Source organism: Nycticebus coucang, chromosome 11 (genome assembly GCF_027406575.1).
Source record: "Nycticebus coucang isolate mNycCou1 chromosome 11, mNycCou1.pri, whole genome shotgun sequence".
NCBI lineage: Eukaryota > Metazoa > Chordata > Mammalia > Primates > Lorisidae > Nycticebus > Nycticebus coucang.
The window spans coordinates 26,030,673-26,174,851 of NC_069790.1; the positions used below are offsets into that span (position 1 = coordinate 26,030,673).

General features: G+C 38.6%; 1 protein-coding gene, 1 long non-coding RNA gene and 2 pseudogenes across 3 annotated transcripts; 2 read left to right on the plus strand and 2 right to left on the minus strand.

Moving 5' to 3' along the window:
• Positions 1 to 15,971: 15,971 nt before the first annotated feature.
• On the minus strand, positions 15,972 to 54,289 carry LOC128560079 (uncharacterized). 2 transcript variants are annotated; one of them, XR_008372882.1, is made up of 3 exons: positions 54,038 to 54,289; positions 20,355 to 20,469; positions 15,972 to 17,053 (listed from the first exon to the last, which is right to left on the minus strand). It is a non-coding gene; the product is annotated as an uncharacterized LOC128560079 (long non-coding RNA). The 2 variants fall into 2 exon arrangements; XR_008372881.1 differs by having other exon boundaries at positions 20,355 to 20,472.
• LOC128560078 (TP53-regulated inhibitor of apoptosis 1-like) lies at positions 42,437 to 42,666 on the plus strand (annotated as a pseudogene).
• Positions 54,290 to 123,615: 69,326 nt separating the features above from the next.
• On the minus strand, positions 123,616 to 123,738 carry LOC128560450 (uncharacterized; annotated as a pseudogene).
• Positions 123,739 to 135,543: 11,805 nt separating this feature from the next.
• On the plus strand, positions 135,544 to 138,992 carry NEUROD6 (neuronal differentiation 6). Its single transcript, XM_053609251.1, has 2 exons — positions 135,544 to 135,876; positions 137,171 to 138,992. The coding sequence occupies exon 2, from the start codon at positions 137,192 to 137,194 to the stop codon at positions 138,203 to 138,205; it is 1,014 nt and encodes a 337-aa protein (XP_053465226.1). The 5' UTR covers positions 135,544 to 135,876; positions 137,171 to 137,191; the 3' UTR covers positions 138,206 to 138,992.
• Positions 138,993 to 144,179: the final 5,187 nt, after the last annotated feature.

Here is a 144,179-nt window from a genome sequence, read left to right on the forward strand (position 1 = left end):
AGCTTAGAGGCCAGAGTGAAGACTGTGCCTACGGGGCTGCCTTCACTATTGTCACCAGGGGCCACAAGTCCATACTCCCTTCTAAGGCTTCTAGTGAATGTCTTCCACTTTTCTTATCAATTCCTCTCTCTTTTTTTCACCTCACTAAATAATGCAGCACATCATAATTTTCCTGTTTAGAAAACCTTACTCCAAATCCCATCTCCACCTTGCTCCATGTCCCAATAGGTTTTATAGAAGCTCTGCTTTCTGGCTTCTGGTTAAATTTGCCCAAGGGGATAGGATTGCCAGATTTAACCAGAACAAGAATATGGACAACTAGTTTGAAATTTCAGATGAACAAGAAATTTTTTTAGTATATCTAAATGTTGTACTTACACTAGAAAAAAAAGTCCTTATTTATCTGAAATTCAAATTTAACTGAGTGTCTTAACAATTTTATCCAGCAACCCAACATAAAAGTAACCAAGGAGATTAGAGGGCTTGGCAGTTAAAGGCTGTAAGTGTTTATCTTCTCTTACTCCATTCCTGCAGGACCACAGTGTAGCAGTTTCTGGGGTCTTCTGCTTGAGGCCCCAATCCTGCCAGGGCTTCCTCTCCTATAGCCACGGCTCTGTTATTCTGCCCCTTCAGACCTGGGGGTGGCAAAGTCTTCTTGCTCTTGCCAGTAGCTGGGTGTCTTATTATCCCTGAGGTTCCATTTAGCCTGTCCACACTGCTGTAAATAGTCTCCCTTAATTCATCTTTCTCTAACTATTCACTTTGGGTATGCCACGGCTTTCTGTTGTGAGACTTAAACATACGATTACTTGCTTGTTCTTCCCCTCTTGAATATTTCTTCCTGACACATGGATGGTGGCTGACCTGTTTACTGTATTTGGTACTAGTACCACTCACTACGTAGATAAATATTGTAAACTAATTGATTGAATACAACCCATTCAATCACTTTCCTAGAGTTAGTGATTCTAGAAGTGTGATGCTTGGACTTCAAAAAATTTAAGAAGCATCAGTTAGGAACTTGTTAGAAATACAAATTGTCAGGCCCACTCTGGGCCTATTGAATCAGGGACTGTGAGGATGAAGCCCAGTGATCTGTGGTTGAACAAGCCTTCCTGGTTTCCTGATGTCAGCTGAATTTGAGAACTGTTAGACTAGGGAATGGGAATAGAGTGGTGCACAGAAATGAGGAGGTCCCAGTACTCATGGTAATTATCAATTTAGTAGACACATTTGTATACATTCATCTTAACAAGTGACAGGTAACTTTAACACACAACATCTGAATACATTCTACTCACTTATTTCTGTGAATGGCTGCCCTAAACAATTCATACTCTGGGCATGTCCTCTGTACAAAGTCCCTGGAAACTTCCAGAGGACCCTTTTAGAACCTGACATGAACATCAACTGAGATTTACCAGTTTAGAGAAGCTGAATTCTCTACCCCAATTTAAAGTTAGTGGTAGGCAAGATGGGAGGTTTGAGATAGACCAAAAACAAAGGAAAGCCAGAAAAGTTGTCCTATAAATTGCATTATTTTCAAATAGCTTACCTGATATTACAAACAACAACAACAACACATAAGTCAGGTATAAAACCTATTTATTATACAAGCCTAAAGACCTAACTGTATTTAACATGTAAACACAAAGCATATTTTGCATCATTTATTATACTTTGTATTTTCAGTAATACAACTATTATGTAAATTGAGAATACATTGTACTTTGTTTTGTTCTGATCTCAAGAGGTGTTCATTTCCAAAAATCATACTACCAATGGATGTTTGAGTTGCCAACACAACAATAGCTGTCATATTGACCATGATTCTAGGAGTAGGCAGAAATATCTGACTACATTATATCTCCTAGCACAGTGCATCTCAGCTTTAATGTGCACACAAATCACTTAAGGATGTTGTTACAGTACATATTCTCATTCAGTAAGTCTGGGCAGGGGTCTAAAATCCTGCCTTTCTGACAAGCTACCAACTGGCTTTGATTCTATTGGTTCATGGGCCATACAGTTGAGTAAGGTTCTATTGTAATCACACACACATTTGCAGATTAAAATATATATTATTTTATTATAAATTTATTTCATTTCTCTTTTATACTATAATTAGAATATCATATCAATTTTTTTTGAGACAGAGTCTCGCTTTGTAGCCCTTGGTAGAGTACCATGGTGTCACAGCTCACAGCAACCTCAACTCTTGGGTTTAAGCAATTCTGTCACCTCAGCCTCCCAAGTAGTTGGGATGACAGGCACCTGCCACAACACCCGGCTATTTTTAGAGACGAGGTCTTACTCTGGGTCAGGCTGGTCTCCAACCTGTGAGCTCAGGCAATCCACCCACCTCAGCCTCACAAGTGCTAGGATTACAGGCGTGAGCCACTGCATGCCAAGAATTTCATTAAATGTAATTCTCCATGGATTTTATTTTATTTTATTTTATTTTTTTGAGACAGAGTCTCACTTTGTCACCCTTGGTAGAATGCCCTGGTATCATAGCTCACAGCAACCTCATACTCTTGGGCTCAAGTGATTCTCTTGTCTCAGCCTCCCAAGTAGCTAGAACTATAGGCTCCTGCCACAACGGCCAGCTATTTTTAGAGACAGGGTCTCACTCTTGCATAGTCTGGTCTCAAACTCCAGAGCTCAAACAATCCACCTGTCTTGGCCTCCCAGAGTTCTAGGATTACAGGAGTGAGCCACTGTGCCAAACATTCTCCATAGATTTTAAATTCGATGATAAAGGAAGCAATGTAGCAATAATAATTCAGGGGTGGCACCTGTGGCTCAAAGGAGTAGGGCACTGGCCCCATATGCCAGAGGTGGCGGGTTCAAACCCAGCCCTGGCCCAAAACTACAAAAAAACAAAACAAACAAACAACAACAAAAAAAAACCCATTAAGCAATAATAATTCAATTTAATATTGACAAAGGAGGTGCAAATGGGATATACTTGAGACCCATTGCCCTAAGCTCTTCAAGGGCTTCAAGGGCATCACATATTCTTGCCACATGAGTGATTTAAAAATGAGAAGGTAAAACCAATCTCTGCATGGGAGTTTTCCTGGAAGGACAGGTTCAGGAATGAGAATGTCTCAGTTTAATCCAAGGAAACTCACAGAAAGGTTTGCTGGGGAGTTTGGGGAATAAAGCTTCTTCATTCTTACGACAGTGGAAGAGGCAATTATCCCCTCTTCTTCTGGCATTGAGGAGTGAGGATCTAAGGCCCGAGACTGCACAACCAGCTGGAAGATACAGCTGGCAGTAGTACGGGAAAGGGAAAGATAAGAGAGGCACAGGCGAGTAGCGCCTCAGCTTCAGGATTAAGCCAACCCTGGAGCTCGCCTACTTTTCTGTGATACGTCACCCAGTGAATGTCTTTTAGTTTAAATCATTTGGAGCGGATGTTCCTGTGTCAATGGGGCATCAAAGTAAAGTGCTGATGAGACGAAAATGAATTTGGGAGGCAGCAAGATAAAGACAATTTCTAATTCCGTAAGATAGGAACGCACCTCAGGAGAGAGGGCTGCTAAAGCATAGAAGAGGCTCAGACTCAAAATTGAGCAACCACGAACTTGAGACCCTGCATAGAAGTTGACATGGGAAGAGTGGCCGACCCCAGACAAGAGGCCCGCAGGACTTCTGCCCCTGACCGTGGGAAGAACGCGCATGAGCATGCGCAGTGTCCCAAGCCTGGGCCAAAGAAGCACAAACTTTGCTTTCATTTTCCCCTCTACTGTTTATAACGTCTCCCTCCAGACTCTAAACTTGCCAAAGTTCTCATAGAAATGGGTATTGTTTTCATGTAAAAATCAATTAATATGCATGAAATGGATTATTTTAGTATTTGAATCTACCCCCCAGAAACACATTTTAGAACTCCGCAAAGCAGTATGAATACAAATTTCTTTCTCTCTTTCACGTGGGGAAATTCCCTGCTTAAAAGAGAGAGAAAAAAAAAATGCATGTAGGACACATTCGGAATTCACTAAATATATGTGCAGGATGATTGCTCCTTTTCAGTCCACAAGTATAAAAAAGTGATTGGCAAAATGGTCTCATGGGCCGGGACCCAGAATGGTGGGGCCGTGGTGGACTCTTCTGTCTACTTCTCTAGGAGGAGAGAGTACGGAGGATGGTAGACCGGGAGAGCGCAAGGCAAAGACCTTGGGAGATACTGATCTGGCCTATTCTGAGCTGAAATGCCCTGTTTAATATGTGTTGATATTACAAAAACATTCCCACTCAAGTAGTTTGTCTTCGACACGCTGCTGTTTCACGTAGGCTTATTGCCCTTTATCTGGAATGTCATCCCCTCTTAAGCCTGAAATTTCCTCTGGGAGCCCTGCTAGGTCCCTGATGACTGAAGGGTGATGACTTCCGCCATCCAGGGTGATGGCCATCACATTGCTTCCTTCCCCACTTGCTCCAAATACACACCCTTAACCCCCCACAAAAATGTTATATACTTTGCATAGTGTCCCATTTAAGCAAACAGATTTTCTGACAAGCCTACTGTCCCAGGTGTCCTCAAAATTTTTCAACAGGGGGCCAATTCACTGTCCCTGAGACCGTTGGAGGGCCGGACTATAGTTAAAAACAAAACAAAACAAAACAAAAAACTATGAACAAATTCCTATGCACACTGCACATATCTTATTTTGAAGTAAAAAACAAAACAGGAACGAATACAATTCACAGCGCTTCATGTGGCCTGCGGGCTGCAGTTTGAGGATGCCTGTCACTCTAGACACACACACAGCATCTCACATTTCCCTCCCTAGGTTAGCAATTTATTCTAGAAAGGAACGAATCTTCCCATCAGACACCTCACTACAATTGCTTCCCCATCCACTTCTTGCATTTTTTCCCCCTGCAAGAAATAGCTGTGAACTTGTGATCTCCCAGCTGAATTTGGATGGCAGTCATGTTTTATTTCTCCCATAATTGTTTTATGGAAGATATAATTTAAAAATTAGGACATTTCAATAAAAATCTGTGCTGCTTGTTTCTCTTAAAACCTCAACAAATGGGCGGCGCCTGTGGCTCAGTGAGTAGGGCACCGGCCCCATATGCCGAGGGTGGCGGGTTCAAACCCGGCCCCGGCCAAACTGCAACAACAACAACAAAAAAAAAATAGCCGGGCGTTGTGGCGGGCGCCTGTAGTCCCAGCTACTTGGGAGGCTGAGGCAAGAGAATCGCGTAAGCCCAAGAGTTAGAGGTTGCTGTGAGCTGTGTGACGCCACGGCACTCTACCAAGGGCGGTACAGTGAGACTCTGTCTCTAAAAAAAAAAAAAAAAAAAAAAAAAAAAAAACTCAACAAATTTGGGTTCTTTGGCAACACTGGGCCCAAGAGCCTACAGGTGAACATATTTTGTGGTTTGCCACAGTCCTCACCTCACCAGCCCTGCCTCTGGCCCTCCTGGTAACATAGCATGTGCATTTATCATTATGCTAATTCTTTTATTTTCATAGATAAATATTTCTTTACACTCAGAGAAAAAATGGTAATAATATGCCACATGATTAGACAAAAATGAGCTTGGGCCTCTTTCTTTATTAACTGAAAACTATTCCTATGCATTTTAAAGAAAATATAATATCACTTCATTTACATATTTTCATTTCATTTACTTATTCATCTTTGTTGTCATTGTTGCTGAGGCAGAGTCTCACTCTATTGCCCAAGCTAGAGCACCATGTTGTCAGCCTGGCTCACGGTGACCTCAGACTTCTAGATTCAAGCGACCCTTCTGCCTCAGCCTCCCAAGTAGCTGGACCTACAGTGCCTGCCACAATGCCCCGCTAATTCACTTATATATATTTTTAATTATAAAATATAGCAATAATATTTGGATTTGCAATTTCCATATATAAGACACCGACTTTCAGTCCTGTGCCTCTAATTATTACAAAAGGAATCATAAAATCCCACAAAACATTTTATTATCTTAAATATTAAATATATTGTTCAGCACATTTTCAAAGGGTGAATGGAAAGAAGCTTAGGGAGTCATGAAATTAAACAGTAATGATCAAGATTTTCCCTGCTATAGCTCAGAACCAAGGCTTCCTGAGAACATGTAATGTCTTTTAGCAATTTCATAGCCACATGTCCAAATTTATTTGCAATTTGAATTCTGAGAGAAGAAGAAATGTAAATCTACATACTTGTGTGCAGAAAAAAAACCCACCAAAAATATTGTAATGGAATCAGAATTAATTTTTTTAAAAACAATAAACCTAAACTTTGCCTATATTTAAAGTGATAATTGCCAAATTTGGAAAAAGCCTGAAATTTTTTTGAAGTGATAAACGTATTTGTCTTTAATTTCTTTGCAATGCACAGACTTCAGTTTAAAAGAAAAAAAATCTAAGGAAAAATAAGAAAGTAATTGCTATGTTTCATTAGGAATTTTAGTAGCAATTCTTCTGTTCAAAACTTATTCATTTGAATTAAGATTATGGAGAGCACATCACTTCTTAATGGTGGAATGTGACAGTTATCTCTCTAAAAGGATGATCTCATTCAGGCACATGCTTTCCATTAAATATTTGTTTGTATATTGGCTTTATATTGTTCCTTTCAAGTTCCCTAAATCTCTTTTATGAGGAGGGGTATCTATTATACTAAAGTATATATTGCAACTTCTTTCTAAATGAGGAAGGAAAGAAGAAAGGAAGAAAAGACATGAAGATTCGAGTTTTCATGAAATGGAAGAAATTCTCTATTACATATTTTCATTTAACTAATTTAACTCTTTTAACTCATTTAACAACCAGGTGAAATAAATATTATACTGGCTCTTTTACATGAAGAAAAACCTGCACTTTAGCACACAGTATCTAAGCAGTGGTTCTCAACCTTCCTAATGCTGCAATGTATTTTCATTGTTAAAAAGGGGTCGCGACCCACAGGCTGAGAACTGCCAATCTAGAGGATCTAATTTCAGGGACATGGGGATTTCAAACACCCTGCTTTTCATAAAAATAAGATATTTAAAGAGAAAATGTGAAATGTGTCTTCCAACACACTTATTGTGGACATGAAAAATAATGACAAAGAAACGGAGATGCAGACTGAAGTATATAAGGATGAGGAGATGACAGAGTCAGTCAATAATTACTCTTTTTAAAAGTATGAAACATCTATACTATTTAAAATGTTTTTCTAATTTGCATTTGGATCTTAAAGTAGGAGATTTCTCAAAGAACCAAGCCTGATTGGCAGATCTATTTTTAGATCTCTAAGTGTTCTCCATATCTCTTTCCAAAAGGAATGTATTAATTTGCATTCCCACCAACAGTGTAAAAGTGTTCCCTTTTCTCCACATCTGTGCCAACATCTCTCATCTTGGGATTTTGTGACATAGGCTAGTCTCACTGGAGTTAGATGATATCTCAAAGTAGTTTTAAAAATAGATCTGCCATTCAATCCTTTAATCCCTCTACTGGCATATACCCAGAAGACCAAAAATCACATCATAACAAAGATATTTGTACCAGAATGTTTATTGCAGCCCTATACATAATTGCTAAGTCATGGAAAAAGCCCAAGTGCCCATCGATCCACGAACGGATTAATAAATTGTGGTATATGTACACCATGGAATATTATGCAGCCTTAAAGAAAGATGGAGACTTTACCTCTTTCATGTTTACATGGATGGAGCTGGAACATATTCTTCTTAGTAAAGTATCTCAAGAATGGAAGAAAAAGTACCCAATGTACTCAGCCCTACTATGAAACTAATTTAGGATTTTCACACGAAAGCTATAACCCAGTTACAACCTAAGAATAGGGGGAAGGGGAAAAGGGAGGGGTTGGGAAGGGGGAGGTGGGTAGAGGGAAGGGGATTGGTGGGATTACACCAGCGGTGCATCTTACAAGGGTATATGTGAAACTTGATAAATGTGGAATGTAAGTGTCTTGGCACAGTAACTGAGAGAACGCCAGGAAGGCTATGTTAACCAGTGTGATGAAAGTGTGTCAAATGGTCTGTGAAGCTAGTGAATGATGCCCCATGATCATATCAATGTACACAGCTATGATTTAATAAAAAATAAATAAATAAATAAAATTAAGAAAAAAAAAAGAACCAAGCCTGATATAGGATCCTACCAGGAGGAATTTTAGGGGCATGGAAATAGTTTGGAAAATGCCGGCCTGGTCTTGGAAAGAGGCTCCAAAGTATTGACCAAGGGCATTCACCTCCTCATAAGGATAGTCAGCTAAGATGTAAGGGGATTCTCTTTAAAATGGGTCAAAGTAGCCATCTCTCTTCCCCCCTATAAAGCAAGGTTCTTAACATTTGGATCCTCTGGGAAACTTAAAAATTCTTGAGGCCCTTCCCCAAGAAATTCTGATTTAATTGGACTGGAGTGTAGCTTGGTTACAAGTTTTAGAAGCTCCCCAGACAATTCTCATGTGCTCCTGGGGTTGAGACCTGCTTTTAGAAAGAGAGAACAGCCCCACTGCCTTTATGGTTCTCCTTAGCCAGAAAAGTCTTTGTCCGGAAAGGAGATCACACCAAAGAGTACTTTTGTTTCCCAGATACAAGATACAGAAGATTTGTGAACCACTGTCAAAAACAGTACTATGGGTAGATCAACACCTGAAATAGAAAACGGGCCATTGCAAGGAAGTAAAGGAAAAAGTACTCTATCCCATAATCAGGTGTGACATGTGGCAACCCTGCCATGTACATTGCACAAAAATGAACTCTAATTTAAAAATTAAATGTCACAATGTGAAAAATCAGAAGTGAACTTGATATCCTTTTATAGAAAAATGGACAAATTAATATATAAACATCATATAAAATGGTATATGTATGTATATGTATGTGTATATATAGTGTGTGTGTTTATGGGGGGGAGAGAGAGAAATTAAAACAAATAAACCAGATCTAATTCTACTATATCAAATAAGTAACCTTAAAAAGTTAATGCTGAGTGAAATTAAAGGGGGACACCTAGAATATGGTAACATTTATATAAATTTTAAACATATAAATACTTTATATCATGTTCAGTAAAAGTGTAAAAGCGTAAAGATAAGGTTCCCACTACCTGTAGGAGAGTAGGAAGAGGGAAGAAGAAGAAAAGGTAACAAGAATGGGTTAAAAATATTTTAACGGTAATTTTTTTGTTTCTAATCTAACATAAATATGACAAAGCTTCAATGTTTATTAAATCTGAGCATTGGATATTGCGATATATATAGACAATGTATATTTGTTTTTATCCACGGTTCCTGATTCCTAACTCCTTTAGCCCTTGTTGCATCCTAAGTGGCTAGAAACAATAAGCGTATCTTGTGTTCAAGTATTTGGCCTTCTGTCCTTGGCTCCTGAAGAGCTACTGAGTGATAAAAGTGAAAGACAATGTTTTGTGATACGGTTGGAACACTGTAGGCCTCCGGAGCAGCCTCAGGAAACAGAATCTCTTACCACCCCCTGCCCTCCTTTCTTCTGCACCCCCCACTTTCCTCACAGTCTCCAACGTAGTCTTTAGGAACTAAAAATATTCCCTAATCTTTCCCGCACTCTTCTATCTTGGGGATGCCCATAAAGAAATACTCTGACCTACCTTGTCATAAGACCCCATTTCAGAAGGGATCCTGCCCCACACCCTGGAGGGAGGACTGCTGTACAGACAGGCCAAGAAGAATCTGCAGACCAGCCTTGCTAGGTTTTCCCCCACATTCTATTAGTACTGAATATATCCTTCTGCACAATCACATTTTTATAGGTTTTCCATGTTTCAATCATGCTACCCAATGAAGTCTCCATAAAAGGCCCAAGAGGACAAGGTACGGAGAGCTTAGGGATAGCTGAGCTGAACACTTGGAGGTCCCTGGAGAATGGTGCAACCAGGAGGGCACAGAAGCTCCACCCCCTTCCCACGTTTCCTGCACTATGCATCTCTTCACACAAAATCTTTGTGATGTCCTTTGTAATAAGCCAGTTAACAGTGTTTTCCTGAGTTCTATGAACTGCTGTAGCAAATTAATCAAACCCTGATCAGTAAGAAGCACAGGGAAAACAACCTGGGCTTGAAATTGGCCTTGGAAGTGAGGGGCAGTCCTGTGGGATTGAGCTCTCAACCTGCAGGTTCTGATGCTGTCTCCAGTAAGTAGTGTCAGGATGGACGTGGTGTCAACTGCAGAACTGACTCCTTGCTCCGTGTGTGGGTAAAAACCTCCATACTTTGTGCTATGAGAGCAAAGAAAAACAAATAGTTTTCTTTCTACATACACATATAATTATTTATTCTTTTCTTATCTGTGCATTTGTAATCTTTGAAAGGGTTCTTAATATTAAAAAAAAGTTCTACACAGCTATAATTTAATAATAATAATAAAAAAAAAACTTCTCTGTAGGCCTCATAGTCTTCTAAGTCCACAAGCTTTGAAGTCTTAGCTCTTTCCAGGACAGTCCAATTCATTCACCCAAGGAGTGGAAGCAACAAACATGGTTGCAGCTACATGGTGTCCCTGATGTTGCACTGGGCCAGTTCAGCTTAGTCCTCAGTAGAGTCTGAACTGAGGGTCTGAAAGAACAGAGGGTCTGAAATTTAGGCCCTAATAAAGCCCAGGAATACACTGCCTAGCCACAGCCACTGCCGTGGTCCTGTCGCTTGCAATGTGCATGCAAAGGGTGACACAGAGAAAGAGCAAGACCCAGGTCTCCAAATCCAAGTTATTCCTAGCTCCCAGGCACAACTTGGGCAGGATACAGTACACACACACACACACACACACACATGCACACACAGCCAGTCTCCCCAGCACAGGCCTGGGCCACTGGGGTAGGGGCAGGCTGTCTGTCCATCCACTCTCTTAGCATAGGTCCATCTTTCTGTCCTTTCCTCTGCCCAGCCCTTCCTGCATAACCAGATACACTACACTCCAAACGCAGTAGAAACCCCCACTCCTCAGTGTCTCAGGCACTTCTCAAGGCCTGCTTCCATTTCCTATCCCATAAAGGTGACATCTCCTCCAAGAAAAATACAAACTGGTTATCATTTGGTAAATAAGAGATGTGAATATTCTCCTAAACCAGAAGGAGAATATTCAATAAATTTTGAATTTATTCAAAAAATTATGAAAGCTGCCATTGTATAAGAAGACAAAACTTTAAAAAAAATGAGAATACACAGAAGCATAGAATTCAACAAAGGACCACAGAGTTACTGTTAGCTATAGCTAGGCTCCATGGACCTGTTTGGGGAGGTCCTCACCCTCCAGTCATCCTTTTTCTTGAACTTTTTCTTACCTGGAAGCTAAGAATACTGGCATCTTAATTGAAGGAGGCTCTGGACTGGCCCACAGCAAGGTTTGGTGACATGCTCAGAAAGTACCTCCTAGAGAAGGCTAGGGAGAAGGAATTAAGCTTCCACAGGTCCTGTTACTCACTTCTCCCCTGAGTCTCAGCCCCTTAAATCAGGGAAGAGGATCCCTTACTAGCCCTGGTGTTGACCCTGGAGGTTTCTTCAATGACATGGAGGCTTCTGGAGCTTCTGTCTACTGGTATTTGCCATGTATTCTCTAATCCATTCTTTCTTTCCAGTTTATCTTTTCAAAGCATGTCCACATAGGACAGTTCTGGCAGGGGTGTCCAACCTTTCTCCGTCACTGCTGTACATTGAAAGAAGAGGAGTTGTCTTGAGCCATACATTAAATACACAAACAAAAAAAGAGCAAAGAAAAAGGTCTGTGCATATTTTTCACGATATCTGACACCACAGATAAGCAAAAAGTCCTCAAACAATCTGTCTGCATGCAGCCCACAGGCTACAGGTTGGACACCCCTGCATCATTTTTTCTTTCTCTGAGCCTCCAGCTTCAGGCCAGACCTCACATGAGCAGATTTCTCTTCTCTTCAACTAAGCTGCCTGTTGAATTCTGTTTTCTTATTGGATGACTACTTCTTATTCACAGTTCATTTGCAGAGAGCCAATCTTTGTTGTAGGACAGTTTCTTCCTTCTTTCCTCCAAACGAGTTCCCTTTGATGACTTCCCACAGCAAACCTCTAGGGCAGTGATTTTCATCCAGTGTGCCGTGAGAGGATCTTAGGTGTGTGCAATTTTTTTTAAAGATTGTTAATTAAATTATTTTCCAAAGAAGTTCAACAACAGTAAGTATATACACATATATACTTTTTTTTTATCAACATAATTTAAGCATGCCAGTGAAGCTTAACTATAGGTTCAAGTGTGCCCAGAAATAAAAAAGTATAAAAAAAATGCTCTAGGGTAAAACTTTTAAGTATCCTCTAACCACCATTTTACAAGGGAAAAAAATCTTTGCCCACACAATCATAGATGTTTATGTTGCTTATCAAAGGGATTTTCTTACTCAACGATATGTTGTTAAATATAACGGTACTAAGCATATAAAAAGCCTGACATTTCTTATTAACTGGCTGGTATTGGAACCATCATTGTCAATAACAGGTCTGAATGTCAGTAACATAGTTTAATGTGAATGAGTCACACAATAAATATAGGTTGTAAAGTGATCAGTTATACTTTGATGGTAACACAGCACCTGCAAGGATATAGCACAGGATCTGAATTGTAACCCAATCATTAGAAAGCATTTGAACATCAAGTAATTTAAGCATATTCTAAAATTCAGTTAGAATGCAGAAAATACCATTGACCTTGATATTTTGCTACCAGGAGACTGGAATTAAATTTTATATTAATAACAACCACTTTCAGGTTACATGACAAGTTTGCAATCAAAGAATTTTTCATAAACCAATTTACCTGGAAACTATTATGTCTATCATTTTAAATGTTTTGTTCCATAAGCCATTTGCAACACTCTGCAGCACCACAGTATAGCATGATGATTAAGCTTTCCCAGTTTTGTAGGTGCATATGGTTCTGCCACTCTCTGGAAAATGGAGAAAACAACAGGGCACCTTCCTAGAGTTAGTGTGAGGACAGCTACTACATGTGAAAGCACTTAGAAAAGTGCTGACAGCACTAAATACATCACCATAATCATCACCATCACTGTGATTTCCATTTAAAAATAAAACTACCAAAGCATCTTGATCCCCAGCTTAGCTTCACTGTACACTCTTAGGTATAAGGGGTGGGAAACCAAGTCCTGCGGGAAATGAGCTAATCTGAATAAGAAGAAGTCTCTCTGACCCTGGATCACAGGCTGGCATTCAGGGAAGAGCTCCAAGCCTGGTGGGGACCTGGCAGGTTGGGCAGGGAAAGGAGGCCAGAGCTCTCAACCAGAGGAGGAGCTGTAGCTAAGGATTATTGCACATGGAAGAGTGCCACCTGGAAGGGACGCAGGCCCCCAAGGGTCATTCCCGACACACTAGACACTGGCTTTGCAGGTAGCAAGACCAATTCCAAACCTCACTAGATGGTGGCCATGAGGTTTTGCTCTATTTTTTGCCTCGGCTATGAAACCAGTCTAAGCTTTGTCCCAGCGATGGAGGCCCAGTGACAAAATTATAAGAGGGATAGAAAAATACCATGGATATAAGCACATGCCCTGGTGCCAGACAGACAAGGGTATGAAGGGAAGATTGCCACTTTCTAGTGGATAGCTTTTTAAATTCTCGTGAAGATTAAATGAGGTGATCTGTCTAAAGTCCTTGTCTCAGTGTTTGGACCATGGAAGTGATCATAGAAGCTAGCTAGTTTTACTGTTATTATTAGGATGGAATGATGATGATGATGATGACATCGTGGGATGGGATGATACAGTGATGAAGGGGAGGGACCAAGGGAAGGTAAACAAAGATGAGAGTGTCCCTAGTGAAGGAAAATAAGTAAAGGTTTAATGGGTTTTTTTAAAGCAAATAAAACAAGCCCCCTCAAAAAACAGATTATGCTTAAATTGTAATGGGACACAGCTAGTTGTTTTTGCACAAGCCATCTCTTCCAAATACTGGGGCTATATTTTAAATTGGTTTGGGGGTCCCAGTTTGTCTAATAACTATTTAGAGATTTATAGAATACGAGTCCACACCAGTTTTTGTATATTCAGAAAAAAGAATTTAAAATATAAGGAACAGGATTTGAATAACAGGGCTGACAGCAGAGTGACGTCCCCACACCTTTGGCATTGTGTGCAGATCTTTGACATTTCACCAAAGCTAAATGTTCCATCTCTAGAACCTGACTTGTTCCTTACTATTTTTATTGTGCTGCAGCTTTAAAAAAATGCTAATTAAGTTAAACTAAACTGTCGCACAATCAGCTTCTATAATTACCATCAATGGTTTATGATAGGTTCGAGCAAACAGAGGGTTTGATTTTTTTTCTCTTTTGCCAGAGTTGTAGTTTCTTTTTGTAGAAACAATTATCGTGGCAGTGCTTCCTAGCAAAGGGAAAACACAGCCTGAAGCCATTGCATATTTCATTTTCAGTCCAGCAGTTTTAGAGTTCTTGCTTTTCCCAATGACTACTCAATGGGAAGGAAAGACAACCAGAGACCCTGGGTAATGTGTGGGCTCTCGCAAAGCGGTCAGTGAAGCCACCAGAAGCTGGACAGAAAGAACACTACCCTTTTTTGGGGACTCCCAGCTGCTTAGTGGACACATTGCTCCACAGGACAAAGTCATAATAGCGTTGGGATTTCATGTCACAGCCAAATTAATGCCCCCCATCTTTAGCAACAGATGTCATGATGTATAAAAATACAAATCTAAAGTTAGATTTATTGCTGTTAGCACTAAGTGGCAACATAGAAGAAGTAACCAGTCGGTAGGGAGCATGGGAATGTGTCTGGGTTTAATCTCCTGAGCCATCTTGTACAGCCATCTTGGTTGAACAACTAACTTTTCCTTAGTAGGTCTCAGTTTTCTCATGTGTGAAATGGGGTTATCAGAAGCATTCAGCTCGAAGAGCTATTCTGAAGATCAGATAAACTAATAATGGGTTTGCTCATTTATTCAGTAAGTATTTATTAAGCAGTTATTATGTGTCATACACTATCCTAGGTTCTGGGGATTCGACAATGAATAAAACAAACAAAACAGTCCCTTAACTTAAAGGAGTACAATGTCTGTCACCAAATAAGCACACAAAAAATATTAGCTGTGATTTATATGTTTTTATTAATTTACTATTAGAAATGGTTTCAGGTTTTTTATTGTCAGCTGCATTTAATGTTCATAATGCTATTTTCATTATTCACACCCAGGAAAATGGAAGTTCAGAGAATCTAAGTAACTCACACAAGTCATATGACTACTATGGTAGAGTCAGGTTTTAAATAAGTTTACCAGATTTAAGTCCATAGTCTACCAAAGCTCTGGCACAGTGTTACTTCTCATGAGTCCAGGAGTCTAGGCCTCTCATCTGAGATCAGGCTGTGGATGTCTCATTTCCCTTGTCTCTGACCTAATATATGACTATAGGGAAACTAACATGATCCTAAATCTTCATTATGCACAATGATGGAGAGCTGACTTCAGTGGACCTGTTCTTTTTCTTGGAGAAAAGATAAGAACAGTGGGTAAAAGTGAAGAAAAAGGTTGAATATTTTCACTGTATCATAAGGATGAATATTTTCACAGTTAAAGTAACCAGACTTTGGTAGGAGCTGCAGTATGAGCTACCATAGGAGGTGGTGAATTTCTTGTCTTCAGAATGTTCACATATGAGCCGAACAAACATTGAAAGAGAATGTTGCCCAGCAGAATCAATCACCCACTAGGGAATTTGGTCCAAATTTCCTGCTTCCCAAATCCGGTCAATCTTAAGAATCTCTCAAAGAACGTGATAAAAATACAGATTTCTGGGTGCCCCCCCCAAAGATTCAGAATATTTGAAATACTCAGTGTTTAGCTCAGATAGCTATCTTGAAAATTAGAGAAACTGATAAAGTATTCACTCATTTATTTAGTAAATATTTATTGAGTATTTACTGTGTGCCAGGCCCTGACTTAGCAGCTGTGGTGACAACAATGAAAAACATAAGCAAAATGATCCTTAATTTCAAGGAGCCTAAAGAAAAATGGTGTAGCGTAGAGCTGGCACATAATAAGCAGGTGATAAACGTGATTTTTGTAGTCGCATCATTTTATTATACAGGCTTGGGGCTGTGTTCTTCACAGTCATTACTACGCAAGCTGAACTGAAGGAGCAGCTCTGATACACAGAACAGTATCTTACACAAACACTCGGCAGGCACTCCCTGACTAGCTGGTTACTGAATGCACCAGTAATATTTGTCCATCCATCAGCATCACTTCATGGTAAAAAAGCCTAAGACAAGAGGAGGGCAGCAGCTTTCTGGAAGCTCCATGGACTTCTCAATTGCAGACTCTTGGAAGGTGGGATCCATGTCTATTTCTGCCCTGTCCTCTTAGACTCTAGGACACCAACTTGCACAAAATTAGTTATCAATAGAAGATTATTAAGAGAATAGATAAATAAACTTAGGCCCAATCATGAGGCACATTCAGACCACTTCATAGAATATGGATTTTTATTATTTGGTCCAGATCAACTAAGTCAGAATATCCAGGTAAACGGTCTCTGGGAATCAATATTTTCAACAATCCTGCTCCCCAAGGTGGCTGTGATTCAGGCAAGTTAGGGACACACTGATGTAAGCTAAACTTTCCTAAATTGGCTAGACCTTAGGCTTTCCTAGAATTCAGGCTTCAGGGACTCACTGCACCAAAGAGAAGTTTGCCCTCAACCCCTCAACTGGATTGCCCAACAGGGACACTGGTCTGGGGACAAGTTCCCATGTGTGGTTTTCCCCAGTTTATTTCTGAAACTTCCCTCCACATGGAGTCCAGGGGTAGGGTAGTGGTCGCCAATGCAGTGACTGAACTTAATTCACCTGGCCTTTCTGCCACCTTCTGTGCTATGCTAAGCACCTGTTTTAAGAGAATTTCCGAAAAGACCCCCTAGATACTTACTTTAGGGAGAGGAGAGAAGACGTAAGAAGTGCACCTTTTTTTTGATAGCTGAAATCAAAACCTGCATTTTCTTCATCCCTCACTGATTAGAATCTCTCGGCGTTCCACCAAGACAATCTCCAAAGAAGGAAAAGCAAATGAGCATGGCTGTTTCTGAGGGTATGAAATACTTTACAATTAAATAAGGTACGGTTGGGCTGGAGGCTGATCACTGGTGATGGGTAGGTTTCTGCAAGGCTGCAAATGAATTCAGCATGGGAAAGCATTCCAAATGGCTCCTACAAGCTTTCCCTTTATTATTTTTATTTGGTTATGTGCTGACTCTCATCCAGAATTGCACTTAATGCCCCCATCTGAAGTTGTTGAAATGGCCCCCCATGGCATAGTGTGACAGTGAAAGGATATTGCCTTTGGAAGCTGCTAATGGACCATGAAAAGGAAACAGCAGCAAACAAGAAAGCAATGCTCCAAAATAATGTCAGATAAAAATATTCACATCTTCACTCTCCTGTCCATTTCCGGGAGAGAGGTGTGATCCCAGGAGAGGCAAGGGTCTCCAAAACCGGCAAATGTGGAAAAATTGCAGGCATCCAAGATTGAAAATATATCCACTTTCACATATATATTTTTCTACAGTTCTTAATTAAAAGACAGAATTTACATTTGGAAGCCTAACTGAGCTCTTGACTCTAAAGGCAGAAGGGAAAGAACTCTGGAGTTACAAAGCCAAGGACCATAGTCAGATGTGACCAGGCCAAGTGTTAGGAGCTGAGGGGACAAATATGAATAAGATGGGCCTCTGCCGAAGGAGGAAGGCACTCCTGGCAGGGAAGAGAGAGACAGACATATTATGGTAACATGACAGCTTAAAACAAAATGCTGGATGAACCCAACAGCATTCATGATTTCAGAGACCTAGCATTGGAGTTTGCACATTGTCAAGAAAAGGTCAAGTGAGGTGTTGCTAAGAAGGCCAGGGAGTAGGAAGAATGTTCCAGGCAGAGGTTCAAAGACACAGCATGGGTCAAAGGCAAGTGGGGGAGGGGAGCCTTGAGAAGTTCAGTGTTGGGGGAACAAGAAGTGTTCATGGGAAGATGGGCAGGGCAAGGCTCAGGCTGCAGAGCTGAGCAGGGGGTGGGCAGCAGGGAAATGCTATGCAGTGATCAGTAGACCCCTCACTACTGCCAAGACCCCAGAACACTCTCCTCTTTGTACTTTGGGTGCTCTTGACACTCAGTGTCTTGAATGAGAATATGAGCAAAAGCATTTACTGCCTTTCAGCCTCAGAGCTGGCTGCATATGTGCCTCCCACTTACCCTGTCATGGAGAAGAAGAGAAGACATTCCAGACAGAAGCCATTTCTTACTAGATGGGAATCAGAAGTAATAAGCATCTTTATCATTTGAAATTCAGTTATGTGGCAATTTTATTCACCCATAACAACTGACATTAATATTAAATGCTTAATATATATCAGATTCTGCTGTTTCCTAAAATCTTACTTTATTAAATCTCTGCGACCACACTATGAGGCAGGTACCTCTTTCTTTCTCATTTATATATTGAGTCACAGATAGTTACATTCACGAGGCCTCACAGCTAGCACATGCTGGCCTCCAGGATTCCAGAATATTTATTCTTAACCATTTCAGAATATGATCTTGGCTTAGCCAGAACAAAGGAATGAATTGCAAGAAAGCATGAATATACTCTAAGGAACTGAGATAAATTACCACATATTTACGTGAATTAAAGGTCACACATTTAGATCACTTCTCTCTTCTCCACTTGCCACAGTAGATCTTTTAATGGTTTATATACAATGTTTTGTATGTTATCTTGGTAAAGACTTGAAAAGGCCCTGTGGCCTCATTCAGAAATGCTATGGTGTTTAATAAAGATCAACAGATAGAGTAGCTTACTTCTGCTGGTAAGCAGAACTTAGCTGAGCAATTTGGTCAAACCAGTTGCTTCCCTTTTTGGATTCAGTTTCTTGAACTGTGATGTGGGGGATAGATGTGTGGTTGCTGAAATGCTGCCCAGCTTGGACACCTAGGAATTCTGTGACCATCCTTGACTGCCTTGCATGTAAGAACAGCTCTGAACTCAAAGAATTACTTAGAGGTTTCCTGGAAAGCGTAGGCAGAGGGGGAGGTGTTAGTCGGAATAAGGTCAGAACAAAACAAACCAGTGGCCCCATGTTCCCTACTCTACTTCCAAAGATAGAATTTCTGCAAACTGATCTTTAGCCCTAACTCCAGACATGGACTCCATAATCTTACTGAGGCACAGAGTGGAATAACATTAAGTTCAGACCATGTGCCAGGCATGGTGCTAAGTAATTTTCCATATTTAACCTTCAGAGCAAAACTATGTCCATTAAACAAATGAGAAAATTTCAGTTCAGGAATTTTTAGTAATTTGCCTAGGGTATCACAACTGAAAAACAGTAGAACCAGGGCGGCACCTGTGGCTCAAAGGAGTAGGGCGCGGGCCCCATATGCCGGAGGTGGCGGGTTCAAACCCAGCCCCAACCAAAAACCGCAAAACCAAACAAACAAACAAACAACAACAACAAAAAAAAAAAAAACAGTAGAACTAGCATTTGAACTCAGGCAACCTGACTCCTGCACTGGCTTTGATTGGTTTGGTTCAAATTGCTTGAATCCATGCAATGGAGCAAGCTTTGCCCACCTTGCTCAGAACTGTAACCATCAGATATCAGAGTCTATGAAGAAGCTGGGAATTAATTATTTGTTAAAACTGTTATGATGTATTTGTAATGCATTTTGTATAGGGGTGAGCAAAAGTATAATATGTGGCACCTGATTTCCAGAAACTACTTATAATAAAAAAGCAAACCCTGACAGAGTGCTTATGATGTGTCGGACTTTATTCTAATGCTTTACATGTACTAATTCATTTAACCCTTTCAACAACTCTATGAGAGAGAGGTTATTATTTCCTAATTTTGGAAGATGAAGAAACTAAGAAGTTAATAACTCGTTTAAAGTCACACAGTTAGTAAGTGGCAAAGTTGGGAATCAAACCCAGGCCAGCTGGCTCCAGAGCCGTACTTTTAACCTCTGTGCTGCCTGTGCTGCCTCAACTCAGTTCAAACATGCAAACTTTTTGAGCCGCATGACCAGAGACCTATGCTGACAATCCAGTGGCAATGCCATGAGATCCATGTAGTGGAGAGATGCCATGAACATCTGTGAACACTGCTGGGCAGGACAAAATGGAGAGCAAGTAAGCCTGGGCTAGAAATGATTCTGAGAAGTGAGGAGGTCAGCGGGGGAGGACTGATGAGGAGTTGGGAGGCGGAGAGCTCCAGAGATAGTATTCTCAGGGAGTGAAATCTCTTCTTCTCCAAGACCACAGCCCTGCCCCTTCTCCTCCCCACTCCCATACTCACCTTCATGCCTTCCTTTCTCCTTTGTTTCCACCTTTGTCAAGATAACGTGGTGGGCAGTGGAGGGCATCATTGCACTCTGAACAGGGCCCCATCAGAGTCCAGCCTTCCTCTGCATCTGCTGGCGAGACAGAATCCTTGGGGTCATAGGATTAGTTGGGGGAAAGGGGACATTTAGCCTACTCCTGACAAAAGCTAACCCCAGTCTGCTCTGGGACAGATCCTAAACCAGCAGATCCACACACCTTCTTCTGGCTCTTAGCTCAGTGTTCTTTTCTGATCTTCTCTGAATGTTGAGAAGTAAGGGCAGAGAATCAAGTGTTATTTTTTTCTTAGTCACATATACAGTGCAAAATCAGGGAGTAAGAAACATTTTTCTCAGTCCTTCAATTAAGGACCTAGGACTCTGGCAGCTCCATGACTGTCTGAAAGCACCACAGCCACACTTTGGTCTAGAGCACACAAGCCTCTTCCCCGTCACAGGTTTCCTCTCCTGCATGTTTTTCCAAGAGATTTACTCTTTTCTAGGCAACATTAAGGCAAAATAAATGAACCAGGTCAATTAACTTTTGCCTTGGAATAATTAAAAGGGAAAGTCTCTAGCAGATTCACATAAGGATCCAATAATGGAGAATTTAGAACCAAATAAGCAGACCATTGCATGTCCTTTCATCACATCATTACCTTTTTTTTTAAACATCAGAATTCTACAAAAACTTTATTTATTTTTTATTTTATTTATTTATTAATATTAAATCATAGCTGTGTACATTAATGCGATCATGGGGCACCATACATTGGTTTTATAAACAGTTTGACACATTTTCATCACACTGGTTAACATAGCCTTCCTGGCATTTTCTTATTGTGTTAAGACAATTATATTCTACATTTACTAAGTTTCACATATACCCTTGTAAGATGCACCACAGGTGTAATCCCACCAATCACCCTCCCTCTGCCAATCCTCCCCCCTCCCTCCCCTCCCTCTCCCCCTTCCCCATATTCTTAGGTTATAACTGGGTTATAGCTTTCATATGAAAGCCACAAATTAGTTTTTGGCTGAGCACAATGGATACTTTTTCTTTCATCCTTGGGCTGAGCACATTGGATACTTTTTATTTCATCCTTGAGATACTTCAATCCTATAACTCCTCATCATTACATTTTCTACATATCCATTCATAAGAAGAGCTGGCTGAGGGGAATCACAAAGTGGTTTCCTCCCTCCACCGCCCTTCCTTTTTCCTTCCTTCTTTCCTTCCCTCCCTCCCTTTTCTTACCCTCCAATGCCCCTCTGATTGCCCCTTCTTTCTGCTGCTCCCTCCTTTTTTCTGCTGCCTCTCATTTAAATATTTATTGAGTACTCATTATATGCAAGACTTTTGTATAATAACATAAAATTCCTGCAGATCATGTCTAATGGCCCAAGCAAATCATGAAATCCATTAGTAGAAACCATTTTATAGCTTTAAAAAATTACTATGAAGGATCCATTGTGGATAATAACCACAAATAATATGTATGTCTTTTTTTTTCTTTATCCATAGACTAGAATTGATGTGATTCCAGAATGTGTACAGACACACCTGAGACATATTTTGAGTTTGATTCCAGACCACCACAATAAAGTAAATGATGTAATAAAGTGAGTCACACATATTTCTTGATTGCCCAATGTATATGAAGTTATATTACTCTATGCTGTCATTTATTAAATGCGTAATAGCATTACTTCTTAAAAACAATGTACGCAACTTAATTTTAAAATATTTTATTACTAAAAAATACTAACAATCACCTGAGAGTTATAATCTTTTAGCTGGTGGAAGATCTTTCTTTGATGTTGATGACTGCTGGCAGATCAGGATAGTGGTTAATGAAGATTGGGGTGGCTGTGGCAATTTCTTAAAATAAGTTTGCCTCACTGATGGATTCTCATTTTCACAAAATATTTCTCTGTAGCATGCAATACTGTTTGATAGCATTTCACTCACAGTAGACTTCTTCTTCTATAATTGGGTTAAAGCTTTCAAAGTTGGAGCCAATCCTCTAAAACTCTATCACTGCTTTATTAACACAGTTTATAAAATACTATACATCTTTGATTATCACTAAAAAATGTTCACAGCATTTTCACCAGGAATAGATTGCATCTCTAGAAACTTTCTTTGTTCCTCCTTAAGAAGTAACTCCTCACCCATACAAATTTGATCATGAGATTACAGCAATTCGGTAATATCTTGAGGCTCCAGTTCTAACTCTGGTTCTCTTCCTATTCCCACCACGTCTGCAGTGACTTCCTCCAATGAAATCTTGACCCCCTCAAAGTCATTTGTGAGGGTTACAATGAACTTCTTCTAAACTTCTGTGAATATAGACTTTTTTATTTAAAAAAAATCATAGCTGTGTACATTAATGCAATCATGGGGTACAATGTGCTGCTTTTATATGCAATCTGAAATATTTTCATCAAACTGGTTAATATAGCCTTCACAGCACCCTCTTAGTTATTGTGTTAAGACATTTATAGTCTACATTTTGTAAATTTCACATGTACCCTTGTAAGATGCACCATAGGTGTGGTCCCACCAATCACCCTTCTTCCACCCATCCTCCTCTTCCCCTCCTTTTTCCCTTCTCCTTGGGCTATAATTGGGTTATAGCTTTCATATGAAAACTATAAATTGGTTTCATAGTAGGGCTGAGTTCATTGGATACTTTTTCTTCCATTCTTGACATACTTTGCTAAGAAAAATATGTTCCAGCTCCATCCATGTAAACATGAAAGAGGCATAGTCACCATCTTTCTTTAAGTCTGCATAATATTCCATGATGTACATATGTCACAATTTATTAATCCATTCATGGATTGATGGCCACTTGGATTTCTTCCATGACTTAGCAATTATGAATTGGGTTGTAATAAACATTCCGGTACAAAAATCTTTGTTATAATGTGATTTTTGGTCTTCTGGGTATATACCTAGTAGGGGAATTGTAAGATCAAATGGCAGGTCTATTTTTAGATCCCTAAGTGTTCTCCAAACATCTTTCCAAAAGGAACATATTAGGTTGCATTCCCACCAGAAGTATAGAAGTGTTCCCTTTTCTCCACATCCATGCCAACATCTCTGGTTTTTGAATTTTGTGATGTGGGCTAATCTTACTGGAGTTAGACGGTATCTCAAAGTAGTTCTGATTTGCATTTCTCTGATAATTAAGGATGATGAGCATTTTTCATAGGTCTATAGGCTGTGCGCCTGGCTTCTTCAGAGAAGTTTCTCTTCAAGTCTATGCCTACCCTGAGATGGGATCACTTGTTCTTTTCTTGCTAATATGTTTTAGTTCTCTGTGGATTCTGGTTATTAAACCTTTGTTGGAGACATAACCTGCAAATATCTTCTCCCATTCTGAGGGAAGTCTGCTTACTTTACTTACTGTGTCCTTGGCTGTGCAGAAGCTTTTTAGTTTGTTCACGTCCCAGTAAAGTATTTTTTGTTTAGCTTCAATTGTCCAGGGGGTCCTCCTAATAAAATATTCTCCCAGGCTGATTTCTTCAAGCGTTTTCCCTGAACTTTCTTCTAGTATTTTTATAGTTTCATGTCTTAAGTTTAAATCTTTAATCCAGTGAGAGTGTATCTTAGTTAATGGTGAAAGGTGTGGGTCCAGTTTCAGTCTTCTTCAAGTCACCAGCCAGTTCACCCAGCACCATTTGTTAAATAGGGAATCTTTTCCCCACTGAATGTTTTTAATTGGCTTGTCAAAGATCAAATAACAGTAACCAGCTGGATTCATGTCTTGGTTCTCTATTCTGTTCCATACATCTACCTCTCTGTTTTTGTGCCAGTACCATACTGTTATGATCACTATCTATTTATAGTATAGTCTGAGGTAGTATAATTCCTCCTGCTTTGTTTTTATTTCTGAGTAATGTTTTGGCTATTCGAGGTTTTTTCTGATTCCATATAAAACGAAGTATTACTTTTTTTGAGATCTTTAAAGTATGACGGGGGAGCTTTAATAGGGATTGCATTAAAATTCTGTATTGCTTTGGGTAGTATGGACATTTTAATAATGTTGGTTATTCCCAGCCATGAGCATGGTTATGTTTTTCCATTTGTTAACATCTACAGTTATTTCTTTTCTTAGAGTTTCATAGTTCTCTTTATGGAGATCTTTCACATCCTTTGGTAGGTAAACACCCAAATATTTCATCTTCTTTGGCACTACTGTGAAAGGAATAGAGTCCTTGACTGTTTTTTCAGCATGACTATTGTTGGTATATATAAAGGCTACTGATTTATGAGTGTTGATTTTATAACCTGAGATGCTGCTATACTCCTTTATCACTTCTAAGAGTTTTTTAGTAGAATCCGTGGTGTTTTCGAGATATACAGTCATAACATTCTCAAAGAGCAAAAGCTTAATCTCTTCTGACCCTTTGTGGATACGCTTGATGGCCTTTTGTTGCCTAATTACAATGGCTAAGACTTCCATTACAATGTTAAAAAGCAGTGGAGACAATGGGCAACCTTGCTCATTACGGATCTGAGTATAAATGATTTCAATTTAATTACATTCAATACAATATTGGCTGTGGGTTTGCTGTAAATGACCTCTATCATTTAAGAAATGTCCCTTCTATACCCATTTTCGTAAGTGTTCTTATCATAAAAGGATGCTGGATATTATCAAAAGCTTTTTCTGCATCAATAGAGAGAATCATATGGTCTTTGTTTTTTAGTTTGTTTATGTGATGAATTATATTTATAGATTTACATATATTGAACCAGCCTTGAGACCCTGGGATAAAACCCACTTGGTCATGGTATATATTTGTTTGATGTGTTGCTGGATTCTGTTTGCTAGGATCTTATTGAATATTTTTGCATCAATATTCATTAGTGATATGTGTCTATAATTTTCTTTTCTTGTTGGGTCTTTTCCTGGTTTGGAGATCAAAGTGATGCTTGCTTCATAGAATGTGTTGCTGTAGTATTCATTCTTTCCCTATATTTTGAAAAAGGTTGGGTATAGGTACTAGTTCCTCTTAAAGGTTTGGTAGAATTCTAATGTGTAACCATCTGGTCTTGGGCTTTTCTTTATAGGGAGATTTCGTATAGTTGATGCTATTATAGAACTTGATATAGGCCTGTTCAAAATTTTCACTTCATTCTGGCTAAGTCTGGGAGGTGGGTTGTTTCCAAGTATTGGTCTATTTACTTCAGATTTTCAATTTTCTGAGAATAGAGTTTCTTGAAATATTCATTAATGATTTTTTGAATTTCTGAGGAGTCTGTTGTTATTTCATCTTTACTATTTCTGATTGATGAAAGTAGAGATTTTACTCTTTTTTTTTTTTCTTGTTTAGGTTAGCGAAAGGTTTATCTATTTTATTGACATTTTCAAAAAAAAACAACTTTTTTGATTTATTGATCTGTTGTATATTTCTTTCATTTTCAATTTCATTTAATTCTGCTCCAATTTTAGATATTTCTCTTTTTCTGCTGGGTTTAGGGTTGTAATTTTGTTCTTTTTCCAATTGCTTGAGATGTTCCACTAAAGCATTAACTTCCTTTCTTTCCATTATCTTGAGGAAGGCTTGCAGTGCTGTAAATTTCCCTTTTAGGACTGCCTTTGCGGTATGCCAGAGTTTCTGATAATTGGTGTCTTTATAATCATTTTATTCCAAAAATTTGGTAATTGCCTTCTTAATTTCATCTAGCTATTATTCAGCATAAGGTTATTTAGTTTCCATGTTTTTGTATGAGTATGCAGATTCCTGTTGTTATTGAGTTCAACTTTTATTCCATATGGTCGGAGAAGATGCAAGGAATAATTTCTATTCTTTAAAATTTGCTGAGGTTAGACTCGTGACCTAAGATGTGATCAGTTTTGGGGTGTGTTCCATCGCTGATGAGAAGAATGTGTATTCAGTTTTGTTAGGATGAAATGTTCTGTAGATGTCTATTAAATTCAGATGTTGAATGGTTAAGTTTAAGTCTAAAATTTCTTTGCTTAGTTTCTTTTAGGAGGATCTATCTAACACTGCCAAAGAAGTGTTAAAATCTCTGACTATTATGCTGCTGGAGGAAATCAAGGTGCTCATGTGTGTTAGAGTCTCTCATAAACTGAGGTGAATTTTGGTTGGGTGCAAAAACGTTAATAATTGAAATCTCATCATGTTGAGTGTTACCCTTAACAAATATGAAGTGACCATACTTATCTTTCCTTGCATTTGTTGGTTTTAAGCCTATTGTATGTGTGAATAAAATTGCAACACCTGCTTTTTTCTGATTTCCATTTGCCTGAAATATAGATGACCATCCCTTCACCATGAGACTATATTTATCTTTTAAGGTAATATGAGATTCTTATATGCAGCAGATATTTGGACTGAGTTTTCTATTCAGTCAGCCAACCTGTGCCTCTTTAGAGGGCAATTTAAGCCATTCACATTAATTGTAAATATTGATAAGCCTGGAAGTATTTTGGGTATTGAATTTTTCAAAAGTCCAGTGGACATTTTTAATCCTTTCGCCACTGTGAAAGTTGGAATTTGATCAAAAGTTTCTGAATGAGTTTATTTTTGTGGTGGGGGATTATGATGGTAATTATGGAGGATAGGTCTGAGAATGTACTGGAGAGCTGGTTTAGTTATGGCAAATTTCTTCAACATGTGCATGTCATTGAAGTATTTAATTTCCCCATCATAAATGAAACTCAGTTTCACTGGATACAGGACCCTGGTTTGAAAGTAGTTTTGTTTTACAGACAAGGTTGTCCTCTGTCACCCTTACTATTCAACATAGTGCTGGAAGTTCTAGCCAATACAATTAGGCAAGACAAGGAAATAAAGGGAATCCAAATGAGAGCAGAGGAGATCAAACTCTCCCTCTTTGCTGATGACATGATCTTATACTTAGAGAACCCCAAAGACTCAACCACAAGACTCCTAGAAGTCATCAAAAAATACAGTAACGTTTCAGGATATAAAATCAATGTCCACAAGTCAGTAGCCTTTGTATACACCAATAACAGTCAAGATGAGAAGCTAATTAAGGACACAACTCGCTTCACCATAGTTTCAAAGAAAATGAAATACCTAGGAATATACCTAATGAAGGAGGTGAAGGACCTCTATAAAGAAAACTATGAAATCCTCAGAAAGGAAATAGCAGAGGATATTAACAAATGGAAGAACATACCATGCTCATGGATGGGAAGAATCAACATTGTTAAAATGTCTATACTTCCCAAAGCAATCTACCTATTCAATGCTATTCCTATCAAAATACCAACATCGTACTTTCAAGATTTGGAAAAAATGATTCTGCGTTTTGTATGGAACCGGAAAAAACCCCATATAGCTAAGGCAGTTCTTATTAATAAAAATAAAGCTGGGGGCATCAGCATACCAGATTTTAGTCTGTACTACAAAGCCATTGTGGTCAAGACAGCATGGTACTGGCACAAAAACAGAGACATAGACACTTGGAATCAAATTGAAAACCAAGAAATGAAACTAACATCTTACAACTACCTAATCTTCGATAAACCAAACAAGAACTTACCCTGGGGGAAAGACTCCCTATTCAATAAACGGTGTTGGGAGAACTGGATGTCTACATGTAAAAGACTGAAACTGGACCCACACCTTTCCCCACTCACAAAAATTGATTCAAGATGGATAAAGGACTTAAATTTAAGGCATGAAACAATAAAAATCCTCCAAGAAAGCATAGGAAAAACACTGGAAGATATTGGCCTGGGGGAAGACTTCATGAAGAAGACTGCCATGGCAATTGGCAACAACAACAAAAATCAACAAATGGGACTTCATTAAACTGAAAAGCTTCTGTACAGCTAAGGAGACAATAACCAAAGCAAAGAGACAACCTACACAATGGGAAAGGATATTTGCATATTTTCAATCAGACAAAAGCTTGATAACTGGGATCTATAGAGAACTCAAATTAATCCACATGAAAAAAGCCAACAATCCCTTATATCAATGGGCAAGAGACATGAATAGAACCTTCTCTAAAGATGACAGACGAATGGCTAACAAACACATGAAAAAATGTTCATCATCTCTATATATTAGAGAAATGCAAATCAAAACAACCCTGAGATATCATCTAACCCCAGTGAGAATGGCCCACATCACAAAATCTCAAAACTGCAGATGCTGGCATGGATGTGGAGAGAAGGGAACACTTTTACACTGCTGATGGGACTGCAAACTAGTACAACCTTTCTGGAAGGAAGTATGGAGAAACCTCAAAGCACTCAAGCTAGACCTCCCATTTGATCCTGCAATCCCATTACTGGGCATCTACCCAGAAGGGAAAAAATCCTTTTATCATAAGGACACTTGTACTAGACTGTTTATTGCAGCTCAATTTACAATCGCCAAAATGTGGAAACAGCCTAAATGCCCACCAACCCAGGAATGGATTAACAAGCTGTGGTATATGTATACCATGGAATACTATTCAGCCATTAAAAAAAATGGAGACTTTACATCCTTCTTATTAACCTGGATGGACGTGGAAGACATTATTCTTAGTAAAGCATCACAAGAATGGAGAAGCATGAATCCTATGTACTCAATCTTGATATGAGGACAATTAATGACAATTAAGGTTATGGGGGGGGAAGCAGAAAGAGGGACGGAGGGAGGGGAGTGGCGCCTTAGTGTGTGTCACACTTTATGGGGGAAAGACATGATTGCAAAAGGGACTTTACCTAACAATTGCAATCAGTGTAACTGGCTTATTGTACCCTCAATGAATCCCCAACAATAAAAAAAGAAAAAGAAAAAAAAAAAGTAGTTTTGTTTTAGGAGATTAAAGTCTATGACTACCCTCTTCTAGCTTGAAAGATTTCAGGAGAGAGATCTTCAGTCATTCTAATATTCTTCCTCTTGTAGGTTATGATTTTTTTATGTCTGGCTGCTTGCAGAATTTTCTTCATTTTAACTTTGGAAAAATTAACTATAATGTGCCTAGATGTCTTATTTGTGTTGAGTCGTGCTGGTGTTCTGAAACTGTTTCCTATCTGAATTTCAGAATCTCTTGGCAGGTCTGGAAAGTTCCCCTTCATTATCTCATGAAGAAGAACCTCTGTGCCTTTCTAAGCCACCTCGTCACCCTCAGTAATTCCTCTAAGGTAAATATTAGTTTTCTTCAAATTATCCCAGAGCTCTCTGAGAGAATGATTTGTTTTTACTCTCCACATCTCTTCCTCTTTGAGCATTTGGGAGCATTAAAAAGCTTTGTCTTCAATGTCAGAAATCCTTTATTCTACCTACTCTATTCTGTTACTGAGGGATTCTACTGGATTTTTCAGATCTTAGAGGGCTTCAAATTCTTGTCTCAATGTGTTGAAGTCTTTGGTGATTTTGTCTTTGAATTCACTGAATTCTTGAAGGACCCACCCAGCAAATAAATTAGACTGGGAATGTTGATGCCTCCTTCCCCACCTAGCACCTCTGACACACCCAGTCACTGGTAACCTCACAGGGCTGTGACCCAGTTCCCTGCAATGAGCAGATGCTCCAGGGGTTTACACCTACCTGAGTCACAGGGAGATCTATGTCTCCTTGGCCAGTCCACCACTCTCTGCTACTATCCGGCTGGGGTAGCTGAGGCCTGACAACCTCAGTTGCTTAATAGTGGCTGGCACAGTTCACTCAGTTCAAGCCCCGACCCTGATTGATGTTGCTGACAGAAAAGAACAATTTTGCAGAATTTGTTTTGGGCCTGGCTTTATTGCTTTGTGGATCAGACTGTTTGAGTTTATGAAAACTGCAATTGAGCCCTGGTCTTTGCCGCTGCCCGGAGCTGGTGTGTCTGTATTCATTGCAGTCTGTGTTTGGGCGGGCATGGTTAGAGCTCACACTCATCTTTCAGTTGCAGCCTCTGCCTGCCTGCCTTTATGCTATGATCCCCTGAGAGCCAGGTGCTTGCTTATTTGTAAAGCAGTCCTTCTGGCTCAGCCCCAGCCTGGGAGTACGCTGTCTCTGCTCACATCCCCATGGCGCCCTGCTCAGGCAGGTACCGTCTCAGGCATACTGTTTACTCACAGGGCCTGCGTTTTCATCCCAGATCTGTTCTACCAGTAGCTGCCACTGGAGAAGATGCCAGGCTCCCTCTCCCATATGGTTCCCTCAGTTCACCATCTTCTTCATACTCTATGCCTCAGAATCAGCACAGACCAGCAATACCCCACACCCTGTCCACAACTCTCGAGAAAATGCCCAAGAATCTGGGCAACATGGGGGACAGGACTTCAGATCTTGGGGTGAGAGTGGAGGGGAATGCTGGGAGTTCAGAATTGCAGGTAGAGAATATATACAGTTTCATACAGTTTTATGCCTGGCAGGATAGTGCCTTGGCACATTCATAAGTCCTCCCTGGGGAAGGAGTTCTAGTTTATAGAGGGTCTCTCCCTTGGGATAAAATAGAAGGGGATCTGAACTCTGCTTGCTTATTTGTATAGCATATGCTGAGAGACATTCTCATGGGGGAAGAGGATTCCCATCTGGTTGGCCATGGATTTTCTACCAATTGTTTGTTTCCTTGGGGTTGCAGCTTGCCTCAGCAGGGTTGATGTGTGTTTTTCAATCTTCTCTCTTAGCTCAGCTTCAAACCATCAGCTTACTTGCTAAACCTCTGTCCTCTAACTCTCCTTCTAGACGGGAGCCTCTGTGGAAAGCTGGCTGCAGTCGGCCACCTTGCTTCTCTGAATGTAGATATTTTGACCTCCTCCACTGAGTCACAAATTTCTTCAAGAAAGATGTCTTCAAGAAATGGCTTCAAGAAAGATGAATATTTTCCAGAATTTTTGTAATTTACATTGCCCAGATCTATAGAAGGAATTACTGACTATCATAGCTATGGCCTTACAAAATATATTTCTCAAATAATAAGACTTGAAAGTTGAAATTACTCCTTGATCCATGGGCTGCAGAATAGATGTTTTAGCAGACATCAAAACAACATTAATCTCCTTGTATATCTCCATCAGAGCTCTTGGGTGACAAGGTCCGTTATCAATGAACAGTAATATTTTGAAAGGAATCTTCTATTTATTTTTTTTTTTTACTGAGCAACAGAGGACTTAAAATATTCAGTAAACCATTCTATAAACATATGTGCTGAAATGTGCTGTCATCCAGGCTTTGTTGTTACATTTATAGAGAACAGGCAAAGTAGATTTGCATAATTCCAAAGAACCTAAGGATTTTTATAATTGTAAATAATGATTGCCTTCATCTTAAAGTCACCAGCTGTGTTACCTCCTAACAAGAGATTCAGCTTGTCATTTGAAGTTATGAAACCAGGCATTGACTTCTTTCTAGCTATGAATATCCTACATGCCATCTTCTTTCAACAGAAGGTTCTTTCATTTACATTGAAAATCTGTTGTTTAGTGTAGCCCTTTCGTGAATGATCTTAGCCAAATCCTCTGGGTAACTTATTGTAGCTTCTACATCAGCACTCACTGCTTTACCTTGCACTTGTATGTTGAGAAGATGGCCTCTTTCCTTAACCTCAAATTTCAAACTTTTCTTCTTTAGTTTCTTTGCCTCTCTCAGCCTTCAAATAATTGAAGATAGTTAGAGTCTTGCTCTACATTAGGTTTTGCCTTTAGGGAATGTTGCAGCTGGTGTTTCTCCCTAACAGCAATAAGGCTATTTCATTTTCTTATCATTCATGTGTTCACTGGTATAGCCCTTTGAATTTTCTTCAAGAACTTTTCCTCTGTATTTATAAATTGGCTATATCTTTGGTGCAAAACACCTAGCTTTTGGCCCATCTTGGCTTTCAACATGCCCTTCCTCACTAAGCTTAATCATTTCTAGATTTTTATTTAAAGTGAAAAACATCTACCTTTCCCTTCACTTGAATATTCAGAGGCTATTGTAGGGTTATGAATTGGCCTAATTTGGATGTGTTTCAAAATTAGGGAATAGGGAAGCCAGAGGAAAAGGAGAGAGATAGGGGAAGAACTGATGACAGGAGAGGTCAAAACACCTGCATTTATCTATTAAGTATACTGTCTTTTATTGCATGGTTTGTGACACCCCAAAACAATTACCATAGTATTATTAAAGGTCACTGATCACAGATATAATAATTTTAAATATTTTAAAAATTTTAAATATTGTGCCATGCCAGGTGGCTCACAGCTATAATCCCAGCACTGGGGGATGCTGAGGTGGGTGCATTGCCTGAGCTCATGACTTAGAGACCAGCCTGAGCCAGAGTGAGACCCCCACCTTTAAAAATAGCTGAGTGTTGTGGCAGATGCCAATGGTTACAGCTACTCAGAAGGCTGAGGCATGAAAATCACTTGAGCTCATGAATTCAAGGTTTTTGTGAGCTATGACATCACAGCCCTCTACCAGGGGCAACAAAGTGAGACTGTCAAAAAAAAAAAAAAAGAAAGAAAGAAAAAAGAAAAGAAAAAAATTTTTAAATATTGTGAGGATTACCAAAAGGTGACCAAGAGACACAAAGTGAGCACATGCTGTTGGAAAAAATGGTGCCAATAGACTTACTTTCAATTAATAAAAAACCTTTCAATTTATTAAAAAAAACACAGTATTTGTGAAGCACAATAAAATGAGGTGTACGTTTATTTAGGAAGAACCAAGAATTCACTGGCTGATCATTTGAACATACTTATTCCATGTTACTTTTACATGAGAGTAAAGAATCTGAATTAGTCTAAATTTGTCCTGTCCAATAAAGTAACCTCTAATCACATTAGGGAACTGAGGCCTAGATATGTGGCTAGTCTGAATTGAGATGTGCTAAAAATGTAAAATACACGCCAGAGTTTGAAAATATAATATAAAAAAACATTGGTAATTTTTATGTTAATTACATGTTGAAATTATAATGCACATATACATACATAATACATGTATATGTATATTATATATATATAGAGAGAGAGAGAGACAGAGTCTCACTTTGTTTGCCCTGGGTAGAGTACCCTGGCATCACAGCTCACAGCAACCTCAAACTCCTGGGATCAAGTGATCTTCTTGCCTCTGTCTCTCGAGTAGCTGGGACTACAGGCACTGGCCAAAATGCCAGGCTATTTTTAAAGACAAGATCTTTCTCTTGCTGGTCTTAAGTGTCTTAGTCTTCTCAGGCTCCATTTTGAAAGCACCATAGACTGGATTGCTTAAACAACAAAACTTTATTCCTCGAAGTTTGAAGGCTGCAAGGTCTAAGAACAAGCCATCATTGGGGTTGCTTCTAATGAGGGCCTTTTTCCTAGGTTATCAGCTTATAAATGACTTCTTGCTGCTCTCAGATGGCCTTTCCTCCGGGTTCATGAAGACAAAGAGAAAAATTTCTCTCCCTCTTCTTATAGGCTATCAGTCCTATGGGATGAGGGTCCCATCCTTCCTTATGACCTCATTTAACCTTATTTATCTCCAAATACAGTCACACTGAGATTAGGATTTCAATTTATGAATCTGGAGGCCAGAGTCCCTCACATGTTTGGTTATCCTTAGAAGGAAGGTATGGGGAAAATCACTTGCTAACCATCTACCTTACATGTTACCTTGAAATAAATGATCTAATTTTCCAGTGTGATTATAACTTCTCAGTTTTCAACCTTGAATAGTTTTTTATCTTCTCTTTTTCCCCATATAAGAAACATAATAATAAAATAATAATAATATTTAGTAGGAAAAATATTACTAAGAGACGTCCGTGTTTACTATGCAGTGATTTCCCAACAGAAATTAATTCCAAGCAAATTTACATTCTACATTTAAAGAATATATAAATAATTCATATTTTCATATCTTCAGCACTGTGTATTTTCTACACTGGGATACCTGCAAATTTTTCAGTTTATCTGTTCTAAATTTTGGTTCCATAGCTCATTATCACATTGTTTGTGCTTCTTTTGTTAAAAGGTGGTAATTTAATAGTCTTCAGTTTTTCCATTCAAAACCTTTTTAGTTTCTAATTTAATTGCTGTAGGCTTCATTGTTATATACATTGACATACTTTATTTGTTCCCTGCACTCACACAAATACCAAACCTTCTAAGCAAATGAAATCCTTGACAGCTGAGAGTATGCCTGAGCTGCTGCTCTTGCTGCACAGCCTGCCTCATTTATGCTAACCTCCTGGAAGGAACTGATCCAGCAAAATCTTCTTTCTAACATCTTCAACATTTTGATTCTACAGTATTCTTAATGGGCTGCACTGTGTAGAAAATTTAGTAGTGTTTTTATTTTATTTTATTACCAATTCCTGTTGCTTTTATGAAAAGCCCATATAGTCTATTTATATTGTAATGTTACATTCAGCATCAGTGTGCAAGTTACATATTCATGACTTATATCTAGATAGATTTTTAAGCAACAGCCTAGGGAATTCCAAGCTGTAATGCATAAACTTCACTAATTTCTTCACAAAACCTTGTTAATCATACTTTGAGTCAGGGAAACCACAAAGTGCTCTGTGTCCCATCTTCCATACTTTCATTGAGGTTGTGGCATACTTCAAGTAATGAAAAGAGTCAAATGGTGGGCATAAAAGGCAAGAAGTAAAATTTTCCAGTTGAAGAGATAATAATATACATAAAAATAAACCAGTAAACAAAAGTACAGGAGGGTCATGTATACACAGGTATTCGTGTATACACAGTTCAGAGGTGATGGCATGCTTCAAGTAATGAAAAGAGTCAAATGGGGGACACAAAAGGCAAGAAATAAAATTTTATGTCAAAACTCCCTAAGTACACCCAAGGAATGGGGAAAATTTAAACACTATTCATAGTCATTAGTGTTTTTCCAATAACTCTGGCAAAAGTAATACCAAAGTTGATAATTTGAGTAAATAAACAAGTTATGTATGTGGCTCTTTGGAGGCCATTGAACATATTCTGAGATGTTGAAGAGAATAACACAGGATACAGAGAAGAATGTTGACTCAGGATCAACAGAGACCTCTTCAATAACCTCTCTCCCCCTTAGATTTTGTCCACCTCTTTTGATGGGTAAAGATGAATGGGGAAAAGAGAGGTTGAATATGTGGTAGGACAATTCTAGGAGAATAGCTGAAAATCTATGGAAGAATGTGATGGCTGTGGCCCTGGGACTTGGGAACAGGGGATATACCTCACCCATTTACTGAAGGCTGCAAAATCGTAGCACTGGCCTTCTTGACATACCATTAATCTCATTCAGCTATTTATTTGTCTTTTTGCTGCAAAATCTTGAACAAGGTTGAGTCCTTCTTACTGGGATCCCTGAATCAAGGAACTCACAGGTGCTAAGGAAGTCCTTTGGCTCTTGCTAAGTCATCATTTTACTCGAAAGGATCAAAAGCCCACAATTTATGTGGATATAAATACAAATCTTTAAAAATATTGGAGAGGAGGGTAAAGCACTGTAATAATTCCATTTTCTTAATCCAAAAAGGAAAATGACTGTAATTAGGCTGAGATGTCTGCCAAGTTTCAGCCTGGAGGGACTATTTTGGCCAAGATATAAACCCCTGAGAATAGAGGGTTATAATGTACTCATCAAATCACACTTAACTATGGCAGAACGAGTAGCTGCTATGTAATGCAATCACTCAATGATAGTGCCTTATGTTAGCATTTCAATTAAAATAAAGGATACTTCCTCTTTTTTACTGTCTGTTGCCTTCTTTTCAAACATTATTACCAGATAACACTTTTAGATCAGGAAAAAAATGTAAAATACATAAATTTAAAGGAAATATCAACATTACCATGCCCCCACTCATATGATACCTTCATAAGGACAGTCTGGAAAGAAAGAAAGAAAGAAAGAAAGAAAGAAAGAAAGAAAGAAAGAAAGAAAGAAAGAAAGAAAGAAAGAAAGAAAGAAAGAAAGAAAGAAAGAAAGAAAGAAAGAAAGAAAGAAAGAAAAAGAAAAAACGACATATCATATGAGCCTCCAAAAAGACTTGGGTTTGGGTATATTCATGCCTGGGTCTATTCGGTTTTAACATCAAATTCCACTAGGAATATAGGAAATTTCATTTTTAGGGAACTTGAGTGTAGTTTAATTAATTATAGCTGCAGAGCACTAACTGGAACCATAATGACTTGAGAGAATGAATTAACCTCCCAATGAGCCTAACCTCCTCTAAGGGAAAATTTACACAGAGGGAAAATAAAAATGATTATTAAATTAAATTATTCAATGCAGTCAGAATCAGCAGCTATGCCATAGATTTCATATTCCAGCTGATAGGGACTTCTTCCAATGCAAACCTAGCCTGCAGTTTCAAGTCCAGCTTAGAAGAAAGCTCGTAAGACCAGCAAAGTTTAGGCTGAAAATAACTGAATCTAGGTATCTAGGAGTAATTGGCTGTGTTATGAGCAGGATGCTATTCAAAATATTTATCTTCCAGACATGTGCGTGCATCAACCATGACAGACACAGGCCATGAACAACTCTAAAGGTTATAGTGGAAGACACTGGCTGAACATCAACCAACCTCAGTAACAAGGAAGGTGGAATGTGGCTGAAGAGAATCTACTCAGGCTTCAGTAAGTAACACTTTATGAAACAGAGACACAGGCAAGCAGATGGGAAAAGATGTTTATGCCTCTCCCCACCAATCAGATCTCTGCCCTGTGGGGCCTGTATCTGTAAAAGAATGGGACACTAGTCATCTTCTGTACTTGTTGAAGTATTTTCCAAGGTGACTGGAAGGTGACCCTCTGATTTCTTCCCTCTCCCCTTCTTCTCACTTTATATAGGGACTGAAAAATGCCAGAAACCGGTAAAACATCAAAAGTTGTTGAAGAATTGTTGATGGTGGCACATTCTAGGAAATGTCCCTTCAAACACCGCACTTCTGTCAGAGACACAAACAAGAAAAACTTTAGGAAGAATACTTTAGAGGAATTATTTAAATATTTTATCAAAGGTCAGCAAGCAGGGAAAATGAATTGGATGCCTCAGGAATAAAAAGGAATATTAGGCAGAAGTCTGCAAAGACAAGGGAATGGGATGGGAACCCCACCCTCACCCCCACAACCCGTGACAGCACCCTGCCCTCTGCTGGGCCTAGGAGAGTAATGCGATCACCACACCATGCTCAGATGCACAGGGTGGGGGGCAAGTGGAGTGTGACAAGTCAAAATCAGATCTATATAGTTTTATAAAATGCAAATAGAGTACACTCAGCAAAGGCCCTTTAAAGCTAATTGCATACAAAGAAAAATACAAAACAAGGGTACATGTGAAACTTAGTAAATGTAGAATATAAATGTCTTAACAAAATAACTAAGAAAAAGCCAGGAAGACTATGTTAACCAATGTGATGAAAATATATCAAATGCTCTATAAAACCAGTGTATGAATACAACAAGAAGACATTTCAATTCTAAATATCTACGCACCTAATTTAAATGCTCCCAGATTCTTGAAACAGACCTTACTCAGTCTGAGCAATATGATATCTGATAATACCATAATAACAGGGGACCTTAACACTCCTCTTACAGAGCTGGACAGATCCTCTAAACAGAAATTAAACAAGGATATAAGAGACTTAAATGAGACCCTAGAACAACTGTGCTTGATAGACGCATATAGAACACTACATCCCAAAGATAAAGAATATACATTCTTCTCATCACCCCACAGAACATCTCCAAAATTGATCATATCCTGGGACAAAAAACAAATATCAACAGAATCAAAAGAATTGAAATTTTACCTTGTATCTTCTCAGACCATAAGGCACTAAAGGTGGAACTCAACTCTAACAAAAATGCTCGACCCCACCCAAAGGCATGGAAACTAAACAATCTTCTGTTGAATAACAGATGGGTGCAGGAAGAAATAAAACAGGTAATCATTAACTTCCTTCAGCATAACAACAATGAAGACACAAGCTACCAAAACCTCTGGGATACTGCAAAAGCAGTTTTGAGAGGAAAATTCATCGCTTTAGATGCCTACATTTGAAAAACAGAAAGAGAGCACATCAACAATCTCACAAGAGATCTTATGGAATTGGAAAAAGAAGAACAATCTAAGCCTAAACTCAGAAGAAGAAAAGAAATATCCAAAATCAAATCAGAGATCAATGAAATTGAAAACAAAAGAATCATTCAGAAAATTAATGAAACAAGGAGTTGGTTTTTTGAAAAAATAAATAAAATAGATAAACCATTGGCCACACTAACGAGGAAGAGAAAAGTAAAATCTCTAGTAACCTCAATCAGAAATGATAAAGGGGAAATAACAACTGATCCCACAGAGATACAAGAGATCATCTCTGAATACTACCAGAAACTCTATGCCCAGAAATTTGACAATGTGAAAGAAATGGATCAATATTTGGAATCACACCCTCTCCCTAGACTCAGCCAGGAAGAAATAGAGCTCCTGAACAGACCAATTTCAAGCACTGAGATCAAAGAAACAATAAAAAATCTTCCAACCAAAAAATGCCCTGGTCCAGATGGCTTTACTCCAGAATTCTATCAAACCTTCAAGGAAGAGCTTATTCCTGTACTGAAGAAATTATTCCAAAAAATTGAGGAAGAAGGAATCTTCCCCCAACACATTCTATGAAGCAAACATCACCCTGATACCAAAGCCAGGAAAAGACCCAAACAAAAAGGAGAATTTCAGACCAATCTCACTCATGAACATAGACGCAAAAATTCTCAACAAAATCCTAGCCAATAGATTACAGCTTATCATCAAAAAAGTCATTCATCATGATCAAGTAGGCTTCATCCTAGGGATGCAAGGCTGGTTTAACATATGCAAGTCTATAAACGTTATCCACCATATTAACAGAGGCAAAAATAAAGATCACATGATCCTCTCAATAGATGCAGAAAAAGCATTTGATAAAATCCAGCATCCTTTTCTAATTAGAACACTGAAGAGTATAGGCATAGGTGGCACATTTCTAAAACTGATTGAAGCTATCTATGACAAACCCACAGCTAATATTTTACTGAATGGAGTAAAACTGAAAGCTTTTCCTCTTAGAACTAGAACCAGACAAGGTTGTCCTCTGTCACCTTTACTATTCAACGTAGTGCTGGAAGTTCTAGCCAATACAATTAGGCAAGACAAGGAAATAAAGGGAATCCAAATGGGAGCAGAGGAGGTCAAACTCTCCCTCTTTGCTGACGACATGATCTTATACTTAGAGAACCCCAAAGACTCAACCACAAGATTCCTAGAACTCATCAAAAAATACAGTAATGTTTCAGGATATAAAATCAATGTCCACAAGTCAGTAGCCTTTGTGTACACCAATAACAGTCAAGATGAGAAGCTAATTAAGGACACAACTCCCTTCACCATAGTCTCAAAGAAAATGAAATACCTAGGAATATACCTAACGAAGGAGGTGAAGGACCTCTGTAAAGAAAACTATGAAATCCTCAGAAAGGAAATAGCAGAGGATATTAACAAATGGAAGAACATACCATGCTCATGGATGGGAAGAATCAACATTGTTAAAATGTCTATACTTCCCAAAGCAATCTACCTATTCAATGCCATTCCTATCAAAATACCAACATCGTACTTTCAAGATTTGGAAAAAATGATTCTGCGTTTTGTATGGAACCGGAAAAAACCCCGTATAGCTAAGGCAGTTCTCTGTAACAAAAATAAAGCTGGGGGCATCAGCATACCAGATTTTAGGCTGTACTACAAAGCCATAGTGGTCAAGACAGCATGGTACTGGCACAAAAACAGAGACATAGACACTTGGATTCGAATTGAAAACCAAGAAATGAAACTAACATTTTACAACCACCTAATCTTTGATAAACCAAACAAGAACATACCTTGGAGGAAAGACTCCCTATTCAATAAATGGTGTTGGGAGAACTGGATGTCTACATATAAAAGACTGAAACTGGACCCACACCTTTCCCCACTCACAAAAATTGATTCAAGATGGATAAAGGACTTAAACGTAAGGCATGAAACAATAAAAATCCTCCAAGAAAGCATAGGAAAAACACTGGAAGATATTGGCCTGGGGAAAGACTTCATGAAGAAGACTGCCATGGCAATTGGCAACAACAACAAAAATCAACAAATGGGACTTCATTAAACTGAAAAGCTTCTGTACAGCTAAGGAGACAATAACCAAAGCAAAGAGACAACCTACACAATGGGAAAGGATATTTGCATATTTTCAATCAGACAAAAGCTTGATAACTAGGATCTATAGAGAACTCAAATTAATCCACATGAAAAAAGCCAACAATCCCTTATATCAATGGGCAAGAGATATGAATAAAACTTTCTCTAAAGATGACAGACGAATGGCTAACAAACACATGAAAAAATGTTCATCATCTCTATATATTAGAGAAATGCAAATCAAAACAACCCTGAGATATCATCTAACCCCAGTGAGAATGGCCCACATCACAAAATCTCAAAACTGCAGATGCTGGCGTGGATGTGGAGAGAAGGGAACACTTTTACACTGCTGGTGGGACTGCAAACTAGTACAACCTTTCTGGAAGGAAGTATGGAGAAACCTCAAAGCACTCAAGCTAGACCTCCCATTTGATCCTGCAATCCCATTACTAGGCATCTATCCAGAAGGAAAAAAATCCTTTTATCATAAGGACACTTGTACTAGACTGTTTATTGCAGCTCAATTTACAATCACCAAAATGTGGAAACAGCCTAAATGCCCACCAACCCAGGAATGGATTAACAAGCTGTGGTATATGTATACCATGGAATACTATTCAGCCATAAAAAAAAATGGAGACTTTACATCCTTTGTATTAACCTGGATGGACATGGAAGTCATTATTCTTAGTAAAGCATCACAAGAATGGAGAAGCATGAATCCTATGTACTCAATTTTGATATGAGGACAATTAATGACAATTATGGTTATGGGGGGGGGAAACAGAAAGAGGGAAGGAGGGAGGTGGGTGGGGCCTTGGTGTGTGTCACACTTTATGGGGGCAAGGCATGATTGCAAGAGGGACTTTGCCTAACAATTGCAATCAGTGTAACCTAGTTTATTGTACCCTGAATTAATCCCCAACAATAAAAAAAAAAAAAATTAAAAAAAAAAAAAAACAGTGTATGGTGCCCCATGATCACATTAATGTACACAGCTATGATTTAATAGAAAAAAAAGAAGAAAAAACAAAAATAGGTGCAAGACTACATTCAGCGGAAATGGTCTACTCTAAATCTGAAATGCTTTTCTTTTTCGTCCTAAAACAGGCATCAACTAGAGAGCAAGGTCCAACTCTATGGATCTAAAAGAGATGATCATAAGAATAGAGGGAGAAGAAGAAAAAACAGGGTGGGATGAAATGGGCAAGAAGAGAGAGAATTTCAAGGAAATTAAATACAAATATAAAAATTGAATCCATATTTTACAGAGAATGCACAGAATTAATATTCTGAAAAATAGCATCAGTGATAATAATGTTCATGCTTACATTTATTTACTAAGAACTCATTATTTAGATAGCATCGTTCTAAGGATTTTACATGTATCACCCACACAATAGTTACATGAGGGAGGTATATAGTAACCCCATTTATATATAAGAAAAATGAAAATATAGAAGTAAATCTTTGTGATCTTGAGTTAGACAATGGTTTTTTTAGTTATAGCACTAAATATTTACGTGACAAGAAAAAACTAGACTAGAAAAAAACTAGACAAAACTATCAGAATTAAAAACTTTGTGCATCCAATAACACTATGAAGAAATTGAACAGATGACCCACAGAATGAGATAAAATGTCTATACATCATATATCTGACAAAAGACCTGTTTCTGGGATATATAAGGAACCCTTACAACTCAATGTATAAAAAACAAATAACACAATCAAAGGGAAAAAATGGGCGAACAATCTGAATAGACATGTTTCCAGAGAAGATATATAAATGGCCAATAAACATATAAAAAGATGCCCCCATATTTTTGGTAATTATAGAAATGCAAATCAAAACTACACTGAGATACTACTTCAGTTTAGGATGGCTGTAATACAAAAGACAGACAGACAGACTGTAGCCATGAACAGCACAGGGGAGGCCTGCACGGACATGAAGCGTGACTACGACCAGTACTTCAATTGCTGGTTTGCTGACAAATTTCTCAAGGGGGACAGTTCTGAGATCCGTGCACCAACCTCTTCAAGCATTACCAGCAGTGTGTTCAGAAAGCAATAAAGGAGAAAGAAATTTCTATTGAAGGTTTGGAGTTCATGGGCCATGGCAAAGAAAAGCCTGAAAACTCTTCTTGACAGTCACCTTGAAAACAGATTCCTCATATCAGGCCATTGAGGACTTTGGATTTTGTCAACTAAGGCTGTGGATATAGCCATCAGATTTCATGAGGAATTTAGGAGAGAAGGGTTCTATTTCCTCCTCCTTGATGTTTTCCTCAAGTTTTAAAAGGTGAACTCTTTGCTTTGATGATTTGTCACTTTTTCTAGCATCTTGCAAGAATTCAGTGTGCTAACATGGAATAATTTCTTGGGATTATGATTGCAATATTTAATTTTGAATCAGCTTTAACTATACCTTGTATGTAGTGATCAACTAGCCAGGATCATCAAGATTGCCCGACCTCTTGATTTTTGCTGCAAAAGACATTATGTACACTGTACTGGAGTCATTGGTAATGAAAGCAATTGGTTAGGACCTCTTTTTTCTCTCATGGAACTTATGCTCTGAAAAGGGATCTGGGCACATTTTTAGTCAGTGCTTGGGAGCAGTTTTATTTTAATGTAGTAACTAACAGTTAAGCTACTAGTGGCCTGGATTAGCAAAGAAGATGACAGCTTTTAACAGTTCCCTGCCTTAAAGAGAGGTGTCAGATTAAAATGTGAAATCTCCAAGAATGTTGCAGATGAATCCCCAAAAATTAAAAAAAAAAAAAAAGTGTTGCAGTGAACACCATGGTGTAGTTCAGGAATGAAGATACTTGGAAGCGCTGTGGAAGAAGGGCCTAAATTGCAAAGATTTGCTGCTGCCAGCTGTAACCCATGTCACTGAATTAAATCAACCTGCATATATTCTAACAATGCCAAAATGCTGCATCTGATGAAATGATTGGGGGAGGAGGCGTTTGCTTTATTTGCTTTGTTTACCCATCCTGCCCAGTAATGTCTGTAATCATGAAAATGGGACAAATTGGAATAGTTAATTTCTATCACTATTTGCCCCTGGAACTCAGTGCACTTTATGAAACAATTATTATCCTGTTATCCCACAGCTCATAATACGCTGGGGAGAGTTTTATGTTTTTTATAATTTAAAAATTTGTGTAAGGTGGTATGGTATGGAAATTAGAAACCTCACTAATTTCTAAAATTTATTTCCACAGTAGGCTACACAGATATCTTAAAATAGATTATATTATAGTACCAAAAAGTGTCAGGATCAGGGGAGTACTTATATATTTTAGATGGTCATGTAATCACCACAGTTGCCTATCTTGAGTAATTTGGTTATTATATGCTCAAACATAGTATAAAACTTGATTTACAGAAGGCTGAAATTCTGTTATTTTCTTTCTCAGTTACTACTTCATATTTGATGTGTCTAGTCCTTTTTTTTAAATTTTATTTTATTTTTATTGTTGGAGATTCATTGAGGGTACAATAAGCCAGGTTACACTGATTGCAATTGTTAGGTAAGATATGTCCAGTCCTTAATGTCATTTCAAAACATTGTATATTTATGGGCAGCGCCTGTGGCTCAGTGGATAGGGCATCAGCCCCATATACCAAGGGTGGCGGGTTCAAACCTGGCCCCAGCCAAATTGCAACAAAAAAATAGCTAGGCGTTGTGGTGACCACCTGTATTCCCAGCTACTCAGGAGGCTGAGGCAAGAGAATCACCTAAGCCCAGGAGTTGGAAGTTGCTGTGAGCTGTGTGACCCCATGGCACTCTACCAAGGGCAATAAAGTGAGACTCTCTACAAAAAAAAAAAAAGAAAGAAAATTGTATATTTACATTTTTCTAGCTGGTTAAGTAAGGTCTATTATCTAAGGATTATAAAAGATATTTGTAACCCAGCTGAGGGAGTCTAGGTATATCTATTCAAAACTTGGACTGGCCACAAGCAAAATAGCTGCAAAATAGCTTTATAGGGATTCAGAAGTATAGGCCATTATACCACTAAATGGCAAACATAATAGTAGTTCTTTATTCCTGGCTGTGGATGGCTTTCAGTTTCTATATGCCTTGCCTTTGCATTACCCGTTTAATGTAATATGCTGCAAAATACCTTGTAGCCTCTTGAATCTTGTCACAAAACTGTCCTATTGAGCCTTGAGAATAAACTAGCTATAAGGCAACAATATTCTTTCATTGTAACTCACATTGAGAGGTTTGATGTAAAAGCTGCCTAGGTTAACCCAGATATTCACTTCCAAACCTGACTTTTGGAAGAATTGCAGGAAATATCTTCAAACAAATCTCTTCAGTTTCAAGTGAGAAGGATGTTCTAATTTAACTGCCAGAGAACATTTAAGAATCCCTGAAGTATAATTCTGAAGCTCAAACTCAGATATCTTACCCTACTCCTATTACTGTTTCTAAAAAGACCAGATATTAGTAGCTACCTTGCTTTATGGATAGATACATCCTGCCAAAGGAGTGCTGAGAGAGTAATTCTTTCTGAAGGTTCCTCAGTTTTCATTTCATCCTCTTCATAAAGTAGTTTCGACTACCTCAACTACTTCAAAGATTTCAAATTTTACCAAGGAATTAATTCCTTTCCAGGGTGATATTATAATACTGTTTCTCCACCTAATCTATGGCTACAGGATAGTTTTTAATTCCAGAAATAAATAAAGGCAATACTTAAAGAAAAAAAAAAAGACAGACAATGACAGGCTTTGACAAGGACATGGAGGAATTGGAACTTGTAGACTATTGGTGAAAACGTAAAATGGAACCAGTACTTTGGAAAATTGTCAATTTCTCAAAGGGTTAAAAATAGAGTTAAGCTATGACTCAGCATTTCTCCTCCTAGATATATTCCTAAGAGAAATGAAAAAATATCCACACTCAAAATTTGCACATGAAGTTTCATAGCATATTCAAAATATCTAAAAAAAAAAAAAAAAAGGAAATAACCCACATGTCCAGCAATAGTATGGTAATTGTATAGAGCTGATAAACAAAATGTCCATACAATGGAATATTATTCGGCAACAAAAAGGAATGAAGTACAAATATATGGTAAAACATGGAAAAACCTTGAAAATATTAAGTAAAAGAAGCCAGGCTAGGCACCTGTGGCTCAAGGAGCTAAGGCACCAGCCACATACACCTGAGCTGGAGGGTTTGAATCAGCCTGGGCCCATCAAACAACAAAAATGGCTGCAACCAAAAAATAGCCATGTGTTGTGGCGGGCGCCTGTAGTCTCAGCTACTTTGGAGGTGGAAGCAGGAGAATCACTTGAGCCTAGGAGTTGGAGGTTGCTGTGAGCTGGGATGCCACAGCACTCTACCCAGGTCAACAGCCTGAGGCTCTGTCTCAGAAAAAAAAGTAAAAGAAGCCAGATACAAAAAGCCATATATTGTGTGGTTCCATTTATACCAAATGGAATAGGTAAATCCATAGAGACAGAAATAGATTAGTGGTTGCCAGGGTTGGGTGGGGGGGGGGGGTAGTGGGAATGAGAGTGGCTGTTAACATGAATGGGATTTCTTTTTGAGGTCATGAACACATTCTAAAATAGATTGTTGTTAGGGGTGCACAATGCCATGGATATGCTAATCCACTACATTATACATTTCAAACAAGTGAATTTTTCAGTACATATGAGGGGTCTGACAATTAAGTTTTGTAAACTCATCCTAACAAAAGTGCTACATATCTCACTGCTAAATATAACTATGGTCACCTCTTGGAAGCTATGCACCAATGCCAGCACCTAGTCCACCCTTCAAAGCAATTTCCCTGGATTTGCCATCAAAGCTGTCATCATATTACCTTTGATGTCCTGCATGTCTTCAAAATGTCTTCCTTTGAATATTTCCTTTATCTTCATGTAATGAAAAAAGTCACTGGGGACCAGACCAGGTGAACAGGCATGGTGTTACAGTACAATTATTTGTTTACCAGGTAAAATGTCCCTCATAGACAGTGCCATGTGAGCTGGTGCATTGTCATGATGCAAGAGCCATGAGCTCTTGGTCAAGATTTTCCTGTTAATTTATCAATGTTTATTTGCTCTGAAATTCTTCTCATAGTCAGCCAATGATTTTGGCCCACAATTGAATGAATGATTTTGGCCCACAATTGAATGAATTTTTACAATGTTTTTGTCAGTTCTGCTCCTTACTGATCTCCTTGACCTATTTTCATTAATGATGCTTTCTCTCCCCTCAGAAAAACATTTAATACATTTATACACTGCAGTTTTCTTCATGGCACTATCCCCATAAACTTAGACTAACATATCACCGATTTCACTTTCACTCTTGTCAAGTTTAACAAGAAATTTAATGTTAGTTCACTGCTCCTAATTTAAGTTCCAACGTTCTTGTGACATCCCATAAAAAACACAGAACAACAATAATGAATGCTACTCAGCAAGACACTGCCACACATCAACACAAACACAACTATGAGACACTGATATAGCAAGGTTATGAGACCTTACTGAGCTGTTTATACAGTGTTGCCAATATAGGCAAAAAAAAAACCTATATGTTTCTGTGCCCAAGCTACCTGAGAAAAAGCAGTTTCGATTTCTCGCTTACACAGATCCGTTGAGACCAGGCTAAACTCACAAACAAAGCTGTTAAGCCTGATTGTTTGGAGGTTAAAGTCCATCATCAGTGACAAAGCTTACCATTAAGCCTGATTGCTCAGAGATAAACAACCAACATCAGAGATACGGTCAGGAGGCTGATGAATGCAAGGCATGTGTTAGTAAGCTATTGGTACCTCTAGGCTGTGGGTAAGTGAGATAATGAGTTTCTGCCCTTCAGGTGCTTTAGGGCTTCCAGAAAGCAGGCATACAATCAGTCTACTCCCTCACTGTGATTTTGTGACTCAGTTGTTTGTGGACATTTGGAGGACAACATGTTTTTCATGATTGTTATTTTAGGTAGCATAGAAGTTAGAAGAATGTTAATCAGTAGACTAGCAGGTTCCAGGGAAAGGTTAATTGTTTTTTTTTGCAATATGCCCCTGTGGTCTTTATGTGATTGTTGATTAATAATGTGTACATGCAGAACTGGCTATTTAAGCTGGTCAAAAATAAAGAACTTCACTACTTGCCACTCAGAGATTTTAGTCATTTCTTGCCCAATACTATTTCAATAGCAAGGTTTACATCTGCATCATCAGCCACTTGGGCACCCCTCGTGCAACATGCCAATGCCAGGGCATGGTGGCAAATTCGTGAACTTAATTGTTATATCTCATAAAAATTTATCTCAATAAAACTTAATAAAGAGCTACAGAGTTTAGAGTGGGAAAGTTTATGATACAAGCAAGGCAAATTTGGACTTTCACATGTAAAACAACCATAATTTCAGATTCACAAGGGGTTTGAAAATGTTCCATTTAAAACATAATTAAGGGGGAGCAGAGGCAAGATGGCCAACTAGAATCAGCTTTCCACAGAAGCTCCCATCCAAAGGAGAGTTAAAGGACAGAGGTTTAGCAAGTAAGTCAATGGTTTGGAGCTCACCTAGAGAGAAGGTTGAAGAACACACATCGGCCCTGCTTAGGCAAGCTGCAACCCCAAGAAACAAACAATAGGTACAGAATCCATTGCCAAGCGAATGGGAATCCCCTCCCCCATGAGAACAGCTCGCAGTATAGTCTATACAAACAAGTGAACAGAGTTCAGATTCCCTCCTGTTTTATCCCATGGGAGAGCCCTTCTAAAAACCGGAACTCTTTCCCTAAAGAGGACTTATGAATATGCCATGGCACTATCCTGCCAGGCATAAGACTGTATAAAACTGTATATATTCTCTCCTGCGATTCTGAACTCCCAGCACTCCCCTCCACTCTCACCCCAAGAGCTGAAGGCCTATCCCCCATGTTGTCCAGATTCTTGGGCATTTTCTTGAGAGGTGTGGACAGGGTGTGGGGTGTTGCTGGTCTGTGTTAATTCTGAGAAATGGGAGTAAGGAGAATATGGTTAACTGAGGGAACCATATGGGAGAGGGAGAGGCAGTGCCCCCCTAGCACAGAGCAGCAGCAGTGGCAGAAACAATAGGGATCACAGCCCTGGCGATATTATGAAGAGACACTCCCTGTCTTTCTGGCCAACCAGAGGAAGCCAGGCATCTTATCCAGTGGCAGCCACTGATGTAACAGATCTGGGATGGAAACACAGGCCCTGTGACTATAGGGTGTGTCTGAGGAGGTACCTGCCTGGGAAGGGTGTGGCAGGGACAGGTGAAGAGATGGCATACTCCCAGGATGGAGCTGAGACAGAAGAACTGCTTTAGTAAGCCTAAGAAGCACCTGGTCCTTAGGGGATCATAGCTGAGACAAAGGCAGGTGGGCAGAGACTGGAACTGAAAGATGAATGTGAGCTCTAACCTAACCCACCCCAACACAGACTGCAGCTGAGACAGACACAGCTCTAGGCAGTGGTAAAGACCGGGGCTCAGTCACAGTTTCTGTGAACTCAAACAGCTTCTGATATGCCATGGGAATATAGCTGGGACAGAAACAAATTCTGTGAAATAGTTCAGTTCTGTCAGCAACATCAATCAGGGTTGGGGCTGGAAATGTGTAAAACACCTCAGCCTCCATTATGAACCCAAGGTTGCAAGGGCTTAGCTACCCCAGCTGGATAAGTGGCAAAAAGTGGCAGACTGGCTGAGGAGACATAGATCTCCCTGTCACTCAGGCAGGCACAAACCCCTAGAGCATCTGCTCATAGGAGGGGACTTGGTCACAGTCCTGTGGGGTTACCAGGGACTGAGTGTGACAGAGGTGCTAGGTGGGGAAGGAGGCAACAACTTTCCCAGACTAATTCATTTACTGGGTGGGTCCTTCTGACAACATGGAGCACCAGAGTGAGTCATGCTTAAGCTGCCAGCAGACCCCTGCTATCTAGTTGCCGGAGACCTTTTGAACTCTCCCATCTGAGACCAGTGCTGACTGGGACGATCAATTTGGATCTCTTGAACTGGGACAATCACCCAAGGACTATCCAAGGTGGTAAGGTTTGTGGTTGTGTGGTTGTGGGTAGGTTTGATTTTCCTTTTCCAGTTGTTGCCTGTGGGGGGTGGAGTGACTTAATTGTTGGTATTTCTCCACAGCTGCAACTTCAACCCAGAGTAACTAATTCACTAGGGTAGGACAGAGACCAGCTGAAAACAAGACAGAACCACTTAGCCCCACCAAACCAAGCAGGTCCCCAGTTTCTCAGGCCATAGCAATGTATGGATCCTTTTCAAAGCTTTAGGGGAAAAGGTACAGACACCAGTCCCAACTCTTAGACAAAGGGCTGGTTAATCACTACTCCAGGAGCCCCCAACCCAACTTCACCTTATCTGCTCATCTAGCCAAACAGTATAAAATAAACATTTGGTGGAACCAGCGGAAAAACTCTGGTAACATGAATAACCAGAGTAGATCAACTCCCACCCCCCCCAATGAATGACATGGTGGGCACAACTGAAGATCCCATTCATAAACAGATGGCTGAGATATCAGAAATAAAATTCAGAATCTGGATGGAAAATAAGATTAATAGAATGGAGGTAAAGTTGGAATTAGAAATTCAAGGAGCATTTCAATAGTTGTCTCGAGAATTCAATGAATTCAAAGACAAAATCACCAAAGACTTGAACACATTGAGACAAGAATTTGAAGCCCTCTAAGATCTGAAAAATCCAGTAGAATCACTCAGTAACAGAATGGAGCAGGCAGAATAAAGGATTTCTGACATTGAAGACAAAGCTTTTGAACGCTCTCAAATGCTCAAAGACGAAGAGAAATAGAGAGCAAAAATGGATCATTCTCTCAGAGAGCTCTGGGATAATTCGAAGAAAACTAATATTCGCCTTAGAGGAATTACTGAGGGTGACGAGGTGGCTTCGAAAGACACAGAGATTCTTCTTCATGAGATAATGAAGGGGAACTTTCCAGACCTGCCAAGAGATTCTGAAATTCAGATAGGAAACAGTTTCAGAACACCAGCATGACTCAACACAAATAAGACATTTAGGCACATTATAGTTAATTTTTCCAAAGTTAAAATGAAGGAGATAATTCTGCAAGTAGCCAGATGTAAAAAAAAATAATAATAAAAAATAAGAGGAAGAATATTAGAATATTAGAATGACTGAAGATCTCTCTCCTGAAACCTTTCAAGCAAGAAGAGGGTGGTCATCGACTTTTAATCTCCTAAAACAAAATAACTTTCAAACCAGGGTCCTGTATCCAGTGAAACTGAGTTTCATTTATGATGGAGAAATTAAATTCTTTAATGACATGCACATTTTGAAGAAATTTGCCATAACTAAACCAGCACTCCAGTATACTCTCAGACCTATCCTCCATAATGACCAGAACAATCCCCCACCACAAAAATAAACTCATTCAGAAACTTTTGATCAAATTCCAACTTCCACAGTGGTGAAAGGATTAAAAATGTTCTCTGGACTTTTGAAAAACTCGATACCCAAAATACTTCCAGGCTTATCAATATTTACAATTAATGTGAATGGCTTAAATTGCTATCTAAAGAGGCACAGGTTGGCTGACTGCATAGAAAAACTCAGGCCAGATATCTGCTGCATACAAAAAACTTATCTTACCTTAAAAGATAAATATAGTCTCGGGGTTAATGGATGGTCATCTATATTTCAGGCAAATAGAAATCAGAAAAAAGTGGGTGTTGCAATTTTATTCACACATACAATAGTCTTTAAACCAACAAAAGTAAGGAAAGATAAGCATGGTCACTTCATATTTGTTAAGGGTAACATTCAACATGATTTCAATTATTAACATTTATAAACCCAACCAAAATGCACTTCAATTTATATGAGAGACTTAACAGACATGAGCACCTTGATTTCCTCCAGCAGCACAATAGTCAGAGATTTTAACAATTGTTTGGCAGTGTTGGATAGATCCTCCAAAAAAAAGCTAAGCAAAGACATTTTAGACTTAAACATCAACATTCAATAATTGGATTTAATAGACATCTACAGAACATTTCATCCTAACAAACTGAATCCAAATTCTTCTCATCAGCCTTTGAAACATATGCCAAAATTGATCTCATCTTATGCCACAAGTCTAACCTCAGTAAATTTAAAAGAATAGAATTTATTCCTTGCATCTTCTTTGACCATATGGAATGAAAGTTGAACTCAATAACAACAGGAATCTGCATACTCATATCATCCAGAAGCATAGAAACTAAATAACCCTATGCTGAATAATAGCTGGGTCATAGATGAGATTAAGAAGTAAATTACCGGGTGCCACCTGAGGCTCAGTCGGTAAGGTGCCGGCCCCATATACCAAGGGTGGCGGGCTCAAACCCGGCCCCGGCTAAACTGCAACCAAAAAATAGCCAGGCGTTGTGGCAGGCACCTGTAGTCCCAGCTACTTGGGAGGCTGAGGCAAGAGAATCGCTTAAGCCCAGGAGTTGGAGGTTGCTGTGAGCTGTATGATGCCATGGCACTCTACCAAGGGTCATAAAGTGAAACTCTGCCTCTAAAAAAAAAAAAAAAAAGAAGTAAATTACCAAATTTTTGGAACAAAATGACAATGAAGACATGCATTATCAGAACCTCTATGATACGAGAAAGGTAGTTCTAAGAGGAAAATTTATAATACTGCAAGCCTTTCTCAAGAGAACAGAAACTGAGGAAGTTAACAACTTAATGGGACATCTCAAGCAACTGGAAAAGGAAGAACATTCCAATCCCAAACTCAGCAGAAGTAAAGAAATAAACTAAAATTAGCACAGAATTAAATAAAATTGAAAACAAAAGGATTATATAAAGATCAATACAACAAAAAGTTGGTTTTTTGAAAAGGTCAATAAAATAGATAAACTTTTGGCTAATCTAACCAAGAAAAAAAGAGTAAAATCTCTACTTTCATCAATCAGAAATGGTAAAGACATAATAACAACAGACTCCTCAGAAATTCGAAAAATCATTAATGAATATTTCAAGAAACTCTATTCTCAGAAATATGAAAATATGAAGTAAATAGACCAATACTTGGAAACAAGCCACTTTCCTAGACTTAGCCAGAATGAAGTGGAAATTTTGAACAGGCCTATATCAAGTTCTGAAATAGCATCAACTATACAAAATCTCCCTAAAAGGAAAAGCCCAGGAACAGACAGCTTCACATCACAATTCTACCAAATCTTTAAAGAGGAACTAGTACCTAAATTCCTCAACCTGTTCCAAAACATAGAAAAAGAAGGAAGACTACCAAACACGTTCGAAGCAAACATCACCTTGATCCCCAAATCAGGAAAAGACCCAAAAAGAATAGAAAATTATAGACCAATATCACTAATGAATATTGATACAAAAATATTCAACAAGATCCTAGCAAACAGAATCCAGCAACACATCAAACAAATTATATACCATGACCAAGTGGGTTTTATCCCAGGGTCTCAAGATTGGTTCAATATACATAAATCTATATATGTAATTCATCACATAAACAAACTAAAAAACAAAGACCATATGGTTCTCTCAATTGATGCACAAAAAGCTTTCAATAATATCCAGCATCCATTCATGATCAGAACACTTAAGAAAATTGATATAGAAGGGACATTTCTTAAACTGATAGAGGTCATCTACAGCAAACCCATAGCCAATATCATATTGAATGGATTTTAATTGAAATCATTTCCACTCAGATCAGGAACCAGGCAAGATTGCCCATTGTCTCCACTGCTTTTTAACATTGTAATGGAAGTCTTAGCCATCACAATTAGGCAACAAAAGGCGATCAAGGTATCCACATAGAGTCAGAAGAGATCAAAAGTTCACTTTTTGCAGGTGATATGGTTGTATATCTCAAAAACACCAGTGATTCCTTTACAAAACTCTTAAAAGTGATCAAGGAATACAGCAGAGTCTCAGGTTACAAAATCAATACTCATAAATCAGTAGCCATTGTATATACCAACAATAGTCACGCTGAAAAAAGAGTCAAGGACTCTATTCTGTTCACAGTAGTGTCAAAGAAGATAAAATATTTGGTAGTTATGAAGGACGTGAAAGATCTCTATAAAAAGAACTATGAAACTCTAAGAAAAGAAATACCTGAAGATGCTAACAAAATGGAAAAACATATCATGTTCATGGCTGGGAAGAATCAACATTGTTAAAATGTCCATACTACCCAAAGCAATACACAATTTTAATGTAATCCCTATTAAAGCTCCACTGTCATACTTTAAAGATCTCAAAAAAATAATAGTTCATTTTATATGGAATAAGAAAAAACCTCAAATAGCCAAGACATTACTCAGAAATAAAAACAAAGCAGGAGGATTTATGCTACCAGACCTCAGACTATATTATAAATAGATAGTGATCAAAACAACACAGTACTGGCACAAAAACAAAGAGGTAGGTGTATGGAACAGAATAGGGAACCAAGAGATAAACCCAGCTACTTACTGTTATTTGATCTTTGACAAGCCAATTAAAAACATTCAGTGGGAGGCAGAACATGATGGCGGATGGGAAGGATGTGTAGCCCACCTCTCCCAAGTCATCAGGTGAGAGGAATGGGTGTCTGGACCTTTTCCCCACGTGGATTATTGCTGTAGACAGACAGCTGGAGATGCGCAGTGAATTGGCGGATTGCTGTATTTGAGGTGAAATTTAAAACCATGGACTCTTGTTGTAGAGATTTTCCTGCTCGGTGGTGCTGGCTGGCAGGTCCCTCCCTCACAGAGGACAGCAGCGTGCAATTCCTGGCAAAACCCATTTGAGGAAAATTTATTTCTGAGCTGAGTTTAGCAACCTGAAAGGGGCCCTGCACAGAGCCACAAGGGACTAAGCAACTGGACGGAAAATTGAAGGGAAGGGATTCCGCCCAGGAAACAGACAATTTGAATTGTCTGAAAGGGCGGGCACCTTCCCTCAGAACAACAGGAGTGATTAAATAGACCAGACCATTTGGGTGGGAACTACTGGTGTGGGCTGGCAGTTCAGGCTGTGCCGCAAACTGGCGGGTGGCTGGACTCAAATCTCCAGACTCAAAAGTTAGACCCTGAGCCACATAAACAAGCAGAAGGTTTCTGTGTGCTGCAGCTGCGCCGCTGGCAGCAGCCAGCCCCTCCCCCACAGCCGATTGCAGTTGCCAGTTTGCAGGAGAACAAGGGAGCAGAGTGGAAAGATTTGTGAAGAGTGGACTCCTGCACCGAGTTGGGAGGTCGGATAGGAATGCTATCTTGAACAGACAAGCCGAAGTTGTGCAACAATTAGGTAAAAACTTTTACAGAAACTCCAAAATGGCAATCGGCCAGGTAGGTGGTTACCATGGTAACAGTGTAAAGTGTGAATCACACTGTGGCCTGAGAACCACTCACAGCGCCACCTGGTGTCCAGAAAGTATATTGCATTATAAATATATTCTTGCAAAAGTTGATCCCTAAGTCACACATGTAGATGTATATTTCTACATATATACAAGAATAATATTTTTGTGGTTGATGGATTTTCTTTTTCCGCAACTTTTCTTTTTTTTCATCATTTTCTTGGAGGAACTATCAATACTTTTTATTATTTTTATATATACATTATTTTATTTTATTTTTTCTATTTTTAATTTTTTCTTTCTTCTTTTTTAACGTTTTTATGAACACCACTTTTTTTTCTTTCTCTGTCCCTTCTCTCTTCATCTTCTTCCCTTCTTATGGTTTCTGGGAGTGCTAACATCAAATTTCTAGAGGTTTTTTTTTTTGTTTGTTTGTTTTCTTTGTATGTTTTTTAACTTTTTTCTTTTTTTTTCTTTTTCTCAATCATTCTGTGATTACCATAATTTTTATTGTAGTTGTTTTTTTGTTGTTGTTGTTGTATGTCTATATGTTTCTGATTGATTGTGCATCTGAGGGCCTGTGTGTCTGGTAGCCTTTTTATCTGTTTATTTGCTCATTTGGTCTCAACAAGTTTGGTGTTTCGAACTGCAATTCTGAGCTCCCAGCACTCCCCTCCACTCTCACTCTGAGGTGTGGAGACCTGTCCCCCAGGAGTCCAGATTCATGGGTGATTTCTTGAGGGGTGTGGACACGGCTTGGCCTGCAGCTGGTCAGTGTGGATTCTGTGGCACTGGAGTGAGAAGATGACAGGCGGCTGAGAGGGAACCACATCAAAGTGGTACTGCCCTGAGGCACAGAGCAGCAACCGTTCTAGGCAACTATAAGGCCCACTCCAGATATTCTGAAGCCACAGCCCCTGTCTTCCTGGGCAAACAGAGGAGGCTGGACATTTTCTCAGATGGCAACCACCGTGGAACAGATCTAGTACTGAAACACAGGCCCTGTGAGTAAAGAGTTTGCCTGTAGCAGTACTGGCCTGGGTGGAGTGCAGGGACTAGAAAATGCATGCACAGACCTGGGAAATTCCCAGGGTGGGGCTAACCCAGAGGACCACTTTACTGAGCCTAAGATGCACCCAGCCCTCAGGGGACCATCAGCCCATAGACAAAGGAAGGCAGGAGGCTAAAGCTGACCGTGCTATGAATACAAACCTGCAGGAGTAAAGACAGGACCTGAGGTACAGGTTCTGGGAACTCAAAACACTTTCACTTCTACAAATAAATGTAGCAGGGAAAGGAACAAACTCCCACAAAGCTGTTTTGTTCTGTCAATAACATCAATCAGGGGTGGGGCTGGAACTGAGTGAATACCCCCCAGCCTTCATCAAGCATCTGAGGTTGTCAGGCCTCACCACTGCCTGCTGGATAAAGGCATAAAACAATAGCGGCTGAGCAGATACAGATTTCCTTGTGATTCAGGCAGGTAAAACCCCCTGCAGTATCTGCTCACAGGAGGCAAGTGAGCGGGGGCTATCAGTGACTGGGTGTGACAGAGGTGCAAGGTGGGGAAGGAGGCATCAACCTTCTAAGACTACTCTGTTTGCTGGGTGGGTCCTCCTGACTTCATGCAGCACCGGAGCAAGTCATATTTGAGTTGTAACCAGACCCCTGCAATCCAGTTCCCAGAGACCTTTGAAACTCTCAAACCTGAGACAGGTGCTGACTGAGACAATTGATTTGGACCGTTTGAACTGAGCCAATCACCTAAGGGCTATTCAAGTGATTCCCTGGGTGTGTGGTTGTAGGAAGGTTTGACTTTCCTTTTCCAATTGTTGCCTGTGGGGGGTGGGGTTACTTAATTGCTGGTATTTCTCCACAGCTGAAACTTCAACCCTGATTAACTGTTTCACTAGGGTAGAACCGAGACCAGTTGAAAACAAGACAGAACCACTTAGCCCCACCACATCAAATAGGTCCCCAGTCGCTCAGGCTGTAGCATTGTATGGGTCCTCAACAAAGCTCCAGGGGAAAAGTCAAAAGGTATAAAATAATCATGGGGTGGAATCAACAGAAAAACTCTGGTAGAACGAATAACAAGAATAGATCAACACCCCTCCCAAGGAAAGATATGGCAGATGTAACTGAAGATCCCATTCATAAACAGCTGGCCAAGATGTCAGAAATGGAATTCAGAATTTGTATTGTAAACAAGATTAATAGAATGAAGGAAAATTTGGAATTAGAATTTCGAAGAGCAATTCAAAAGTCGGAATTAGAAATACAAGGAGAAATTCAAAAGTTGTCTCAAGAATTTAATGAATTTAAAGACAAAACCACAAACGATTTTGATGCACTGAAGCAAGAATTTTCAACCCTCAAAGATCTAAAAAATACAGTGGAATCCCTCAGTAACAGAGTGGAACAAGCAGAAGGACAGATTTCTGACATTGAAGACAAAGCTTTTGAATGCTCCAAAACTCTTAAAGAGGAAGAGAAATGGAGAGCAAAAATGCATCATTCCCTCAGAGAGGTTTGGAATAATTTGAAAAAAGCTAATATCTGCCTCATTGGAATCCCTGAAAGTGATGAAGTGGCCTCGTAAGGCACAAAGACCCTTCTCCATGAAATTATGAAAGAGAATTTTCCAGACATGCCACGAGATTCTGAAATTCAGATAGCAGACAGTTTCAGAACCCCAGCACAACTCAATCCGAATAAGACATCCCCCAGGCACTTTAAATTAATTTCACTAGTGTAAATATGAAAGAGAAAATTCTGAAACAAGCCAGACGTAAGAAATCCATTACCTACAAAGGGAAGAATATTAGAATGACTGCAGATCTCTCTGCTGAAACTTATCAAGCCAGAAGAAGGTGGTCATCAACTTTTAATCTCCTAAAGCAAAATAACTTTCAACCCTGGATCCTGTATCCAGCTAAACTGAGTTTCATTTATGATGGAGAGATTAAATACTTTAATGACATTCATATGTTGAAGAAATCTGCCATATCCAAACCAGCTCTTCAGGATTTCTCAGACCTATCTTCCATGATGACCAGCCCAATCCTCTGCCACAAAAATAAACTCACTCAGAAACTTTTGATCAAACTCCAACTTCCACAGTGGCAAAAGGAATAAAAATGTCCACTGGTCTTTTGAAAAACTCGATACCCAAAATTTCACCAAACTTATCAATATTCTCCATTAATGTGAATGGCTTAAACTGCCCCTGAAAGAGGCACAGGTTAGCTGACTGGATACTAAAAGTTAGGCCAGATATTTGCCGCATACAAGAGTCACATCTCACCTTAAAAGATAAATATAGACTCACAGTGAAAGGATGATCGTCCATACTTCAGGCAAATGGTAGCCAGAAAAAAACAGATGTCGAAATTCTATTTGCAGACACAATAGGCTTTAAACCAACAAAAGTAAGGAAGGACAAAAATGATCACTTCATATTTGTTAAGGGTAATACTCAATGCGATGAGATTTCATTATGAATGTTTATGCACCCAACCAGAATGTACCTCAATTTATAAAAGAAACTCTAACAGACATGAGCAACTTGAATTCCTCCAGCTCCATAATACTCGGAGATTTCAACACTTCTTTGGCAGTGTTGGATAGATCCTCCAAGAAGGAGCTGAGCAAAGAAATCTTAGATTTAAACCTACCCATCCAACATTTGGATTTACCAGACACCTGCATAACATTTCATCCCAACAAAAGTGAACACACATACTTCTCATCAGCCCATGGAACATACTCCAAAATCGATCACATCTTAGGTCACAAGTCTAACCTCAGTAAATTTAAATGAATAGAAATTATTCCTTGCATCCTCTCGGACCACCATGGAATGAAAGTTGAACTCAGTAACAACAGGAACCTGCACACTCCTTCAAAAACAAGGAAGTTAAATAACCTTATGCTTAATGATAGCTGGGTCAGACTGAGATAAAGAAGGAAATTTCCAAATTTTTGGAACAAAACAACAATGAAGACACGAATTATCAGAACTTCTGGGGTACTGCAAATTTCCTAAGAGGGAAATTTATAGCACTGCAAGCCTTCCTCAGGATAAAAGAAAGAGAAGAAGTTAACAACTTTGTGACATCCCAAGCAAGTGGAAAAGGAAGAAGATTTCAACCCCATACCCAGTAGAAGAAAAGAAATAACCAAAATTAGAGCAGAATTAAATGAAATTGAAATCAAAAGAATTATACAACAGATTAATAAATCAAAAAGTTAGTTTTTTGAAAAGGTCAATAAAATAGATAAACCTTTGACTAACCTAAACAGGAAAAAAAGAGTAAAATCTCTAATCTCATCAGTCAGAAATGACAAAGACAAAATAGCAACAGACTCCTCAGAAATTCAAAAAATCCTTAATGAATGTTACAAGAAACTTTATTCTCAGAAATATGAAAACCTGAGGAAATTGACCTATACTTGGAAGCACACCTTTCAAGACTTAGCCAGAATCAAGTGGAAATGTTGAACATGCCATTATCAACTTCTGAAATAGCAACAACCATACAAAATCTTCCTAAAAAGAAAAGCCCGGGACCAGATGGCTTCACGTCAGAATTCTACCAAACCTTTAAAGAGGAACTACTACATACATTACTCAACCTGTTCCAAAATACAGAAAAAGAAGGAAGACTACCCAACACATTCTATGAAGCAAACATCACACTCATCCCCAAACCAGGAAAAGACCCAACAAGAAAAGAAAATTATAGACCACTATCACTAATGAATATAAATGCAAAAATATTCAACAAGATCCTAACAAACAGAATCCAGCAACACATCAAACAAATTATACATCATGACCAAGTCGGTTTTATCCCAGGGTCTCAAGGCTAGTTCAATTTAAGTAAATCTATAAGTATAATTTAGCACATAAACAAATTAAAAAACAAAGACCATATGATTCTCTTGATTGATGCAGAAAAAGCTTTTCTTAATATCCAGCACCCCTTCATGATCAGAACACTTAAGAAAATTGGTATAGAAGGGACATTTCTTAAACTGATAGAGGCCATCTATAGCAAACCCACAGCCAATATCGTATTGAACGCAGTTAAATAGAAAACATTTCCACTCAGATCAGGAACCAGACAAGGCTGCCCATTGTCTCCACTGCTCTTTAATATTGTAATGGAAGTTTTAGCTATTGCAATTAGGGAAGAAAAGGAGATCAAGGATATCCATATAGGGTCAGAAGAGATCAAACTTTTGCTCTTCACAGATGTTATGATTATATATCTGGAAAACACCATGGATTCTACTACAAAATTCTTAGAAGTGATCAAGAAATACAGCAGCGTCTCAGGTTACAAAATCAACACTCATAAATCGGTAGCCTTTATATATACCAACAATAGTCAAGCTGAAAAAAGTTAAGGACTCTATTCCATTCACAGTAGTAAAAAAGAAGATGAAATATTTGGGAGTTTATCTAACAAAGGACGTGAATGATTTCTATAAAGAGAACTATGAAGCTCTACGAAAAGAAATAGGTGAAAATGTTAACGAATGGAAAAACATACCATGCTCATTGCTGGGAAATATCAACATTGTTAAAATGGCCATACTACCCAAAGCAATATACAATTTTAATGCAATCCCTATTAAAGCTCCACTGTCCTACTTTAAAGATCTGGAAAAAATAATACTTCATTTTATATGGAATCAGAAAAAACCTTGAATAGCCAAGACATTACTCAGAAAGAAAAACAAAGCAGGAGGAATCACACTACCAGACCTCAGAATATACTATAAATCGATAGTGATCAAAACAGCATGGTACTGGCACAAAAACAGGGAAGTAGATGTCTGGAACAGAATACAGAACCAAGAGATGAACCCAGCTACTTACCGTTATTTGATCTTTGACAACTAATTAAAAACTTTCAGTGGGGAAAAGATTCCCTATTTAACAAATGGTGCTGGGTGAATTAGCTGGCAGCTTGTAGAAGACTGAAAATGGACCCACACCTTTCACCATTAACTAAGATAGAACTCACTGGATGAAAGATTTAAACTTAAGACATGAAACCATAAAAATACTAGAAGAGAGTGCAGGGAAAACCCTTGAAGAAATCGGTCTGGGTGAGTATTTTATGAGGAGGAGCCCTCGGGCAATTGAAGCAGCTTCAAAAATACACTACTGGGACCTGATCAAACTACAAAGCTTCTGCACAGCCAAGAACACAGTAAGTAAAGTAAGCAAACAGCCCTCAGAAAGGGAGAAGATATTTGCAGATTATGTCTCTGACAAAGGTTTAATAAACACAATCCACAGAGAACTCAAACATATAAGCAAGAAAAGAACAAGTGATCCCATTGCAGGCTGGGCAAGGGACTTGAAGAGAAACTTATCTGCAGAAGACAGGCACACGGTCTACAGACATACAAAAAAATGATCATAATCTTTAATCATCAGATAAATACAAATCAAAACTACCTTTAGATACCATCTAACTACAGTAAGATTAGCCCATATCACAAAATCCCAAGACTAGTGATGTTGGCGTGGATGTGGAGCAAAGGGAACACTTCTACACTGCTGGTGGGAATTCAATTTAATACATTCCTTTTGGAAAGATGTTTGGAGAACACTTAGAGATCTAAAAATAGATCTGCCATTCAATCCTATAATTCCTCTATTAGGTATAAACAAATATAACAAAGATATTTGTACCAGAATGTTTATTGCAGCCCAATTCACAATTGCTAAGTCATGGAAAAAGCCCAGGTGCCCATCAATCCATGAATGGATCAATAAATTGTGGTATATGTACACCATGGAATATTATGCAGCTTTAAAGAAAGATGGAGACTTTACCTCTTTCATGTTTACATGGATGGAGCTGGAACATATTCTTCTTAGTAAAGTATCTCAAGAAAGAAAGAAAAGGTATCCAATGTACTCAGCCCTACTATGAAATTAAATTATGGCTTTCATAGGGAAGCTATAACCCAATTATAACCTAAGAATATGGGGAAGGGGGAGAGGGAGCAGAGGGTGGTGGGAGATTTGGCAGAGAGAAGGTGATTGGTGGGATTACACCTGCAGTGAATCTTACAAGGGTACATGTGAAACTTGTGAAGGCAGAATATGATTGTCTTAACACAATAACTAAGAAAATGCCAGGAATGCTATGTTAACCAGTGTGATGAAAATGTGTCGAACTGTTTATAAAACTAGTGCATGGTGCCCCATGATCGCATTAATGTACACAGCTATGACCTATTACTAATAAAAAAAAAGCATTCAGTGGCGAAAAGAGTCCCTATTTGAACAAATGGTGCTGGGTGAACTGTCTGGTGACCTGAAGACGATTGAAAGTGGACCCACACCTTTCACCATTAACTAAGATAGACTGTCACTGGATAGAATATTTATGACATGAAACTATGAAAATACTAGAAGAAATATTTTAAGATGAGGACCCCCTGGGCAATTGAAGCAGAATCAATAATACACTTCTGTGACCTGATCAAACTAAAAAGCTTCTGCACAGCCAAGAACACAGTAAGTAAAACAAGCAGACAGCCCTCAGAATGGGAGAAGATATTTGCAGATTATGTCTCCAACAAAGGGTTAATAACCAGAATCCACAGAGAACTAAAATGTATTAGCAAGAAGAGAACAAGTGATTCCATCTCAGGCTGGGCAAGGGACTTGAAGAGAAACTTCTCTGAAGAAGACAGGCACATGGCCTACAGACATACAAAAAAATGCCCATCATCCTTAATCATCAGAGAAATGCAAATCAAAACTACTTTGAGATATCATCTAACTCCAGTAAGATTAGCCCATATCACAAAATCCTAAAACCAGAGATGTCGGCATGGATGTGGAGAAAAGGGAACACTTCTACATTGCTGATGGGAATGCAAACTAATATGTTCCTTTTTGAAAGATGTTTGGAGAACACTTAGGGATCTAAAAATAGACCTGCCATTCAATCCTACAATTCCTCTAATAGATATATATCCAGAAGACCAAATATCACATTATAACAAAGATCTTTGTACCAGAATGTGTATTGCAGCCCAATTCCTAATTGCAAGGTCATGGAAGAAACCCAAGTGCCCATAAACACACAAATGGATTAATAAGTGGTGGTATATGTACACCATGGAATATTATGCAGCCTTAAAGAAAGATGTTTACGTGGATGGAGCTGGAACATATTCTTCTTAGCAAAGTATCTCAAGAATGGAAGAAAAAGTATCCAATGTACTCAGCCCTATTATGAAACCAATTTATACCCCAAGAATATGGGGAAAGGGGAGAGGGAGGGGAGGTGAGAATGGGTGGAGAGAGGGTAATTGGTGGGACCACACCTATGGTGCATCTTACAAGAGTACACATGAAATTTACAAAATGTAGAATATAAATGTCTTAACACAGTAACTAAGAAAATGCTGTGAGTACTGTTAACCAGTGTAATGAAAATATTTCAAATTGTATATAAAAGCAGGACATTGTACCCCATGATTGAATTAATGTACACAGGTATGATATAATGAAAAAAATAAAAATTAAAAAAAATTAATTTAAGATACTTTTACACTATCCTAGGAAGGGATCGTAAGAAAGCAAATGGGGCAAGACTATATTTGCCTATCCCATATCCATTATCTCTTTCTAATTAGCTGACAGAATTTCAATTATGTAGGGTTTGACAGTGTGTCTTTTTTAAAGCCACAATTCTTTCTTGTAGTAGAAGGTGTATGGAGCAAGGCTGGGCATTGCAATATGAGCAGAAGTTTGACTGTGCTGGGTATTGCTATGTGAATCTTGCTCTCCTAATACCGTCACAGTGTTTCTTCTTCTCAGGAGTAAGGTCATTCCTTCCTTCCTCCTGTCCTTAATTCAGCCATCTTGATTACAAAGAGAAAAAAGTCCACACCTTAGAAATGGCACAAAAAGCCTGGGTATCTAATGATATTATGTACCAGCTCTATTTGCCCTATCTTTAGACTTTTGTAACATGAAAGAAAATAATAATTTTGTTTCAACAAAATGCTTGAGTTTTCTGTTTCATATCTCTGAATTCCACCTATAACCAATGCAAAGGTTATAAAAGACTGTTTAAATACTTTAACCCAGTAAGTGAGAGATAAGACTAAAAGATACTTAAAAATCAAGGAATAACATTAACACATATACACAAATGTTAGTACCTTAATATACAACAAAATAGAAAGAAGGAACAAAATTTGAATAAAGAGGATCTTCTTATAATGATAAAGGACAAATGTTAGACACAACGACTATGAACCTCTAAGGAACAAATAAGGTTTTATTAAAATATAGAGAAAAGATTGAAATCAAAAGAAAAATATTTATAGAAACCTAACAATAGTGGCAATTTTTATAAAACTTCTATTTGAATAAAATAAATACTTGCCTATTTTAAAAGCATCTATGTAGGAGGATATTTGACTAGCTAGAAGGAAGGAAGACATTTCTAAAATGACCCAGAAAGTAAAAAACCCTAAAGTAAAAGAAAAAAATACTTGACCACAATGAAAGAAAGCATCTTTTTCTTTAGCAGTAAGTGCCAAAGATAGGATTAAAAGTTAAACAACTAATTGGGTAATGCTTACAAAATAAATGTCAAACTTTTGGTATTTTTATGCCCTAAAAAACTCTTTCAACAATCAACAGAAACAAAAGTAAATAACTCAATAGGAAAGTAAAATGAGCAAACGTCATAAACAGGCAATAGAAATTTCAAAAACGGGTTGAAGAGAGCAAGATGGCGGCCGAGTAACAGGTTCCTTGCATCTGGGCACCGTGAGTCCAGGGAGATAGGAATCCAGGTATCTCTGGCTGGTGGGATCTGCCTATCATCACCCCTGTGAGGATACAGAGAGTCAGCGAGAGACTTCTGGACCCCCAGAGGAGGACTAAAACTAGAAAACCAGCAAGTGGTCGCATGTGTTCAACCGGTCTAAACCCGCCCGCAACTGTAAGTTCAGTAGCAGCGAGACTGCAAACCAGAAAGGCCTTACCTGTGAACTGTTTTGGTGTCTTTGGACTTGGCACTCAGTTGAGCTGCCTTGGGGAGAGCCTGGGTGGGAATGTGGAGAACTTTGGCTGTTGTCTGGGGCCCCAGTCCGAGCCGCTGAGCCAGACGGAGCTAATAGTGTTTGGCTGTGGGCCACAGGGAGCCATTGTGAGCGATCTGCCATGGCAAGCTCCGCCCTCAGGGTCACACAACTAGAATCCGGGTGGGAGCTGGCAACCCAGCACCGAGTAGCCTAAGGGTGGGGTCTGAGCCACCTTACAGCCCTAACCCTCAGGGGCAGAGTGAGACCGTTTTGGCACACTGGGCAAGTGGATAGACACTTCGGCAGTGATTCCAGCAACAAGCACTTTCCTGGGAAGGCTTCTGCTCAGCAAGTTTACAAGTTCAAAGTGCCTTTTAAGTGGGCTGAAGAGAGATTTGGGGTGTCTACCTGCTGGGGTTTGAGAAATCAGCAGCCTCTAGTCGTATCAGAACTGTGATTAACAACTCATATCCCAGAAGACCACAAGTTGCCCAGACAATATTCAACAACATATAAATACTAATTTGTTTTTGGTTGTGTTTTTTTGTTTGTTTGTTTCTTTGTTTTGTTTTTTTGGTTTGGTTGTTTTTTTGTTTATTTTGATGTTGTTTTGTTTTGTAATTTCAACCTTTTCCATACAGAACTTTTTTCTTTCTCAATTTTTCTAGTTTAATTATAATTTCCCATTGCTCCCTTTTTTAATAACTAGAACTTCATTTTTGCTACTATTTCTACCACTATTATTTGGTTTTTCACTCAATTTTATCGCATAAAGTTTTCTGTTTGCTTGTTTTGGTTTGATTTATAGCATTTTTGTCTTTCTTCTCTACTTGGTGGAGGTGGGGTACTGGGTCTGATCAGGTTAGCAAAGAGCTGCTGACCTCAAGGGAACCACCCAACTGGGCACCCCCAGAAGGTGGTTTTTTTTCTGTAAGGTTGTGTCAAAGTACCCTACTGTACACCTATACTGCTCTGTCTCCCTATTTCTGTGCCTCTCTTCTTTTTGTCAATATTCCTTTTACCCATCCCCTCTCCTTTCTCTATTTATTTCCTTTTCACTCAGTCCTCCTTTCTTTCATCCCTTTCTTACTCTTCAACCTTCTCACCCTTCTGGTCCTGTACCAAAAGGACTCATCTAACCCTTAGTCCACAGGCACGAGAACTTAAAGAGCAAGAGGAAGTGAAAGGAAAATTAGGGCAAGGAAACAGATAAAAGAAATCACTCATGAGGAAGAATCAGCAGAAAACTCCAGGCAACATGAAGAACCAGTCCAGAACAACCCTGACAAGGGACCATGAGGTAGCTACTGCAGAGGATTCCACCTGTAAAGAAATGTTAGAAATGACAGAAAGGGAATTTAGAATACACATGATGAAAAAAATGAAAGAAATAATGGAAATAATGAAGGAAACTGCTAATAAAGTGGAAAATAACCAGAAGGAAATCCAAAAACAGAATCAAATAAGAGATGAACGATATGAAGCAGATAAAAAGGATATAGCAGAGCTGAAGGAACTTAAACAGTCAATTAGGGAACTTAAAGATGCAATGGAAAGTATAAGCAACAGGTTAGACCATGCAGAAGAAAGAATTTCAGAGGTAGATGACAAAGTTCTTGAGATAACTCAGATAGTAAAGGAGACAGAAAAGAAGAGAGAGAAAGCAGTTCTTGAGATAACTCAGATAGTAAAGGAGGCAGAAAAGAAGAGAGAGAAAGCCACTTACAGTGGCAAATCCATCATAGTGACCACAGACTTCTCTAATGAAACGTTCCAAGAAAGAAGACAATGGTCATCTACCTTTAATCTACTTAAACAGAACAACTTCCAGCCCAGAATTCTGTACCCTGCTAAGCTAAGCTTTAAAATTGATGGAGAAATCAAATCATTTACAGATATACAAACATTGAGAAAATTTGCCACAACAAGACCAGCTCTACAGGAAATACTTCAATCTGTTCTGCACACTGACCACCACAATGGATCAGCAGAAAAGTAAGAACTCGGAAATTAAAGGACAGAACCTAACCTCCACACTGATGCAAAAGATAAAACTAAGCAATGGACTCTCACCAAATAAGACGAATAGAATACTACCACACTTATCAATTATCTCAATAAATGTTAATGGCTTGAATTCCCCATTGAAGAGACATAGATTGGCTGACTGTATTAAAAAACACAAGCCATCCATTTTCCGTCTGCAAGAAACACACCTGGCTTCAAAAGACAAATTAAAGCTCCGAGTCAAGGGTTGGAAGACAATTTTTCAGGCAAATGGAATTCAGATGAAAAGAGGAGTTGCAATCTTACTTTCAGATTCATGTGGATTTAAAGAAACTAAAGTAAAAAAAGACAAAGATGGTCACTTTATATTGGTCAAGGGAAAAATACAACAAGAAGATGTTTCAATTCTAAATATATATGCACCCAATTTAAATGCTCCCAGATTCTTGAAACAGACCTTACTCAGTCTGAGCAATAGGATATCTGATAATACCATAAAAACAGGGGACTTTAACCCTCCTCTCTCAGAGCTGGACAGATCCTCTAAAGAGAAATTAAACAAAGATATAAGAGATTTAAGTGAGACCCTAGAACAACTGGGCTTGATAGACACATATAGAACACTCCATCCCAAAAAGATAAAGAATATACATTATTCTCATAACCCCATGGAAAATTCTCCAAAATTGATCATATCCTGGGACACAAAACAAATATCAACAGAATCAAAAGAATTGAAATTTTACCTTGTATCTTCTCAGACCATAAGGCACTAAAGGTGGAACTCAACTCTAACAAAAACGCTCGACCCAAACCAAAGGCATGGAAATTAAACAATCTTCTGTTGAATAACAGATGGGTGCAGGAAGAAATAAAACAGGAAATCATTAACTTCCTTGAGCATAACAAGAATGAAGACACATGCTACCAAAATCTGTGGGATACGGCAAAAGTAGTTTTGAGAGGAAAATTCATCACCTTAGATGCCTACATTCGAAAAACAGAAAGAGAGGGCATCAATAAACTCACAAGCCATCTTATGGAATTGGAAAAAGGAGAACAATCTAAGCCTAAACTCAATAGAAGAAAAGAAATATCCAATATCAAAGCAGAGATCAATGAAATTGAAAACAAAAGAATCATTCAGAAAATTAACGAAACAAGGAGTTGGTTTTTTGAAAAAATTAATAAAATAGATAAACCATTGGCCAGACTAACGAGAAATAGAAAAGTAAAATCTCTAGTAACCTCAATCAGAAATGATAAAGGGGAAATAACAACTGATCCCACAGAGATAGAGGAAATCATCTCTGAATACTACCAGAAACTCTATGCCCAGAAATTTGACAATGTGAAGGAAATGGATAAATATTTGGAATCACACCCTCTCCCTAGACTCAGCCAGGAAGAAATGGAGCTCCTGAACAGACCAATTTCAAGCACTGAGATCAAAGAAACAATAAAAAATCTTCCAACCAAAAAATGCCCTGGTCCAGATGGCTTCACACCAGAATTCTATCAAAACTTCAAGGAAGACCTTATTCCTGTACTGCAGAAATTCTTCCAAAAAATTGAGGAAGAAGGAATCTTCCCCAATACATTCTATGAAGCAAACATCAACCTGATACCAAAACCAGGAGAAGACCCAAACAAAAAGGAGAATTTCAGACAAATCTCACTCATAAATATAGATGCAAAAATTCTCAACAAAATCCTAGCCAATAGATTACAGCTTACCATCAAAAAAGTCATTCATCATGATCAAGTAGGCTTCATCCCAGGAATGCAAGGTTGGTTTAACATATGCAAGTCCATAAATGTTATCCACCATATTAACAGAGGCAAAAATAAAGATCACATGATCCTCTCAATAGATGCAGAAAAAGCATTTGATAAAATCCAGCATCCTTTTCTAATTAGAACACTGAAGAGTATAGGCATAAGTGGCACATTTCTAAAACTGATTGAAGCTATCTATAACAAACCCACAGCTACTATTTTACTGAATGGAGTTAAACTGAAAGCTTTTCCTCTTAGAACTGGAACCAGACAAGGTTGTCCTCTGTCACCTTTACTATTCAACATAGTGCTGGAAGTTCTAGCCAATACAATTAGGCAAGACAAGGAAATAAAGGGAAATGGGAGCAGAGGAGGTCAAACTCTCCCTCTTTGCTGACGACATGATCTTATACTTAGAGAACCCCAAAGACTCAACCACAAGACTCCTAGAAGTCATCAAAAAATACAGTAATGTTTCAGGATATAAAATCAATGTCCACAAGTTAGTAGCCTTTGTATACACCAATAACCGTCAAGATGAGAAGCTAATTGAGGACACAACTCCCTTCACCATAGTCTCAAAGAAAATGAAATACCTAGGAATATACCTAACGAAGGAGGTGAAGGACCTCTATAAAGAAAATTATGAAATCCTCAGAAAGGAAATAGCAGAGGATATTAACAAATGGAAGAACATACCATGTTCATGGATGGGAAGAATCAACATTGTTAAAATGTCTATACTTCCCAAAGCAATCTACCTATTCAATGCCATTCCTATCAAAATACCAACATCATACTTTCAAGATTTCAAGAAAATGATTCTGCATTTTGTATGGAACCAGAAAAAATCTCGTATAGCTAAGGCAGTTCTTAGTAATAAAAATAAAGCTGGGGGCATCAGCATACCAGGTTTTAGTCTGTACTACAAAGCCATAGTGCTCAAGACAGCATGGTACTGGCACAAAAACAGAGATATAGACACTTGGAATCGAATTGAAAACCAAGAAATGAAGCTAACAGCTTATGACCACCTAATCTTCGATAAACCAAACAAGAACATACCTTGGGGGAAAGACTCCCTATTCAACAAATAATGTTGGGAGAACTGGATGTGTACATGTAAAAGACTGAAACTGGACCCACACCTTTCCCCACTCACAAAAATTGATTCAAAATGCATAAAGGACTTAAATTTAAGGCATGAAACAATAAACATCCTCAAAGAAAGTATAGAAAAAACACTGGAAGATATTGGCCTGGGGAATAACTTCATGAAGAAGACTGCCATGGCAATTGCAATAACAACAAAAATAAACAAATGGGACTTCATTAAACTGAAAAGCTTCTGTACAGCTAAGGAGACAATAACCAAAGCAAAGAGACAACCTACACAATGGGAAAGGGTATTTGCATATTTTCAATCAGACAAAAGCTTGATAACTAGGATCTATAGAGAACTCAAATTAATCCACATGAAAAAAGCCAACAATCCCTTATATCAATGGGCAAGACACATGAATAGAACTTTCTCTAAAGACGACAGACGAATGGCTAACAAACACATGAAAAAATGTTCATCATCTCTATATATTAGAGAAATGCAAATCAAAACAACCCTGAGATATCATCTAACCCCAGTGAGAATGGCTCACATCACAAAATCTCAAAACTGCAGATGCTGGCATGGATGTGGAGAGAAGGAAACACTTTTACACTGCTGGTGGGACTGCAAACTAGTACAACCTTTCTGGAAGGAAGTATGGAGAAACCTCAAAGCACTCAAGCTAGACCTCCCATTTGATCCTGCAATCCCATTACTGGGCATCTACCCAGAAGGAAAAAAATCCTTTTATCATATGGACACTTGTACTAGACTGTTTATTGCAGCTCAATTTACAATCGCCAAAATGTGGAAACAGCCTAAATGCCCACCAACCCAGGAATGGATTAACAAACTGTGGTATATGTATACCATGGAATACTATTCAGCCATTAAAATAATGGAGACTTTACATCCTTCATATTAACCTGGATGGAAGTGGAAGACATTATTCTTAGTAAAGCATCACAAGAATGGAGAAGCATGAATCCTATGTAGTCAATTTTGATATGAGGACAATTAATGACAATTAAGGTTATGGATGGGGGAGGAAAAGCAGAAAGAGGGACGGAGGGAGGGGGGTGGGGCCTTGGTGTGTGTCACACTTTGTGGGGGCAAGACATGATTGCAAGAGGAACTTTGCCTAACAATTGCAATCAATGTAACCTGGCTTATTGTAACGTCAATGAATCCCCAACAATAAAAAAAAAAAAAAGAAATATCAAAAACTAGTATATAAAAATATGTACAGTGGGGAAAAGAATCAAATATGCATTTAAAACAATAATGAGTCGAACACCAAGGATACATGCCCACAGAGAAATGGTATGCAGGACACAGCAGAAAAGTGACAATCTGCAAGCCAAGGAGAGATTCCTCAAGAGAGAAACCAACCTTGATCTCAGATTGTCAGCCTGCAGAACTGTGAGAAATGAACTTGTGCTGCTTACCCTTAAAAAACTAAATAAATAAATAAAATAATTAGTTGCTATTTCTTGATAAAGGCAAATATTAGAAACATTGCCCCTACCTTTTGTTGGTGTATGTGGCTGGGACAGCCAGCTTGCTCTCTCCTCCCCCCACCCCCCTTTACTACTGGGCTTTGGAGCCACCACTGAAGCTGGGGGTGGTCATGTGACTAAGTTCTATGCAATGAGATGGAAGCAGGAGTGCTGCTGGCAGTTTCTGCTGAGTCTACTTAAAGGAAGTGCCTCACTTGGGGCATGGACCCTTGGCTCTTTGGTCTCTCCTGGAGCAGAAAGATAGAATGGTTGTCTGGCTAGTAGGGAGCCCCCAAAGCAGCCTGGACTGCTTTCTTTTCCTGTCTCTGTACCCAAAGTATAGTTCAACTCAATCCCTAACTGCTATGTTAAGAGTGTTGGAAGAGTAAACTGGTGTAGGAAACTTTGGTGATAATTGACAAAATAGTAAAGGTGCTTTTCCTTTGGTCCAAAGAATTTTACTCGGGGAAGTTATTTGAAGCAAAAAATTAGGCAAATGCACAAACATGTTAACAATAGGATATTCACTGAAGCTATATTTTCATAATGAGAATTTGTTTTAAAAAAGGGCATGAGAGTATCTTCTTTACTCTTGTGTTATCTGTGTTCAGCACAAAACCTGATAAATAAAAGCTTTTTCATGTTTGCTGAAAAAATGCAGCAATGAATGATTTAAAAGTTTACTTAAATGAACTATGATATCTACATATTCCTATGTAATGGTTATAGACTTTAAAATCTGACACTTAAAGATGTCCACAATATGTTTTTCATTGAAAAAAGGTTGTTTTCTAGAATGTATTTTTATATAGTGTGCCTTTCTATAGTAAATACTTGAATTTCATGAAAACAAGCATATATTTCTAGAATTACCAGGAAAAAGGGTTATTTCCATTTTACAAAAAAGTAAATATATGTCAAATTTTGTAACAGTAGTGAATATATCTTCCTTCTCAATTCCCTTAAACATTAAAAAAAAATTAATCACATAACAGTCTACAAATAAAATCTTAATAATCAAAAAGAAAATTTATAAGATACTCATTTTTGCTACTATGTAAAAATTATAAAAGAAAATATTTACATAGAAGTTAAAGAATCTCTGCAGGGCATGGTGGCTCACACCTGTAATCCTAGGACTCTGGGAGGCTGAGGCCAGTGGATTGCCTAAGCTCAGGAGTTTGAGACCAGCCTGAGTCATAGTGAGCCCTGTCTCTAAAATTAGCTGGGCATTGTAGTGGGCACCTATAGTACCAGCTCCTTGGAAGGCAAGAAGATAAGTTTAGCTCAAGAGTTTGAGGTTGCTGTGAGCTACAGTACCACAGTATTCTACTAAGGATGACAAGGTAAGATTCTATCTCAAAAAAAAAAAAAAAAAAGCTTAAAAATCACATAATTTGGATCAGGGAGAAAATAAAATTAAATTAAAAGATGTTATAAAAAGTGATGATGGTGGGAGCAATTCTTAGGTAAATTTAGAAGATAGTATAGACAAAGAACTATTCTGAGATGCTTTATAAAAATGACAGCAAGCAAAGTTAAGTAGGAAAGTAGGAAGATAATAATAGCAAACAAAAAAGCAGAAAATTAAACAAAACAATAATAGAATTAATAAATTAATTCAACAAGCGTTTATTTGCAAAAACCAATGAAATAAGCAATTGTAACATGGGTCAAAATGATGAGAAAGAAAAGAAATACACAGTACTTAGAATTAGAATATTGAGGTGGGATAAGAAACCCCCCATAACCCCTTGCCCTTGCTTCAAAAAAGGAAGTAAAGTAGTAAAGATAAAATCAAGGAACAAGAGTAGCCACCAGTGTGGCACCGTATTTATTGCCTGACCCATTGTCCAGAAATTAAATTGTTTCCCTATCCAGTCCTGTGATCACTGTAACTGCAAGTGCTGTAATGCTGTTTTCTGCTTCTGTAACAAACTGATTATCAAAGTTGGTTGCTTTGCTTGCTGGCTGGACTTCACATAGCCCCTGATAGTATAGATAATTTACCCTATGTAAACCCTACCCTTTTCACAGCCAGTACTGTTCCCTTTGTACCCATGTAGAGGGGCAGTTGGTTGGCCAACCCAATAAAGACTTCTAAAATTGGCTTTAATTAATTAGTGTCCCTGGTGGTCTTTTAATCTCACACTGTATAACAATATAACATACAGACAAGAACAATTGTTAAAAAGTAAACTTAGCACAATCAAATTTTAGGGTTTATTTGAAAAAAACAATTCATAGGCGGCGCCTGCGGCTCAAAGGAGTAGGATGCTGGCCCCACATGCTGAATGTGGTGGGTTCAAATCCAGCCCTGGCCAAAAACTGCCAGAAAAAAGAAAAGAAAAGAAAAAGAAAGAATGAATGAATGAAAAGAAAAAACAATTCATGAATCTACAGCTCCAAATCAGAAGTGGTTAGGGAGCTTCACTAAGGGAAAACAAGGGGGGAGGCTTTTAAGAAATAATGCAGAAATAAAGCAAAGAACATATTTGATTGGTTACAGTTATACAATTGCCTTATTTAGTTCATCCATTAGAAAGTCTCTGAAAGGTCTGGACCCAAGGAAGAAAGATTATTCCAAGGTGCGAAACAAAGGAAAATGGAATCCCTATTCTGTAGAAATAATGTGATCTTTATTTCCACCTGGATGCAGGTAGAGTGAAATCAAGAAAGGAATTCCACACGTAGGTTATGGCAGATGGGGGTTTAAAGGGTCAGGGAGTGCAGCAATGGGTGGCATTCCCATTTCCTGGGAGGGATGAGTCTAACCCTTCCTCAGTGGGTCATGAATCTGACCCTGCCTGGGCGGAGCAAGTCTATTTGGGCAGGTACACCTGATTCTATCAGTCTCTAGCAATATGAGTTTGCTTCTGATTAGTTGAACTTAGGTTCTATTTTTCTTTAATACTGAGGAGTCATTTATAAGAAATAGCTCAAGTTAAGTTTCACTTATGTTTGCAAATCAGTCAAGGTTGAGGTAATTGATAAGACTGAAGGGATCACAAGGCCCAACTGGCTTTATCTGCTCAGGGATTCTTCAGGCCTGGTCTCTATTTTCAATTACTTTAACCCAACTATAAGAGAATCATAGCTATAACTCTTTAAAACTAAACTTACCCTTTTCCCCTTTGGTTGGTTCACTAAAAGATCAACTCACAATTAATTAGATTAATTAGAGATTAATTAGAGAAGATTTAATAGATTAATAAGAGAAAGATTTATTTCCAAATACTATATGCATGGGGGGAACCACAGAATGATTTCCCAAAATCTCAGTGATGGTCAGTAGCTTTTAAAGATGCCTTTAGAAGGGAAGGGGGAGAGAAACTGGAAAGTGTTGTGCAGCATTTTGGTTGCTGGAGGGAATGTGTATAGCAAGTGGTTGCTAGGGGGATGTGTGTATAGAGGGGTGGAAACAGATTGACTTGCAGATTAACCTGAGAGACAGATCTCAGTGCTTCAAATGACCTTAGGGCCAGGTCTATTCTTATGCAATACAGAAGTCAACAGCCTTTTCTGATTCTAAATCAGGTTATTCAGGTTTTATAGAGGAGAGACCAGTGCTTTTTGATCAAAAATGGCCTTTTAACTTAAAATGTTCTCTATAGCATGGAATCATAATTTGGGGTGAAATTTCCTTAGCTCCTTCAAGGCCCAACTGGCTTTGTCTGCTAAGGGATTCTTCAGGCCTGGTCTCCATTTTCAATTACTTTAACACAACTATAAGATAATCATAGCTATAACTCTTTAAAACTAAATTTGAAGATACAGATAAAATAAATAATTTTTTAGGAAAATATAAATTGTGAGATCAAACCAAAGAAGAGAAAGAAAATTTTAAAATAGCAATAATCACTTGAAAATATATTCCAAGAATTACCAGTCTTGGATGGTTTTATAGGCAAGACTATATAGACTATCAGAAATAGATATATTTTATACAATTAAAAATTTTAAAGCATAGCAAGAGATGGAAATTCCTCACATGATGTTTGTACTAAAACATGGTTTTAAAATAAAGTTCCATCAAACTAAAAGTAAATGTCACTTGCTAACACAGATATAAAAAACAGAAATTGATACAGGGTTCCCCATTCAAGGCTGGACAGGGGACCCCAGTTATAGGCGAAAGGTCTATAAGCCTCTTTGAGAGGGAGCAGTGAAAAGACTTTGTGCAGGCACACTTGTGAGAAACTGAGGCAGAATCCCATATAGCTGGGTTGGTTGTGGGCATAAAACCCCCCTGACCTAAGATCAGCCTAGTTGGTTGCAAGCATAAAAACCCCTGACTTAAGGCCCACATGGGAGCAGAGACTTGCAAACAAGTTTCTGTGTGTCTTAAGAATTTCCTGACTATGCCTTGCTTAAAGATTAAAGTATCTGCCTCCAAATGGTGAGGCCAGTAAGGCAGGTATTCAATCTATCTTTTTCCCCCAGAGCCTCAGGCTTTATCAGATAAAGAGCAAAGAAGTTATGGCTAACAACCTGTTCTCCATTAAGTCATGCATTTTTAGGAGGATTAAGTTAGATAAAGTAGTTATCAGTTAATCTGGTTAAACCTTAGCCCATAAGGATAGCTTTAGATAATGTTAGTAAAATGGTTATCAGTTAATCTGGTTTATCCGTGGGCCCATAAGTACTAGGCAGTAAGAGGGCTGGGGCAAGGTTTAAGTCATGTGTTTATTGATTAAGTTATGTGTCTATATAAGCTGGGAAGAAATAAAGAAGTTTGCTGCTTGCCATCATAGAGCTTGTGGCCACTCTTTGTTCTATACTATTTCAACTGCAGGTCTATATTCTGAGTCACCAATCATGTATAAGGGACTTCACGTAATACCAGTTGTCCTAGGCTTGGGCAGGTTCATGAAAGGAATAGCCTGACCTTTTGCCCTGAGCTGGAGGGACTGCATTCATTCCTTTGTCAATAATACTCATTAGCGATGAAAATGTGTTTCTATTCACCAAGTCTTGCCCAACTGTAATTCTCAAGACCTAACACCCCTAGAAATAGAGCCTCCCCAGTTAGTTCTTTTCACCTGCCAGAAGCTCTGGTGCCTTTTACTTCTTCTGTATTCCTTTCTTTTATATATATGTATATCATAATATATTATATTATTTATATATTTTTTAAATTAAATCATAGCTGTGTACATTAATGCAATTATGGGGTAGAATGTGCTGGTTTTATATACAACTTGAAATACTTTCATCAAACTGGTTAACATAACCTTCACCACATTTTCTTAGTTATTATGTTAAGACATTTATATTCTACATTAGTAGATTTAATATGTATCCTTGTAAAATGCACCATAGGTGTGGTCCATCAATTACCCTCCCTTTACCCATCCTCCCCACTTCCCTCCCCTCCCCCTCCTCTTTCCCTTTCATCTAGGGCTATAGTTGGGTTATAGCTTTCATATGGAAGTGTGGGTGCTTATATATTGGTTTCACAGTAGGGCTGAGTACATTGAATACTTTTTCTTCCATTCTTGAGATACTTTGCTAAGAAGAAGATGTTCCAGTTCCATCCATGTAAACATGAAAGAGGTAAAGTCTCCATCTTTTTAAGGCTGCATAATATTCCACAATATATATATATATATATATATACCACAGTGTATTAATCCATTCATGGGTCAATGGGCACTTGTGTTTCTTCCATGACTTGGAAATTATGAATTGGGCTGCAATAAACATTCTGGTACAAAGATCTTAGTTATAATGTGATTTTTGGTCTTCTGGATATATACCTAGTAGAGGAATTACAGGATCAAATGGCAAGTCTCTTTTTAGATCTCTAACTTATCTCCAAACATTTTTCCAAAAGGAACATATTAGTTTGCATTCCCAGCAGCAGTGCAGAAGTGTTCCCTTTTCTCCACATCCACACCAACACCTATGATTTTGAGATTTTATGATGTGAGCTAATCTCACTGGAGTTAGATAATATCTCAAGGGGAAGAATCAACATTGTTAAATGTCCATAATTACCCAAAGCAATATAAAATTTTAACACAATCCCTATTACAGCTTCAACGTCATACTTTAAAGATCTCAAAAAAATAATACTTCGTTTTATATGGAATCAGGAAAAAAAACCTCAATTAGCCAAAACATTACTCAGAAATAAAAAAGAAAATCAGGAGGAATCATGCTACCAGACCTCAGACTATACTATAAGTCAATAGTGATCAAAACAGTATGATACTGGCACAAAAACAGAGAGGTAGATGTATGGAATCAGAATAGAGAACCTAAAGATGAACCCAGCTACTTATCATCATTTGATCTTCAGTATACCAATCAAAAACATCCAGTGGGGAAAAAACTCACTCCCTATTTAACAAATGCTACTGGGTGAACTGGCTGGCGACCTGTAGTAGACTGAAACTGGACCCATAACTTTCACCATTAGCAAAGATAGACTCTCACTGGATAAAAGATTTAAACTTAAGACATGAAACTATAAAAATACTAGAAGAAAGTGCAAGGAAAACACTTGAAAAAATGGCCTGGGGAGAATATTTTATGGGGAGGATCCCCCAAGCAATTGAAGTAACACTGAAAATATATTACTGGGATTTGATCAAACTAAAAACTTCTGCTTGTAAAGCAAGCAGACAGCCCTCAGAATAGGAGAAGACATTTGCAGGTTATGTCTCAGACAAAGGTTTCATAACCAGAATCCACAGAGAACTCAAACATATTAGCAAGAAAAGAACAAGTGATCCCTTCTCAGTGTGGGCAAAGGACTTGAATAGAAACTTCTCTGAAAAAGACAGGTGTATAGCCTACCAACACATGAAAAAAATGCACATTCTTAATCATCAGAGAAATGCAAACCTTTCTAATAAAATCCTATCTTGCCCCTGATCTGTGATCCATGGGTTCATTCCTTGAATCCCCGAGACCAAGGACCTACTGAAAAACAAATTTCTGGTAAAAAATGAAACATTAAAATACATGAGCAAGCATGGTGGCTCATAGCTGTAATCCTAGTACTCTGGGAGGCTGAGGCAAGTAATCACCTGAGCTCTGGAGTTCAACACCAATCTTAGCAGGAGAGAGATCCCATCTCTACTAAAAATAGAAAAACTTGCCAGGTGTTGTGGTGGGTGCCTGTAGTCCCAGCTACTCGAGAAAGTGAAGCAAGAAAATCACTTAAACCTAGGAGTTTGAGGTTGCTATAAGCTCTGATGATGCTATGGCACTCTACTCTGTGACTCTGACTCAAAAAAAAAAAAAATGTATATACACACACACACGAGTATAGATACTATGGCCAAGAAATAGTTCAGCTAGAAACTTAAGAGTTATTCAACATTTTAAAATTGATAAAGTCCATAGTAATAACAGTGAAACTGTCAGGGGTCTATGAAGACCACAGCTCTGGTTCAGGCTCTTTCTGGGCACCAATAGCAAGTGGCCCCCAGAATCCAAAAGCACTTTGACTTGGCCAGCACAAAAAGAGGAAACCAAATGGCAGCAGCAGAGCCAGCATGAAAAGAGGAAGTCAGGCAGTAGTGGCAATTTAATAGAAAAGTTTAATTTGTTTCAGCAAATAAAACACACTTAAGTTTATAAATAGCGCATACTTCAGAGGAAGGTTCTCTTCATCACGAATGAGGAAGGATGCCTTACAAACTTTCCCCCTTGTATTTATTCCCCAATTCTTAGCTTTGTTCCATCTACTTCTAATGTTTATGCATTACTTACCTATGTTTGTGTATTTTGGGAAGTATTTACTGTCTTCTGGAAAGTCTCATTTGCCTTATCTATTCACTGATTGGCTCACCTAGGGTCTTGGTTAAGCTGACTCTACAGTATTCTTAACTAATTTCTCCTTTGGAAAGTTTCCAAGATATTATTAAGAGGGCATTGATTAATCATGGGAGGCTGACTAACTTCTTTTTTAAAAAATTTCTTATTGATCAATCTCTCTAGGGGGTCTTAGGAGTTGAACAGTCTCTGAATTTTAAAACTTTCCAACCACAATCTTAGATAGTTCTACTTTTTTAATAGCCTGGAATAGTCTATCTTCCCTACCCTGCTCATATCTAAGCTAAGCAACTAAATATTTGTTTTTTCTCTATCCACCCCCCCACTTTTTTTTCCCCTTCTCTTACTCTGTTCTCTATCTATGCCTAACAAAACAAGAAAAAGCATATAATCATCATGTTGGAAAATGGTGAAAACATGCATCTGTCTTTTAAAAAGAAAAAAGAAATCTTTAAATAAATAGGATAAAAGAGAACACAGTCTACATATAGCAAAACTCTTAAGTATGTGTGCCAAATGGTTTTCACTGTCTTTGCTCAATCCTAACCATTGGTGGTGGTGGGATAGAGCTGGTTGAAGACTGATGTGCCAATAGGATCCAAGTTCTACAGAAAGAGTTCTAAGATTGAATCCTGGTTTTTCTGTTTTTCTGTGTTTTTGTTGTTGTTGTTTGTTTTTATTTTTGTTTTCAAATTAATTTGAGGGTACAAATTTTCAGGTTGTACTGTTTTCAATTTTAAGATAAAGTTCAAGTCATAATTGAGCCCTTAAACCTGGAGGCATTCTGAACACCCTCACAATGTGCACATTAGGTGAGAGACTACCAATTGCCCTCCCTCCTCCTGCCAATCATCTTCCATCCTTCCTCTTCCTCTCCGCCTCTTCTCCTCTTCTCTTCTCCCCCTTGCTGTACTATATTTGTCTTTTATCATTCATGTGGGCATGTAGTTGTTTATACATTGGTTTCATATTAGTATTGAGTCCATTGGATATATATTTTTTCCAATTCTTTAGATACTTTACTAAGAAGAATGTGTTTCAATTCTACATGAAGGATGTAAAATCTTCATCTTTTCTTACAGCTGAATAGTACTCCATGGTACACTTATGCCACAGTGTGTTAATTCATTCATGGGTTGATGGACATTTGGGTTGTTTCCACAACTTGGAAATTGTGAATTGAGCTGCAATAAATATTCTGGTGCAAATGTCTTTGCGGTAAAATGATTTTTGTCCTTCTGAGTAGATATCTAATAATGGAATTGTGGTATCAAATGTAAAGTCAACTTTTAGTTCTTTAAAAATTCTCCATACTTTTTTCTGTAAAGGTTATATTAATTTGCAGTCTCACCAGCAGTATAGAAGTGTTCCCTTCTCTCCAAATCCACACCAGATATGGGCTATTCTTACTGGAATTAGGTCATATCTCAGAGTGGTTTTGATTTATATTTCTCTAACAATTAAAGACAATGTGTACTTTTTAATGTGTTTGTTGGCCATTTGTCTGTCTTCTTCAAAGAAGTTTCTGTTCAAGTCTTTTCCCACTTATAAATAAGATTGTTTGCTCTTGTTAATTAAATTGAGTTCTCTGTGGATTTTAGTTATCAGCCCTTTGTCAGATTTTGAACATGCAAAAATATTCTCCCAGGCTGAAGTTTATTTGTTTTCTTTATTTGTGGTACCCTTAGCTGTGCAAAAGCTTTTTAGCCTGATCAAATCTCATTTATTTGTTTTTGGTGTTGTTGCAATTGCTGGGGTGGAGGTCCTTCTTCATAAAATATTTTCCCAGACCAATACTCTCAAGAAATTTTCCCAACATGTTTTCTAGAATTTGTATTATTTTTGTCTTAAATTTAAAATTTTTTTATTTAATGAGAGCTAATTTTTGTCAATGGTGAGAGGTGCAAGTTCAGTTTCAGTCTTGTATATGTGGCAATAAATAAATAAATACTGAAAATACTCAGAGAGAGGAGCCAGCAGAAGAATTTTGACAGCATGAAAAATCAGAGCAGATCAACTTCCCCAAGAGATTATAAGGCAGATACAACAGAAAATACCATCCATAGAGAAATTGCTAAAATGTCAGAAATAGAATTCAGAATATGGATGGCAAATAAGGTGATTGGAATTGAGGAGAAGATAGAAATAGAAACTCAAAACAGTCCAAAAATTATCTCAAGAAATTAGCAAATTTAAAGACAAAGTCACCAAGGATATGGACATAATGAGGAAAGACATAGCAGAGTTTAAGGAATTGAATGAGGCATTTGAGGAGCTTTGAAACACAGTAGAGATCCTCAGCAATACAGCAGGACATTGAGAAGAAAGAATTTCAGAAATTGAAGACAAGACTTTTGTATTATCCCAATCATTCAAAGAGGTGGGAGAAAAGAGAGAGAAAACTCTGAATGTTCCCTGAGAGAGTTATGGGTTATTCCAGAGGATCAAACATACAAATTATAGGGACTCCTGAAGCAGAAAAGGACGGTACTAAAGGCATTGCTCTACTCCAAGATGTTGTGGTGGAGAATTTCCCAAGCATTATGAGAGACACAGAAACTCAGAGAGTCCCAGTTTTGATCATTAGTACGGGCCTAGGGAAAGGTAGCACATATTTCATAAATGGCATAAAACTAAGATGATAAGAATGTTTATTTTCATGCTATTGTTCAACACTTTCTGAAAGTTCTAACAAACATAGTATGACTACCATTAGAAAGGAAGAAAAACATGTTTCCATTATTTTTATTGATGCTGCTTAGTTTGAGTTAAACCAGGACTGTGTTAAGTAAACATCTCCTTTATGACTGTTCATATAGCAGGAGAATGTGATTAAAACATACAGTAACTAAGAAAATGCCATAAAGGCTACGTTGAACAGTTTGATGAGACTATTTCAGATTGTATATGAAACCAGCACATTGTACCCCTTGATTGCACTAATGTACACAGCTATGATTTAACAATAAAAATAAATTAATTAACTAAAAAAAAGAAAAAAAAAAAACAGGGTAAACCTGGAACAGGGAGATAGGCCACTGATTAACAGGCAGAAGAAAAGATCTTTCCCTTTCATATTTGTTCTCACTCTTTAGCAATAAAGCATCACCAGCACCAATGTGGACCACTGGAATATATTTCTAAGGAATTGTGGACACATGAAGCATGAGTAATATCCCCAAACTAAGGAGGCATCAACTAAAAAGAAGACAAAGTCTGTAAAAAAATAATTTAGATAGGCTCATCTTATTCTGAGACAAATTTGAGGATCCATACCAAGAATCCTTGAACAAGTGGACTTAGTGTGATTGGGTTACAGTTTGGTTTTGTACATTTCGGAGAGACATGAATTACACATGAAGTCATAAATCAAATACATGAAAGGTGTATATTGGTTTGGCCTAAAAAGGTGGGATATGTCAAAGCAGGGACTGACAGGTTATGGGCAAGTTTAAAGATTCTTTGATTTGTAATTGGTTAACGAAATAAAGCTTTGTTTAAAGGCTTGGAATGCTTTAAGAAGATGGGGAAGTCTGTTAATTAGAGGCAAGCCACATGGCAAATACCCAGACTCAAGTGCTTTGTTATGTATATTGAGGACCTGCAGGTTTGTCTCACATAGCCTTAGGCCTGTTAGTAAGTTACAAAGGATATGTCCCAGAAGGGAGGGGGCCACAAGGAGGCATGTCTGACCTCCCTTCTCAAGGCTAGCAACTCAGTTTCAGGGTATCTTTTTGGCTAAGAGAGAATCCATTCAGTCAGCCAAGAGGGATGAAGCCTTAAGATTTTATTCTAGCTCACAGTCAATTGTTACAGATGGAAGAATGAGAACCAGTGAGGTGGGTATACTAGGTTCTAACTCTACCTTGATATATAGCCTAGCAAAGATCACTTTACTTTTGTGCTTATCACCTTAACATAAAGAGTCTTAAAAAAAGAAAAGAAAGACAAGAAAAAATCTCTAACCTTCCATTCTTTTCTACCGTATAATCACTTTACTTACTGGAAAAAATTAATACACTTTCTAGTGAATGGAGCCAGAAATTGTTTATACCAAAGACTGTCAAATTAGTATTATTATAATCACATTATCCTCAAGAAAGTAAAAGTAGGATAATAGTCTCGATCTCTGCTTTTGCTAAATAAAGACTTTTCATGTAATCTGTACTAAAATGTGTTGAGCACTGAATTATTATCTGAATGGAGTTCTATTTGGCAACTGGTTTAATCAACTGTTTCACAATTTGTCATACATTTATGCCAGTTAATTTGGTTATCTGACAATGGAAAATTTGCTTCTAAAGATTATAATTATTATGTGGTATTGCCCTTCTGACTCTTAAACTAAATACTTTAAATCTAGTAATAGTAATGCCCAGTCTGCCTATAAATAAACACAGAACTAGGTAAATTAATATCCCTAACTTTCAGGAGGGAAGGCTTTCTCTCATCAGTAGCTTTCAATTACTACATCATAATCATGAGGTAGTATTTTCACAACTGTTTTTGGAAGTGTGACCCTTGACAACTATTTATTTGATCTATTTTCAAATACATTTCTAAATGTGCTGCATGCACAAATTTACTTTTAACATTCTGTTTCTATAAGAATTTCAAAAAACACCTTGAGAAGTCTGAAAACCTTGGTGTAAAGGAAAGCTATGGAGTAATAATATTACTAGTTTGCCCTAAGTGGTTCAAGTTGATGCTCTGAATGTAAGAAGTGTAGAATGTAATTTGTCAAAGGATACAAAGTTTTAGTTAGACAGGTGGAAAAAGATTTTGAAATTTATTGCACTACATGGTGCATTTACTGTATTGTATATGTCAAAATTATGGAGAGTAAATTCCAAACATCTCACTACAAAAAATGATGGGCAAGTGATGTCAACTTAAATAACAAATAGAGAAAGAAACTCCCTAAAAGAAAATGACATTTATTCAGCAAGAGGCAATGGAATGGGAACCTGCATACATAGTAAACTCCATACTTATTCAGGGAGGTAAGAGAAGACAAAGGTTTTTAAAGGAAAAATGAGGAGCATCACATAATTATTTTAAGATAATTATTCTTGGCTACAAGGATCATTAACAAGGGTGGTGCCAGGATAAGGCTGGAGAGGCAGTTACTTGGCAGATGCCCTCCTTGCAGAAGTACATTTTTGTGTACGGTTTTAACGGCCTTTGTACTAGATTGTGGGATTTGCAGTCTATTGTGATCATTCTTTATATCAGGCAATTCATCCATGAGAAGCCCTTCTTCATGGCCTTCTCCAGCTCTATTTGTCAGGGTTTTTCACACAAATGGCTTCATTTTGATTCTGACAACTTTCACAGTGAGATGATGGATATGTTAATTAAGTCGATTTAATCATTTCATGTTGTATACTTACATCAAAACATCATATTGTGCCCCATAAATTCATATAATTATGATCTGTAAACTAAAAATAATATTAATAAAAAATAAAATGAATGTAAGAGTGGTTAAGAATGCTCATTTGGGAAGCAGTTTTCAGCACAGCTACTTAATAGCTAAGTGAACATTGCAAACTCATTTGGCCTCTCTGTACCTCAGTTTTCTCTTCCACCAAAAGATGAAACAGCATTTATCTCTTGTGGCTGTTACTAATAAGGTGTCATGTAAAGCCCTTAGAATAGTGCCTAACCCACAAATGTGAGCTGCTATTTTTATGGAAATTATTTTATCCTTATTATAAGCTCTAAGATGCAGCCATGAAGTTCTTTGTTTCACAACTGAGGAAAGATTAAAGGTTAAATATTTTTCAGAGGCCACATATGGAGTTTGGGGGAGTCTATATTGAACCCAGGGAGTTCTTTCCAGAGCCTGTCTTAGGCACTGAACTTTTGTCTTCCTGTGGAGTCCTTCTAGGACCATGATCAGACTTAGGGATTTCAGGAACAGACCAAAGAAACGAAGTCTAAATATTAAGATCATCAGGAGGTCAGTTGACGATATTTTCCAAACTCATCTGCCTGAAAATTGAGATCACAAATTCTTCCCTTTATACACAACTGGCAATCTTCCCTGGGTATGTGCAGTTCAACCAGAATTTATTGAAGAAAGTCTTTGTGCCAGCCCCTTTGCTGAATGTCGAGGTTAATAAAAAGAGATGCAAAGAGATCCTCTCTTATATAGAGAATCTGACCAGAGTGAGCTCACTCTATAGAAGAGGTAGGTATGCAAAGGGGAAAAAAAGCAGGTCGTCTATTAACATCAGGTAATGAATTAGTGGGTAGAAAGAACTCTGCATGCTGAGCAATTGCTACATCATGAGGGAGTCAAGAATGATTTTATAGAGTAAGTGTTGTTTCGACTGGGTTTAAACATGGGGCTGTGAGGCATGAAAATCCCATATGCTTGTGCCCACATGGTGGTGCAGAGGGCGGTGAGTGGATTGGTTGAAAAACTTAGGCTAAAAGAAGATATGTGGCCTGGATGTTGTTACTGAAAGTTTGGCACTTATTCCCAAGGCTGCATCAGCAGTACAAGAATAAGTGAGTTGAGGAAGAGGAAAGAGGAATTTATTAATTTGCAAAAAAATAAGGAGAATGACAGACTCTCATCTTATAGTACCCTTGTCCTAACTATAAGGAGAGATACACTCTTTTAAAAGGTCAATTTTCAGCTTCAGGCTATTTTAACTATAGTTAATGGTCCTGATCCACTCCATCTTCAGCAAAAACAATCTTATGATTTCTACCTGGAAAATGTGTTAAGCCATCTCCTGTGGTACAAAAAAACAAAGGACACTCCCCTGTCCCTCTGATTACTGGACTTGGGCAAGGAAGCAGGTTTTAGTTCCAAAAAAAAGTATGGGGCTTAACTTAACACTGGCTTCTAAGGGCTATGCTTATGCAGAGGAGTGCAAGTGGAAATACCTTATCCCATTTTAGATAAGTTTCCTGCATCAGTTCTAAGATGCATGATTTCCATTCTAGAGTAGCACTTTGCTTACTTGCTAGGTTACCTCCAATATAAAGGAGGGTCCATTATCACACTGTATAGAGAGAGGAACCTATGAACATCTTAATGACCTGCAGGATCATTGAGTTCACCATATCCCTCACCTTGTAGAGGTAGTTAACCAGGGACCACTTGACACAGCTGAAGTCATCATTTGGCATTATATAAAAACACTAGGGATAATTTTTTTTAATATGTTCAACATTTTAACTTAGACAAATTTAATTAAAAGTAATAATTAAAAGCATTTTTAAGAAATGCAATTTAAAAATAAATAAGAGCTAGAATGATTTTCAAGACTTCATCAGCAAGGAAGAAAAGTCAACTGTTGTCATACTAGACTGACTCCCTTAGATATGATATTGACTTTATTAGAACTGCAAAGCCATCATTATAAAAGAAAATAGTGGCTGACTAACATATAAGCAGAAATTATGGGTGGAAAAGGAAGAATTATAGGGAAAGACAAGAATATTTGCATAGATATATCCAGGGAACAAGTCTGAGGAGTGGGAGAAAGTGAGAAAGTACAAAAAATATATTTTATTTTTTAATACTAAAATGGTTGGGCAAAACCCAATCATTAATAAGCTCAAATACATGATAGATCATTAATCATATTCTAAGAATGATATAAATGAGAGAAAGTGAGACAAATGAAGGGAAAAATAGACGGCAGTTACTGTAGAAAGGAACCAGAACTTGAAATCTAAAATGTTGAGGCTTGTGAAGTATCTATCACTCAGGATGTAAAATACCATTTACAGCATGATGTTTATCACACAGACTGTTCCAAGCCTTGTTACTTCTTTCTCAAGAAGAGCATTGTGATAAAGAACAAGTCAAAACCAGAAAACTAGTGTACTAAGAACTTTAAGATGCTGTGAGCAGAAGCTCATGAATAGAGACAAGGCCTGTAAAAAGAGCAAAAATATTTTACCAGCTGTCTCTTTAAAACCCTTCACCCCTTTTGGGAATTAAAACCTGCATTCCTGCCCAAGGCCTGTGATCAGAGGGGCAATTGAGTGTTCTTTTATCTTCTTCTTTTTTTTTTTCTTTGTTTGTTTTGTTTGTTTGTTTATTTGTTTTTTGTACCACAGGAGGTGAGTCAACAGAATTGTTCAGGCAGAGGTCATGAGATTGTCTTCATCAGAGATTCTGTAATTAAACAGCAATAGCCTAAAGCTGAAAATTCTTTTAAAATCTCTGTATTTCTGCTTGAAGGGTGGATTACAGTACTTTAAGATGAGAGTCTGACATCCTACTCATTTGCCAGCAAATTAATAAAGTTCTCTTAATTTTTCTTGCACCCACTTGTTCTCATTCTTCTGATATGGTCAAGGGGACAAGAGCCAAACTTTTGGTAATGTATGCGGGTGTGGCACAGAACACCATGCTGTAGAAAGAACCACTTGTGTCCTTCAACCCTGACCTCAAACCAACCTCATATACCTTTCCTCTCTTGGCCTGAGTTCCTTCCCAAGAGAATGTTCTCAGAGGCTTTCAGGTCAGTCTCTGAATAGTAACTACCAACCTCATGGTTGGTGAGCACTGCATTTCACAACAGTTATTTCACTTAACAACACTTTGGGATAGAAATTGTTCCCACTTTACACATGAGGAACAATGGGGAGGCTCAGAGAAGTGGAAATCTCACCCAACATCTCTCAGCAAGTATATTGCAAAGCCAGGATTTATATAAGGTCTTCTGTATTCCAAGAACAGAACCCTTAATGGCTAGACAAATGCCTTCCAGGTATAACACAGGTGTAACACAGATCTGACGGCTCTTGGGCAAGTGAGACAGGATGCAGGGCTTGAGTTTAGCTTGACATTCCTTTTAAATGGGTACCTGGGAAATGTAGGCCCTTGAGCTCTCTGTGTGACAGAAATTAGCAAGAGACCAGAGAGCAGTCACAGGCAAGACTTTATTGGGGAATAAAGGGCACCAAAAAGGAAAATTCCTCATGCTGCTTCTCCAAGGGGAGTTCAGGGAGAGTTTTAAAGATGAGTAGGTAAGAAAAGGGTATGGGGTAAGCATGGAGAGGTGGACTTTTTCTTGTTCCTGTATAGTTTTATTTCATGTGCCTTCATGTGTCATATGTCTCATTAACATTATTTGTTAAAGCTCCACCCCTGGAATGTCATTTTTGGCATTAAAATGGGAGTGTAAGGGAAAAGTTAGCATAAAGGTAATGTGGGGGTATTGGGAGCTTGAGATGGTTAGATTGTGATGGATCTTATTTCTTTCCAGCCAAGTTCCTTATCAGCTGGTATCTACATTTTGATTCAGTGATCCTGGAAGACATTACTCAAGAGAGAGACCAGTTTGGCCCCTTCTTTATATGGGTATGGGCTGAATTTCAGCAGCTAGGAGGTCATTTATTTGTTTAGTTGCTCTTCTTTAGTTAATTAGTCTGCATAATGCAGCCCCATGTTGCCTTCCTTGGTCAGAAGTAAGGTGGAGTCCTGTCCCTAAACTGTCTTAGAAGGAGATGTGATAAAATAATTTATTCTGCCTCACAGCTGCGGCATCCCTTGGTCACTTGATTCCTCCAGACCAGTCTCAATTACACTAAATAAGAGGGATGAAAAGATGTGAGGCTAACAGAGACATTATATGAGCTAAAGAAAGTAGAGTTTTTCGAGTCTGAAAGACGTCTAAGATCTGCGTTAGTTCAGCGACTGAATGACTTCCATATGATTTTCATCAGGCAATAGTGTGCAATCATGTCAGAATGTTTTTTGTTTTTTGTTTTTTTTAAATTCAGTTCTACAAGATAATTAGCTGCAAAGAACATGGTCATAGAAAGTTAGGTGTCACAGTTTGATGCTGCCTCATGGAGTGTAAACAACTGTAAATTTTAATTCCATGACCCAAATGATTCTAAGTAAGAGGGGAAAGAATAGTCATTCTACTTGATGTTCAGAAGCAACTAGACCAGTGTAGTGGTGTATCTGGGTTTGTAAGAAAACAAAAGTGATGAAGGTTTGTCTTTCCCATACAGGGAAAACTAGTTGGCTGTGTTGGTTCTGGGTATAACCGTCAGGCTGGACAAGGGGAAATTATAAAGTACATCAGTTCTACTTCCTGGAACTACCTCCACTCTTCAGCTGCCCCTTCCATGATATTCTTATTCACAGTCAGCTTCTGCTCTCAATTGTCCACAAACTGCCAAGACTAAAGGTTCTCCAGGCACTGTTGAAGTCACATGGCAGCCATTGTGTACCCTCAGACTGACACCCAGACAGCTCCCTTCTGTAATTTCATCCTGGAGAGATTTTACTCTTTCTGTATAAATACCTGTACATTGAGATTATTCAATGAATAGCTTAATGTAACTTTGCCTCGATCTACTTCTATCTTTCTTGTTTTATACATTTTGATATATTTTATATTATAAAAATTTTGAATTATTGCATTAGGAATAGAGCAGATGCATACAAGCAAAGAGAGAGGAGCTTTCCTTCTTTTGTTTTCTGGAACAGTTGGATGAGATAGGTGCTTTGCCTTCTTTGACATGCTGGTAGAACTGGGCATGGTGCTATTGGGGAGCAGATTTTCATTAATGTTTTAAATACTTTCATGATATTCAGATTTAAATACTTTGAGAAAATCAGAGTTCTCTAATAATTTTCAAGCCTACTTTGGAGATTTTTCCAAATTTGTCTACATCTTTTTAAAATGCCTTTATTTGCATAAAAGCTTTCAAGGTGTTCTCTCATGACATATTTAATTTACACTATCATGATGGCCCTTCTGTGTTTCTACTATTAGTTATTTGTTTCCTTTTTCTTGACCAAAATAATGAATATTTCCTAATTTCTGTGAAAGAACTAGATTTTGATCTTGTTGATACTTTCTGTTATGGATTTTTGCCTCTATCATGAATTTTTGTTCTGCCTTTTACGTGTTCATTTATTTAATTTTCTTGGATTTACATTTTGTTTTTTTTTAATTAATTTATTTTATTGTTAAATCATAGCTGTGTACATTAGTGCAATCAAGGGGTACAATGTGCTGGTTTCATATACAATCTGAAATATTCTCATCAAACTGTTCAAATGTAGCCTTCATGGCATTTTCTTAGTTACTGTATGTAGACATTTGTATTCTGCATTTAGTAAATTTCACCTGTACCCATTCTAAGATGCACCGTAGGTGTGGCCCTATCCATTACCCTCACTCCACCATAAACTCCCCCCTCCCTTCCCCTTCCTTGGCCCTTTCCCCAAAGTCTTGTGCTATACTTGGGTTACAGCCTTCATGTGAAAGCTATAATTTAGCTTCATAGTAGAGCTGAGTATATTGGATACTTTTTCTTCCATTCCTGACATACTTTGCTAAGAAGAATATGTTCCAGCTCCATCCATGTAAACATGAGAGAGGTAAAGTCTCCATCTTTCTTTAAGACTGCATAATATTCCATGGTATACATGTACCACAATTTGCTAGTCCATTTGTGGGTCGATGGGTACTTGGGCTTCTTCCATGACTTAGCAATTATGAATTTGGCTGCAATAAACATTCTGGTACAGATGTCTTTGTTATATTTTGATTTTTGGTCTTCTGGGTATAAACCTAATAAAGGAATTATAGGATTGAATGGCAGGTCTATTTTTAGGTCTCTAAGTATTCTCCAAACATCCTTCCAGAAGGAACGTATTAGTGTGCATTCCCACCAGCAGTGTAGAAGTGTGCCCTTTTCTCTACATCCACGCCAACAACTCTGGTTTTGGGATTTTGTTATGTGGGCTACTCTTACCGGGGTTAGGTGATATCTCAAAGTAGTTTTGATTTGCATTTCTCTAATGAATAAGGATGATGAGCTTTATTTCATGTGTTTGTAGATCATGTGTCTGTCTTCTTTAGAGAAGTTTCTCTTCAAGTCCCTTGACCACCCTGAGATGGGGTCACGTGTTCTTTTCTTGCTAATACATTTGAGTTCTCTGTGGATTCTGGTTATTAGACCTTTATTGGAGGTGTAACCTGCAAATATTTTCTCCCATTCTGAGGGCTGTCTGCTTGCTTTACTTACTATGTTCTTGGCTGTGCAGAAGCTTTTTAGTTTGATCAGGTCCCGGTAGTGTATTTTTGATACTGCTTCAATTGCCTGGGGAGTCCTCCTCATAAAATATTCACCCAGGCCGATTCCTTCAAGAGTTTTCTCCACACTTTCTTCAAGTATTTTTATAGTTGAATATAAAGTATTTATATTCAGTATAAGTATTTTAAGATTTAAGTTTAAATCTTTTATCCAGTGAGAGTCTATTTTAGTTAATGGTGAGAGGTGTGGGTCCAATTTCAAACTTCTACAGGTTGCCAGCCAGTTTGCCCAGCACCATTTGTTAAATAGGGAATCTTTTCCCAACTGAATGTTTTTAATTGGCTTGTCAAAGATAAAATAATAGTAAGTAGCTAGATTGATCTCTTTGTTCTCTATTCTGTTCTAGACATCTACTTCTCTGTTTTTGTGCCAGTACCATGCTGTTTTGATCACTATCGATTTATAGTACAGTCTCAGGTCTGGTAGTGTGATTCCTCCAGCTTTGTTTTTATTGCTCAGTAATGTTTTGGCTATTCGAGTTTTTTTCTGATTCCATATAAAACAAAGTATTATTTTTTCAAGATTTTTAAAATATGACAATGGAGTTTTAATAGGAATTGCATTAAAATTATATATTGCTTTGGGTAGTATAGACATTTTAACAATGTTGATTATTCCCAGCCATGAGCATGGTATGTTTTTCCATTTGTTAACATCTTCAGCTATTTCTTTTCTTCAAGTTTCATAGTTCTCTTTGTAGAGATCTTTCACATCCTTTGTTAGGTATACTCCCAAATATTTCATCTTCTTTGGCGCTACTGTGAAAAGAATAAAGTCCTTGACTGTTTTTTCAGCTTGGTTATTCTTGGTATATATAAAGGCTAATGATTTATGGGTGTTGATTTTGTAGCCTGAGAGATTGCTGTATTCCTTGATCATTTCTAAAAGTTTGGTAGTAGAACCCCTAGTGTTTTCCAGATATACAATCATATCATCTGCAAAGAGTGAAAGTTTGTTCTCGTCTGACCCTATGTGGATACCCTTGATCACCTTTTCTTCCCTAATTCCAATGGCTAAAACTTCCATTACAATGTTAAAGAGCAGTGGAGACAATGGGTAACCTTGCCTGGTTCCTGATCTAAGTTGAAATAATTTCAATTCACCTCCATTCAATATGATATTGGCTGTGGGTTTGCTGTAGATGGCCTCTATTAGTTTAAGAAATGTCCCTTCTATACCCATCTTCTTAAGTGTTCTGATCATGAAGGGATGCTGGATATTATCCAAAGCTTTTTCTGCATCAATTGAAAGAATCAGATCATCCTTATTTTTTAGTTTGTTTATGTGTTGAATTACATTTATAGATTTACATATATTGAACCAGCCTTAAGACCCTATACACCACTTGGTCATGGTGTATAATTTTTTTGATGTATTTTTGGATTCTTTTAATGTGTTTTTGATTTGTTTGTTAGGATCTTATTGAATATTTTAGCATCAATATTCATTAGTGATATTGGTCTATAATTTTCTTTTCTTGTTGGGTCTTTCCCTGGTTTGGGGATCAAGGTGATGTTTGCTTTGTAGAATGTATTGGGTAATATTCCTTCTTTTTCTATATTTTGGAAGAGGTTTAGTAGTATACATACTATTACTTCTTTAAAGGTTTGGTAGAATTCTGATGTAAAGCCATCTGGTCCTGGGCTTTTCTTTTTAGGGAGATTTTGTATAGTTGATGCTATTTCAGAACTTGATATAGGCCTGTTCAACATTTCCACTTCATACTGGCTAAGTCTTTGTAGGTGGCGTACTTCCAGGTATTGGTCGATTTCTTTCAGATTTTCATATTTGTGAGAGTAGAGTTTCTTGTAGTATTCATTAAGGATTTTTGAATTTCTGAAGGGTCTGTTGTTATTTTGTCATTACCATTTCTTATTGATGAAATTAGAGATTTTACTCTTTTTTTCCTGGTTAGGTTGGCCAAAGGTTTATCTATTTTATTGATCTTTTAAAAAAATCAACTTTTGGATTTATTGATCTGTTGTATAATACTTTTGCTTTCAATTTGTTTAGTTCTGCTCTGATTTTGGTTATTTCTTTTCTTCTGTGGGTTTGGGGTTGGAGTGTTCTTCCTTCTCCATTTGCTTGAGATGTCCCATTAAGTTGTTAACTTCCTCTGTTTCCATTCTCTTGAGGAAGGCTTGCAGTGCTATAAATTTCCCTCTTAGGACTGCCTTTGCAGTATCCCAGAGGTTCTGATAAGTTGTGTCTTGATTGTTGTTTTGTTCCAAAAATTTGGTGATTTCCTTCTTAATCTCATCTATAAACCATCTATCCTTCAGCATAAGGTTGTTTAGCTTCCATGTTTTTGTATGGGTATGCAGGTTCCTGTTGTTATTGAATTCAGCTTTTATTCCATTATGGTCTGAAAAGATGCAAGGAAGAATTTCCATTTTTTTTAATTTTCTGAGTTTGGATTTGTGGCCTAGGATGTGGTTGATTTAGGAGTATGTTCTGTGGGCTGATGAGAAGAATGAGTATTCAGTTTTGTTGGATGAAATGTTCTGTGGATGTCTGTTATGTCCAGATGTTGAATGGTTGAGTTTAAATCTAAACTTTCTTTGCTTAGCTTCTTTTTGGAGGATCTATCCAGCACTGCAAAAGGGGTGTTAAAATCTCCAACTACCATGGAACTGGAGGAAATCAAGTTGCTCATGTCTGTTAGAGTTTCGCTTATAAATTGAGGTGTGTTGTGGTTGGGTGCATAAATATTAATAATTGACATCTCATCTTTTTGAGTATTACCTTTAAAAAATATGAAGTGTCCATTCTTATCCTTAATTATTTTGGTTGGTTAAAGCCTATTGTGTCTGTGAACAGGATTGCAACGCCTGCTTTTTTCTGCTTTCCATTTGCCTGGAATATAGATGACCATCCCTTCACCTTCAGTCTATATTTGTCTTTTAATGTAAGATGTGATTCTTGTATGCAACAGATATCTGGCTTGAGTTTTTGTATCCAGTTAGCCAACCTGTGCCTCTTTAGAGGACAATTTAAACCATTCACATTTATTGAGAATATCGATAAGCCTTTCGAGAGTCCAGTAGACATTTTTAATCCTTTTGCGACTGTGGATGTTGAAATTTGATTAAAATTTTTGGGGTGGGTTTACTTTTGTGATGGCTATTGAGCTGGTCTTTATATAGGATAGGTCTGAGAATATCCTGGAGAGCTGGTTTAGTTATGGCAAATTACTTCAACATGTGAATGTCATTGAAGTATTTAATTTCTCCGTCACAAATGAAACTCAGTTTAGCTGGGTACAGGATCCTGGGTTGAAAGTTATTTTTCTTTTAGGAGATTAAAAGTCAATGACCATTGTCTTCTAGCTTGAAAGGTTTCAGCAGAGAGATCTGCAGTTATTCTAATATTCTTCCCCTTGTAGGTGATAGTTTTCTTTCATCTGGCAGCTTTGAGAATTTTCTCCTTCATATTAACTTTAGTGAAATTGATTATGATGTGTCTGGGGGATGTTTTATTTGGGTTGAGTCATGCTGGAGTTCTGAAACTGTCTGCTATTTGAATTTTAGAATCTCTTGGCATGTCTGGAAAGTTCTCCTTCTTAATCTCATGGAGAAGAGACTCTGTCCCTTGTGAAGCCACTTCGTCGCTTTCAGGGATCCCTGTAAGACGAATGTTAGTTTTCTTCGAATTATCCCAGAGCTCTCTGAGAGAGTGATCTCTTTTTGCCATCCATTTCTCTTCCTCTTTGAGGGTTTGGGGGCATTTGAAAGCTTTGTCTTCAATGTCAGAAATCCTTTCTTCTGCTTGTTCCATTCTGTTACTGAGGGATTCTACTGTGCTTCTCAGATCTTTGAGGGCTGCAACTTCTTGTCTCAATGTGTCAAAATCTTTGGTCATTTGGTCTTTGAATTCGTTGAATTTTTGAGATATCTTTTGGGTTACCGCTTGGAATTCTAATTTGATCTTATTTGCTATCCAGATTCTGAATTCGATTTCTGACATCTCAGCTATTTGTTTGTGAATGGGATCTTGTGCTGTGTCTGCCCTATTGATTTTGGGGGGAGTTGATCTACTCTGATTATTCATATTGCCAGAGTTTTTCTGTTGATTTTGCCTCATGATTGTTTTTCACCATTGCCTCTGGCCGTCCTCAGAGTTGGGGAGTTGTCTCTCCAAGATTAGACCCCAGCGGGATCACTCTATTATTGCTGGATCTTTGTAGGGAGTGACCCTGTTTAGTTCCTCTGGGGCTGACCCATCTAGGGAGTTCTGGTTGTGGAAGCAGCTCCAGCACGTGACACACCCAGATTCAACAACAGGGAGGGAGGTGGTGCGCACGGTTCTGGGAGTGCCTGGCGCTCAGTGACTTTGGCACAGAGCATCCGAGGCTCCAGCAGTCTCTGGCCAGGAGGAGGGCTCTGCACAGAGGCAGGGAGGGCTCCAGAGGGCACGCGGCTTCCAGTATCCCTGGCCAGATGAGTGGGCCAGTGTGGAGGCAGGGAGGATACAGGAGGGAGGACACAGGGTTGCACGGCTCTTGCAGTTTTGGGTCAGAACATGTGAAAACCTGGTGGACGTGGGTTGCAGGTCGGGGGTCACAGCACAGCTCTTATGGAAGTCTGGATGGTGTCAAGCCCAGGAGTTTGAAGTTGCTATGAGCTGTGATGCCACAGCACTCTACCCAGGGCAACAGCCTGATGCTCCAGTGTCCAAAACCAGTCTCACTCTGCCCCTAAGGGTTAAGGCTGTAAGGCAGCTCAGTCCCCACCTTAGGCTGCTCAGTAACTAGGTTACTAGCTCCCTCCTGATCCTTGCTCTAGGACCCTGATGGCAGAGCTTGCCGGGGCAGTTCTCTCACAATGGCTCCCTGCGGCCCAGCTCAGCGGCTCAGTCTGGGGCCCTAGACAATGCCCAAAGTTCTCCGCACTCCTGCTCAAGCTCACCCCAAGGCAGTTCAACTGAGTTCCAAGTCCAAAAACACTGAAACACTTCACAGGTAAGGTCTTTCCAGTTTGCAGTTTCACTGCTGCTTGTACTTACGGTTGCCTGTGGGATTAGGTCGATTGAACACACACAACCACTTGACAGTTTTCCACTGTTTTTGTCCTCTTGGGGTTCAGAAGTCCCTGCTGACTCCCTGTATCCTCAAAGGGATGATTATAGGCAGATCCCACCAGCCAGAGATGCCTGGATTCTTATCTCCTCAGACTCACCGTGCCCAGTTGCAGGGAAGCTGTTACTCAAGTGCCATATTGCTCCACCCTCAGATTTACATTTTGAATTGAAATATTAACTCATTCATTTACAGCCTCCCTCTGACCCTTTGTCCTTCCCTTCCTTCCTGAGACAAGCTCTTGCTTTATTTCCTAGGCTGGTCTCAAACTCCTGGCCTCAAGTGATCCTCCCACCTCAGTAGTTGGGATTACAGGCAAAACCCACTGTGCCTGGCTCAGCCTTTCTTAAGTTATAATGCAAGTATTCAAGCACACATAGTACATCCAAATGAGTCATGACAGAAGGCAGTACATGCAAATGAATAAAGTGAAAGGAGTTTATAAAGGGATTGTTTGGTACTTAAAGGGAGAGTCATAACCCTAAACCAAGTCAACTTAAAAAAATAAGGATTATTTTTAAGTTGTGGGCAGAGTTAATAAATCTCCTTTCCATAATGAGGTCTAAAGTTTATTTATTTATCTGTCTATCCTGCCATACTATGGGGTCAGGAAGCTTTGAATATATTTTGTTACCAGTTTTCCATGTTATTCTGATGTCTTTTCTTAGTTTGACTTTTTTTTAACTACCTTAGTCCGTGATTCAGTTTTTATTGTTATAGTTTTGCTTTCACAGTCATTTTTAATTTAGATTTGCCTTTTTATTTCCCTTCATGGTTTCACTCTTTTTTGGCATCTTTCTGGATCTAATTTTCTTCTTTTCTAAAGTCCAGCCTTCAATATTTCTTCCCCTATCAACATATGGTAAACTACATCATTCACTAATCTTCTCATTATTTTGTCCTCACTCGGGAATGGCAATTTCTTTGTTTATTACTCATCATGGATCTTCCTCTTCAGGTTTTGGGTTCACTTGGGACACCTCAGTACAGTAGTACAAATGCAGAATTTCAAGTTTTTGTGGGTGCTCTCTTCCTTCTCAGAGCAAACATTTTACTGCTATACCAGGCCAGTGAATGAAGGTTTTCTAGATGGTGAGGACCAGAATGACTTTGCAGCTGGAGACTTCATACACAGAGGTGGTCTTCCTGCCCTGCTCTGGATGGGTGTAGCCCACCTGCTGCCCTGTGTAGGCATCCAAACTCCAGATCTCAGTCTCAAGAGCTTCTATTCCTTCTGGAAGTTCCAGGGGCCAATCCAGAATCATCTCCCCTTTAATACTCACACTTCACTTCTCTTTTTAATTTCATCACCTTGCCTCCATCTCTTGATGTCTAGCATGCTGATCGATGTTCACTACTGTCATTACATGAGTATGCCACAATTTATTTCCTCAGTTTCCTATTAATGGGAATGTTGGCTCTTTCACAGTCAAAATATACTTATTGGTCACATCTTCTGTGTACTTATAGGAAAGTTTCTCTGGGGTATGGGACAATGAACCTGTGGCCTTCTGATTTCAAGATTGTTCTTTCTTAAGCACCAAGGGAGGCAAGAAAAGCTTCATCTTCCTCTGCTGAAAGGCTTTTAATAAAAGGAATTCTTCTGTAAAATTTGGATTCAATCAAAAGACCACACCGAAGGGTCCAAAAGGCCTCCTGTTGCCCCCAAACCACAGGTTCCCCACCCGTTGTCACACACACCCTTATATGATTTAGCCATACAGTTTTTAAAGAGGTTGTACCAATTTACAATTTCACCAGCAGAATATGAGAGTTTCTGTGATCCTACATCCTTGCCAATATTTTTTATTGTCAGTCTTTTTTGTCTTTTTGCCAATCTGACAGGTCTGAAATCTATGGTCTTATTTACATTTTCTTGATTACTAAAGAGACTAGGCATCTTTTCTATGTACTTCTTTACTCTTTAATTTCTTTGCCCATTTTTCTATTTTTAAATTTGCTTCTTACTGATTTGTAAATGCCATATATCCTGGGTGCTAAACTTATATTGGTTATAAAAGTTGGAACTATCATCTTTAGGCTGGGAGAGTTTTTTGTTGTTATTGTTGTTTGTTTTTTAGCTTTCAATGTTGTGGAAATTATCTGTCTTCTCCTTCAGGTTTTGTACTCTTTTGAGAATTGATGAAGAATTTTTTCCCTACTCCAACTTCATAAAACATGATCTTGCATTTTCCCCTCAATGTTTAGATTTTTGTTTTTTACATTTAATTTTTAAATCCACCTTTATGTTTGGCCTGAGAAAGGATTTCAAGTTTCTGTTTGACCTTATATGGGTTATCATCAGCCTCTTCTTAGGAAGAATTGGGCTCAGTTTTTGTGGTCTATCAAGGAATAATGGACATTGAGCAATTCTCAGTAATTTACTGCAAGCAGCAAGATTTGGAGCAAAATCCTTTTAAGATTATTTAAAAACTATTCAAGTCTCACTCTTCTTGTGAGGCTTTGTCTGAAATCCCTTCCCCTAAGACAAAGTAGCCCTTCTTTCTGCAAACTCTGCAAACTGACACTCTGAATTCATATACTTAGCAATATTTTATTTTTCTTTTTTGATGGAGTTCTTTGCATGCTCATCTATTTACCCCACTAAACTGTGGCATCTTGAGGTTTGAGGCCTGCCTTCTGATCTTTGCACCCTGGTGTCTGATATGTTATAGACACTAAATGTTTGGTATGTTAATGAATTAATGAGAATATTTGGAACACTTGGAAGGGAATTTGGAAGAGCTCTGATCTGCTTGCTTAATAAAGGATGGAATCCTATGTAAATACTTTACTCTTTTCATTCCTATGTTTAAAAATTTGTGTAGAGAGATATATTTTAAACCATGTAATAATTAGTTCTGTAAGTGTCTTGTCCTAGGCTTTTGTGAATTAATTTGGGAAGCAGCACAATGCCCCATTTACTTTCATTTTTCTTTTAAAGAGAGGCAGAGAAACATCATGCATACAAAAAGCTACATTAGGCTGAACACAGCTCCAAGTGGTTAAAGAGTTACAATCCAATCCTGTGCACATTATTCTAATCTTTTTTCATTTGTTTTATCCCAATGATTAGTTATTTCATATCTCACATTTTTTACATGTCTTAACACTTTTGAACTCCTTAAAATTCTCCTTTGCACATGAATTAGTGTGAAATTTATTAGCATATTCTTTCTACTTATTAAAAGGGATGTACTTTACAAATATGACTGTGGCACAAATTTATTATTTACATCCAGAGCCCTATCCTTCATAACTACTTAATATGGATAAGGTGTTTAGTTTTCCAATGGAGTCCAGCTGCATCATGGAATCAAACTTGTAATTGCCTCTTTGGGATTTAAAACCATTATAGTTGTGCTTTTATGTTCTCTTTTGTTTTGCTTGAATCACTTTTTCAGGTCTATGAAGTACAGCTGGCACAATAAAAGTTTGATCAATGCATAACCAATGCAGTGTATATTTCTTCCAGAAATATAAAACCCAGGTGAAAAATGCTAATCTATGAAAATTATCTTTGTCAGCTACTTATTCTTGGAATTTAAATGGGTTTTAATCTTGAGGTAAGGGATGAGCTTGGATTTCTGTGTTAAAGTTTTCTGACTTTGCCAATGTGGTCCATTGATGTAATTGTCAGGGGCTACAGGATAGAGTTTCTATTAATAAAAAGTCCATTTGATTAGCCTTAAAATACTCTATATTTGGACTGGTATTTAATGCACACTTGGGTACTCTCTGGATCAAAACCAGGGGCAATTAGATGAAATAATTTTTCATTTTAGGGGGCAAATATCACAAAAAACAATTTTTTGAAGATAAGAAATGCGTTTGTAATATAAAGAAATATCTTTAAAATATCTGGGAATTTAAACTGAATACTAGCATTTCTTTTGGAGACAAATAACTGAGGCTGACCAGTTTCACTGGAAGGTAATAGCGTGATTTCAAAGCAGTATGATCACCTCTGATTTCTAAGTGCAATTGAGGCTAATCATAGATAGATGTTCAATATTAACTCTAAATTTCTTTGTTCTTGCACATTAAAATTAGCTTTATTATAAAGGAAACACAAAGCTGTATTCATGGCCCCTTTCTCCCAAACAAAATTGTATGTATTTACTTACATGGAAAATACAGCAATGATAGCCATTACCCGGAGCCAGAGGCATATTTACCACTTCCACCATCTGGGAATGACCTGGGCCATCACAGAAATATGCTGTCTTATTTCTCCCTGTCTTTCCTTCCTGTACATATTATCCCCTCAAGGCACATGCACTTGCTCATCCTCTGTATCCTAAATATGATTCTTGGAAAGAACTAATATTCGTCATTTACTCATTAGTATGAATTAAAACTACTCTCCATCTTTTTCCTACCATATTAAATCTAGAAGGTGTTATTGTGGAATGGATTGCTTTATCCCTAGAGAAATAAATACATTTAAGCAGGAGTGGCACAGCAGAGAGACAGAAACCCCTCCAGAGTTTCCACATATTTAGATAGCCATGAGGTCTGCCTGGTAGTGGGATCAGGACTAAAGAAAGGAGAGTGAGGCATTTGCCCTGGGTGAAGAATTTAAGGTGCATAATTAAATATTTTATTGGCATATAATTGCTCACAGTAGTCTCTTATGAACTTTAATATTTATAAGTTCTAAGAGTCCATCAACAGAAAAACGGATAAAGAAAATGGGGTATATACATACAATGGAATACTATTCAGCCTTCAAAATGAAGGAAATTCTCCCATTTTTGACAACATTCATAAACCTGGAGGGTACTATGCTGAATGAAATAAGCCAGACACAGAGACATAGATACTGCATGATCTCACCTACATGTGGAATCTAAAACAGTCAAATTTATACAAGTGGTTACCAGAGGCTTTGGGGAAAGGGAGACATTTTTTTCAAAAGGTACAAAGTTTCACTTAGGCAGGAGAAATAAGGTTTAGAGATCTAGTGAATAAATGTAATGTATATTTCAAAATTGCTAGGAGAGTAGATTTAAAATAGTCACACCGTGGGGGGAAAGTATGTGAAGTGATAGATTTGTTAATCAGCTTGATTTAATTATTCTATCACTTATACATATATTGAAACATTGTGTTACACCCTATCAAAATGTACAATTATTCTTTGTCAATTAAGAATAAATTTGGAGGCAAGGTGACACATACCCACAGTCCTAGCTACATAGGGGATTAAGACAGGAAAATTACTTGAGGCCAGGAGTTTGAGACCAGCCTGGGCAACACAGTGGGATCCATCACTACAAAAAATAATAGAAAAAATTAGCTTGGTGCGAGTAGTGAGCACCTGTAATCCCAGCTACATTGGAGGGAGGTGGGAGAAGCACTTGAGTGGGAGGGGTTTGAGGCTGTAGTGCGTGATAATCATGATTATGAATGGCTATTCCACTCCAGACAACATAGCAAGACCTCATCTCTAAAAAATTTAATCAACTTTAAAAAATTGAAAAATGTAAAAATTTAAGGAGGCACAAACCCCCCCCCCCCATAATCAGGTTAAGGTAATACTTTAGTGTGATGGATGATTATGCTTCCTCTTAAAGTTGAGCCTGCCTCCCCCAGTTCTGCTCAGTAGTTCTATTCCAAATATTACGGTATAAAGTACTTCTGCCTAGTGTCTGCCTACTACCTTTGATATCAGGGACAGCCTGAACTAGGCTCCCTACACAAGATACATAATCATCAGCTCTGAGAAAATTGTTCCTTCTTATAGCATGCCTAGCAAAAGAATAAATGTTCAACAAGTATTTTAAATACGATGAATGAATGAATTTACGATTGAAAGACTCAAGGTATGTTTGGTGGTGTTGTTGCCCTGATGAAGAAGAGACTTTTTCAATGAATGCATCTTCCATGTGGGCCTGCTAATGCCTCAAAAAAGTAACTTAGGTTAAAACAAATGTTTATACAATATCTTCTGCTTCAAGCCATCATGATGTAAACTAGACCTACAGCTGATGGGGTAAATACAATGAAAAATGGTCTTCAATTCTTCATTTTCAAATATAGTGACCATATTGCTCTTTAATCTTGGGATGAGCTAGGATAATTTTACTTCTTTGGAAGGAAAAGGACTTTTTTCATTGTAAATTAGATTGTAGGCCTATTCATTTTTATATCCCCGGAATTATAAGAGCTTAGCTGTACACCTTATCCAACTAAAATGTGGTCCATTTTTTTTTTAATGCCTTGAAAAATATGCCAAATCTTCTTGTACTGACTGTCAAGGAGGCAATGCCTGTGTTAATTATCCTGTTAGCACACAGAAATCTTTGTTACAGATAGCCAGTCAACTCTCCTGTCTATGACAAAAGATATCAGAACATCTCAAAGTGTGGGAAACATAAAAACCAGCTTGAGCCTCTAGGGATCATATATTTAAATTTGCAGCGATCTGGTGTGCTTGGAATTCAGTTTAAATAAAATAGGTAAAACACATGGGGCAGACCCTGCAATGTCCAAGAGCTGGACATTGATGTCACTTATTGTTACCAATGCTAGAAAGTCCCCTGACTTCTCTCTGCCATGCTGTGGTTTGGTCAAATCACCTCTTAGAAAGAAGCAGGCTTCTTTTTATTTAATCTGTGGTGCAGTTAAGCACATTCAATATTTCTTGAGCAATGTGCTTGGTCCTACGGGGGCAGAGATGAAGAAGGAGGGATCTCTACCCTCAGGGACGGAGGCCCACCACCACCATGAGGAGGTGCTGAGCAGGCAGGGGTGTGGTGCTTTTCCAGCCAAGACACAGATGCAGCATGCTCTTAGTACGGTGGTTTCTGGTTAGACTCGCAGAAATATGTGGGGACTGGAGTGGACTAAAAAAGTGGATAGAGCACAGTCATGCCACATCCTAAGTTTTATTCTGAAAAAAATTGCAACCATTAAAGGATTTGGGACAGAGGAGTGCCACACAGGCTCAGATTTGCAGTTTGGAAGGATGCCTCACAGAGCAGGGAGAAGTTTGCCCTGGATTGGGACCAGAGGGGCAGAGACATGGGTACAGAGAAGTCACACTAATTTAGATAAAAGCTTAGCAGGGCTTGAACTAGGATCGTATCTGAGGGGCAGAGAGGAGGCCAGCTTTTGGCTTACAGTGTGCAACTATTTCTACTAGAGCTCCAAAGAGAAGAAAGAAAAACAGTAGATAGCAAATGATGATTTGATTTTGGTAAACTCTTTGGAAAATCTTACTAAGAATTGGAGGCAGTATATCTCAGATAATTTGAGCACGGATGATTCTAAGTAGAAATATAGATGTGTGCTGACTAGGTAAAGTTAGGCCTTAATTATTTTGGTAAATGATTCATTATAATGAAGCTACATTTGTGCCCTGGCCACCAATTCCAAACTTTGCCCTGCTATTAGGCTCATGACATTTATTACTGAGAGGGAAATTATTTTGTGACAGGTGCTTTCACAAGTCCCTATCCATTTAACCAACCTTCCTTCCTTCCTTCCTTGGTTTGAAAAAGTATTTCTTCTGTAGTACAGTAACAATTACATTAAAAGTTTTTATGCACATGCAAATGTAGTGCTACCCATATTCTGTGGGCGTTTAACGTGCTGTTGAAGATTGTCTAATTGTATTTCCATTAATCATCTCAAAACTATGTGAGAGCCCACACCATCATAAGTAAGCAAAGAGAACTCCTATAACTACATTCTTTCATTCATTTAACAAGCATCCATTAAGGAAAGTTGAAGCAGCCAGAGGATTTGCTGAATCACTCCCAAAGGGGCAACTGGTAGATGGCCCCTTTCTTCTTCACTCTCCCTCCTCCCCCCATTAACGCAGTGGTCCCCAGTGGAGGAAGCTGTTCTTTGGCAGTTGATATGTATGAGTAGCTACACTCTCCCTGACCAAACAAGCTGCCAGTTCTATTTGTAAAAAAAAGTCTACCTTGTATCTGTCACAATTAGCACTATTTTTTTTTTAATTTCAGAATATTAGGAGGTACACTTATTTATATACTTTTTGTACAGATTGAATCAAAGTTACAAATGTAAGTGTGCCCTTCACCCAGATGGGGTGCACTGTACCCAATAGGTGTGAATGTACCCATCACCTCCCGTCAGCTCGATTTTCATTCAGATTTGCTTCCATGTGTGCACTTAAGTATATCAATTAGTTCTGATTTGATGATGATTATATGTGTGTGTTTTTTCCTTGTAATGTTTCACTTAGAAAAATGAAGTTTTTCTAGTTCCCTCCAGGTTGTCCAAAAAGATACTAGGTGAGTAGTACTCCTTAGTATGCATATAAGACATTTTATTGATCCATTCATGTATTGGTGGGCACTGGGGTTGTTTCCATGTCTTTGAGACAATCGGCACTATTAACATCAAATGCTCTTCTTAAACCTGGGAGTAGAATACCAAATCCTCACATCATCTGTGTGAAAGAAAAGACATTGGCAATACAGCTCTGGCACCTGTGTCACATCCCTTCGGCATACGTATGACTCCGGTGGCAGCTTGTCTGATTCCGGACTCACCTACCACAGTTGTGCACCAAGGGTCCTTGGACCTTCTCCACTTTGTGGGAGAGTGCATCGCCCTCCTAAAGCAATCCTCAGCCCATGTGAGATAAGATCATTGGACAAATAGTGGGATTGTGTTCCCCTGAGGAGGTCAATCTGGATGAGTCCCTGCGGTGCTCAGTAACCCCTCCATAACTTACCTATTTCGGGTGGCCTCTCCTCGCTCCATGCCACCCTCCCCTGAGATCCACACTTCTCAAATAAACTGCTATATGCTTTTGGAGAAACCCCAACTAAAGCAAAAGCCACTTCTGGCACATGGAAAGCCCTTGACAAATGTAAGCTGTCAATCCCTTCTTCTTCCCATTGTGAAAGTGAGGACATTGAGGCCCAAGGGCTCTGAGTAACTTGTCTGAGACCACACAGCCTGAGACCCACAAAGAAGTCAAATTGGAGCATCTTTCTGTCAGTTGCTATTTCAAAAGCTGCGGTTTGCTCAGTGTGAGCAAACCAATGAGGACCCCTAGTGGCGTGAATAGAATGGACATAAAGGAACCACCGGCAATGCCTCTAAAAAGCCTTGACACCTCACAGGAAAGAGGTGAGAGGTCCGAGTCAGCACCCTGATTCTAGAAGAAGCTCAACCTCACACGTCAGCCACAGGCTTCAAACAGGCTGTGTCAAGAGTGGCCCCTAAACCCTGGGATCCGCTCCAAAAGACGGTATTTTTCTTTTTTATTCCTAGGTTTCCAGGGAGATTCTCTCTCTGGATCTCAAAGCTCTCTTTACTGGTTTGAACACCTGCCAACCTCTCCTGCATCAGTCAATTGCTTTTTCAGTTTTTGAAGAAAGAGAGCTCTTGTCCACCAGATGAAGCATCCATGAAAGGGCAGAGGCAGGGCATATGTCTACATCAAAATGGGGTTCCGATGACAATGCTTTGGTTGAGGACCCAACCAGGGTGAAACGGGAACCTGCAGTCCTATCGCGCAGTAGATCTGAGAAATGGGCATCTTGTTTTTGCTCCTTTCAGAAGCCGGTGAAGCCCACAAGCATTCATTCAAGAGCTGCTTGATGAGTGTCTTTGTCTTCAACATGCTCACACCTTTCAGCCCCCACAAAGCCAAGCATATGCTCCTAATGTGCAACCGTATCCTATTATAACAAGGCTTCTTTATCATGCATGCTCTGTGGCCAACTGTGTCACACCCTACTTCTGAGAAGCTTGGATATATGGAGTCGTTGCTCTGGGCAGACTGGATTAAGAGCTACTGGAGGTTGTGCAGTGTCGAGGAAGCAGATGGAACAGATGGGCACACCATGGCAAAGCACAAAACCCAAGAGTAGAGCCAACGGGTGCTGAACCAGCCCACACGGGTGTAGGAGGAAGGAGGCAGAATTTGGCTTCACTAGTTCCCACCCCCCACACCAGCTGGTGAAGCCAAATTCCTTTCCTTTACCTGCTCCCTGCCTGAGGGATGGCCTGTATGTCAAAAGTCCATGATCCCCCTAAACACAGAGCAATCCCCTCCATTCCTCCTCCTCTACTTAGGACTGCCTGCTTAGAAGCAAGACTGCTTACAGACAGATAAGCTGGGGGAAGTGTAAAACAGAATAAGCTAAGTACAAAGGGCAGATATGAAACAGATTTTTTTTCAAGGCTCCAACTGTGGTAGATATTATAAGCACAACAGATTTCATATGGAAGACATTGACAAGGAATAAACATAGCATCCAAAGCTAGCATTTTCAAGGATTTACTTCTTTGAACATAAGGGTTTTAAAAAATCACATTCTTATCAAACAATGAGCAGCAAAATCTCTCCCCAAAAATGGCAAAAGCAGATAAAACCTAGGTATGGGTTACCTGTATTTGCAGGAACTATCTCAAAAATCCCATTTCAATTTACTATGAAAGCATGTGTTGCCCTAGCTTTCTAATCTATGTTGAAAGCTCAAAGGTTAAAGAGACTTGGCTGAATTTGTCTTAAGATATAGCCTTTGTTCTGATTCAATCATTTATTTGAATTTAATATTTTAAAGGACACTTCAAACAGACTTCACAAAGCACTGTTACCATCCCAGCGATATTTATTATTTAATATTTAACTGGGGAGATTTGTCAAAACCCTTAAGAATTAATGGTTGCAAACTTGTGGAGTTAAAAGGTTTGTGGAGGAAACCATTTGCTAACAACAGGGAGACAATGCCACCCCCCAAAGCCCTGCAGGCTGGGCCATAATGCAAATACACATTTGGGAGTCTAGTGGCATGGTGAGCCCAGCTACCCAGAAAGAGCAAGTGCAATTGCCTTTAAATAAATATTCTAATGTGCTTAACTTCTGAACTGTAAAGCTCAGCTTGCACTTCAAGAAGGGCGGGTGCTAAAAGCAAAACAAACTGTTATTCCAGGCCTTCTACAAACACACAGGAGAGAGTCCCAAGGCTCAGGAACAATATAACCACATTAAAAATCACCTCTGTCTGAAAGGTTGTCTTAGGACTGGGGGGAAATACTTTTTGATCTTTAAGATCCATGGATGTTGTCTATATTTTTCTGATGACAAACATCAAGAAGAAAATGAGAAAGCTAACTATCTACATATAGGTGAACAGGTCACGTCGCAGAGACAACATCTCATGATCATTTACTGAATGGTTCATTCAGATATTCACAAGACTCTCAGGTGGGATTTTTTCATACCCCTTAATGTCCTTTACAGTGGCTGAATAATTGTCACTAAGTGCTCCAACTATGCAAATTCCCATGAAAATAAAAAAATAGGCGAAGATGTGTCATAAATGAAGTGATAGTACCAATTACCAGACTGAGGAATGGAGTGCCCGTGTTGAAATTTCTGGCAGGAAAAAGATGTAGTTTCCTATAAAAAAGACAAATCATCAGCAGAGCCCCACAAACACCCAAGACTGACAAGAATAGGAGGTGGGACCAAGGCTGGACCATAAACAAATCTCAGTTTCTTGAATGGTACCTCCAAATAGTGCAGCTTATAGAGCACACTCCTGTGTCTGAGCTTGTAGGCCAGCTGGACTGCATAGCCAATCTGCAGCAACTAATGGAAACACCAATGGAGACCAGGGTGGCCTAGGGGGACTGCCTCCCACCTCTATTCTGCAGTAGGCAGGGCCTCTAGGCGAGACTGAGCAACTCAGCCATCAACAGGATGAAGAGACTACCCTGCTAGTGATTTCAGGAAATGTGGATGAGACAGACGATGGTGATATTTCTGCTGCCTGAGTCGCACATGGCAGGCCAGGTACTAAGAGAACCAACAAGAAAAGAAAGTCATCAACAGTCCCTGCCCAAAACACAGGATAGCGCCAGAGCACAAAATCGCCTCTGCCAATGTTTCCCACTTCTCAAGCAACTGGGACCTTTATCTGCCAAAAATAAGACCACAGAAAACATGAGCTGCTTTCATTTCTTTTATGTCTGAAACTAAAATACATGTGAATAGGGATCTATAAAATTACCAAAAAAACCGTCGTAATACTTTAAGATAAACAGGAGTCCATCTCTGCTCCCACCATATGTTAATGAAAAAAACATTAAAATTGTGCATGAGGTTGTGTCATAAATTCTGTGTATGTCAGCATTGCATCTCTGTAAGGAAAAAGCTACCTCCAGGAGAGGATGTGTTTAGGTAAAAAACAGGATTTTAAAAAGTGAAAATGCAACTTAAGTGGTGAACAGCAGAACAGAGTATGCAGAAAACTAATCCATGAATTGGAGCCCAGTTTTTAAGCTTCTCCCAGAACTCAGAAAGATGGATGTAGAATCTAGGATACACAGAAGGAGAAATGACACAGGTGACAGACCCACAAGACATAATATGTGTATGATTAAAAGAAGATAATAAGCAAATAGAAACATGCAGGACACAACTATCTAATACAGAAATAACAACTGAAAGATTCTTATGATAAAAAAAGTGCAAGATTCTGGATTTCATGAGTTTCTTATACAAATTAAGTCTAGTTATGGTTTTGCATTTAAAGACAAAGGAAAAAAATCGGTACATATTTAGCATGGATGATTTTATTTTTGTTGTTAAAGGTAATTTAATAAAAAACTAATTAAAATTCATAGTTAGAAAGTAATTGGGAGGAATGTGTAAAAATAATTTGAAGAAAAATTTAAAACAAGTTCTAAGCCATTTGTGTTTGAAAATCAGAGATTTTTCTTTCCTTTTTCTTTTTTCTTTTTTTTACGTGCAAGGGCTTAAAATATTGATCATTCACCTACCCTTTGTGAAAGATGTCCTCAAATATTTCAGTTTATTGAGAAAGTTACTGAAATAAAAAAATTAAAATGTGAAATGTTGTTTAAAAGAAATGGCAATGAGACATTTGTTGAACTGCTTCAGAGTTAATAGCTAACTAGTCATTAATATGATTATAAATGACACAAATGTCCAAAATTATTCTTTTTTTTTTGAGACAGAGTCTCAAGCTGTCTCTACCCTGGGTAGAGTGCTGTGGCATCACAGCTCACAGCAACCTCCAACTCCTGGGCTTAAGCTATTCTCTTACCTCAGCCTCCCAAGTAGCTGGGACTACAGGCGCCCTTCACAACCCCTGGCTATTTTTTGGTTGTAGGTGTCATTGTTGTTTGGCAGGCCTGGGCTGGATTCAAACCCACCAGCTCTGGTGTATGTGGCTGGTTCCTTAGTTGCTTGAGCTACAGGCACCAAGCCCCAAAATTATTCTTGAGGTAAGAGAAACAAATTGTTTTTCAAGAAATGAACCTAAAACAATCCTAAATTATTTAAACATCAACTGAAAATTTGAGATAGAAAGAGACAACAAAGCAGGATAAGTGGGTGTGGGGAAATCAGTAGAAGTAGTTCAAATCCTGATGCTAAGAAAAAGAGAAAGAAAGATTGATCCAAGTATTTTTAGTAAAACAATAGAACAATAGGACTGTACAGAACTTTCAAACCACTGATGCAAAGAAATGACAGTAAAAAAATAACAGGAAAAAAGGAAGATCAAGAATATAAAACAAGATGATACATAAATACATTAAAAAATTGAATTGAAAACAATTCAAGATGCCCCATAATGTAGGACAATTTATTCTACAATAAATTGTAGAATATTAGCACAACTGAATACTCTGTAGCCATTAAGCTGATGTGCGCTTGGAGAAAATGACACTAGAAAGTGATAAATGAGTGTGTGGCGTGAGCGTGTGCGCACTCATACACACACCCACCCCAAACCAGTACGGAGAGGCTGACCCTACTTTTGTTAAAGAGATACCAGATGACATCTAAAGTGTTTATCAACATGTACAACTGACTCTCACTAATCAGAATGAGCCTTAAACAACTGGCATTACTGAAGCATCAGTATAAATCCTTGGATGTCAGAGACAGATCTGTAGAGAAATACCCATATATGTACATACTTACAACTCTGGATAGAGTAATAGACAAATATCTGGAAGTGGATAACCAAAATGTTTATAGTCATAATCTTTGAATTATAAGATTAAAGATAATTTTTTCTTTTTTAATGCTTTATTTAGGCATAATAATTAATATACAAAAATTGCATATATTTGATGAGTTTGAAAATATTTATTTTCTTTATGGTAAAACATAAATAAATTAATATGTTTTAAAGCAGCATAAATTTTAAATTGCCCCTCTTGGAAACCTAACACATTTCTTCTCATTTCCAATAGTGCATGTTTTCAGAATAAGTAGCTATTGTATGGATATATAAAAGGCAAGTTTCCGAAAATAAGTCATTTGGTCATTTTTGGACAGGGCTATTCAACCTCAGCTAGTAGCATCACCCTTCAACTGATTGCCAAGAAACGTGATACTAAGAAGAAAAACAAAACTCAAAATTCTCTGCCATCTAAAGTATTTGTTAGGAAAAATAACCTATTGAAAAATATCTTTTTTGTTGCTAGAAAAATTGGATTCACATTCAAACACATCTTATACACATATTTGGCATAGGGTTTTTAATTTAATTATCTGAAGAAACATATTTATGTTTATTCTACTTCATCTTCACAAAGGATTTATTAACCACATTTATTTTTTTTGGTTTCAGATGGAATTTTAAAGTTTCAGTTCTCCAGGTTCTGAGCCATATCTATTTGTATTCTTAAAATCTGCATCACTATCTGTTTAATTATGACCTAAGAAAATCAGCACTTTCGGGCTCTCACATTAGGTAAATAATCAGCCCTAGTCTCTTTCTGGGCTCCATAGAGCACAGCCATGTGCCCTGTGGACTGGAAGAAAGGGAAATCTCCTGCACACACAAACCCACACAGATTTTCACAGACCTTTCCCAAGGCTGTTTCTAGACCAATCTTCCAGCAGGCAGCAGGCCAGAAGGTTCAGGTGAAGGATTGTTGGTCATCCAGCACGAGCCATGGAATGCTCAAAAGATGTTTATTTTATCTTTGAGAAAATAATCTCCAAACAGTGTTCGTATCCAAATAGTAAATAGGAGAAACAACATTCCCTGGGGACAACCAGGACAGGAGCAGGGGAGACACTCTTTGATCTACCACTTGAGGGACAAGCGCTTATTGTGCAGATAGTACTAGATAGTGCTGTCCTTGCAAACAGGTTATGTACAAATAGGTCATTTGCAGTTCTTTATTATACACTCACTAGAAGGAAAAGGCATTTCACAAGGGAAGGTCAATTCAGTTTCATGTAAGTTGAGCTGCATGTAAATGAGCACAGATCATTTCAGAATAGCTTTCCAGCAAGGGACTGGAAACACGGCACTAAAACAGTGATCAGTTACCCTGCTGTGGTCAGTGGTGGCTGAAACTTTAGGCGAGAGCTTGAACTTGGGGAGCCTTGGAACTCCTCTATTGAGTGAAAGGAAGGGACAGGAGGGAGCCTTGTAGCTCTGCAGACCATGGTATTAAAACCCAAAGAGGGAGCCAGTGCTGGGCACATGCTAGGCTTGCTAAATGCTGGCAATTTGTGTGGTCCTCAACCTTTGTCACACCTTCCACAGTCCGCTGGCCATTCATCTTGGTTCCTTCGTGCCAAGGTTCCTTCCTTTCCCCACATCCTTTTCCTCTCTCTCTCCTATGACTGGCTTTGTGGTTAGTCTTCTCACTTCCCGTCACTCATTTCTCCTTTTTCCTATTCATACATCGGGCATCTGATTAATTTAGGGGATGAAGATAATGGGTGTTTCTATCTTTGTTAAGTTGCATTAAACATATGGAAGGTTCTGAAACTTCAAAAAGCCTTCAAAAGCACTGGAGAAATACTCCTATGAACTAAAACTTGGCCCTAAAGAGTTTGCCATGGCACAAAACCTGAGAAAACTGGGGTGGGGAGGAATATAAACAGTTCTTACTGATGACAAATATTTGCACAGCCTTGTACATAGAGTTACACAACTGAGGTCTCCTTTTACCCACAAAATAATCCCATGAGGGGGTAAAAATAATAAATAATGATGGTGAGCCTAAGAATAGTAACATATAACAACGTTAAGAATTTTTCAGGGTTATAATCCTCACGCTGTAGATGTGCACACTGAGGAATCAAGATTTAGAAAATTTGACTGGCAGTGGGAGGGGTGAGGAGGGTATCAGGAGATGAGCATGATAGTGTGTGAATTGGTTACATCCTCTATGGAGTAGAGTTTTGCAATGTTTCAAAATTTAAGATATGTATCCTTCTCTCCAGCATTTCTATTTGTAGGTATCTGTCCTTCAGGTGTAGTTCCACATGGGCAAAATACTGTATATACAAGGATGTTAATTGCAGCAGTATTTGTAGTAGGAGAAAATTCAAAACAGCTCGATGTCCATCAATTGGTGGCTTATACAAATAAATTAACATGTTCTCATACAGTGGAAAATACACAGAGTTAAAAGTACACAGTAGCCCTGGGATATGGATATGTTAAGTTAAAAAGAGTAAGATGCAGAAGAGTATTATGGTCTGTTATTATTTGTGTATGGGGGCAATAATATATTATTAATAAGTACAGTGTCTGGAAGGATGCACAGACATGAGTGTTGTTGCTGATGCTAACTCATTTGCATACCCCACGTACTTTTTAAATTTTGTACCATGTACCTGTCTCCTACATTCCAATTTTTCAGAAAATTTGAAAGTAAAAAACTTTTATAAATAATAAAAAATAAAAACCTAAAGCCGCAAAGAGTATAGTTGGCGGGTGAGGATGAAAGCTGAGCCATCTGACTGGAGAGCCCTGGTCCCCTACACCGTTCTTGGTCACCCATATTCCTCCCGCTTTCACAGACACCAAACTGACTCCCAGGGGTTGAATGGCTTGCCCGAGATCCCAGACCAGGACACAGGCGAGCCCAGCGTGAAGGCAGGTTGCCCGGCAGGTTCCTCTTTATTGCTAAAACATCAAATCCCACATGACTAGGGCACAATAAAGAAGCAAGAATGTGAAGGATTAAAGTAGATATTTCTTGTTGAGAAGAAGAAAATGAAGAGACATTTAACATGTGAGGGTTTAAATCTGACCCACCATGCTCTCTCTCCTCTCATCTCCAGACCTTGGCATCTATCAACAATAATGGTGCAAAGAACCGTTGCTATAACCAGACTCCAGATTCTCAACAGCTGCAGCCATTCACTGACTCACTCATTCAGCAAGTACCGTGTGAGTGTTCTATGTGGGCAAAGAATTGGGAACACATAGCCGGGCGTTGTGGCGGGCGCCTGTAGTCCCAGCTACTCGGGAGGCTGAGGCAAGAGAATCGCTTAAGCCCAGGAGTTGGAGGTTGCTGTGAGCTGTGTGACGCCACGGCACTCAACCGAGGGCCATAAAGTGAGACTCTGTCTCTACAAAAAAAAAAAAAAGAATTGGGAACACAGAGGTAAATGAGAAATAGCCTCTTATCCTCAAATAATTCACAGTCTAACTGGGAGAGCACATTTACCACACATGTCACATATATGTGACACCATCTCCTCAGTGGACAACTGGGGACATAGTAAATCTCTAACAAAAATTTATGGAATCAACAAATCTGAGCATGCATCAATCCTAGCTGTGTCTCCTACCTCTCCTGCAGCAACTCCTCCCCACCTCCCCTCCACCCAACTCCCACAACGTATTCCTCTGATGCATCTATCCTGAATCTGAATGATCAAACTTTTAATTCAAGGGCACAGAGAGCAAGACGATAACTTTGATCTAAAACAGTAACAACAGCAACAAAATCCCTGAAAACATTTGTTCCTAAGCTATAGTGTTTCAGCAAAGAAATGTGATTCCTTCTCGATATTCTTATTTTATTTATAAGTCTTTTGCTGCAAAATGGGTGAACTGCTGAGCTTCATGTCACAGCCTGCAGCACAGCAAACTGGCTTTTTCTGAAGCTCATAATGTGATAATTAAATTGCTAACAGGCACCTTCGTGATGGCATTTACTGAAGATGTGAAAGCCCTCTCGCAATTGTACCTTTCTGTAGGGGACTTTTCAGTGGAACTAGAGTGATCAGCTCAGGGGTTCTTTTACATGTATATATATTCATATATTTATGTGTGTATATATACATTTATGTATATATATATTTTTTATTCCATGAGTACGTTAAATTTTTATGTGGAGTGAAATGGGACAGGACTTGTTTCCCTTCCACTGCACAATGATTTATTACCCAAAAAAGACCGCAGAACTAATTAGCAGAGTAATTAATTAATATAAATTTGCATATTTGCATTTGCAATTAGTGCAGCCGACTGATTAGTCTGAAAATGAGAAGTTTGACTCATTAGGTGTTTGTGTCTGCTGGACCAGAAAGCGGCTGCCAGATGAGGCAGAAAAGGGTAGAATAAGCATGTGTGTTTCTTTTGTTAGAAGAATGGAGAATATGCTCAATATCTGGGGCCAGACATCAGGGTTCCTAATTTTTTTAAAAAATAATAAATTATTTGCTTCCATTTCTGCTACTCAATGTTCCTTGCCCTTTTGCCTACAGCAAGTTATTCCAGCCAACCCTAGACGCCACTGCACCCCTTAGAGCAGGCTCCTCCTAGTCCCTAAAGGCAGAGGGGTCTCTGTTGTTTGTGGGCAAGCAGAAAATCTGTCCTGTTTTGATGTCCCAGGAATTCGACTCCTGCACCCAATTCAGTGGTTCTGTCCAAACAGTACTCTAGTGCTGATGAAGCTCCTCAGAGGACTCTCATGGGTAGACTATCTTCCCTTCAGGGCTTCTCCTGATTGCAGGCTCTTTGTTCTTCCAGTTGATTTCTGAGCTCAGATGTCTCCTATCCAGTGAGTGATTGACTGAGTGAATCCATTTCTGCAGAATAACACAGAGCAAATAAACTATAAACGCACACTGCAGACACACAGACACCCAATCACCAGCATTAAGTGCCCACAATAAAATGGGAGACTTGCTCAAAAAGTGTGCAGGAATGTCAGTGGAAAATGTTCAGAGAGTTGGGGGGCAAATGGTATCTTGATTTGACTTCACTAAATCTGTGTTTAGGGTAAGGATTCACATGAACATTAGAGAGAGCTTGACCTGGTATGAGTGCTTTCTTTAGTTATAAGGGATGTTTTTAGTCTAAAGTCAGATCAAAAGGAAAACAAAATTATTTCATTTGTTCTCAACAATTCTTTCTAAAAATGAAATTAATTAATCATATATTTCCTTGATGTTTGCATTCCTTTTATAGACACCAAAAGACTATTTTGAAAATATGTGTATGTCATATTGGCTCAAAGCGTTAGGTTCTTTGTAGATAAAAAATTACCACTGAGGTCTGCTGATTTATTAAATAACTTTCTAAACCATGCAATTAGTTATGTTTGTTGACACCTATCTTCAGGATCTGGAGAGAGTTTAGAAAGAAGATACACAATGCTCTTGTCTTATAACATCAGAGTTGTCAGTTCATTGTCCCATCCCTGCCTTTGTGTTCTATTTTCTAGGACCAAATAACATTAAAGGCCTCTCACCACAACCAGACCCTAAGCCAGGGATGCTGTATGGAACAATCCAGGGGCTATCATCCCGTAGTGGTCCTACCTGTCTTTCAAACTTCCCTCTGACCTCATGTACCTGACTCTGACTGTAGAGTAAATTTTTTCCTCTATCCTTCGTCTTGTAAATTACTTTGTTCTTGATAGTGACACACTGCACACTGCTTACTGGGTGGTATGACAACCATTTCCTTATAACTTCACTTCTGTCCTTAGACAGGGAATTTTGAGATCTAGCTATCTTATATAGTAGAACCTCCATAGTTGAGAGTCAACCTACATTGACCACCTCCTTAAGTTGACCTAATTTTCATAGACTGGACACACACCATGTGTACATACCAGTACAGAAGCCCTAGTTCCTTATGTTGTCCATGTCTGTATGTTGACCAGTTTGTTACAGTCCCTTGGGTGGTCAACTTAGAGAGATTCTACTGTATTTGTATCTTCATGTCCGAGAGCTTCGCACACTACCTGGTACTTAGTAGATAATACATAATGCTTATTAAATCATTGCATGCATGGATTAACAAACGGGTTTATTATGGTTTGACTATAGAATAAATTCATCTAGGGATTTGCCTATAGGGAAGAAAAGGCAGCTACAAAACATACTCAAAGAAATAACTAAAAAATGTGTTGAGCAAAATGAGAAAAAATAAAAATAGCAAGTGTATCAGTATGCTCCCCAGTTCAAACTTTCCCTTGGGGACTGTGCCTCATTTTCCTTGTTTTTTTCCTCTCTCAAAGAAGTCTCTGGTGCTTAATATTGTTCGGTAGTTATTGAAAAATTAATGCTTTGTCATTTTACAAGAAGACAATTACTTATTCACAAGTTGATTAAAAATAAGACTTCAACAAGTAACCTGAAAATACTTTTTAACCATAATTTAAAGCTATTGCTTAACTTGAAGTTTGAAAAGAATTGGCATCAGTGATTAGGATTAAAAACAAAAGGAACAATCTAGTGGCAAGGCAAAGGCTTGATACGGTATGTGAAACAACATTCAAAAAACCTGAGTCTTTATTTTATCCAATTTATTTATCCAATGTTATCCAATATTATTTTGTTTGTTTTCCTGTTATTTATGCATTCTTCCCTAGGTAGACACCAATCAGGTCTTACTCAACAGTGTGTTTGCCTGTGCCTAGGCAGGCGTCTAGCACAGTGCCTGTCATGAGGTGGCATTTGACCACAATGAAATTGAATTTGACAGGACACCTGGGACTTCACTTAGCTGTTACTTCAGTCTGGTATCTCTGATATTAATGTCACCATGTTTCTTTAAAACAAATAAACAAACAAAAAAATCTTGGAAAAAATTCTGGATTATAAGACTTTTTTTCTTCTTGTAAGTTTTTATCTACACTGGTACTTTTTCAGTCATTTATTTATTTGCTGGTCTGTCTGTTTTAAATTTACTTCTAGGAAGATTTGAGGTAGCAATTGAGTGGAATATTTTTATATCTTTTGTAAAGCAATTCACCATCTAAAAAGATTCCTTGTTTCCTAATTGTACCATAATACATATAATGAACTATATGTTTATTTTGTTTCTATAAACTGCATGGTTTATTTTCCAAAAAATTATCACAGATATATTGAGATGATATCAGCAAGGATAATGGATGACAATACCTTCTATCTTAATTATTGGAATAGATGAAAAATAAAGTCAGATCTCAGAAAGGGTACAGTGAGAATAGCTATTCCATATTTGCTTGTTGAGAAAATGAAGAAGGATTTTTTACATTCATCTGAAAACATAAATTAGGACTTGCTCACCCATTTAATCATCTCCAAATGAGACATGAAAATGCGAAGATTTCATCACTACTGCAGCCCCAACATGGAGCTTCTTTTGTATTAAGACTTTGTTGTTGTCCCTAATTTCCTATTCAAATAGTGACCAGAAATAAAAGGGGTTTAATTATGAGAGCCGCTCCTTAGATTTAGGAAGTTACAACCCAAAAGGGATACAGCTCTGGAAATGGTAGAAACTTTTTTGTGCCCTGGTAACTTAAACACTAATTTTTTTTTTTTAAGCATCATTCCAGATCATTAATCCAGTAGGTGAATTAAACACTTTGGCTATTTTAGTAAAACACATTCAAGACTTATAACATTTTTTTGTAAAGAGAGGCTCTTATGCCCCTTGCAGTGCACAGGTCTTCACCAAAGGCACCCTCTCTGTGGTTTATGCTTCCCTGCAACACTCACTGATGGGCAGGATCCTTCTGACCACCGACCTTTAACACTGAAAATAGTATTTTGTGAATTTATCCTCTCTCTATCTTTCACAAACTATGAGGTTTAATAGCGATTAACACTAGACCACAGCACTTTCAAATTAACGATAGCCCTGCCAGTTCTAATTGGTATTCTAATTAGCCCAACAGATTCAACTAATTAAGAACATTAAACTTTTTAACAAAGGCTATCTTGCTTTGTGTGTTGTAAAATGGAATTTCAGAGGGGTGGGAAGTGATGGAGATAGTGGGAGAGGACATGTGGCAAGAACAAGCCTGGATTCCCATTATAGACCCCGAGGCACAGCAGTTTGGAGAGCTCAGCCTTGAACAGTCTTTGCATTTTCAGAAGGGCAAAACCAAGTCAATGCTGTATGCTATCCTACAGTCCCTTTGCCTGCTAAGACTTCTTATATGTAGTATTGAATGACAAGGCAACCCTGAGTGGGTTCACAATGATGTAGAACCATAAACCATCCATCTTTATGTACAGTATGACTTTTGTTACAGTGAAGGAGATTGGGGCTGCCTAACTCAATGTCTCTGTAATTTCAAACTATGTTTAATTGAAGATCTCCTATTTTCAAGAGAACTCTGTGTTCTGGTCACTTGGTAATGGAGCAGAAAGAGCCCTGCAGGCTACACTAGAGTCTGGCTAGGTCTACAGTGGAAACCCACAACATGGTGACATTGTTGGCTCCTCTCTCTCTCTCTCACATCTCATAAGCAGTAGATTCTGCAGGTTCTTTGTTCAAAATATGTCCTAATCCTGGCTGCTCCTCTCACATCCTACCTAGAATTCCTATTGTCTGAGCCTCCGGGGCCAAAATTTAAGGAGGTGCTCACTCCTAGGATTGTGCAACAGCTCTGGCCCAACCTCGGAAGTGGGCCCAAAGCACATCACTTGCTTCAGCCCTATCAGGGCCCTGCAGGCACCACCATTTTCCACCTGCAGCAGCCTCATTACTGACCTCCACTTTACTTTCTCCTCTTTTAAACCTATTCCCAAGAGAGCAGCAGCCACAGTGCACCTGCTCAAAATCCTCCATTGATTGCGAGGAGACAGGAGAAAGTCTGAAATCCTCACTATTGCTCACCAGGCCCTACATCATCTGCAGATCTGCAGCGTGACCCACAGCCACACACTGCTATGGTGATCTCTCCTAACTTTCTCTTACTTGGTCACTGCCCCCCAGACGGGAGGGCTTCCAGTGCTGAACTGAGGGTGGGGCAGATGCTTGTGCTTGTGCATTGCTTGTAGCTAATTTAAAAACAGTTAAAATCTGACTGACATCATTGATATGCTTTTTATAACCACCATTCACTAGCAACTCTAAACCATATCAAAAGTAAAATACTCTCCCAGGCCTAAAAGAAAAAGAAAAAGAAAATCTTTTGTTGGTCTAAGTCCGTGCTAAATGATATAGTAGCTTAAACACATACAACATGGCGAGAGTGACTGAGAAATAAAATTTAAAGTTTTATTTTATTTGAATTAACTTACGTTTAAGTTGAAAAACTGATACTTGATTTCAACTACTGGAAAACTTACAAGAATTTTTTTTTTTTTTGACAACGTGTGTGTATGTGAATTTATATTTCAACTATAAATTTTATAAAATCTAAATGTCATTTCTGATGAAAATTTGTCATACAAATGGAGATGTACTATATTGTAAAATACACAACAAATTTTGAAGGCTTAGTACAAAAGTGAAGCATGTAAAATACCTGGGTAAATTTTTATATTTAAATACAAATTGGAATGATAAGATTTTGGTTGTATCAGAGAAGTCCGTCAAATATGTTATTAGAATTAATTCCACCTCATTTTGTCTTTTTTCCCCACTATACATATCAGAAAATTTTAAATGACTTATGTGGCTCAGATTATATTTTTATTGGAGAGTGCTGGTTTAAGTTCTAAACCAGGATACGTGAATTATTACTGCCTATAGGCAAAATTCAGTCTACCACCTGTTTTTGTATAGGCTGAGAAATAAGAATGATTTTATCTTTCTACATGGCTGGAAAAAGAATCAAAGAAAGAACAATATTTCCTGACATGTAAAAACTGTATGAAATTTAAATTTCAATATCCATAAATATAGTTTCATTGCCACACAGCCACTGTCATTTGTTCCCACATCATCTGTGGTCGCTTTCACATTGCAACCACAAAAGAGACCATATAACTGCAAGGCCTTTAAACATTTACTATCTGACCCTTTTAGAAAAAAAGCTTACCCAACTTTGTTTAAGGAATTGATTCAGTTGCTGTTAAGTTTTCTTTTCTTTCTTTCTTTTTTAAAAAAATTTATTTATTTTATTTTATTTTTTTGAGACTGGTGTCTCACAATGTTGCCCAAGCTAGCTTTAAACTTCTGAGCTCAAGAGATCCTTCCTCCCTGCCTCAGCCTCCCAAGTAGCTAGGACTACAGTCCTGTGCCACCACACCAGCTGAATTTTAATATGTATGTTCTAAACAAAGTAAACTCACCCCTAGTTATATAGTTGGCCCCTAATACACACAGATAATGAAATTACACAACAAGCAAGTGGATACCAAAAAAAAAGCAACAGTACCTTTCAGGATTCTTGTGATAAATAGATAATGGATATAAAGCACCCAATAGAGCTTAACACTTAGCACCACATAAGTAAGTTTTCCCATCCCACCTGCACCTCTTGCAAAAGACTCTGAATTGGCTTCTCACAGTCGGATAGAGGACCCAGGTAAGCAGGCAGCTAGGATTCCTCCTTGTAAGTGTAGCAATTAGGGTATTTTTAAGGGACCCCAAACACAGACTGGGGAAAGATCTCAGTAAATCCACCTTCATGCTAACTCAGGTGTCACTGAGGGAGGTTACTTTCAAAATGCAATCATCTCTCCTCTTCAGTTCTGAAAATTGCTGTGTATAGTAGTTTTTAGTACTTCTAGTGATAAATGACAGAAACTCAAGCCTGAATTTTTTGGAATTGACTTTATTGCCAACTAAACATCTGAGGTGGACCTTGCCTCCACCATGGCTTGACCCAGATGCTCAAGATCGCCATCTGGACTCTGCCCTGCTGGGTCTCTTGGTGCCTTTCTTCTGTGTACTCTCTTCTCATCAGCCAGAAAGACCAAGGTGCCACCTGCAGCCCCAGGCTGACGTCCTGCTGGTCAGCAGGCTCGCTGGAAAGGAAGTGCCCATCAAAAGGCTGGGTGACTTTCATTGGGCCCCTCGGGTCACGTGCTGTTCCATGACCAATGGCTCCATCAGGGGATAGAATTTGCTGACTGGCCCCTGGATCCATCACCAGGGGACTTAGCTCCCCTGGAGTCATGCAGACAGAAAGTGGGAGATGGCTCTTTTGCCAAAGAAAGGAACATTTTTGCCCAAATATGAAGAAACAGACTCCTAGCCCACCCAAACAGATAGTCACTACAAGTAAGCAAAAATTCAAAACAATAACCAACAGTAGTCTAGAAACAAGAAAATTATTAAAGCTGTGACTTGTTAAGTAAGACCTTCCGAAGTTATGATTAACTAGATAATTGTTTTAATATTGAGAAAAGAGACTATACACAGGCAATAAATTAGCACATAAAATACGTTTGACCACAACATTTTTAGTTTTAGTTTTGAGGAATTTTCCTTCTTTGAAACAAATACTCACATGAAATTAAGTATAATTCTAATGAGACTACTATAGATTAGTCTTACATTTTTCATTTTTATTCGAAGTCTTCTTAAAGAATGGTTCTAAATTAGGCACTAGCTACCTCCGAGAAATCTTGTTTATTAATTGGGGTGTGCATATGTATAGATTCTCATGTCTCTATGTGAGTTGTAAAACATAAATGAAGAAAATGTTTTCCTTTTAAAATATTTTTTAAAATAAATAATGACAGAGCATGACTTTCTTATCATCTTCTGCTGGGCCAGGAGTAGGATAAGGTGAGCAAGTCATGTACCCTGGGCATAAAATTTAAGGGGTTATCTGTTATGGATTAAAGGTTTATGTCACCCCCAAGTTTATATGCTGAAGCTCTACTCCCAGTGAGATAGTATCTGAAAGATGGGCCTTTAGGGAAGTAATTAGGGTTAGTTAGGTCATGAAGATAGGGCCCTCATATGGGTAGGGCCTTCTTAGTGGTCTCATAAGAATAAGTAGAAACTTTGGGGCAGCGCCTGTTGCTCAAAGGGGTAGGGCGCTGGTCCCATATGCCAGAGGTGGCAGGTTCAAACCCAGCCCTGGCCAAAAACAATAAAAAAAAAAAAAAAAGAAGAAGTAGAAACTCTCTCTTGCTTTTGCTCTCTCTCCCTCCTTCACTACACACACATGCTCAGAGTAAAGGCCGTGTGAGGACATAGTAAGTGAAAAGGCAGCTGGCCATCTGCAAGCCAAGAAGAGAGTCCTCACCATAAACTTAACTGGCTGGTAACTTGACCTTGGACTTCCCAGCCAAGACTTTAAAAAGGAACTTTTTTTGTTGAAGTGATTCCCAAGAAGAAGGGCCCCATGCTTGCTTTTTAATGTTCTCCTGTTGCCATTATGAAATTCTTAATCATTTTTGGACAAAGAAGATCTGCATTTTTTTGTGTGTGTGTGGTTTTTGGCCAGGGCTGGGTTTGAACCCACTACCTCTGGCATATGGGACTGGCGCCCTAATCCTTGAGCCACAGGCGCCACCCAAGATCTGCATTTTTATTTGGTTTTGAGCTTCTGAAATTGTGTAGCTGGCCCTATATACTATTAGTAGTTCTAAGTTCCTTTCATTCAATAAAAAGGTAAATACAGGCTGGGTATTGTGGCTCATGCCTATAATCCTATCACTTTGGGAGGCTGAGATGGGAGGAGGGCTTGAGGACAGGAGTTGGAGACTAGCCTGGACAACACAGCAAGACCCTTTCTCTTAAAAAAAAAAATCTTGAAATATTATCTGGTCATGTTGGAATACTCCTGCAGTTCCAGCTCCTCGGGAGCTGAGGCAGGAAGAGTGCTTGAGACAAGGACTTGGAGGCTACAATGAGCTATGACGGCACCAGTGCATTCCAGCCTGGGTAACAGAGTGAGACCCCATCTCTACCAAAAAAACGAAAAACAAAAAAAAGTGAAATACAGACCATAGACTGTAAACTACAGCTCTGACTAGACTTATTCTAGTAAGAAAGGGTGACTGCAAAATACTGAGATACAAGAGAAAACTGGATGTCACCCTGCTGTGTATTACCCACCTTAGAAGCTGCTGGGCACAAAAGAGGAAAGTAAAATAAAGGAGGTCAAAACATCCCACACATTCACCATCAGTAGAGACAGACAAGCTGCTGGCAGTATAGTTAAGTGTGTTGCATCAAAAATTCAGTCCTGCAAGAAATTCCAGACAGCAAAATCCACTCAGTGGTCAAATAAATTTAGGACATGCTTCCGCTCTGCCCTGGAGAGTCATGGTGTGCAGTATCAAATGAAGACTCCAAGAACATGACCCACTAAAGAAAATAAGTATCTTTTGACCACACAACTCTTTTTTAAATGTAATTCCTATTAACAGTCTATAGAGCATTCTTCTTTGGGAAAAGTTTTCAATTAGCAATAATCGCGCCTTGGATAAACCTCATTGGCTACTATTGGCCACTGCGCAAAGCTCTTCTTTGGGAAACACTTCATTAGTGCATAGCTGATTCTTCATAAAGTATATTTTACAAGGAAAAGACAATTTGGGTTCCAAGAATAAAGGAAGTGCGTTGAACTGCCAGATGAAATACAGGATGCCCAGTTAAATTTGAATTTCAGATAAACAGCAAATACTTTTTAGTATAATTTTGTCCCACATATAAATATGTCTGAAATTCAAATTTAACTGTGTGTCCTGCATTTTTATTTGCTAAATCTGGCAACTTGAATAGTACACTCAGTCTGCAATGTCCCCAGATCTCATGGATTTCACATGGAGAGTGAGAAGCTTATGAAAAGTGGGATTGCAGGAAGTAGAGAAGGCAGACACTTCCACAGGCTGTTGTAGGTTTGTGGGTAACCCTCACCCCACAATGCTCTCAACCAGGAGCAGGTTTAAAAATGCTGCTGGCCAGATCTCGTCACCAAGGACAGGGTGGATGTAGCCACTAGGCATGGCGCACACAGTGCCCAGGGCCTCTAATGATTTTAGGGGCCCACAAAAAAAATCAGTATAAAAAAGCAATATAATTTATGCTGGGTTATATTTGTCTTTATGCTAACACAATTATAAAATATAATTTTTTAATTTATTCACGGAAGAAGGAGCCCACAAAAGCAAAGTGCCTAGAACACACCAAAACCGTAATTCTCCACTCCCCAGAGTTGCGGATTTAAAGGACATCACCTCATCCATACAATTTTCTCTTTTCATTTAGTTATGACTAGAATTCCCATGAGGAAAATAAAAATAAAAATAGGTCTTCTAATTCCCTAAGGAATAGAGGCAGTCCCTGGATTACAAACATCTGACTTATGTACAACTTGTACTTAGTAACAGTAGCTGTTACAGGTCATGGGTAAATGTACCAGTTCTAACTTACACACAAATTCAACTTAAGAACAGATTCTATCTCGTTCATGACCCAGAAAATGCCTGTAGTTGAAACCCAAGCACTCAGAAAAGGTCTTAAGAGTGCATTTTAGAATTTCCTTTTTAATTTTTCCTCTCTAATTAGAGAAAAATTATAATTCTCCCCGATTAAAATGTTCATTTTATCAAAATTGCCAGTGGGCTATTTTCTGTTGTGATTGCCATCATCACTAAGAATGTTGAAGGTCATCTTAGAATAAAAGAGACAGATTCTATGACACTTACCCCACTGCTTCAGCAACAGGTCTGTATGAGTCCAAATGCCCCTTAAGACCTGGGGACCCTCAAGTGCAGGGACTATGTTCCATTCAGGGACCATGCTGGACATTTGATAATTACAGTGGTTAGTTACATGTCATTTTAGGTACACTGTCCGGTCTTTAATGCCAAATGTAAAACATACTCACTTATTCCTGTTTTACTTTCCTTTACTGATTCTCAGCTCTCTCTCAACATGGGTTGCTTAGAAGAGACATGCTAATCTGGAAGGACTTTTGCTTTGGAGAATGGAAGATTGTTATTAAAATAATGTGATTTTCTTTCCTGATCAGTCCATCAAATATATGTGCTGCCTCAGCAGCCAAGGAACCAGCAGGGCTAGACAGTGGGACAAAGGACAGTCTTTTTCATTCTCCTCTGCGTCTACCACCCAATACGGAAAGCAGTGGGACAAGCAGAGCCAAGGCAATGCAAGTTCGTTTCACTGCTAACAAGCCAAACTCACATCCTGCGAGTGGTAGAAAGTCCAGCCTGGGAACGCTTAAACTTTAAATGGAAAGAATAATGCTATATTTCCTCCAGAAAATAATCCTGGCTAATAAGAGAATCCAAAGCCATGTGCCACTGTATTAGGCTGGATCTTGTACCAGTATTGGCAGCCAAAATGAAATGCAAACTGCTCAGTGGAAAAAAAGTTATTCTAGTTTTTGAAAGAAATAATTAGCACTGGAGCAGCCTTTTTGGAGAAAAAGCCAGGAGGGAGTATGCTGGGTTCAGTCTTCACATGCAGACTGTATAAAATCTTGGATCATTATTGCCACTCTATAGCCTCTTGCTTTCCAGTGGATTTTTTGTTGCTGAAGGAACTACATAACCACAATCTAATTTATGGTATGTGGGACATACAGCTCTTCATCACTGACTTATTGCTCAGCCATGGTGTTAATGAGGCAAAGATCACAGCTTTGATTGACTGATGGGCCTCACTGCTCTAAGAGGATCTGTAGCCAAATCTACCATAACTGCAATTGATCCATCTTATTTTGCCGTCAATATTTATTGAGTCCCTACTATGGACAAATCAGTGCATTGTGTGATATAGGTAATGCAAAACCAAATGAAACATACAGAAGTCTGGGATAGTTTCTGTCCTCACAATATAGTGGGGGAAGACAGACGTATTCACAAATAAAGCACAAAGTATAGTGGAAAATCAGAGGAGAAAGATTAATTCCAACCCGTGAGGATGTGAATGGATAGCCACAAATTTATCACCACCCCAGGAATAACAACTTACCACATATGCAGTGGGTTAGGACGGCTATTTTAAAACACAAATGAAAAATGTATTGTAATTAGATGAGATTTGCCAACAAAACACAGTAAACCAACAGAAATCTAAAATACTAAAAGACAAATAATGATTTGAGCTTTTTCATTTTGTTTAGGATTTTGTTTAGCTGCTTATTTTGCCATATAGATGTAAACCAGGATTTTTATTTTTTTATGTGATCTAGGGATTATAAGATCTACCTGTATATGTCAGATCCCAGAGCAAACAAGTGCATTCTCTCAAGAGTGCCTGTTTGCATTTGAATCTGTGGCTTCAGCAAGAGTAGCCATTCAACCTAAAGCTTTAGTTATGTTCCAAAGTCATCTCACAAGCTTTTAGGCTTCTGCCTAAAAGCGTGTCAACAAAAATACTTCTTACTTTCTGATTTTCTGTGTGTTCAGGAGACTCCTTTCATCAAAGCCAACAAGCGATTCAAAAGCAGACAAATAACAAAATCTTTAGTACTTCTTTAGGAAAGAATTGAAGTATGTACAGAAAAGAAATTCAAATCCTAAAAAGATCGATAGCACAGTGCAAACTTCACTGAGAAGTTATTTGTCCTTAAGACATTGCCATATTTCCTGGTCCAAGGTGCTGAAATTGAAAGCAGAACTCTATTGCAATTTCAGAATAATTACTCTCATTGACATTATAATATGTGCTCTGTGTATACCCTGAATGCTTGAATGGCCACAGGACATTGCCATAAGCATGAGCCTTTTCTTCAGAGTTGAGAAATTGTTTCACATAATATACTCAACTCTCTCACCCTCCTTCAATTTGTATTTCAAAATAATCTGCCAAATAACATGTATGTTTACTATGTCCTAGGAACTATTCTAAGACCTTTATATCCAACAACCTATGAGATAAGAATGTAATCATACCCATGTGACAGCTGAAGAAGCTGCCATATAGAGATCTTGCCAGGGTCCTCCAACTAGAAAGTGACAGAACCAGGGTGTCTGGCACCAGATGATGTCCTTAACTGCTGTATCAGAGTGTTTATGTATATAATCTTCATATGGCTGTTGTAAAAATTATGTAATGTATGCAGAAATGCTGGCACAAAGTATTCAAAAACTTAGCCTTACTATTAACATTGATCAAGTGTTTAAAAACTTGAAATTCCACTAAAGTACTCTTTAAGTGTAAGCATTCTGAAACATGTTCTTGGTAAATAAAACTATTGCATAATCTTAGGTTTGCACCCATCCTCCTAAAGTATGTTAGAAAAAAGAGTTATTCATTTGTTTGACACTCTACACAGTCTTGCATTTCAGTACTTCAAATTTATTAATTGTATTTCCTCAACAGGACACTAGATTCCTTGAATTAAGGGATGATGTCTTCTGTTCTCTTTCTCCAATGCAAAGGAATCATTCAATTAATATTTGTAGATTAGTAATCAATAGCCTTCTCAATTAGTGAGCCCATAACTTTGGAAGAATGTTTTTTTTTTTTTATTGTTGGTGATTCATTGAGGGTACACAGAAGCAGATTACATTAATTGCTTTTGTTAGATAAGGACCTTCTTACATTTGTGTCCCACCCTCAAAAGTTGTACCACATCCCTTGACCCCCTGGAAGAAGGTTATTGATCTTCCACAATGACTTCAGGAAATGTATGGTTGTCATGTAGGTAATTAATAAAGATTAACTCTTTTCCAGATGTCCCATTCTAAATTTCTCTTAAAATCCCACACACAGAATAAATATACATGTGTCTGTTGGATATATATCTAGTAATGGGATACAGGCAGCATATGTATGTTTACCAAATTATATGCACTAGAATAGAACAATTTATAACAGCCAAAACAGGAAATCATCCAGATACCCAGAGAAGGAATAGTTACATCATGGAGTACTATACAGCAATGACAGTGAACAATTCACAGTTGCATACAATAACATGGATAAATTATGTCCCTCTCAAAAAAATTGCAATAAATGGAGACTGACCCATGATTCCATATATAATTTACAAAATGGACACAGTTAATGGATGCTGTTGGAAGTCAAGATGGTGGTCTCTATTGTGAAAAGGCTGATTGGTATATTTCATGTCTCCAATGCAACTGCAACTTTCATGAGAGCTGAGACTCTCTGTCATTTACCTTTACTTCCTCTCATAATATCTAGAGCAGGAGCACACAAAAAGTAAGAGTATTGTTGAATGAATGAAAAAGAATGACAGAATAAATGAACAACTCAAACTTCAATCTTCTAAGCCAAATAGGAACTTGTTGTCATGACATTTGTAATTATTATTACATGATTTCACTGTGCAAATGGTCTACTGACCTACCTAAAACACTAACCTAGAAAACAAAAGTATTGTGGAAATCTTAAGACAGCAGATACATTAATAAGAGAACAAAAGTAAGAACATTAATAAGGTAGTAAAGTGTAGTAGTTTAGAAGGAAGGATTTGGATTCAGACAGACCTAAGTCTAAATGATGAGTCTCCCACTTAAAAACTGAGCAGTCCTAGATTCATTAGTTAACACATCTGAGCCGTAGTTTCATTATTCCTACCATGGGACTGGATATGCTGCATCTACCTAACAGCAAGGATCAAATGAGATAACGTTTGTAAAACATTTAGCCAGGCACTTGGCACACTGAATATGAATGGATACTTGGTTCATCATCATCATCATCATCATGACCATAGGTTAAGCAATTTTCCCACATGTAATCCACCCCAGTACAATCAGTAAATTCTGTTGATTTTATCCACCAAATGTATTTTCAGTCCTCCTCTTTTTTCCATTTCCATTGTCTCCATTCAGGTCTGGGCCATAGTCATCTCTCTCTTGCTCTGTCCACTGTCGATGCCTGCTGTGATACCCCATCAGCTCATGAATAAAAACACCGGATTGAAGGTACATGCCTGCAAGAGGTGGGCTTCCTGTCTGTTCTCCAAGAGCCCCAAGAAACCTCTTTTTTTGGCCTTTTACTGAAGCCTGATACAACAGGAGTGGGGGCCCATGTGCTAGGATCACATGTTTAAGGTGGCTAAGTGCTCTTTCTGCCAGGGCTCAACTCCCATCCTGTTTGCCCTACCAATGTTACAAAGTATAACACTTGCTTGCTAAGGAGCTACTGATCTTATCTCATTAACCTAACCAATGCAGCTGCTTGAGGGCTTGTCTTCGGGCTGCAAAACATCTCCATGCGGGCTAGGAGATTATCTTGCTCCCAGTGCCTTCTTCAAGAGTCAGTGGCTGCATCTATCAGCCTGGTGCTTGGTCTCCTACAGTCCACTTTCATAGGCTTTATAAGTTCTGTAGGGGAGGAAAAATATCTTTTCCAACCCATCCTAGGTTCAGGGACAAGGCTCCTGTAACAAAAGACACACTAGCCAGAGAAAAGCATACCATTTATTTCACATGTTTTATATTACATGGAAGCATTCATAAGGAAATGATGACCCAAAGAAACCATTAAACCTTCGTGTTTTTTAATAGTAAATTTAGTGAAGAATGGAGAGTCTATGGAGAAATAAGAAAGGGCAAAGAGTGTGATCTAGCATTAATAAGCTGGGGGACATTTAGCACAACCTGTTTGTTCAGATTCTTCTCTGTGTTCCTGTATCTTCCAAGGTAAGGATATTCCTTTCCTTTGCTCCAGAGAGAGACCACCTCTCACAGGAGGGTCTGACTTACTTCAAGGGAAGGTCAGAAAATCCTTCCAATGTTTTATCACCTGCTCCATGGGAGAGGAAGGGAAGGCCAGAGAGACCTTCCTGCTCCTGCAGTTTTCTCAATTTCCCTCAGCTTCAGTAAGTCAAGCTGCCATATTTTGGAGTACGGTCTCTCCTTATTTCTTTTTCTTTTTTCCCTCTCCAAATCTTATCCTCATAGCCAGCTGGAGTAAATTTTTCAAATCATAAGCTGGCTTAAGTCCTCCAATGATTCCCTTTTGAATAAATTCCAGGCATATGACCACCACCCACACAACCTGGTATAATAGAGTCCTTGCTCTCACTGCTTCTGGTCTTCCCAGAACATCAGAAACTTCACGTGCTATTGCTTCTGCTGCTTAATCTTCATGTATCACCCTAAAGGGCTACTCCAAAAGGTCTCCTCAGATTCTGGAACCAGATAGATCTTCCCCTGGTTCTCTGTGGCCTCCTGTGTATACCTGCCACATGTATGTGTCTACGTGTCCATCACCCATCTCCCTTCCCCAGGTTGTGAGGGCCCTGACAACCTTGTCATGGCTGTTCTATATGCTACTCAATGGCCATCACTCACTCAGTGCCTGGAACAATTTCCTCATTCAACAAGTTTGTACTTACTGCCTTTCATGTCAAGTATTAGAACTGTAGATTAATATGCATGGAAATGAATAACATACTGTGTTAAAAAGTGGTAAGTGCTACAGAGAAAGTAAAGCAGGAAGATAGGTGGGAGGGATCAGCAGACACGTGGGTACAATATAATCAGGGACTGGGGTAGACCTCACTGAGAGGAGACCTGTGACCTGATACTTGAAAGGTGTGAGAATGAGCCATGGGGATATGCAGGAAGAAACTTCCAGGCAGAAGTCAAGTTCAAGGACCCAGAGTTAGGAGTGTGCCAGAATGTTCCAGGAATAGCCAGAAGCCAGTGTGACTGGAGCTGAGAGAGTGGAGGGGAGAGTGTAAGATGAAATCCAAGAGGCCGGCAGGAGTCTCTGGACCTCTATGAGGACATGGCTTGTACTCTGAAGGAGCAGAAAAACCACTGGAGGGTTTTGAGTGTAGGAGAACACAGACCAATTGATGTTCCAACCATGAACATGGCTGGTCATTTGAGAACAGTATATGGGATGTAAGGTGCCAACAATGAAAGCCCAGGGGCCATTTAGGCCAGGTGAAAAATAATGGTGGTTGAGACCAGGCTAGGAGTAGTAGAATTGGTGAAAAGTGATCACAGTCATGGTATAACATTAACATAGGACTGGAAGGATTTGCTGACATATTGGTTGTAAGGCCAATAAGAGAAAAAAAGAAGTCAAGAATTATTGCAAAATAGGTAGTCAATAAACCTATAATGAATGAATGAATGAATGACACATAGCTATCAAACAGTAGGATCAATATGTGAAACAAGGTTAGTAATATGGCAAAATACTCTTTGTCATTCTTACCCTTTTTAGAAAACATATGTACATACATGTCAAACTTTCACATGATCTTAGGAAGTTCAAGAACCTCTTGAAATTCATCCAGGGATCCCTACATTAAGAGAGCCAGCATTTAATCATACAATCATCTAACATAAAATTTTAGTTTTGAAAATGCAGTTTGCATAAAACTTTTATAAAAATACTTGCATAAGATCTTACAAAACGGTCTTACTCCAATCTTATAATATGGATGAATATGACAGGAAAAAGCCAAACTATATTTGTTTTCTATGTTTAAAAATAATCATTACATTACATATATTGGAATATAACAATAGTTTCTAAATTAGTGTCATAAAAATTAGTAATCAGGGTCAACACATCATTCTTAATATTTTTTAAAGCCTATGTTCTGATGTGTTCATAAACCATGCATTTCCTTACAATGAGATCCCCCAAATTAATAAAGCATCATTTCTTCACTTATGGCTAGAATTATAACAACTCATTCCAGTAATACTGATTTTCTGATGCTGGTAGAAGTTTTAACTGGTAGAGTTAGATGCCTCTGTTTAATAACAAATTAGAAATAAAAATTAATAAATGCAGCGTAGTGAGTAAAATACCAAGGATGCTCCTTGCTGGGATGGGGTGGGGGGAGATTATAAAAAGTATTTCTCTAGGAAGGGCTTCACTGCTGTTTTGGGCAAAGATGAGGATAAAAGACTAAATATCACATTGTTTTGCGAATGGCATGAACAACAATATAATTAATTGCATAATAATAGTAATACAATTCAGTCTAAACTTCACCTTGGAGAAATCTAAAAAATATAGCCTTCAAATTATTTCCAGATTATCTGTTCAGCCTGTGTAATCCTCATGTGTATATAAACAAAACATTTAGAAATCTATGCTTAAATTATATTTTTAAGTATTCCAAGGCTTTCAGAAAATAAGGTCGTTTTGTGTTTTGTCTCATAATCTAAACACCTCTATTTAAATTCCAAGGGCTGTTTTCCAAAGTGGGACACTGCCACAGCCATAAAACTATTTTAAGAGAATGGGGATCACAGAGTTAAAACTCTGGGAACTGACACTGAGCTTGCTTACAAGCTTCATGACTGCCCTGAAGCATCTGTCTAAGTGGGGGGAGGGAGGAAAGGAAAGGGAGAGTGGAGGAAAAGAAAAAAAGGTAATAGAGAAAGTTGCTTAAAATCTATCTCAGGAAATATCTCACATGTGGGGGAAAAAACTCAGATCCTGGAGTTTTAATGCTTGATCCTTTCCCATGGTCTACATTCTGTCCTTCATCTACCCTTGGAGAGCCAAGAAAAATGTCTGTCGTGATGCAAAGATCTCTTAAATGACGAGGTGAGGGAGTCAATAGAATTGCCATTTGCTAAGACACAGGTACCAACAGGATGACATGAAAATCACAACCTTTGAGCCTTAATTTGGACTTCTGCTTTCTGTTGCCTTGCAACTGAGTCAGAATTATGTCTAAATTTTCTGTGGGTCATTTCATGGGTAAAATAAAAGCATTTACCCAGTAAAAGCAAGAGAGAAGCAGATAGAGATGGAACACTTTTTAAAAAATCTATACCATTTCATGACCCCAGAATCAATTAAATTAATATTGAATTGAATTCTAGATGTGAACTTTAGAGTGCAGTAACTGTTGTAACATGAGAAAACATATGACAGAAATGGTGACAATATACTCCCCATACTCTGAATATTCATCTGTAAGTCAGAATGTATTCTGTTTGGAGTATAGGTGTTAACATGCTTTCTTAACAGAGAGTAGAACAGGCCTTCTGGTGTACGTTATGAATGCATATTAAAAGCACAGGCATTTGCATGTCTGGAACTAGAGTATAAAATACATAACAAAATTTCTTCTGAAAGATTATTATACAAACACACTTCATCCTTGCTGAATCTTGACATAACAACTTTTTGTTTTCCCCTCCTTGTTTTTGAAAAAATAAAAGTAATAAAAAGAAAACATCCTAACAATAGATTAATAAAAACCCTGAAGACAGATTCTGCAGCTCCACCCATCACCACTAAAGAAAGGTTTTTCCTTCATGATCATGGCAGGAATAGAACAATCCCAAACATTTTCATCAATAAACTGGTTTCTCATTTTTTTCTCAACATGCAAAGATAAAATATAACATCTATCTTTTCAATGAACCACATTGGTGATAATTTTCTACAGGCATGTCATGTAATCTATTCTTTAAATTTTTATTTTCATATTTGTGCTGATGCATTTAATGCAAAGAATTAAAGGTAGAAACTTTACAAGTTTAAGATATGCAAAATTTATAATAGTACTGGTTGTTTGTAGCTTGTGACTCTGATGCCTAAGCTCCTTTACATTTATTTAAAAATTAAATCATAGGTGAGACAAACAAAATTCTGCATCTGGCCTTCCGAAAGAAATTCTTTATGTTAATAATAAGCGTGTGTAGCTTTTGAACCCAAAGTTGTACAAAATATACTCAGATACCATTCCCAAGTGGTATCTCCTTAGACAACAAATTTAAAAATGGTTATGCTATATCCGAATTTTTTAAAAACATGAGCTAGCCCAACCTATGCATTTTCAACTTAGGAATTTATAGTCTCACTCCTATTTTAAATTCTCATTCTTTACTAGGCCAGGAAGAGAGAAAAATCATCCACCTTTACCTTTTTGATACTGCTTTTTGCCAACTTCCCCATCTTTTCTATCACTGTCCAGGAAAAGTCAAACAACTTTTTGAGGAGGGTGGAAATGAGGAGGGTTTGACAGGAGCGAAATTGAATTTAGGGTGAGGCCCATGGTGCCAATTTGGATCCAAAGTGCATTGAAGCAGCAGAATTCTAAACCTTTCAAAAATGGGATTTATAAGGGGAATGCTAACATAGATTCAACAGTTACAGCCCTGCCAGGGATTACTTTAATACCAAAAGCATACTCTCTCACTTTTTAGAAGGAGATTACTCAGTTGTCAAACAACAAAGGTTGTGTTTATTTGTTTATTTTTAAACGTTTGCTTTTTTATAAAAGTGCACCTTTTGCTTTACTGACAGGCAATCCTGAGATAAAATGACCTTATTTGTGTGGCAGGTGGGCATGGGTGCTGGGAAGAAGAGAAGATGAGAGGAAGGTGAACTTTGCCTCTGGCTTCGTTGTTCCTTCTTTCTATAAAGCTTTGCCAGCTTTGCTTAACTGTTTCTACCCTGCTTTTGTTCAGAAAAAACCAAAAGGGAGGAGTAGGGAAAAAAGATAAATATGAAATGTGCCTGATAGGAAAAACATTTGGGTACTAAAGTAAGAATAAGAAGATATTTAGACTGATGTTGGTCTAGAGAAAAAAATATATATAAAGATAAGATTTTTAGAAGAAAGAAAAAAGTCTGAAACTTAAAAAAAAAAACCCTAAAATAAGAAAGCTAATCTTTGATTAAAATAGCAGAATTCCAGAGATGGAAAGACAAAAACCTAAGTGATAATTTTTAGGTTTATTGTGTCTGAACTGAAATGAGAAAGAAAAGCAAGTTAATGCTGGGAAGAGGCAGCGGACAATAAAAGAGTAAAGTTAGTGACTTTCGGCAGAGGACAAAATCCGTAGTTTGAAATCTTTAACAATGGACTTGCAGCGTCTCTACAAAAGTTGTTGAAAGGGTAGGAAGGGTAGGAAGGGGAGCTTCAGAGGATGTCTTTCACAGACCCCAGATGGAGAAGCTGTTCTTTTATTCCAAATTCTTAAGAAGCACAAAAGTCTTACATGTTAATAAGACAACACACAGGCACACTCCTAAGTTACATGCCGTGAAACAAAACAAGGAAATAAGGAGACCTTTGTTGACCCCTGTTCGCTTACACAAATCTTAGTTTGGCTAAGCATCTTAAGACCAGTTTCCAGCTCCTTTTCCTGGCTTTCTTTCCCTGGTACCCAGAGGCACAAATGGGATGGTGATCTTTACAAAACAATATATCATCAACAACAAAAACCTCTCGCTCACACAAAAGCCCACCTTGTAAACGAATGGAATATTAACAACTACCTAACAGTTGCAACATTGGCAGGGCGAAACTGAACACTAACACAGCTATTTCTACAGATTGCCAGTGAAACCCAAGCAGCTCGAGGAGAAACGCACCTACTGTATGTGAAATGCTGGTGCAGATTTTTTTTCCTATCAGTCTAACCTTCTGTGTTGATGCATGAATGCTGGTACCCACTTACAGGGATGCCAGATGATCAGTGCAGAATGAAGGTCCCAAGAGAGAGGATCACATGGCTCTCTCTGCCCTGTGACGTCACTAGCAGATGGCATGGGTACCAGCTCTGGCAGTTGGCATCAATGTCACTTTTTAGAGATCAATGAGATAGTGCAGATATACACAGATCTAGAGACTCCAGAAGAGGATGCAACACTCAGCCTGAAAAGATTTGGAAGATCCAAAATGAAAACTGATTATTGAATGAAATTAAAACCTAAGGTAATATAAATAAAGATATACTTCAATTGATGCTGGCTTTGCATGCAAGTATTTAAAGATACAGTGTCACTGTCTGTTAGCATTTGTATGCTCTTTACCATCTATAACTTCTTATCATATTTCATTCTTATGATGCAATTATAACATACTTTTACTGCTATTATGTAACACTACAAGTATGTGGACATTACTAAGAGTTCATGAATGTGTACGTGTGTGTGTGTGTATTGAGGGGGCTGGAGATTGTTAAATTGAAAAGTCTGTCTTTTAATGTGTCTATTTGTTTGAAGACTTTAGATGAAAATACTTGCTGCTTCACCAAACAAAAAACAAAATGCATTTGAAACACAAATTATTTTCCCATTTCATTCAGGATTCTGAACACACGTGCACAATTGCAGTCAGAATCCTTGGACCACTCCTGTCAGATATTAGCTAGAGGGAGACTTCTGTGGCTCACAGAACAAAAACACTACGAGAGTGTTTTTTGTCCGGGATGATTTGAACAGCAGTAAACAGATAATGACATTTGGAAAAAATTTTAAATGGAGATAAAAGCAATCTCAACATTTTCTTTGATTAAGTCATTGCCAGTGATTTTTATTTTTTCATTTGTTTATGGAGTTTATTCCAAATTAGCCTAATCCCCTTTTCTTTCTGAAAGCTGGGAAAATAGTGCTCTTTTACATAATTCTTTACTGATCAGAAAGAAAAGAACAGTTTTAAAATGAACTCTGATTAATCTTTTCTTTAAATTTGTGTATTCCCACAGTCACTTGTCTAAATTCAAAGTTGTATAGTACAGAAAATAAAGTTAATTTTTTTTCTGAAAAAAAAACACAAATTTGTCAGCTCATGGAGAGGTAGCACTTTTTATTTTAAAAACTAGCTTTTCTTCTCATTTTGTGCTCAGGGGAATTGGAATTATTGAAATTCTGCATTGCTATATCATGTTTTGCATTTGCTTGCTTAAATTCCACAATCTTTTGGGGGTATTAAAATCCAGTTTAAAAATTATAGACAAATGAAGATGGTGGTGATACACAATAAATGCTTTGTGTTTAATTTTATTTTGATAATTTGCCCGTATAAATTAATCGTATTGCATGCATCAATGTTTTTAGTAATTGTTACTTTTCACAAACTCAAAAATTATTTTAATGTAAAAAAATGAGTCCTGGAATCAGTCATTTCCCAGTGTTTTTGTAGTCTTATGATTAAATCCTTAAAGATGTTTCAAATGTATAAACTTTAAAAATGAAAACACTTTAAATATTGTGCTGGCATTTTTCAGGTAATTTAAGATTAGAGAACCATGTTAACACTACCATTTGATGAGTCTGTTGTCATGCCAGAATCCCAGATGTGCAGAAAGTTTTCTAGAGAATGCGAGGACCAGAAGCAAATTAAGAAACCAGAGAGCTTTTCCAAACAGATTGTGCTTCGAGGAAAGACCATCAAAAGGGCCCCGGGAGAAGAAACCGAAAAAGAAGAAGAAGAGGAAGATAGGGAAGAGGAAGATGAAAATGGGTTGCCCAGAAGGAGGGGTCTTAGGAAAAAAAAGACAACCAAGCTGCGATTGGAAAGGGTCAAGTTCAGGAGACAGGAAGCTAATGCACGAGAGAGGAACAGGATGCACGGCCTCAACGATGCTCTGGACAATTTAAGGAAAGTGGTCCCCTGTTATTCTAAAACCCAAAAACTATCCAAAATAGAAACTTTACGACTGGCCAAAAACTACATTTGGGCACTCTCTGAAATTCTGAGAATCGGCAAGAGACCAGATCTGCTCACGTTTGTCCAAAACTTATGCAAAGGTCTTTCTCAACCAACTACAAACTTGGTGGCAGGCTGCTTGCAGCTCAACGCCAGGAGTTTCCTGATGGGTCAAGGGGGGGAGGCCACGCATCACACAAGGTCACCCTACTCTACTTTCTACCCACCTTACCACAGCCCTGAGCTCACTACGCCCCCAGGGCATGGGACTCTTGATAATTCCAAGTCCATGAAGCCCTACAATTATTGCAGTGCGTATGAATCCTTCTATGAAAGTACTTCCCCTGAGTGTGCCAGCCCTCAGTTTGAAGGTCCCTTAAGTCCTCCCCCAATTAACTATAATGGGATATTTTCCCTGAAGCAAGAAGAAACCTTGGACTATGGCAAAAATTACAATTACGGCATGCATTACTGTGCAGTGCCACCCAGGGGTCCCCTTGGGCAGGGTGCCGTGTTCAGGCTGCCCACCGACAGCCACTTCCCTTACGACTTACACCTGCGCAGCCAATCTCTCACCATGCAAGATGAATTAAATGCAGTTTTTCATAATTAATTAGGAAAATGAAAATAAACAGTGGTCATTCACCTCCCCCGTCTAATTAAGACAAAGCAGATGCTTGTGGGCTGAGTAATTGGCACAACTCTATCTAAGGTGTGTACTAGTTTCTGAAGTGTGTTTCAACTCCTGTGAGAATTTTCTATGTAATAATAAATCTCTTTTGGTATGAGAACTTCTTTTCCTTTTCTTTTGTCTGTAAAGCACTGTGATTTTGTTTCTACTGGAAGGATTTTTTTTTCTTGCTTTATTTTCTTTTAAATTCATTTAATTTTTTTTAAACAAGGTGTCTAAAAATATACTGTCTTACTGTCAGTAACTCACTGTCTATTTTGGTTGTACAGTAATTATAAAATGCATGTTATTAAAATCAGATGAGTAAAATGATGTGTTTATAATTATTAGGAATTATATATTATGTATCTTTGAAAAATTGGGATTTTAAATATGGAGAATATCAGTAGGCTGACAGTGATATGGAAGATGCATTTAAGGATGTGCAACAATATAAAAAGCTATGCAATTTTCTTTTTTATTAAGGATTAAATTTAAATGAGTTCAATTGGTAACTATTCCTCTTTAAGTATTTGCAGATGGGGCAACATAATATTTGGGTAGGTGATATCATAATTTGGGGACAATTATTTTAATCATAAAGAAAAACATTTTCAGCATTTGTTTTCTATTTTCCAGAAATTATCTGTACAGGTTTGCTATCACAATGTATAATTGCGTTTTTCCACCCCACATTTTTAAAAACAATTAAACATACATATTTCCACTCAGAAACAACATCTATTAGCTGTGATATTTTGCATGATACTTATTATTTCCTGGTACACAGCTGCTTTCTGTGTCAAATACTCCTCCCTCTCCAGTTTCAGAAATATTTCTAGATTACAAAACCATAGGAGCTAAAACAATTTTTTTTTAATGGCCAAAGCGCTTACAATTTTTTTTTCCCCAAGTGTCTTAAATGAAAGAAGAGGAGCCCATGAGGGTTAAACGTCCTGGGGAAACAAGGATAAATCCTGGTAACCTTCAACTAGAGCCTAAATTCGGTGGCAAATTTCCAGCAAACACCAGAGTGGATGTTAAAAATGGAAGGTTTTACTCTGCGCCGTTTAAATAAGTCCGGCCGATCGGAAGCTAAATTTTGTGTGATTAAAAGTTTTCTTAGAAAAGGCCACCACAGACTTCCTTTAGCAGCGCCTCGGGAGCTAACCCTCAAGCGAAATTGAGTCCCTTCTAGAATAAAAGGTGAAGTGTCAGTGACCTCGCTCACGATGCCCTCTGGTGCAGGTCTGCCTGCCGGGAGGGGGCGGTGAGGGCAGCCACGCAGGCTGGCGAGAGCAGCAGAAAGTGGGTGCAAGGTGGCGGGAGGGCGCGGGTCTCGGGTGGGCACCGCCCGAGCCGGCGCAGGCTGGATAGGGCCTGGCGGGTGGCGCCGCGGGGAGGCTTCGGGAGACGTCGGGGGCCTTCTGAGCACAGGCTGCACCGCCCGCGTCCATCCTGCAGTGGGCGCCCTGGGGTCCGGGGAACCTCGCCCTGCCAGCCCGGGCCGCGGCGCCCACGCTGCTCCCGCCGGTCCGGGGAACCGGCCAGCGCGACACAACGTGCAGGCCCGGCAGACCCTGCTCGGCATCCAGCTTGGAGGTACGGAAAAGGGGGTCTCCCTTTCACCCTCCCTGTCCGCCACACGGCGGGGACACCGCGGAGGCGGCGGCAACGACAGCTGCAGCTTGCTCAATCTCAGCCAAGAGAGGATCCTGTCCTCCCCTCCCATGGCTGGAGGGACTTGGGGAGCCGAGACTGCGAGACCTGCGCCCCCTTTTCCAGAGGGTACAGTCGCCTTGTTTTCAACCCTCCCAGCTTGAAGTCACAGGCCCTTGGCGCGCACGGCAGCCACAACTGAGGGGCAAAGGTGCCGAGCAGCCGCTGGCGCGGGAGTAGCGAGTGATGAACGTGTCCTGCTAAGTGGATGTCTTAGCACCTGTTCATTCAACTCCCACGAGGGCAGGGAGAAAGAAGCTGGGGAAAGAAGAGGAATCGTGCCCTGCTGGGGTAGAAAGAAGTTTGCCTAAGGTAGAGACCGGCCTGTCACTTCTTTCTGTCTTGGGCACAGGGGTGACTTGCGTTTGCTTCCTCCATATGCGAGCAAACCCTGCTCTCCCTGGGACTGAGTCCAGGACTACAGCACGTCTTTAAGGCCCCTCAGACGGTAAGAACCCCGTCACTGCTTACCCGTCTGAGCAAACAGCAAGAAAGTGAGAAAGTATCTGGAAATGGAAGAATCTTTTCTTTGTTTTTTTAATCACTAACAAAAGAGGTCTGGTCTCTTCCCATTCTTGCTCCAAGGTGACCCCCACTCAACTGAGGACAGCATGGCACCTGCTCAGAATCTTGTTGGTTCAGTTTTTGAAACCTATACAGTCTTTCCAGGGTCACAAATTCATGTTGGAAGGAGAGATTGCAACCGGAGATGTATTCTCTTGTCTCCCCTCTCCCTTCTGGCAATGTGGGAGAGCTAAGAAGAAAAGCAGCTGGTTGAATGTCTGGGGAAGAAACAAACTTTCAGGATAGGCTTCTCATCTCAGAGCCTTGTCCATAAGGAACTCAAGCAAAAGAACGGATTTTCCGGCACAGATCCCAGAGAATATGAAATTTCTTCTGTAACTTGGACGCATAAATCCAATGCATGCTCCCTCCTTTGGTGACCAATGCTATTGGGAATACTGTGTGTGCGTAAGTAGGGTGATACGTGTGATATATACATGTCAGGATTAGGAGGTATAGGTACAGCTGTAAATATACATAAAGTATGTCCCTGGCCTCAACAAAATAAAGATGTATGTGTCTTTCATATAAAAGAAATCATGGTAAGTAGCCTAGGACTGGTATGATTGGCCCAGGGTCACTAGAAGCCTAGGCTATTTCTACCTTTATTTCTACTTCACTACACTTAGTGTGGAGCTTCCACTATCAGTCACCTTGTGGCCCACAATGGCTGCTGAAGTTCTAGCCCTCCTTCCTTCATTCCAACCAAGAAGAAGGAAAGAGGATGGCAAAAAGAGGATGCCCTATCCTCCTGATTAGACTCCTATACAGAATATTTATGAAAGCTCCACCCAAGGACTTCTATTCACTGACCATCTTTAGATTTAGGAGAAGCTGGGAAATAAATCCTCTTTAATAGAGCATACTGCAACCTGGAATAAAATCAGGACCTGTCAATAAAGAAAAATGGAGAAAATTGATGTTGGTTATGCCTTGAACTCTCCTATCCACCCTGTTCCTTCCCCTCCTCTCTGGGACCTTATACTTTCCCCAAGTTTCTGTTTCTGTTATCTCTTTCCCTCTGACAAAATACATTTGTGTTACCAAATGGTCTCTAAGGCTTCCCTTGCTTGTGGATTCCAGGTAAGGTTTGTCATAAAGTTCAGTCCTTCTGTCTCCTATAAAAGGCATGACCTCAGGCCTGTCACTTGGTGTGTTTTAAAGACATGAAGGAGCCAGTTTCCTATCCCATTTCTGTTTCTACCTGTGCCTTTTCTTAGTCATATTGACCATGTTCACATCACTTCCAAGCAAACATAGTGTAACTGATGTTCTACCCTGTTTCCCCGAAAATAAGACAGTGTCTTATTTTAAGGTGTGCTCCCAAAGGTGCGCTAGGTCTTATTTTCAGGGGATGTCTTATCTTTCCTGTAAGTAGGTCTTATTTTCCAAGAATGTCTTATTTTGGGGAAAACAGGGTAGTTCAGGAACCTACCTGGTGCCACGGACCACCTTTATCCTCCATCACCTTTGGGTTTTTGTCCCCTCCTTTCAAAGTGCTCTCTCTCTCTCATCACCTTTCTCTGGGTCCCTGACGTATAAGGAAAAACATGCTCTTGTCGTAAAGAGCAGACAGAGTATGTGAGTTCCTACTAATGAGAGTTTCTTGCTTTAACCACGCAGCCCTCTTCATTCTAGGGCACTCAGCCACCCCACAGAGCTAGGTAAGGGTAGGTTTAAGCATAGCACATTCTATACTCAAAGCTATAGCAGTTTGTCTCTGACCCAGGTATATTTCTGAGTTAGCCTTGCTACATCTGATACATTTTCTATTTATGGGGTATCCTCCCCCCATAGGGACCCTACTTCTTAATCAGATTCACAATGAAAACCTGAATTAGAATTAAGTTTAATTTCTCTTGACCAGGTATACACCAGGAGCATAGGAAAGAGAGGGTTTATAACCTATCCTCTCATACTAAAGTGTATAACGTGATGCTTTAACCAAGGCAAAGACCCCAGCTACATATATAAGACTTCCTTCCAAATTGGAGAATCAAAATAAAACAACAACAAAACACCTTTTTTTTTTTTTTTATTGTTGGGGATTCATTGAGGGTACAATAAGCCAGTTACACTGATTGCAATTGTTAGGTAAAGTCCCTCTTGCAATCATGTCTTGCCCCCATAAAGTGTGACACACACCAAGGCCCCACCCTCCTCCCTCCATCAAAACACCTTTTTTATCCTAAAGCCCCATCTAACCTTTAGTTCTTTTTCCTCTTTCATCAAAGTTTTCCAAAAAATATCTGACACAGACTTCCTCAACCTCCTTCTGTCTTTGATTTCCTGTGGTCCCCCTTCATGTTTTAATAGTTATGCTAAAGTCTACCATGTCACCTGAACAAAGCATACTGAAGTTTTTTCTAGAAAGTGTTGAAATCCATTGATATAAAGCCTTGGGATATCAAGTTGGAAAAGTGGACTAGAGATCTCATTGCTTAAGGCTCTAGGTGCCAACTAAGTAGCTGTAGAAGATTGCTCCAGGGCATAAGTCTGAGAACCCAACCTTGTCCAGCTCTGTCCCTTAGCTTGATATAACTTTGTCTATTCTTAATTTCCAGTAAAATAAAGATCATAAGAAATAGCACAAGTTATTGAAGTCCAGTAACTATTCTTCAATCCTTATTCATGCCTCTTTTTCTCTGGCTGTTCCTGTCTCCTCACCAGGTCCTTCTGCGTTTCCTCCACATTCAGCCCTCTGCACCACTCTTCATCATCTTAAACCTCCTTCTGCTCTTGCCTCTACTTAAAGACTGCCACAGCTGTGCTTAGCTTCAATTGGGTATTCCAGTTATTTCTGAAATCCTGTTATGAAGCCCTCTCCACAGCCTGCCCCTTCCTGCCAACCCTAACTAGAATATTCCTGCAGCTTCTTGTGGAGTAAATTCGCTGAGCCTTCTTTGATTAAATGACACTGTGAATATGAAAAGCACTGTGTAGAAAAAAAAATGGTATTAAATATTTCTCCTCTTCCCTTCTGCTTCTGACACTCCTCTTTCAAGGTAGTCTCCTCCATCCAGCCCATTTCCCACTGACCAATTAATATTGTACCCAAAATATTCCAACACACAAATCCCTTAGAGTAACACCTTTTCATGGTTCTCATTTTCTATCAATAAATAATAAAATGCCTTTTAATTTTGTATTCATCTAAATCCTCCACATTAAAACTGAAACCAACTGCTGACATCATGTAATAGTTAGAATTAATAAATAACATTCCACAATTTAGTCCTAAGAACATTGTTAGAATGTGATAGTTCTTATGATTTTCATCTTACCAGAAACTGAGAATCAGCAAAGTTCTGTCACTGCCCATGGGCACAGAGCTAAGGACACAGCTGGACACAGCTGGCCTCTCATATGTCACCCTCTGGCAATATTTCACAGCCCCTTAGGTGGCAACAAAGGCCTATTTATGGGATCTCCATGTCACTTTTCTAACTTAAAATCTCTCTTCATTATATCGCCTCCACTTTTTAAAGCAACACTACATTTTGTTCAAACTTAAAAGTGTTTCCACTCCTGGTGAAGACAAATGTGGAGGTCCAGGAACCAAGACCCCCTACCCATAACCCTTCATCAGCTCCCGAGAGGTCCCTGGGGAGTGAGGTTCCACAGCCTCTGCTCT

Bases quoted from the DNA above. Each gene is read 5' to 3' on its own strand.
- NEUROD6 (XM_053609251.1), top strand. From the start codon at position 137,192: ATGTTAACACTACCATTTGATGAGTCTGTTGTCATGCCAGAATCCCAG.